The sequence below is a fragment of the Dasypus novemcinctus genome, chromosome 4, assembly GCF_030445035.2.
Source record: "Dasypus novemcinctus isolate mDasNov1 chromosome 4, mDasNov1.1.hap2, whole genome shotgun sequence".
In the NCBI taxonomy this organism is placed as follows: Eukaryota; Metazoa; Chordata; class Mammalia; order Cingulata; family Dasypodidae; genus Dasypus; species Dasypus novemcinctus.
In genome coordinates this window covers 18,239,439-18,347,192 of record NC_080676.1, presented here as the reverse complement: position 1 = coordinate 18,347,192, position 107,754 = coordinate 18,239,439, and the positions used below count along the sequence as shown (strand labels likewise).

The 107,754-nt window shown below is 39.1% G+C and overlaps 1 protein-coding gene and 1 long non-coding RNA gene across 6 annotated transcripts; one reads left to right on the top strand and one right to left on the bottom strand.

Annotated features, from left to right (window-relative positions):
- Positions 1-32,829: 32,829 nt before the first annotated feature.
- Positions 32,830-85,447, bottom strand: AGTR1 (angiotensin II receptor type 1). 5 transcript variants are annotated; one of them, XM_004460548.3, is made up of 5 exons: positions 85,151-85,447; positions 74,957-75,047; positions 50,155-50,295; positions 43,031-43,071; positions 32,830-36,132 (listed from the first exon to the last, which is right to left on the bottom strand). In XM_004460548.3, exon 5 carries the CDS (start codon positions 36,081-36,083, stop codon positions 35,010-35,012), a length of 1,074 nt encoding a protein of 357 aa, XP_004460605.1. In that variant the 5' UTR covers positions 36,084-36,132; positions 43,031-43,071; positions 50,155-50,295; positions 74,957-75,047; positions 85,151-85,447; the 3' UTR covers positions 32,830-35,009. The 5 variants fall into 5 exon arrangements, with proteins under 5 accessions (XP_004460605.1, XP_012381429.1, XP_004460608.1 ...); XM_012525975.4 differs by lacking the exon at positions 43,031-43,071 and having other exon boundaries at positions 85,151-85,409; XM_004460551.4 differs by lacking the exon at positions 50,155-50,295 and having other exon boundaries at positions 85,151-85,409.
- Positions 84,422-106,598, top strand: LOC139438861 (uncharacterized). Its single transcript, XR_011648572.1, has 2 exons — positions 84,422-84,639; positions 106,229-106,598. It is a non-coding gene; the product is annotated as an uncharacterized lncRNA (long non-coding RNA).
- Positions 106,599-107,754: the final 1,156 nt, after the last annotated feature.

Sequence of the window (107,754 nt, the reverse complement as noted above, 5' to 3'; positions counted from 1 at the left end):
GGCGAGAGGCCAGCCCCAGCGCGTGCTCCCGGGACTCCTCAGCTGAGCCTGGAGCTCCTCCTCGGTCTCGTTCCTTCTCCCCAGGGCCCCGTGTCAGCAGCAATGACTGCTTAAGTAGGTTCTGTCAGGAAACTCTCTGTGACCCTGGAAACGGTATTTAACCTTTCTGTGGATCAGCATCCAAATCGCAAAGCAAAAATGACAGGAGCTGCCTCTTTCACGAGTCTACGCGTTTCGACTAGAAAAGGGCTTGCAAAGCTCTCTGAAAATCCTTGATGCTATCCCCGGGCCTGGCCACGTTAATCATTTACCAGCGCATGCCTAACGAAGCCTTAGGGGTGGTTGCCGTGTGGCCTGTCCAGGTCATTTCCTCCCGGAAATGGCAAAAACCTGAAGGACAAAAACTTTCATCAGGACTAGACGATTGTGAACGGGAAGTAGGTGCGAGGCATGTCAGTGCTTTAAGGAAGTTCTCCTGTGGTCAAGCGGAAGGCACGAGCCCTGCCCGCGTGGCTCCTTTGACCAGCATCCACTTCACCGAATCTTGAGAAGGAGGATTTTTTAAAGAAGGAAACAGACCTAGGATAAGTTAAACGACAGCCACAATGAGGCTTTCTTATGTATGAAAGACATTGACAATCAGCCCCACGGGGTTTATGTAATTTGAGGATACAGCTTTAAAAATCATAGTACATGTGGCAGTACTTAAGATTAATAGAGAGGCCATTTACCTTTTTATTATGTGTTTTATTAGCACTTAGCAGGCTGATTTAGGAAAGAAAAAAAATAGAATATAGTGTGTCAAAAGAGAAAGACTGTGCTCTAAAAATTATCATAAGAAGGTGGCACTAAATTCAGTTGTCCCCATATTTCTGCACATAGTGTGGCTATGGGTTTCTCGGGAGATGATTTCTCAAGAATGCCTACCTAAGCAGGAATGTCAGCAGGACTTCTCTGGAGAGGAGTGGATTAAGGGAAGGCCAAAAGGAGCGGGTCTTCGGATGGGAGGCAGAGAGAAAGTCGGGGAGCCTTCCATCAGGAGTGCTAGTAGAGGCTAGTGGATTCTGGGATCGGGTAGAAGACCTGTGTGGCTGGAGCGTTAGCCACAGGACGGGTCACGGCAAAAAGTGAAACTGAAGAGATATGCAGGGGTCAGCTTATACCAAAAATATGTAAAGTAAAATAAAGTCTCAGTCTACTTGATGATGAGTTGAAAAAATTATTGTACTGCAAATAAAATTGTTATGTAAATCTTAGTGAAGCAATTCCATTCCCAGGAATTCTAAGGATGCGATTGTATATGTGTAACAAAGTTTATATCCAAGACATTTATTGCAGTCTTGACTGGCTGTGCCTTAAGAGTAAACAAAACAAAACTAAACTAAACTAAACGTGTTTCTAGGAGGTTGATTTGTAAGGTTTTAACCTACACTTACACTTGACTAAAAACTCTTGAAAATGAGGAAGGTACTTTGATTTCAAATAATTGTGAGCATTCTTAATGTGATTTTATCCCTTGAATTTGAATGTTAGTAAGCAACAGTCTTCATACCATTACCTACAATCTAAATAAAATTTTCTGTAACTTAATTAATCTTTTGGTTTCCTTAGTGCCATAGGGACTAAAATGTGAATTTTATACTTGCTAAAAGAAGAAATAATTATCTTGGACTAACATGTAATTGATGTTCATGCAGATTTTTATAGTTACTAATGCAAAATAATGAATTTTAAAATTTGGCTCTGTAATTGAAAGCTGAATAACTGTGGCCAGTTGGCAATCAAATCTTAGAGTACACTGAAAGAAATGCAATTCTGTGTTGTATAGCTTTAAGAAAAACAAAAACAAGACATTTATTTATTTTCCTGTACTTGCACTCTGGAAGCAGACCTTGTAATAAGGTACTTGTTTCCGAAAGTGGGTCAAGTGACACTTTACCATCATATTAGCATTTAATGAATTTGTTTGTTTGACCCAACCATATTATCTTGCATGAAAGTGCTCACAACTGTAACTCATATTTATAAATTAGGTTCTTTTGGATTGACTACATCATGAAGATCACTTGTAACTTTTTTTAAAAATTATTTTTATCAGACAAGTTGTGGGTTTACAGAACAATCATGCATAAAATACAGGATTCCCGTGTACTACCCCACCATCAGCACCTTGCATTGGTGTGGAACATCAGTTAAAATTAGCACTTTTTATAATTGTCCTATTTTGCCTTTTAACAGTAGTAACCAGCATTTTTTGAGAGATTCTACGTCCGAAGCATTGTGTGAAGCAATTTACATGGATTACCTCATTTAAAATACCCAATATGCAGACCTGTGAAATATGTCCTATTATTAAAAAAATATTTTTTATTTAGAGAATTATAGAAAAATCATTTAAAAAATACAGCACTCCCCAAATACCCCCTCCTCCAATTGTTGACCTTTTGCATTAGTGTGATACCTTTGTTAAAACTGATAAAAGATTATTAAAATGGTACTGTTACTGGATTTTATCTAGGTTCTTGGCTATGCTGCAGAAATGAATTTCAAGAGCACACCGGGTGAGTTAGGTCAGTAATTTATTCAGGTAGGGAGGGAAGAGAAATGGGAGAAAATAACAAAGCAGGGGCCCCAGGTAGAGAGGAAGGGGGTCAAAAGAGATAAAGAGGGCTGATTTACAAGCTACAATTCCCCATTATAGATTATAAATCCCCAGGTTTACTTGCGTGGCCACATGGCAGAGGAAAAATGGCGAGGGCAGCGCACAGAGGGCAGGAATGGGTCCAGAGGCAAGAGTGCAGGGCGAGAGGGCGCTCAGGCCTCACGGTTGCACAGTTTGCTTTATAAACTATTAATTATTCCACCCCTTTGCTAATGGTAGGGGAGGGGTTCCTGCAGTTTGCTGTTTTGATTGATCACCGCCACCCATCAATCCCCTAGTGAGGACTCAATGATAAAGTCTCTAGGGAACATCTGGGGCTTTTCCTTGTTTCCAGAAGAAGTCTTTGTTCTGGATAGCAGAATCTTGAGGGTAGGGGTCTTCCAGCAGCCATTGTTGATGTCCACATGGACTCTCTGTCAGGTTCCAGATCCATCTATTAATTTCCTATCTTACTAGCCTGCTTCAGTAGTGTTAATCATCGTCCATAGTTTACATTACGTATAGTTTTCCCATAAACCACCCTGCTGTTAACACCTTGTATTAGTGTCATACATTCGTTATAATTCATGAAAGAGCATTCTTACACTATTAACTATAGTCCATCATCTACAATAGGATTCATTGTGCTAGACAGTCCTATATTTTATCTTTTAAAATTTATTCTAGTAACACATATGGCATAAAATTTTAACCACATTAGTCTATATAAATGTAATGCTGTTAATTATACTTGTAATATATGCTACCATCGCCACCATCCATTTCCAAACCTTTATAATAATCAACCTAAAGAGAAATTCTGTACAAATTAAGTATCGACTTCCCATTCTCTACCGTCGATCTGGTAAACTATATTCTAGATTCTAACTCTATGAGTTTGCTTATTCTAATTAGTTCATATCAACAAGATGATACAATATTTGTTCTTCCTTGTCCGGCTTATTTCACTCAGCATAATGCCCTCAAGTTTCACCCATGTTGTCTGGAATTGGTTTTTCAATGACTTTCTGCTCATCTCTTTCAAATCATTCTTCTCATCAACATTCTTTGTCCATTTTCACTGTTGTTTCACAGTCTCTTTTGGTGCTCTCCTGTCCTTTTCCATACATAGAAAATGATGCTATTTTCAGACAGTGGTATAAACAGGCAAGGTTGCTTGCAGCAGCAGCACCATGGCTGCCCGGCTACTATCTCACATGAACTGTACCCTTGGCAATGGTAGACCAGTTGGGAAGCCATGGATTATTTCATCTTGCCTCTGTTTCATTAGGACTTTATCTATGGCCTCAAAGTTCTCATATGCTTCAGCAATTTTTGGACTTCTTAAAACTTTAAAACTTTTGATTAAGTCAGCCAACACTTAAAATGTATACAATTATGTGATTAAGTAGAGGAACACTCAAATGGGTGCAGCTCTTAATGGTCATCCCTTACAAGTCATTATCTTTATCAACGTTTGTAAGGGTGTGGCTTTCCTGCGTCTTGGGTCTTGTGAGGACATTGTCTTGAGGGATTAAAGGGAAAATTTTATCAGCTGAATCTTGAGATCTTGAATCCTACTTAAACTTGCATAATCACACATACATATTAGATGCTTGTTTTATATGATTTCCTTTTCCTTCCCTTTCCTTTCTCTTTAAAATTTAGTCTTTTGAGAAATTTAAGGTTTTGAGGAATTTACCGCTTTTTTGGTATGTTTTTATCTTAAGGAACAGGAGTTATTTATTTAGTAAGGAGAGAACTGTTAGTGGAAAGCTCTGGGTTCTGGGCACCTAGGTTCTTGGATTTTGTTGCAGAAAAGAACTTAAGGACATGCCAAAGAATGGGCAAGGGAGTAAAGAGTTTATTAGGAAACAAGAAAAGTGCATGGTCTGAGGCATGTACCACGGTGTGACTAACCTGCCTCAAAATTATGGCTAGGAACAGCTCAACTCATGAAAATAATTTCAAAACCTTGTTGTTTGAGAAAGGTATGTTACTCTCTATCCTGGAGTTTGTATGAAAGAAAAAAAAAAGACACTTTAAAGGGAAACTAGAAAAAAATAAATCCTGAGCAATTACTTTGTGTTAAGCACTACCTCAAACTTTTATACATATATTGCCTTTTCAGATTATTGTACAAGATAAATCAAGTAACATACAAATAACACTTTCCATATTTGCTTTTGTTGCCAAGAAGCCACAAATAGAATGTGAAATCCAACTGAAATTATGATCTCTCTTTAGTTTCCTGATGGAATTATCTTGTTCCTTCCTTTATGTGGTTATTATTTATATTTCTACATTTAAGTGTTTGGGTACATCTTTATTTTTATTAAATATTCCTTCTAATTCTTTTTTGAATAAAACTGAATAAATAAAGCAAGGGTTGGGATAGATAATCTAAAAGACATCTTTGAACTAAGAATATTCTATTATTTTACAATGAGAGTATAAAAATTACCAGATACTCAAAATTCTCTCCCCTATTTTAAATGGAGGGTGATCTTTCCACTTTCTTATCTCTTAATCAAAATACCTACCAAATTTGCATTCCTGTGAGATAGTTTTATTTCAAGCTAAAGAACACCTTTGGTTCTTGATAAGCATTTTACAAATTCCAAGATCTGTGAGGACCTTTTTCTATGAGGAAAATATGTTAATTTATAATAAGTAATATGAGGCTTAATATAAAGAAATGAAAAAATGATAGAGAAGATCTTTGTTCCTTGGAATGTCATTTGTTCCATCTCAAAAACACCTGTGAAATAAGACATTGGAAAACAAATAGTGATGAGGACATTAGATTGGGGCTCAAGGGAGTAATCTGGGGTTTTATGGAAAAAGTATGGACTTTGAAGATAGAAATACCTGGACTTGAATCATAAAGCCACTTCATTGGCTGCAGGGCTGCAGGTAACTGCCGTAACTACTGACTCCAGTTTTCTTATTTATAAAAAGAATAAAAGAATACTACTTGGCAGGGTTGTTCTGAAGACATCAAGTACTTAGTTCAGTGCCTGGCACATGGTAGCTCTCCCCAAATAGTATCTATTATTACTGGTATTAACAAAAGACTGGTTTAAGTTCTGGGCTTGCTGCAGTATGATCTTGTGTAAATCAATATTGTTTCCCTGATAAACTTCATAATTCTTGGCCATGCCCTCTGGGGAAGAATGTGAGATGAATCCATGTACAGGATTATGTAATGGTTAAGATCACCTGGTGTAATGTCCAACTGTCTGGATTTGAATCCTGGTCCCAACACGCACCTCATCTGCCTTAGGCAATTTGCATCACTTCTTGGCCTCAGTTTCCATGTTTGGGCTATGAAGATAAGAAAGCACCTATCGTATAGGATCATTGTAAGAATTTATATAACATACTGTATGAAAAATGGCTGGCATATTATAAATACTTATCCTGATAATAGGTATTAGTGATACTTAGCGATTTTCAGGGTAACATTAGTTCTGATATTGAAATGCAAGGCAGTATGGTAGAAAGGAGGGGACATGACTTTGGCATAAGACAGATTTGGCTCAAATTTTAGCTCAGTTTTCAGCCTTTCACAGGTTCAGTTTCCTTGTTGGCTAAATGACAACATTATTATTTACCTCTTATGGCTTTGTACAGGTCAAGTGACCTCTTAACTTCCTGTCACAGTGCTGAGGTGCTTGGTAAAGTCTAATCCCATTTTCCTGGTACTGGAGAAGTGTGGTGTGGAGTAACTTTTAATTCAAGAAGGACCTCATTGTGATAGCTTGTAACCTAGAATTCTTTTTCTGAGGTACTGGGGGGGCTGAGGATTGAGGCCAGGACTTCATATGTGGGAAGCCGGCATTCAACCATTGAGTCATTTTGGCTCCCCGAGTTGGTTTTTTGTTTGTTTGTTTTGTTTGTTGTTTGCTTTTGTTTTTTCAGGAGGCACTGGGAATGAAACCCAAGACCTCCCTTGTGGGAAGTGGGAGCTCAACTGCTTGAGCCACATCTGCTCCCTAGGATTCATTTTTAAGCTCTTTTAAAATTACTCCAGGTATGGAAATTTTGCTCCCCCACTTTTTTAAGCCAAGGAACCAGGAAGATGCCGCCCTTTGATTCTCCCGTTTCTCTTGCTTGAAAATAATAGTCCTCACCAATATCACTAACATTTACTAAGCGCCTGCTCTCTGCCAAGCACTTTGACATCTATTACTTCACTCTATCCATCCAAAAACCTGAGGTTAAGCATTCTTTCTATTTGACAGATGAGTAAACTGAGGCCCATATAGATTTAGTGACATGCTCCCGATCACATAGCTCATGGTGACTGAACCAAGACTTAAATGGCCTAATCTACTGCACCCTGATTGTCCCTGTGAATCAAACATGAACCCCCAGCTCCATCTGCAGGAACCCTGTGCCTGTCAGGTGAGGAAAAATGGAAGTCTTGGCAGTGACTTTTACTTGTAATAGGCAAACTTCCCTCCGAACTGGGTGTAACTGAGCAGGACTGGGCAAGCTGACCCCTTCCTAAGTGAGAAGGCTCTTAGCCAAGACAAGTTTGCATAGTCAGACCCCAGACCCAATAGCACTTTTGACCTTGACCCACTTGATCTATGATTCCATGTGGTTCTGGAACAGACAGAACAAAGGACAAAGGTAATTTCCACGTGTACTATGTGCTTCCAAAGTAACCAAAGGCAGATCAGGTACTGGAAATAGAGAATTGTGTAAATTCCTGCATTAGTGGGTGGGCAGGAGAGTGAGATCCTGTGGATTTCCCTCTGGAACAATTCTGTTACGTTTTACCAGGCTGCAATTTTAATACTACTTCCACATGTAAAACCTGCATTTTGTGCATGCATATTGGGTAATTGAGTGCGTGTCTACTCGATTTGCATGACAGAAGCATAACTGACATTTTTATGTGTAACAGATGTGACAGTCATACTAAAAAAGACTGGTACAATTTCAGAATATGACTTTATTATAACGCAACAAAGGTGGACTCTTGGCTGTGTGCAGAATTTGCAATACTCAATTAAAGGCAAAGGAAAAGAATGTAACCTTTAATGACTTATTATTGGTTGATATGTCTTTCACAGAGATGTTTGAGTAGAATTATTGTTGGCTCGTTTTATGTTTTATTATCTATACATTCTCAAGGTCAGCTTGTGATATAAGACTATAGATATAATCCCATATACCAAGCCCGGCTTGATAGAAGCACACATTCATTGTGCAATTTTACTTTACATCCCGTTACTGGACCTTTTGAGGTACACTTAAATTCATATTTTTATGAATTGTGCCATCAGGTTGGGAATAATACAATTTATACTGTGTCTTTTGGTCTGATAAAGATCCATTTAATAAATGTAATGCTTTAGAATATGCCACAATTTTGGTGACCCTGTTTTGGCATTTCTTCATTTTTCCAATGTATTAGGAGCCTCAGAAATGGCAGTGGCCTGGATCTCTTCTGACCTTCATAGGGTCTGGCTCTCCATTCTTGAGATGTCAATATCATCTCTCCAAATCAACTGTAAGTGTCTAGAAAGCAGGGGCTATATTTTTGTTGATTTCTGCTCTTATTTTTTATTATTTTCTTCCCTCTGCTTGCTTTTGGCTTACTTTTCTTTTTTTAGGTTCTTGAAATGGCTTAAACGATTAATTTGAGACTTTTTCTCTTTATTAATGTAAGCATTTGACACTCTAAATTGTCCTCTCAGCACTACTTTAGCTGTGCCCCACAGATTTTGAGACATTATATTTTCATTCTCATTCAGTTCTATATATATATATCTTTGCTTTCCCTTGAGATCTCCTTTTTGATCCATGGATTATGTAGAAGTATGTTGTTTGGCTTTCAGATACTGGGTGATTTTCCTATTATCTTTCTGTAATTGATTTCTAGCTGGGTTCCATTGTGGTCAGAGAACACACTGTGATAATTTGACGTTTTTCATGAATCCCAAAAAGAAAAAGATTATGTTTTTGAACTACCTGTAATCCGGTCCTGTGGGTGTGAGACTCTTTTGAATGGACTATGTCAGAGAGGTATGGCTCAGGTTGAGTCTCCACCCTCTTGCTGGTTCTTATATAAATGGAGACAGAGAGAGACAACCGCACATACAGGAAAAGGGAGCCATTTTTGACCCTGCTATGTGTGAGAGAATTTGAGGATCACTTAATCGCAAAATCCCCCAAGAAGCTGGGCCCATGGAGCAGTTCAAGGCTTGCCATATGCCTGACTGCAACGTGGCAACATGCCAGGATCCTCAGTAGCTGACTTTGTTGAGAAAGCATCTCTGCCAATGCCTTGATTTAGGTATTTCATGACCTTGAACTGTAATGTAAGCTTTTGCCTCAAATAAATCCCCTTTATAAAAGTTAAAACATTTTTGGTACATTTCATCTGCAGCTCTTTGGCAAACTAAGACACACACTCTGTATGATTTTGTTTCTTTTGAATTTGTTGAAAATTGTTTTATGGCCCAGAATATGATCTCTCTTGGTATGTGTTCCACGGGCACTTGGAAAGAAGGTGTATTTTGTTGTTGGTTAGTGTGTTCTATAAAAATCAGTTAGATTCTTTTGATTGGTGGTGTTAAGTTCCTAATCCTTGCTGATTTTCTATCAGTTATGGATAAGAAATGGCATTGAAGTCTCCAACTATAATTAAGGATTTGTCTATAACTTCTTTCAGTTCTATCAGATTTTGCTGTACATATCTTTCTGCTCTGTTGTTTGGTGCATACACATTCAGTATTGCCACATCTTCTCGGTGAGCTGACCCTTTGATCATTATATAATATCCCTCTCTGTCTCTGATACTTTTCTTTGCTCTGAAGTCTACTTTATCTGATATTAAAAGAACTTTTCTTGCTTTTTTGATTGTTTGTATGATCTTTTTTCCATCTTTTTACTTTCAACTTGTATGTATTGTTATATTTTGTCAGTTTCTTATAGATAGCATAAACAGGTCATATAAAAAAGATCCATACTGCTGTTCTCTTTTAATTGGTAAGCCATTTATATTTGTGGTAAGCAGAATAATGCCCTCCTCCTCAAGATTTCCATGTTCTAACTTCCCAAATCGTAAATATGTTAATTTATATGACAAAGGGGAATTAGATAACAGATGGAATTAAGGTAATCAGCGGACCTTGAAGTGTTAGGGAGTCCGTCTACCACATGGGAGGTCCGCAGTTCAAACCACGGGCCTCCTTGACCTGTGTGGAGCTGGCCCGTGTGCAGTGATGATGCACACAAGGAGTGCCCTGCCACGCAGGGGTGTTCCCCCATGCACAAGGAGTGCGCCACATAAGGAGAGCCGCCCAGCACGAAAGAAAGTGCAACCTGCCTAGGAATGGTGCTGCACACATGGAGAACTGACACAACAAGATGACACAACAAAAAGAAACACAGATTCCCGTGCCGCTGACAACAGAAGCGGACAAAGAAGACACAGCAAATAGACACAGAGAACAGACAACTGGGGTGGGGGGAAAGGGGAGAGAAATAAATAAATAAATAAATAAATAAATAAATCTTTAAAAAAAAAAAGTGAAAGAGAAACTCGAAGAGAAGGTCAGACTGATATGATGTGAGAAGGACTCAATTGCCTTTGTGATCTTTGACAATGGATGAGGGTTCCCAGCCAAAGAATGCAAGTGGCTTCTTGAAGCTGGAGAAAGCAAGGAAACAGTATTTATTGAGAGCATTCAGAAAGGGATGCAGCTCTGCTACCCCTTGATTTCAGGCCAGTGTCAGAACTGTAAGATAATATATTTATGTTGTTAGGTCACCAAATTTGTGAGAATTTGTTATAGTAGCAACAGAATTTTGCTGCTATATTTAATGCAATATTTAATGCAATTATTGATATGTTAGGGCTGATAATTTTTTTCTGTTTGTTCTCTCTATTTTTCATTTCCCCCCCTCTTTTCTGCTTTTTGTGGGTTACTTGAACATTTTAGAATTGGATTTAGATTTATTTATAGTGTTTTTGAGAGTATCTTTTTGTATAGTGTTTTAGTGGTTGCTCTAGTTATTACATTATCTATCACAGTTTACTGACACTGTCATTTCACTCTCCTGGTTTATAATTGTTGTAAATATTTCCTCTGTATACATTTAGAACCACATCAGATCATGTTATATTTTTGCTTCAGCAGCCAAACATAATTTAGAAAATTCAAGAGGAAAGGAAATTCTATTGTATTTACCCGTATATTTGCTTACCATATTCTTCTGTCCTTAGATCCCAAGTTTCCTCTGTTCATCATTTCCTTTTTGTTTAGAGAACTTCCTTTAGTATTCATTTAGAGTAGGTGATAAATTTGCTAAGCTTTCTTTTATCTAAAAATGTCTTGATTTCCCCCTTCATTTCTGAAGGATATTTTCAGGATTGAAGTGACAGTTCTTTTCTTTCAGCATGTGAAAAATACTATGCTACTTCTTTCTGGCTACCATGGTTTCTGATGAGAAATCTGCTGTCACCCAAGTTTCTTTTCCTATAAATAAGGTGGTTTTCTCTGCCTACTTTGAAGATTAAAGTCTTAATCTTTAGTTTTCATCAGTTTAATTATGATGTACCTTGGCATAGATTTCTTTGCGTTTATCCTGTTTGGGATTTGCTCAAGTTCTTGAACCTGGAGGTTTATGTCTCTTTCCAAATTTGAAAAGTTTTCAGTCATTATTTCATCAAATGCTTTTTCAGCCTCACCCCATTTCTCCTCTTTTTCTGGGACTCTGATGACATGAATGACAGATCTTGTGTTGTAGTTCTATAGGTCTCTGAGACTGTGTTCAATTTTATTTTTCAGTCTATTTGCTTACTATTTGGATTGTGTAATTTCTTTTGTTCTATCACCCATTTCTTTGATTCTTTCCTCCATTTTCCTATTATGTCCTCCCACTGAACTTTGTATTTTTAAATTTTTTTTTATTTTTGAATTTATTGAAACATTTCTATCATGTCTGCTTTAAAATCTTTGTCAGATAACTCTGACATCTTTGTCATCTAAGTGCTGGAATCTGTTGATTTTCTTTTCTCATTCGTATTGAGGTTTTCCTGATTCCTTGTATAATGGATGATATTCAATTGGAACCTCAATATTTTGGGTATTATGGGACTCTGGATCTTATTTAAGCCTTCTGTTTTAGCTGGCTTTCTGTGATACTGCTGTGGCACAGGAAAGGATGGCATCCCCTCCTTACTGCCAGGTGGAGTTACAGGTACAGGTTCTCCACTCAGCGTCCATTGACCCCTGAGTGGGGAGGCACGTCCTCACGGGGGGAGGGGGTGGGAGTTCTGTCTCACCATGTGGTCCGCACTGGCCCCACAGTAGGGGTAGCCTTGTTACCACTGGGCAATGGTGAATATCCTGACTTTCCACTGGGCCCCCTCTCATACCACTCTAGCAGGGAGGAGGGGGGCTTCATTACTGCTGGGAGGGGATGGAAGTATAGGGTCCCCAGTGGTCCTCACTGACATTGAGGGGGATGCTATTCCCAGCTGGTGAGGATGAAAGCTTCAGCTCCGTGCCTGACTTGCTTTGACTCCACCCTGGCAGTAGAATTTGGGGAGTGTGTTGCAGTCTCGTGAGGGTGGGAGTCTAAGCTCCACATTTGGTGTTTGCTGGCATGAATAGGGGAGAAGCCACAGCTTTTCTGGTGGTTCTTGGCTGATGTTCTGGCTAGAGAGAGCAGATTTTTGTTGGCGGTTTTTATTTTTTTCTGTCTGGATCTATTAGTATTTCTGGGTTGTTCTATTATCGAGCTCCACATTTGGTATACATGAAGCAGAAAGAACACCCAGGAATTCACCACATTTTTTCCCTAGAGTCTTGAGATACCTAAGTGTCTGCCTTCTTAACCACCTTCAGATTCTTATGTTTCTTTTATATGTAATGACCAGAGTTTCAGTTTCACTTAATGTGAGGAGTAGAGAAAGGTACATCTACTCCCTCTTCCTAGAAGTGGAAATCCCCAAGAGCTATGTTTTTATTACTCCGTTGATAGCTCTAACAGTGACTGGCAAAGTGCCATTCATTCAATTGAAAGATATTGTTCTAGGTATGGAGGACTCTGTAACACCTTCCTAACTGGTCTCTCTTTGTCCATCTTTGCCCTCCCTAAGGTTTATTGTCCACATAGTAGCCAGGTTGAGCATTTACAAATGTAAAGCAGATTATGAAGCTCTTAATTTTAAAATACTCCAATTATTTCCCCTTATAATTTAGAATGAAGCCAGAGTGCTTATCATGAGGAATTAAAGTAAGGAGAAATTCCAGTGTGAGAAACAGATAGAAACAAGGGATTAAGACAGGAGTTCTGGATTCCAGCCCTGGCCCTGCCACCAGATAAAGACATGACTTGGGGAATGGTCTAACCCCTGTGGACTTCTCTTAATCTGACTGCAAAAATAAGGGAATTTTGTGAGCTGTTCCAACATCTCCATTATCTCTAATATTCAGTGAAGATAGACATTAAAGTTATATACCATACATAGAATTTTTCAATTTTTTAATGTTTTTAAGTGCTGGATATTCCACAATTTTAGCAGCATCATTTGGTAAATAGATGATTAAATTCATGTCTAGCTGTACAATCAAACTTTACTTTGTTATTCACAATGGCAAAGAGAGAAGGGTTGAAGACCTCCAATTCTCCCTTTAATTTTCCATAAGCCTTGTTTGCATTTATCAGTCACCCAATACATTGGGCCAAACTCCTGAAGGTGCATTTCATTTAACTGCAATATCAAATTAAAGCAAAGAGCTAGTATTGGGAACACATGAAAACAATGTATTGGCCAACACAACATACATCAAATTAACCCCCTACTGAGCCTCAGTGCTTCTGTGTGTTGGATTATGATCTCACCCAAAATGAAAGCACTGATTCACTTAGTACATAGCGCTGTTATCAAGACTGGCTCATTTACATGTATATTTCAGTCCTTGACTAGTGATTAAACGTCAATTCATTTGAGTCCTATTTTTAAAAATTCTAAAATGCCAAATGGAAAGAGGCATTTTGTTTTATAAGACTAAAGCCACAACTGTTCAAGTTTTCAGTTTGGCAAAACACTTACGGTCTCGTGAATGGCTAGCTTAAGGGTGTCAGGAAAAAGATTGCTTTTAAAAAGTAATACATTTTTATTTCTTTTATGCCAACATTTTGGATGAGCTCAACATTCTTTGTTAGCAATGCCTGGCCAAATTCTTGGTCTTACTATGAGACGTGTAGAAAAAATAAGGAGACTCTTCAGTTTATTCGGTGCTTGTGTCTTTGGCCTCCCCCCAAACCTTCTGTGTAGGTTTTGGCTGAGTTTCCAGTAACAAAGTAGGGCCTGACATTTTCTTAGCCTATGCATGAGGCCAGTTTTATTTCTTGCACAGACTGTTTATCTAGGTCATAACAGTAACTAACCATTGGGATGGGGAACAAATTGCCTCGGAAAAAGGTAACTTTCCTAATTCATATTAGCTTCTGAGACTGGGGCAACATCTTTACTCTCTGCAAACCAAACCAAACCAAACAAACCCTCCCCCCAAAAGAAAACAAACCAAATCAACCAACCAACCAAACACAAACACAAACACAAAATACTCCCCAATGGATTTTGCAGAATCTGGAGCTGCCTTCCAGACAGCAATTTCTTTGGTTTAGTTTTGCCCATCATGCACAGTTGGCAGTGAAGCTGCTGAAGGAGTTAACTTGTTCTTTTACTTATTTATTTTTCTGAGAAATAAGGCCTGCAGAAAAGGCCGTACATCATTTAAAAGATGACAGAGTAGAAAATGGAAGCCATCGTTAAGCCCTGAAATATGAAATCCTGAGTCTGCATGGTGGCTTAAAAATTCATCCCCTCGTAGATAACCTAACTTGATAGAGCAAGACTGGGGGTGATCTTAGGAAGAATATGGTACATTTATAATGTAACAGGTCATTTCCTTTACTTTTCTAAACACGTTTTTCAAATTGGTTCAAGTTGATCCAGCTGCCTCTAGCAAAGTATATAGAAAGCATAACTGCCCTAAATATGACAGATAACTAACAACTGTGGTTGACAAACTGACACTGTGTTGGAACTACCACGACAATGAAGTTATGCTTAGCTAAAGGCACACTTTCTGAGATATCTGTCTTTTAGATAAGCTTTAGCATGAAAGCTGTCCTGATGGTAACACTGAGAAGGCACATCTTGCCATCATCTGGTTTTGAGTTATAAATCTTTCCAAGAGGGCAAATCAAACCAAAAGATGTTACATAAATTAATCGATTCAGGTTCAATATTTTCTTCATTCATTTCACAGTTATTTTAGTGTCCTATACTAAACATTACAACAGGGATTTTATTTCCATTAGCCATTAACTACATACATTTGGATTTACTTTATGACTTGGTCTGTTGAATGTATTATTTCCATATAAGTAGATAATACAGCAATATGTAATGTTAAGTAGGTATTTGGGAAGGAAATGGGATTTATAAAATTAATCTGATCCATGTGGATATTTTCCAGCTCATCTCAGTGCTCTTTTAATCCAAGCTTTTTCTTAAATACTGTATTTGCAATTTAAGCACTGCTACATGCTGCCACTGCCGTTACAAAGATACATTAAATTGATAGAATGGTGCCGAATTCTTTATGACTGGAGAAAATAATGACTTCCTCTGTTCTCTCTAATCATGTTTTTATGGTTTGTTTTCCAAAATACTGCATACTTGACCTTAAAAGGGGAACAAGACTGCACATTTCATTTAACGAGTAATAAAAAGTTGGGCTCTCATTTTGCATTTAAACCTATGGGGAATACATTTTGCTCTAAGATATTTTCATTATGATCCGCAGGTCTAAGACAATTCTGGCTGACTCCGGCTGCTTGAGGACTGTATGTCTCAATAATTGAAAATAGATGCAGTGTTCTTTGACCTATTTTACTTTCCACCTCTTCAAGTTGAAAACCTTGTTACAGTCTTCCATGAGATTTTAGGAAGGCACTACTTCAAGTGAAAGGAAAAATAAAAACCACATGCTTGATTTTCCCTCTCTTCTTCAGTAAAGTTACCTTTTAATGGTTCTCCCATTACAAATCTTAGAATAATGTGTGATAATGACACTGTCTGCTGCACCTTGTTTAAAAGTAGAGCACTTCTGAAGCACTCCTTTTAGAAAAGTACATTATTTGAACAGTTTTCTGCTTTAAACGATACATTTAAGAAAGCTAGTCTTCAAATCTTTAGATCTCTTACATCAGGCATTTTTGTCTTCAATATTTTATAAATGGGAAAAGCCCCAAATAGATCATTAGGGGTATTTAAAAGAAAACAAAAATAAATCATGATAAAAAGAGTAACTATTCCATTCCTTTGGACATGTAATAACATTGTAGATAAGATAAAAGTTAATTTGGCAATTGCCTTTTCATTGAATAAGAACCTGATCTCCCACAATTTAGCTACAGAGGCCGTTTACTCCTAAGGTTGAGGGATGAAGGAAGCCTTATTTATTTTTATTTTTTTTAATTATTTTAAAAATGAAACAAAACAACAGATTCATGAAATTTTTCCACCTGTTAATTCAGTCCAAGGACTTTTAATAAGGGTGCATTACATTTATGTAATATAATTTTCAAAGCACTTTGGTAATGTGGTTAATTTAGCAAACTGCAAAATTTACAAATGACTGATAACTCACAGGGTTTAGTATTTGCACCTTAGTTATTTGAAAGTTATTAAATATTCATCTTTAAACAGTCTTTGAAAATTTCATGTAATATATTTTAGTACATACACTTCAGAGAATCCTTATTCTTTCCTTTATTCTGACCAGCAACATAGAAGCAACCATTTGATAAATCTGTTTGTTTTCTTCTTGGGCTGTTTGTAGAAAGATTGTCAGAGGTTCTATTAACCTCTTTATGCTTCTCTTATCTTCAGTAAATTATTTTTTTGTTGTTCTTTTTTTAAGATTTATTATTTATTTATTTCTCTCCCCTTCCTCCCCAACCCCCCTCTCCCCGTTGTCTGTTCTCTGTGTCCATTTGCTGCATGTTCTTTGTCTGCTTCTGTTGTCAGCGGCACGGGAATCTGTGTTTCTTTTTGTTGTATCACCTTGTTGTTTCAGCTCTCCGTGTGTGCGGCACCATTCCTGGGCAGGCTGCACTTTCTTTCGTGCTGGGCGGCTCTCCTTACCGGGCGCACTCCTTGCGCGTGGGGCTCCCCTACGCGGGGGACAGCCCTGCGTGGCAGGGCACTCCTTGCGCACATCAGCACTGCGCATGGGCCAGCTGCACACGGGTCAAGGAGGCCCAGGGTTTGAACCGCGGACTCCCATGTGGTAGACGGACGCCCTAACCACTGGGCCAAGTCTGTTTCCCTTCAGTAAATTATTGAGTACACTTTCTATAGCCTCTTTTCAAAATGAATTATTAGTTTTAATGAAACATAAAATATTCATCCTCCATCTCACTCATTTAATGATCATTGAAGAATGTGATATTTTCCATTGCTTTCAAACTGTTGAAAGGCATTTTCATTCATCACTAGGACTTACTTGACAAATGTGTCAACTTATTTTCAGAATATCTAGGTTGATTTGCCTTAAAATTTAATCAGATCTTAGTTGTTAAATTGTCTCACCAAATCTACACATAACCCAGGCAATGTATTGCCACTTTCTCAATCCGTTTTTCAGAATGATTATTTTCGGGCTTTGTGAACTGAGGCTCATAAGCACTGATGATCCATGAAGGAGGGCTGTTGTGCTGGAGGTTGTGTGTGTGAGAGGGGTGGCAGTGGGAGATGGTTTTTGCTGGGTGTGTGCTAAGCACTGGACACTGTGTTAAGAAGTCATACAGGTCTTATTCTGCAACGTGAAGTTGTGTGTTTGCAAAGCGTATCACACCATGGCCATTGTGGCTTCTACCTCATTTTAGTTTGTCACCTCTCACTACTTGTGTCCTTTAACATTGCTTATAGTAAAATGACAGAGTAGAAAGCATGGGGACTTACAGGTCAGTGGAAGGATTTATTCATAGGTTCTTAGAGCTGTGAGGGAACTTATAGTTCATCTAATCAAGTCCTCTAATTTTATGGGGGAAAACACTGGGACTCGGGAGGTTAAGCGACCTTCTCGTGGCCCCATAATTACTAAGTTTTAGGTTCATTGCACTTCTGGGTCATTTCCATGATTGCAAGTGTTACTTCTGTGATGTGCCAGTCGTCTTTCTGGGGCTTGGGATCTTTGGAGTAGGTGGATTCCTTTATATAGTTCCATTTTATTTTCAAAGGCATTTACCTTTGCTTTCAGTGCCATCTTGCTCCATTTTCTCTGTTGGCATCTGGATCTCTGCCAGTATCTTGCTGTAGATGTAAGGGCTTGGAGAGCCTGAAAAATCAAACCAGAAGTTTGACATTTTGAGGAACAAGTGAAAGTAAATTTGGACTTATCATAATGTGCACCAGGAAGCTCAGCCACAAAATGGATTGTAAGACAGCCTGAGCATGCAAGGTTTTCCATGTGTTTCATGGTGCGTTGTGGGTGATTCTTGTGTGCCTGCATTACCTATTAAATTTTCTAAGTATTTTTTATTCAATCTAGAGCTAGAAGAATGAAAAGTTTATGTGAAAGGATCAAAGCATTTATTTCTCAATTTCCGTGAGCTATAGTAGGAATCCCTTGACACTGGTGAATCTATTCATAGAAATGTGTTTGTCAGAAGAAAAGAAATCACCTAGCAGCCAGTCAGTAAAACGTTCATTTGTCATGTGTGTGTAAGTGTATCAGGGTATGGCCATTATTATTTCTCCCAACCCATATTTTCTTTGGTGGGATATTACCCCACAATCTATCTTGAATTCAATGTGAAAATAATTTCTCCTGGACTCTTTAACAAGGTATTTTAAAATTTTTACTCCAATAACTATATAAAATGAAGACTATTTTAAGATAACTTCTTGAGATGTTTGTTATAACAAATGAAAGTACCTTTCCTGGCTTGCGATCTTGGTCTTCATGAAGTTCTTCTCCTGCTGATGGACACAAGCACTCGTGTGCCATTGCTAGGTTGTGCGTTTCTACCTTGGCATTACATAATAAGGGATGCCCTCGAAAGTGTGCAGCCATACACTCACGGGCTGGTTTTGGTTGACACAAATTAGTTAGAACTGTAAATTATTACTTAACCCTCCCATTTTTCAGTGGGAGCTGTGGGGAAAATGCTGGTATTGGCTAATTGGTAGGCTCAACTCTGCCTTTTCAGCGAGGTGGGTCTAGAAAAGATTTGATGCTTTCTTTCCTGAAACAAACGAAAACAGCTTTGGAACTGTCAGGAAATAACCGCAGCTCTTGAAGTCTAATCATTACCAACTTTTGTTGTGCGGTTGTAATTGTTGCATGAATTCTGCTTCCATCAGGGAAAAATATGCTTTAGTGCCAGTAAAAGTTTTTATGCTCCTATGAAATTTTGCAATTTATGGCTTTGTACAGATCGGCCTGTGTTACTAGGCAACACTGTATGTGTCGTTCATTCAAATTATTCCTTCATCCCCAGCTTTGCTACAAACTCCCCCTAAAAGAAATCATAATAAATGATTATAAAATAGCATTAAATTCTGATGACAAAAGTGACATGGAAGTTGTGATGTGAAATGAAGCAGTACTGAAAAAAAACACTGGGTGGAAAACAATAAGAATATTTAGATTAACTGTATTCACCTCAGGAAAAAAAAAAGTGGTTCCAACTGGATTTAATGATCATGTAGTTCTCGGATTGGCCATTAAGCAAGCCAGGTTTTTGGCACTTAAGCAATCATATTTGTGATGCTGTGTTTTAATTAAGAAGTACGCTGCAGGATATTCAATGACCAGGCAAGTGTGGTATTGTGCTTGCTTGCTGTGCATCCATATGCGTTTGAGAGAAGATAAAACCTTGGAAGAGATATAATGACTCTCTCTCTCCATCTTTAAATAGACAATCTGTTTGAGATTATGCATTGCTGTGCAGACCAGGTCTTAGAATCTATATGAAGTCAACGCATTCTCATTAAACAAGCAAGGAATTGCTACTGGTTTCTTAAAGGGATACCAAACTAAATGGCAAGGACAGAACCACTGACACGTCAGACGTGCTTGATGATTCAGATGGACTGATATTAGGGAAACCCTAGAAGCCCTGTTGGAGCCACCGTAGTATCTTTGGCTTGTGGTTTGGAAGTGCTCTGTGGTTTGAATTCTGTTGACATTTTGAGTTTCTGTTCTTATTGTCCTCAAGCAGCCTGGATGATATCTCAGAAATAAATTTATTTTGCTACAACTCTTAAATACAGGAAAAACTTTCCAGATGAGAACTTTTGGTTTACATAGCGAGGCTGCGGGAGATTTGTGTTCCAGCCCGGGCTGAGCTCTGACCGCAGGCCCTTGGCATTCCCTGGAGGCTTGTAAGAAAAGCAGGATCTCAGGTCCACGCAGACCTGCTGCATCAGAATCTGCCTCTGCACAAGATGTCAGGTGACATGTTGGCCTTCAGGTTAAAGTTTAAGAAGCGCTGCTCGAGAAGTTACTTTCGAAGCAGGGCAGGAGTCCTCCCTGCCATGGGCCCTGTGCTTCCTAAGCTCAGTGTCTCCCCAGATGGGCGTTATGACCCCTGGGGACATGTGCAAGTTGTCACCCTGAAGGACCAAAGAGCCTAGGCAGCTGCTGAGCTGGGTACAGCTTATTGGAGCACCTTCTGCATGCAATTCTAGTCTTCTAGTTCCCAGTTATCTGCAAACCCACCTTTCTCTTCTCCCCTTTCCCTGCTTCCCAGGGGTGATTTGTCATTTCCTTTAATTGCCTTTTCCTATTATCAAAGCTGACCTCTGGTATAATATTTAGAACTCTAGAAAGATCTGCTCCAAAGCTCTCTCCCTTCTGTTTGATACTTAAGAGTTGGAATTCCATTCTGAAGTTCCATTTCTTGAAGGGCATTACCCTGTGTGAAAGCAGAAAGTCTTCTGGGAGGGCTCTGTTCACTGGGCCACGGTGTCTTTGTAAAATAAGGGGCATGGAGAAGATCCATCCAAGGACTTTTCCTTTCGTAAAATGTAGAGTGTGTTAAACTTTATGAGAGCCTTCCCAACAGAACCGGAACCTGCCTTGACAAGGCGCAGGGAGAGAAGGATTCCCAGCCTTTGGGCCGGTGAAGAGTTGGGGTGGGCAGGGACTGTCCTGGGCCTTAGGAGGAAGGCCATGAGCCCAGCGCATAGGGGCAGGCAGCGGGACAGACCCTAGGAAACTCAGCTACTTCCCAATGTCTGGAATGGACTCTGTTCCTTATTGCTTTGTCTCCTGTCCTTTTCTTCTTGGTAATACATGCTTTCTGCGGTGTCCATTTGTGGCTGTTTGGCTGCCCAGCAACTGAACCCATCTGGTCCGTTTGAAGAATTCCTCTCCTTGTGAGTCTTGGTAAGAGGTATAGCTGAATTCCAACAATGGAAGCGGAAATACCCTAGACTCACTTGCTTCCTTATCTTCCCTTGCAGTTGGGGTTGGGGCACATGACAAAACAGGGAGTTGGTGCTTTAAAAAAAAAAAAGCCAGCACATTTGGGGAAAGTTCTTTCTGGTGCAGGCAGGACCCCTGCCCCGTATCCAGATCTGGCAGTGGCGGTGGGCCAGGGGATGGGAGAAGAATTTGGCATCCAGTGCGGCAGTGTTGGTGGTATAAGTCACGGCAACGTGACCAGCTGAGTTTGGTGGTGACAGCAGCAGTGCCCTCACCTACTGTTGTTTTGAGGGAAGGGAGTGCTGGGGGGGCAGGTGATTTATATTGTATACATCATTTTTCTTGCCTGTTTTTGGTTAAGTTGAGCGCAAGAGCGAACAGTCAGAAACATGGTCCTGGGACTTAGGGACCCACGAGGTTGCAATGAAGGGGCAATATGAGTGATTCAAGTTGGAAGAAATCCAGACAAGTGTAGCATTGTGAAGGCAAGAGAGGAGGGAGTTTCAAGATAGCTATGCCAAACGCAGAAGACAGACGGATGCAGCTTCCTCTTGTCCTGGTCAGTATAAGCAGAAAGTTGAAGTGGGTGCTCTGAAGAGTCTGAATATGTATTTATGTCAGAGTAACTTGGAAACTGGTCATTAAACAATACTGGCTGTGTGCTCATGTTTTCATGACTTGACAATTTTATGGAAAAAAAAAACTGCTTAGGGATTCAAATAGTCGTCGTCTTCTATGGTTTTTGAATCTACAAGAACCAGGAAAAATACTCCACTACCTTCAGTTTTTACTGCTTTCTAAGGATGTCAATTCTCCTACAGACAAGCTCTGTTTTCTGCTTTTTCTCATGGGAGATCTGGGTTTGCAGGGTTTGGAGAAGAATATGGGGAAAGTCAAATCATTCTGCTTATGAGGGAATTTGGGGGTTCTTGGGGACTCCAGAAAGTGAGGGGAGGCATAGAGAGAGAAAGGAGAGAGTCTGGAGCCAAGGAGATGAGAAAAGCACCATGTTCCAGGGTGTAGCACTCCTATCCTCCCCTCTTAAGGATACTGAAAATATTTAGCATGGGTAGATTTCTTTTTTTTTAAAGATTTATTTATTTCTCTCCCCTTCTCTGCCCTCCCCCCCCACCCCCCACCCCCCGCAGTTGTCTGTTCTGTGCCTATTTGCTGTGTGTTCTTTGTCCACTTCTGTTGTTGTTGTCAGTGGCACGGGGATCTGTGTTTCTTTTTGTTGCGTCATCTTGTTGTGTCAGCTCTCCGTGTGTGCGGCACCATTCCTGGGCAGGCTGCACTTTCTTTCGCACTGGGTGGCTCTCCTTATGGGGCGCACTCCTTGCGCGTGGGGCTCCCCTGCGTGGCAGGGCACTCCTTGCGTGCATCAGCACTGCGCGTGGGCCAGCTGCACACGGGTCAAGGAGGCCCGGGGTTTGAACCGCGGACCTCCCATGTGGTAGACGGACGCCCTAGCCACTGGGCCAAGTCTGCTCCCCAGATTTCTTACAGACAGTGAAGAGTCAGCTGAATTTCACTTCAGTTGACATGGTGTAGAATGGAAGGGGTTTGTGCTAAAGGAGGAGCCCACAGAGGTAGATGAGGAGGGAGAATGAGGAGTGGGGAGGGGAGGAGGACAAGAAGAAAGAGAAGAAGGAGGAAAAGGAGAGGAAGGAGGGGGAGGTAAGCCGCTCTTCAGCCTGAAGGACCACGTAGGGCTCTGCTGGGACCCACCCTCCTTCCGGGGCTGCACACTCACCTCCCAGCTGTTGGGAGTGCTGGCTGATGGCAGACAGTTCTCAGCTGAGTTACCCCCTCTGGGCAATTGCTCTCTGCTGAGGAAAGCCCCCTCCTGGAGGGCAGGCCACCTCCATGGGCTGGTCAATGTCAGCAGAAAGGGCCCACCTTCTTCCCAAACGTGCCTCTTCAATAGACCTCCCCTATACCACCCACACTCCCCCCCTTTTGTAGCTCCTGGCAGCACTTCTCAATTCCTGGACACAAATCTTTCAAATCTTTTTCTCAGAGTCCAATTCCAGGGGACTCTGTGCCCTATTAGGTCCCCTTGGGGCAGGGGTTCTTAGCCTTTCTTGTTCCATGGACCCTTTGCCAGTCAGGTGAAAACCACGGACCCCTTACTAAGTCCACACTATACTGTGTATTATTTAATAAAGATAACACACCAGCACCAACACGTCCCCACAAGGGTAATGTTTTTTTTGAATTTCAATTCAAGCCCATGGAACATTGGTTAGGAACCTCTGCCTTAAAATTTGCAGAGATTGCAGGGAAAGTCCCCTGATTGCCATGGACTGCAGTGTTACTGGGGAGTGGGGGTCACTGCAGTTCAACCTGTATCTCACGGGAGTGGCAGGGAGATGTCGGTTGATAGTTACTTGTGTCGTTCAGTTAAGTTGCTATTTTGCTCCAGACATTTGGAATTTGCCCCTAAGGTATGTAGACAGAGTATCCCACACTTATTTCTGAATTTGCTTGTAGCAAAGTCCTGAGATCATTCTAAATATAGCCACCAAATCATGGTAAAACATCTCAAATTATGCCTTACATAATAAAATAACAAGGACTTTCTGGAAAAAATATTCAGAGAATGGTCTCAAGTGTAATTTGGAGTCATAACTTCTCTTTTGGCATTGAACATGGAGAAGAAAAATAGAGATGAACAAAATTCTTAAGTGCTGCTCTCTTAAGTGGGTCCGAGACACTTAGAATAACAAAGTGAGTAGTGTCTGAAACAATATACTCTTTTATGAAAGTTTTTGCCTTTCATCTCTTATATTGGTACACTTTAGTCAAAGAGCAGATAAGATACGGAGTGGGAAATGCATCTTTGATATTATTGCTCCCAATAAAATTTGGATATGTTCCTTACTATCAGATAGTTATGAAAAGAACATATAGTTCAAGGGAGTAAAAATTAATCTTTAACAAATAAAAATCATCACTTGTCACCAGTAATTTTGAAAATGTGCTGTTATATTATAACATCAAAAATTTTTGTGCTTGCATTTGGTAAATGAAGAAAATGATTACTTAGGATATGTACTAATCTATATGAGCTAATCTATAATTTATATTTTAAAATGAAGATTAAATTGTTTTAAATTTTGCAAATAACTGTGGAATTTGAGAATTTCTGAAAAACCACAAACCACGCCCAATGATATGCTAAATGGATACAAAGGGGGAGAATGTTGAGAAGGTATTTTGACTTAAACATCCAGTGGAAGGCACATCAAGTGTACTTTCTGAGTGGATGCCCTCATAGAGCGTGGACCACTTCCAAACACAAAGCAGTGTATAGTCCCTTGCAAGTAGGAACAGAAGGAAGAGACACATCAGATTGGAAGAAAAACATGAAGCTTGATGGAGCATGAATTCTGAATGAATCATATTATGAGGCCCCTCCATTCCACGAGGAATTTTTCTGCTTCCCACAGTTAAGGTCTATGCTACTATTTGAGAACCATTGCACTATGAGCAACAGGATAAAAAATTCTTTATCTTAGCAGTGTTTACTGGAATTTCTCTTGAGAAATTTCTCTAAGGAAATATTCTGACAATCTGCTTGGGGGATGTATTAGTCAGCCAAAGTGGTGCTGATGTGGAATATCAGAAATCAGTTGGCTTTTATAAAGGGTATTTATTGGGGGTAGAAGCTTACAGTCACAAGGCCATAAAGCATAAGTTATTACCCTCACCAAAGTCTGTTGCCACATGTTGGAACAAGATGGCTGCCAATGTCTGCAAGGGTTCAGGTTTCCTCTTCCTTTTAGGGCTCCTTGGTCCCAGCTTCTTCCAATATCAGCTGTAGACTGAGGTAAGTCTTGTCTCATTTCCCTCTGGGCTCAGCTGCAGACTATCAGGCTCTTTTTCTCTTTTTGGGGTCTCTGCCATGTCTATGAGCCATCTCCAGGAGCTGTCTCTATTCCTCTGTGTTCTTCTTCTCTGTTTATTTCCTGGGGCTCCACCTCCAAAACTCCAAACTCCCTTCTCTGCCTTGTTGTTTCCTCTGTGAGTTCCTACCCACCACATGGGCAGGGACTTAACATCCTCTTGACGAGGCTCAATCAAAGCCTTAATCATTATTTAATCAAGTAAAAGTAAAACATCTGAATCTAATATAATCTAATATGCCTAGAGAAAAAGACCAGTTCACAAACATAACCCAATATCTACTTTTGGAATTCATAAATAATGCCAACTGCTACAGGGGACGAGATGAGTTCCTGCTTGAAGCCCTGGTTGACACACTACATGGGGGAGCTAATGAGATGAATTGCTAGGCTTCTCTGTCTGAGGAAATAAGAAAAACTGAGTTTGCTTCCCAAAGATGGTGGTGTCAAACAGAGAAGAAGGGGGATGATGTGTGAAATAGTGTGAAGGTGGGAACTTCATGGGTGAGAGAAACGTTCAGAGGAGGGAGGACTCTCTGAATCAAGGCTATCACCTAATGCCTGGTGAATGGTGTGTGTGTGTGTGTGTGTGTGTGAGATTGGAGCTATTTCATGTTTGTATTGCATGGAATGGAAACAGCCTACCGCTTATGTGGAATTGGAGATGATCTCTCTGGAGATCTTCAGACTTTCTCAGAGAGGCTGAGCTGATCTTGTCTAAAGGTCCCTGCTGGCATCACAGTACTTTGACACTTCCATCAAGCACATCGTTGAATGACTCCACTCTTACACCACTGTTTTGAATAATCTCACACTGTCACCTTTATTGAAGCAGTCTTTGATCTTCACTTTTATGGAAGAATATTACAAGAAACAACCATACAAGATCAGACCTATACTAAAGATGTTGTTTTAGAAATGAGTTATTATGGGGCTCTATATCTCCATCCACAATCCTACATGAGAAATTTCTTGAGAATTCATTGTCAAGAAGACTCTGATCCATTTGAAGACCTGGTCTGTCTTTCACTGTGATAAAAGAACTGGAGATGTAGGGATGCTTCTTTTTCATTTGGCTGCAAGGAGCTCAGAACCCCATAACTTTCTTAGCCACAACAACTTTTAGTTGGTGGTTCTGCTTCTTCCTTTCTGTGGTTCTGACTTCTATTGTATTAGACTGTTTTAATGTGCTCTTTGTTGGAATCTGTTCAAATCCTTCGTGGAAACACTTAGAGTAAACATAAAATACAGCTTTGATATTGTTCAACAAACATTTTCATCAGAATAGCATCAAATGCTAGAAATATTATAGACATTCCCAGAGTTGTTGCCAGCTGCACTGTCAGGTCCACGTGTTTCATTTCTGCACTTTGTGGCTTCTCTGAGGATTAGCTGCTCAGTGGGACCCACATCTTTAGTCTTGCCTGGAAGTAGGACTGTAACCATTTAACTTTACCTCATGCCACCAGCTGCCTCTGTTCCTAACATTAATAAGTAAATTTAAAACATACTGCTCTTTGCCCCAGTTGAGAATCACCGATGTATGTCTATGCCCAACTCTCCTGTCAGGATAGACTTTGTCACTGCTTTCTGATTTATCTTGGCTGCTGGAATTTCATCGTGCCGTGGCCATTCCTTCAGCCTGTGGCTGAATCTGCCTCATCTGTTAATATTCCATGTTCCTTTCTACCTGTTTTTGTAGCCAGAAGAAAATGGGGAGGTGATTTTGCCTGTTCTGTTACAACTCTTTTCTCACCTCTTACTGTCTCGAATTGCATCTATTTTGAGGTGATTTTCAATGATATTGCTAGAACGCTCCCCAGGACTCCAGATCTCTGTGCAGAGTTTAAATAAATCCCACTTTTCTGTCCATTATTCTAGGTCTATTCTTATCCTTCAACCTATTTCCAAATCTGAACTATGTCCCCTAAAAGGAAATTTTTCTCATAACATAATTTTTCTCTGCAATATTTCTTCCAAAAGAATATCATTCGATTAGGCTGTAAGAAGGTAAAAGTTTGATGTAAAAATTAATTGAGGAATTTCCCTTTCCCTCCCATTTACTAATCTGTCTAAATTCTTGCCTGTAGAAAGGACCAGAGCATTTAGCTAATTACTGTGACAGTTAACAGTTGCAGCCTGTTTATTTGTTAGACCCAATATAAGCTAATCCAAAATCAAATTACAATAAATGTAAAATCCAGTGCTGTGCTGTGTAAGGTCAATTAGTGCTTTCTATTAACGACCCCCAACTTTCAAGGACAGAGACTACTTGAAATTCTAGCTTGAAATCCAGTAAGTATGAGTTTAAAACAATGTAAATATTACCTATATTGATTTTCAGTAAATACAAATGGACAATATTTTGGAAGGGACCTACAGGATTCATATTTTGTGATGCCATTTTTAGAAGGCAACATAGTATAACAAATACAGGCCAGAATGCCTAGGATCAAATTCAGCTTCAATATTTACCAATTGTGTAATATTGGACTGATTGTGCAAAATCTTTAAGCCTCTTTGTCTCACTGGATAATAAATCCAAACATCACTGGGCTGTTGTGAAGATTATATGATATAATGCATATAAGAAGGGAACTCTGTGTCTTTCCTATAATAAGACCTTGATAAACAGCAGCTATAATGATGTTGAAGAGTGGAGTCTAGTGAGCAATTTTTAGACAGGAAACTCATCCTGAACTGGGGATCAGAGAAGTCTGGCTTAAGGAAAAAGAAAAGTCTGGAGGGTAGGCCAAGGTCCTGACACAGAAAGTCAATTCTCAAATGATTTCATAAGGATTTGGTTCCTGTCCAACTCTTGGTCTGGCCTTTCACTTTGTTGGCTTAATATGCTGGCTTTATTCTTAAGCCCCCTGAGAAGGCTCTTAGACCTTCCTGTCTCTCTCTTGGGGTGACAAAGTGACTGCAGCAGCCCCTCACCTCCATATAGGCTCCCATATAATAAGGCAGCAATGATCTTGTCTGGTTGTTCCTGCCAAAATCAGGAAATTCACCTTGATTGGGTCCGTTTAAGTCATGTGCCCATTCCACTGTGGCCAGATGTGCCCATTCCACTGTGGCCACAACACACTGATTTTCTTAGGTCTTTTTCACATTCCGCATTGGATGTACTGGCTTTGGGGATGGAGTCCTATCCAGATCACCTTCACTAAGGGTGGATATGGGGCAGGTGCCCAGATGGAACTAGGAGGCCCTTTCTGGAAGAACATGGATTAGATAGGGGGACTCCATGAATACCTATAGAAATGATGATGGCTATGTCATCAGTGGAAAGGTTTTACTCTATTGTCTACTCACTATGTGAATTAATGAGAATGACAGTGGCTTATTTGTAAGGGCATTAGATAATGGTCTTGGGGATTCTTCCTTTTTATTTATTTTGTTGCATTGCTCTGATATTTTTCACATGGGCCAGCTTTTGGAGAGAATTGCCTGCCTATCCTCTGGTTAATATACTTTCCTTTCCTTTGGGTTCATTCAGTATTGCTTGGAAATTTCTCTATACCTGCAACAGCCAGAAGAATGCCACCAATGACGAGAAACCTCAGCTGGGGATTCTTCCCTAAACAGTGCTGGCTGATTCACCGCAGAACTGTGCAGGAGTCAGCACATAGGAGGTTCTCCTTACTGGTGCTCACCTCAACGAGGCTTCTCCCTGTTGGTCAACACCAGCCTACCTTCTATCTGCTATTTTGGAGACTGAAGCTTATTTTCTGAAAATTATTGTTCAACAAATGTATGTGCCCATACACCATAGTAGAACTTCATCAAGCTTGGAAAAGCGTTCCTTGAGATCTATCCCAACTCACTGGGAGGTTCAGCTAGCATCCTTATTTTCCATCTTGTGCAGTTTTCAAAAGAAGCTTTATAGGGTATGGAAAGAATCAAGTAATGCGCCCAGGAGCATATAATGGCTCATCATCATTTCAATGCTTGAAACAAAGTAATCATAAGAGCAAACTGGTTTTTAATAGTTTCAAAATTAATATCATTTATTTATAAAGTGTACATCTCTTGTGCATATAAATATTTTCCTATCATATTGCTTGAGGAGTAAATCTCAGGGTATTTATACTCTTACAGGGTTATTATCCAAAGCTTCCCTTTATATGAATGATTTAGAATTAAATATTATTAAAGCTAAATTCTCTCAGTGCTATGGTGTTTTGAAAAAAAAAAGCTTGTCAGATTTCTAATTCTGGCTCTTTCTGGTAAAAGTTTTGAAAATTCATTTTTTAGACCTAGATAACCTCATTTCTCAAGTAAGGTGTTTTGGGCTAGGTGAACTCAGTTTTTAGTTGGATTTGGATTGGTCAGCATGCTGTGCTTTCTTCTTTAATAGTAGAGTATTTTACTACTGTCCCATCTCAAGATATGAGTGAACAATTTACAATAGTAAGCGTTTCAGGGCCCTCAGTCTGATCCAACTGCAGGCTCTTTTATGCCACTCTCCTTTCCACCCCCGAATATTCTTGGGGTGGTGGTTTGAAGCTTTATGTACCTTGGCAAAACATGTTCTTAAATTTAATCCATTCTTGTGGGTATGGACTCATTGTAAGTAGGACCTTTGGATGAGCCTACTTCAGTTAAGGTGTGACCCACATCATTCACGATGGATCTTAATCCTTTTACTGATTCCTTTAGAAATGGAACAAAGAAAGAAAGAGAGGGAGAAAATCCTGGAAATAAGAAGTTGAAAGCAAGGAGTACTGGAAGAAAAGGAAGAGACCAGCAGCCACTGCCATGTGCTTTGCTGTGTGGCAGGGGAGTCAAGGATCACCAGCAGCTGATTTTCAGGAAGAAAGCATCTCCTTGATGATACCTTGATTTGGACACTTTTCTAAGCCTCAAATCTATAAGCTAATAAATTACCATTGTTAAACCAACATATTTCATGGCATCTACTTTTGGCAGCCTAGGAAACTAAAACTCCTGGTCTTCACTCTCTCATAAGCAGACATAGGAAAGAGCCATATGACTCCTTATTAAGATAGGGCCAGAAATGTTGGGATCTAGACTGGTAGCTCTCCTGCTGGATGGGCAATGGGCAATATGCTGCTGTTACAGAAGGGAAGTTCTTATAGAACCTAGGCAGGAGCGACCACACACATCTCCTCAGCTATAGATCATTATACCCCAGTCCCTTGAATAGAGATAGGGATACTTTTCCAAAAGAGGGAATGGGCAGAGATATGACTCAAGCATAGATTGCTAGGGCTCTCTTGCATTTTCTCTTAACTACTCATAATACAGACCAGCTTTCTCCACACAGTGGGAGATATGGCTGCTAATATCTTACATCTTGTAACTTCTAACATTGCGAAGGGGCCAATTCTTCATTAGTACCTGTTTGAAAGGACTGTGAATCATCCATATCAAGACTGAACCAATGAACTGTAGTCTGGGAATGGGGTCAGATAGGAAAATGGCTGATCCTGAGGTGCTCTTATCCTTTGGTGAGGAGGGCAATTCCCAGGATAAGGGGAGAAATTACACCACAGATAGTATATGTCCACTACACAAAGATATCAGGCAAGGATTAGTTTAGTTACATAAGTTATATCTTAGCCAATTCTATCCAAATCTTAAAATTTGGAAAACCTGATTCTTTGGTCATCGTCTACATGATCAAATACTCATTCCCTTCTTCTTACTATTTCATGACCCATATCATATTTATTATAATTGCTCCTTCAACAGAAGTATATTTTACCACTGTCCCATCTCAAGGAGAAATAAGAGTTTATAACTTACAGTAATAAATTCCTTATTCCTTTTACATTTATTCTTCAATCTCACAAGGACCCTTGTATGGTCCCACATGAGGCCTTTTCTCTACCATCAAACAGCCTGAAATATATAAAAATCATACAGTTGTGTCTGTCTACTGCTTACAGCTTGCTTCCCTCCTTGATTTCCTCTGGCTGTTACGGGTCCAGGGGATCAAACATGGCCCCTGGGCCCTGATCATCTTTTCTGCAGTTCTCCTGGCATTGGAGGCAGTGCAGGGCTGCCTTCAGCCTCCTGTCCACTCCTTTGTCTCTCTGAATTTCATCTGTTCCTGATTTACTTTCTTCTCTACCCTCAAGGATTTTGCATTAGTGGCCCCCAATTCCCTGGACCTAGTTTTCTTCACTGACAACTTTTGTGACTTGTCTGAATCTGTTTTCACTTCTCTGGCCTCCCAGTTGGCAAGTATTGTTGGAAAAAATTGCATCCGTGTATGGAGTTAAGAAAGTGAACATCTGTTCCTATGAGCCTCTCCATGGCTTGGCAGTCAAGCCATTTCTCACTCTGCTCTTTCTCATCCTGCCCACACCAGTTGATTGAAACCTTTGCTCTATGTTCTAAGCCAAGTACAACTCGAGTCTTCCAGCACAGGTTAGGGAAACACTGCAAAATTGGTTCCATGAATGAATGAATGATTGACTGAAGAGATGAATCTCTCATGGGGGAAAAAGGATTGGAATATACATTGGAATATACAATAATACACATTTCCTTGAGTTCTATTGGACACCTAGATATGGTAAATTTTCCTTTCTGCATAAATTTTTAAAATATTACAAATACAAGGAATTCAACTAACCTCCAAATGTGTTCACAAAAAATAATTCATGGCATCTCATCCTAGCATTTTGGTAAAAAAAAAAAAAATCTCAACTTCGATATTAAGTTGATCTCACTGAGAAAGCATGTTAATATATTTCACAAAATGGGATGGTGAAAGATCACAATATAATTTGATGAAATAAAAAAAGAGAATGAGGAGTGGGACAAGTTATTCACATTAGTTAATAAATACAGGCACTAGAAGATATATAAACTCAATTTTCTACTGGAAATTTCTATGCACTATAACTTATCAAATGGTTCAGCCAGTTTAAAGTACTTGCAATCACTTGGATTAAAATGACTATTGAATAAAAATATAAACTCTTGGAGAACTGACCTGAAGGAATTTCCAGTAGGATGAATTCGAATTATAATTTGGGATACCCTGGAATTTATATTTTTTGAAGTGAACATTTGTGAAAATATTAATAGTAGAGGGGTTAGTGGACAGTATTATATTAATAAAATTTTAAAACAGTATAAAAGGAAAATAATATAAAGCACAGTGTAGCCACGTTTATTCATAAAGTATCTATATTACTGAGAATGTGAATGGAATAGACCCCCCTTGCCCACTGTAGCTGGCTTCCATCAGCTACTTTATGCGTCACCCCAGTCTTTTGGTCACCGTTTATTGGGCCAGAATGAGCACGTCAGACTGCCTCTGTGTGGACTCCAAGAGCAGCAAACACATCTTCTTCTAGGGAGAAGAAGGCAACTGCCTAAGGGCAGTGGATACATTATAGCACTTTTTTTTTCCCAGGCACAGTTGTATATGTATACTGCTCTTGCATTGCTGCATAAGACACCTGGATCCTTATTGCACATTTCCTCTTTTTGTGTGAATTTAATAAATATTCTATGCAGGTGAGGTCATAGCAAGATACGTTCCTACAGAGTTGGTGTTGTTGCAAATTGTTAATACTGTCTGGAAAACATTTTGCAATATGTTTTAAGAATATTAAAAGTATTCCTAGCAGTTGTGCCATTTCTGGGAACATACTGTGAAGAACTTATCAGACTCATGTACTTGGATGTTCATCACAGTGCAATTTATGACACCGAAATATAAAAAAAACAAAACATGAAATGTTCCAAAATAGAAGATTAGCTAACTATATCAGGGTGTATCTGTAAATATTATGCAATTATTAAGAAAAATGTTTAGAAAAACATTTAATGGTGTAGGAAACCACTATGCCATAAAATCAAGTGACAAATCTGTATACAAATCACTATATACATTATGACTCCAATGGCATGATTTATATATTTATATATTTACATGTATAATGAAATGGACTCTTACATATGTCACCAAAACCATAAGCAACAAAAGAAACAATAGATACATTTGATTTCATCAAAATTAAAAATGTTTGTGCATCTAAGGGAATTATGAAGAAAGTGAAAAGACAATCTACAGAATGGGAGAAAATAGTTTCAAACCATGTATCAGATAAGGACTTAATATCCAGAATATATAAAGAACTTTTACAGTGCAATAGCTAAAAGATAAGCAACCTAATTTAAAAAGAATGTGAAAAGGAGTTGAATAGACATTTTTCCAAAGGAGATAGCGTATGGCCAATAAACATATGAAAAGATGCTCAAGATCATTAGACATTAGGGAAATGCAAATCAAAACCACAATGAGATAGCACATCACATTCACAGAGATGGCTATTATTAAAAAATTAGAAAATAACAATTGCTGAAGAAGATACAGAGAATCAAAACTCTGGGGCATTCTTGGTGAGAATGTAAAATTCTTGTGGAAAGCAATGTGGCAGTTCCTCAAAAAGTTAAGGAGAGGATTACCATAAGACCTGGCAATTCCACTTTTAAGTATATACATAAAGAGAGTGAAAACAGGGTCTCAAAAAGATCCAAGTGTACCAATGTTTACAGCAGCATTATTCACAATAGCCGTGAGGTAGAATTAACTCAAGTGTCTATCAATAAATGAAAGGATAAACAAAATACGGTACATACACACAGTGGAATATTTTGTCATAAGAAATCATGAAGTTCTGAGACATGCAGCAACATGGAAGGACCTTGAAAATGTTATGCTCGGTGAAATAAGCAAGGCACATACAGACAAAAATTGTACAATAGCACTTATAAGAGATGAGCAGAAATGGCAAATTTGCAGAGATGGAAGGCAGATTAGAGGTTACTGGGGGAATGGAGACAGGCGTGAAGAGGAAATGTCTGTTTGTAGATTTTACAACAAAAGAAAGCCCCACAGCCCCTCTGAACCCACCCAACCGTGGTGTCTGGCACCCAGGGGGAAGCAAGGAGTGGGACAGGAAAGGGAAGCTGTCATTTCATGAGTTCCCCTGACAGTGATATTTGGGCTAGGAGCGTCCCTAGAGCCACCCAGGCTGCCAGCTGTGTAGTTGGAGGGAAACTGAGGCCAAAAATCAGCACCTATTTTAAATAATGAAGATTAACCATATTACAATAAAGTTATTTTAATGTAAATGTAACATTCAGATTTTAATCAAGTGACACCAGTTTAGAGATATAATCATAGAGAATATATACTTTTGAAAACAATAAGGCATACTTTATGATATATAATCTTTTTATGACAAAACATATATACTTCTCAGATATGAAACAGAACTAATATGATGAGGAAGACTAGCTGGGACCAAAGTAACACCTTTACAAGTGATTTAACTTTTATACATGACTTTAGTAACACCATTATACAAACAAGCCTTTTAACTAACATTGCTTTGGCAGTGTGATTCTATAAGACACTAGCTGAATTTCACAAAAAAGTTCTGGAACTTGACAACTAATACTTAGCACACCTTTGTACAAAACGTGTAGCAGAAGATACAAGCGGACCACAGTTGCTACACAGATAAAACAGGCACAAAAACTTTACTGTCCTTTGAAAATTGGGCAGAGCAATCTTGAGCTCTCATCCCCTGCTGCTCCTCTAAAAGCTTAACATATTCTACATATCTTTATGTGGAAATAAAAAACGATAGAACAAGAACAGACTGGGGCGATTGCATTTCTGCCTGTAAAGCTTTTCCAAATCAACGCATTCCTCTAGTTTCTGACATCCTTCTCTGAGTGGCCATCATCTGTACAACGCAAAGGATGCAAAATAAAGCGGCTCGGCTTTGTGTTGGTGCAAAGGGAAAAGACAGCTTTTGTTCAGAGCTTTAGGAAAGTCAGTTCAGCCCACATAATCCATTTTTTCCTTAAATTCTGCAAAGTGGCTAATGTTCATTTAATGGTGAAGTGCTGTATGGGAATGTTTCTCCTGCCTCTTCTTTCATAAGATTACTTCACAGACAGGTTGCAAGCGGGTCACTCAACCTCAAAATACTGGACAGGCTTCTTGGTGCCTACATTATCTGAAGGGCGGTAGGAAAGAGTGCTCATTTTTGTTGTTAGGTTCGGATGGGATTTGGCCTTTGGGGGAATGTATTTCAGCAGCTGGAGGAAATATTTTTTAAATTTTTTCCCCAGAAAGCCATAAAAAAGAGGATTCAGGCAATTGTTAAAGTACGCTATGCAAATGGTGATGGGCATGGCGGTGTCGACGACGTCTGCAATTTTGCAGTCATTTATGATGCCCAGCTGAATCAGCACATCCAGAAAAGTGAATATTTGGTGAGGAACCCAGGAGAAGAAAAAGAAAAGCACAATGGCCATGATTATCTTGAAAATATCGTCATTTCTTGGTTTGTTCTTCTGAATTTCGTAAGCCTTCTTGAGGGTCTTCCAAATGAGAGTGTAACTCGTAAGGATGATCAGAAAAGGAAACAAGAAACCCAGTATGTTCTTGGTTAGGCCCATGCCTACGGGGATGGTGGAATTTTGGGATTCGTAGTGGAAAGCACAAACGGTGATGTTTGTGTTCTCGATGAAAAACACGTTGCGGTGGATGATAGCTGGCAAACTGGCCAAGGCGGCCATCAGCCAAATAACGATACAGGTGACTTTGGCTACCAGCATCGTGCGCCGAAGGCGGGACTTCATCGGGTAAACGATAGCCAGGTAGCGATCGATGCTTAGACACGTGAGTAGAAACACACTGGCATAGAGGTTGAAACTGACGCTGGCTGACGCGATCTTACACAGGTAGTTGCCGAAGGGCCAGCGGTATTCCATCGCAGTGTAGACCGCCCACAGCGGCAAAGTCAGTAAAAAGCATATGTCAGCCAGCGCTAAATTCAGGAGGAAAATGCTGGCCACGGTCTTCAGCTTCATGTAAAAGTAAATGACAATCACCACCAAGCTGTTTCCAAATATTCCCACCACAAAGATGATGCTGTATAAAGTAGGGATCATAATGAAGATGTAGCTGTGCCTTCCGGCTTTTGGACAGTCATCTTGGATTCTTTTGATACCATCTTCGGTGGAAGAGTTGAGGACCATTTTGATCTCTTTGGTCGAATTAGTGTCTCAGACACAATGCCAAATGCCCCTGGAGAAGATAAAAAGAAGGTTAAAATATTTTCACTTCTAGTTGTATACAATCAAGCAAACCTTTAAACATTATTTCAGCATCTTAAATCAACTTAAGTCTAGTTTTAAGAAGAAAAATGGGTCAGAATTTCCGAAGAAAATCTGTGAACTGATAAAATCTAAGATGGGAATTTTAAATTATTTTTCAGATCTCATTGCTTCTGTCGGGAGTGATAAATATCCTCCTGAGAAATGGAAATGGGGTGCTCTGGGAAGAAGCTTATCCAAGTCCATTCCATTTCTCTCTATGTATATCCTTGCTTATAAATTGATTCGAAAACACAAGTGTAATTCAGAGAACACTCCTGAATTAAATTAGTTATTCCGAAAGAAGAGTTTTTCCTGAGGTAAGCAAGGCAAATTCATTTTTGTCTTTAACCTCAGAGGTGTGATATACCTTTATCTTACTCTTTAAACCATTTCTTTCATCTCACAATCTACTTAGGTCTAAAAATTATTAGCTTTCTCCCTTAAAAGGTCAGAATAGCTGCCTCTATTTGATTGAGGAATTGGTCATTGATTAAAGAGGCATAGTAGGGAGGGCTGAAGGCACGATTTTCCAGGCCACTGTAAGTGGCAACCACTTAATTCTTTACCTTCCAACTCGATCAGCCTCAAGGTCTGCACTCCCTAACTTTTGTGCCTCCCAGCCATTTCTAGAATTAACACCGAGGTTGATATAAATGAATAGCTTAGGTCAGGGTCATCAAGAAGGCATGTTTTCAGTAAGGGCTCTAGACAGCAGCAGTTTTCCAGATTTTAGGAAGAAATCAGATGCTTGGGAATGAGCTTTACAAAGACTTCTGCTCAAATATTTTACATAATCAGCAATCAAGCTATTCATTTCTGTGATAGAGAAAATCAACCTATTCTACCCTAGACGGGAGTCCATCAGGAAGCCCTGGGAAGGAGACAGAAGGTGCTGTGGTATGCCTAGAGGTGAAGGTCAACCGTGGGCACAGTAGGGACAGCCTAGGTAGGGCGGTGATCTGGGCGCACACGTCCTATTATTACAGCAGGAGAAGGTCTCCAGATGAGCATGGCTATGCCTTCCCCTTGCAGCAATGTGTGCTGGGGAAGAGGAAGGACAAGACCAAGACCACGTTGGTCTCCCAGGAAGGAGTGATTGGCATCTGGGATGGCTGGGCACATTCTCTTAGGAGTGTCCATCTTGGTGTAAAGAGGTGCTGTACAAGAGCTGAGTTTCTTGTAGCCAGCTTTTAAGAGATAATACATGGGAAGAAAAGGGTCCTTCAGTGGTCTCTGCCTTCCCTGACTAGGCAATTCATTCTTCCTAAACAAATTTTTGGCTCCATGTCTACATTATCTTTTCCTTTTGGACTCAGCCTTATACAATCGAAGTCCCTTTCTTTTACTTTCATACACGGGGACATTAGCAGTCACAAACAGGCATCATCCATCCTAAATATCACTTTTTGTGATGCCTTCCCAACCTTTCTGGGCAATTGGCTGCTTCCTTTTCTGGGGCCCTCTGGCACATTTGATGTAGTTTTTGACAGTATATTTTAATTTTCTGTTGACTATGAGACTTCCCCACTCATCTGTCAGCTTGTGGAGGGAAGGGCCAGTGCTGTATCATCTTGTTTAATAGTTTAGGCTCTGATACATTTCAGGAGGCACAAGGAAAGTGTGTGATGAATAAGAGTGAGTGCACAAATGAATACATGAATAGTATTATAACTTAAAAGCTATGAGGACAGAGTAACGACTAACTTCTACATGGTGCTTATGAAATCAACTTACATTCTGCTCCCCATAGAACCTCAAAGAAAATCCTCAGTGTTGCTATCCTGGGCATTATTATGAATAAGACAAACAAAAACAAAACAACAAAAACCAAAAAAACCCAACCCCCCAACCCTTAGCACCTTTCTGAATTTAGAAAATAGAAGATGAAAGAAAGACTAGTTAAAAGAAATGAGGGCTAGGGTCTTAGGGATGTCTGACTCATTTCTTCCTCATGCAGAAAGCTTTCCCTGTACTTTTTGATTTTTCAATTTCTTTTATTCTAGTTACTGCCAATTTATAAGTATAAATTCATTTGAGTAAACAAATACTCTCTATTAAAAATTAAATGCATCACATAAGGTCATTCACACCTAAATGTGGATTCATCTTCTTCTCTTGGATTAATTTACCTTCTAACAGGTAGTAGATATCTGTTGGATTTTGATTAAAGAAAAGTTGGAGATTTTTAGTTAAAGAAACTCAAAGATTATAAGGGCCCTGGATAAACTCCATAACTAGGAATTAGGGTGGAGGTAAATATTTGGTTCAGCTGAGCACAAGGGCATTAAAAGATAGGAAAGAAAATCTGCTGCATCAGATTCCCTAGAGTGCCCCTGAATTCTCAGAGCAGAAGGGACATTCTCCCCTCTTCCCTTTCCCTTCTCGACCTGACTTCTAATGCACACAATTCAGGCTGGTTCTATTAATTCTATGTCTAGAGTATAATTTTACTGACTAGTATGGAACTGTAAGCCTCATTTACAACAGAATGCCTGTGGGAAAAAATTCTATATTTTGCAAATGCTTTTTGACTCCAACTTCTGCACAAGGTGATGTCAGCCTCTTCTTTAGTTTTTATCAAGTCATTCTGTCTAATGTTTGATATGTAAAAGGTCACTCTGAACAGTGAGGGGAGCATCCCTGGAAATTTCAGGGAGGTAATTATTACTTTAGTGGGTATATTGCTTGAGAGCCTCTGGACATAGTACTGAATATAAATAATTAGAATAACATTTATATATAAGTAATGACCAAGACTTCTCACCTTGTAAAGAAACAATTTTTTTTTCATATTTGAGGGCGAAGGAAAGGGGACGAGTAATTTTAGGTGATGGAAACACGTGTGAGCAAGCACAGGGCAGCAGAAATGGAAATAGCACGTTTGGGAACATTCATTCTATTCACTGCACATTCATTAAATACCTACTGTGTACCAGAGTCATGGTTGCAAGAGAATAAAGTCATCATGCTTCTCCTAGTCTATCTCAGGGAATAGGAGCCTTTAAGGACAGAATTAGATTCTAGTGTGTTGAATACTAGTCACACTGGAGGCAAGTGGAATGTTCTGTGTTGATAACTGAGCCAGCTGTGGGGGAGACAGAAATAGGGGACACTTTCCAGAGGAGAGGGCATTTGGACTTTGGAGGATGTATGGGAGGCACCGTGGTTAGAACTTAAAAGCAACCAGGTGCCTGTCAACCTGGAGTATGGATCGTGCCACCACTTGCACTTCTCTCTTCTTACCAATGGCTGCAGCACCATCTCTGGGAAACTGCTCTGAGTAAAGATACAGGCATTGCACAGCTCTCTGGGCAGGGGTGTGGGGTCTGAATGTGGCCTGAGCTCTGGAGGAGAGGGGACCAGAGGCCACGCTGGCCTTGTAAAAGACAGAGTTGTCCAATCTGCATTGCTGCCACTGATACACTTCTTTAGAGAAACTTGGTTCTCAGAAACGAGGGAGAAATGCAACTCATGCCTGGCAATCACTTTTGATTGATAATGAGTAATGGGAAAGAACTAGGTAGTTTACTCTCCGAATCTGAGTGGATGCTGTTTTAGTGAGGAACTGAAGGAGAGATGTGATCTACTAAGAGCCAAATTTGTAGGACTGAGAAAGCAGCTAAATTTCAGTTGCATCCTGTTTCTTCTCCCAGCAGGGTTACAGTCAGGTAGGATACTGAAAAAAACCCAGGAGGACCTACCTCTTCCTATTTCTGGGTCTCGCCATTGTTTTTACCAAGGCTTTGTGTGAATGCCACAGCACTGTTGCCCCCTGGGTGAAAGAAAACAGGGTTTGGAGACTAAAGACCTATAACAGAATCTTCCTTTTCTTTGAATATGAGTCTCAGTTTCCTCATCTGTAAGAAATGGGAATACAGATTCTCACTGTGCATGATTGTTGAAGAAATTAAATAAGGTGAAAGCTCCAGGCATATGAGTCAAATAGTATGTGCTTAATAAGTCTTTTAATTATTATTTTGAATCTTTACTACTATTTTTTGAATGTAAGACAAGCATTAACTCAGCCATAGGTCAAGAAGCATGAAAAGTTAAAAAAAAAAAAAAGATTTACCATTGTAAGCTCTTTCTGTTGTCATTAAAAGGCTAAAATACCAAGCTGTTCTTTCAAAGTATGAGTAAAAAGTAGTCTTAAGCAGCTGAATAAATCTGCCATGAGTTATGTGGGAATTTTCAGCCTGATGCAAACATAGGGTTGGCTCATGGCTGCTGGTCAAACCACATTTATTCATTGCTTACTTTTGTAGGAGTTACCTTGTATTCCTTGACAGTGTCCCCAGTTCTTAAAAACAGGCAAAAGAAAGATTTTCTTTTTTTTTTTAAATTCTAAGAATATTTCCCCAAGACTTTTGATTAGAATATTAATACCTTCTTAAGCTTTTAGGCAATCCGAAACCAATCTAATTAAGTTGTTCATTACAAGCTCCTTTTTAATGAGTTTGTAATCTAAAGAAAAAAAAATACCCCATAGTTTCCTATGATAATAAAGTGGGAACTAAAAGACCAAGTAATTATATTTTAGAATAATCTACTATCAAAGCATCTTTCTCAAAAATCAAAACGTGTAGGCAAGTATTTAGAAGTTATTTGTTGGTAGTGCCAGACAGCTCAATAAACCATCCTGTTTAAAAGCCATTCTCTTTAATGCTCCTATTTTATATGCCAGACTTTAGAGAGCAAGTTTCAGCTCCTGTGTGTGGTGGGTGTGATTGTGTACATGTGTGTTCCTCCCCAGTAATGAGGCATTCTAGAGGGAACAATTCTTAGTAAGTATCCCTTTGTGAATTCATTGAATCGTATAAGTTGTTGCTCAAATTTTTAGGAGTTCTACTTGTTTCTTTTTCAAATCTACTTGTTATTATTTCTTAACCTTCTGTTCTTATTTTATGGCATCTATTTCTTCCTTTATCTTCTTAAACATTTTGAACATTTGTATGTTTAGAGCCCCTACTCAATTGCTTTACTATTTGGAGTTCCTCAGGTATAAATTCTATAGACACTCTTGCTTTCCTCTTAGATGAACTTTTATTGGATGCCTAAATGCTTGGATGGTGGAAGTCTGTGAAACTTCTGCTTGGGCATAAAGGGCTCATTTGATCTGGAAGAGTTTTTAAAGCCAGTTTCTCTGATTCATTTCTAACCCCATACTTTTTCTACAGATTTTGCTGATTAGGTGCCCCACCTACTTGCAAACCTTGGCTGGTATACAGAAGTTTTCTAGTCTTTGGTCATGAATAGGCAGAATTTTCCAGTTCCTGCCTTTAAGCTGGAGACCCAGCTTCTATCGCCATCAGAACATGATCTAATGGCCTTCAGTAAAGTCATTGGAACTTCATCTCAGGTGCATATCTGGTATTATTTTCTGACTCTCTTTTCAGAGCTGTGATCCAACAGAATGTTACATGTTGAGAACAGGAGGGGTTATTTCCAGGCCTGCTTAGTCCATCATCTTCATCTTGACTGGAAGTTACCCTTCATGTTATTTGGAAATAAGTTAAGTTACTTTAACTCAATAAGCTTTGGGTTACTGGGTTAGAAAAAGTATGGGGTTAGAAACGAATCAGAGAAACTGGCTTTAAAAACTCTTCTAGATCAAATGAGCCCTTTCTGCCCAAGCAGAAGCTGTAGAGGCTTCCACCATAAAGCATTTAGGAATCCAGTAAAAGTTAATCCCCAGTTGAACTCCTCAGTCCAAGACTACAAAACCTAAGAGGAAGACAAGTGGTTATAGCTCGGTTCACTTTCCCCAACCCTATGCCACGGCCTTTGATGAAGCATCCAAGCCTTGCCGGGCTGGCCTCTCCTCTATGCTGGTAATCCTGGCCCCAGTGAAGACGGGAGCATGGCACCAGGGGAAAAAAAGTGACTAGAATTGCTTTTAAGTCAGATGCACAGAACAATGCCATGCTCTTGGTTGGAAATCCCAGCCTAATATCTCTAGGCCAAAACACTTTCCTTGGAGATACTTTTGTTCATTAGAATAATCCCCTGCAATTCCTGGGCCAATGTTTCTTTCAAAAAAAACAAACACATATTTTGCTTAAAATTTTTATTATTATTTTTTAAAGATTTATTTTCTTTATTTCTCTCCCCTTCCCCCCACCCCCAACCTAATAGTCTGTTCTGTGTCTGCGTGTTCTTCTTTTTGTCCACTTCTGCTGTTGTCAGTGGCACAGGAATCTGTGTTTGGTCAGTTCTCCAGGTGTGCGGTGCCATTCTTGGGCAGGCTGTACTTTTTTTGTGATGGGCGGCTCTCCTTACGGGGTGCACTCCTTGCATGTGGGGCTCCCCTATGCAGGGGACACCCCTGCGTGGCAGGGCACTCCTTGCACGCGTCAGCGCTGCGCGTGGGCCAGCTCCACACGGGTCAAGGAGGCCCGGGGTTTGAACCGCAGACCTCCCATGTGGTAGACAGATGCCCTAACCACTGGGCCAAGTCCACTTCCCTAAAATTATTAATGCCACACAAGCTAAGTACTTAAGATTCAATCGCCTCAAACTTACTGAATGGCTGTGTGATAAATTTAAGTGGTAAATAATGGTTCCTCGCTGTCTTCCCAAGTCAATATCACTCACAGAGGCCTGCCGTTGCAAGAAATTAAAAGAGGGCAGACCGCTTTCTTACTTCCACATGTACAAACTAACCAGCTGTGGTGATGGTGGTTCAATGTTTGCGCTTCAACAGCCCATCATCCCCTTTGCTTCATGCAAAACAGCCTACGAACTCCAAGAACCCAGTTCTACTAAAGGAAATTCAGCAGTTCATTTCAAGTTAGGCTATAAATTCCATGAAAAGTTACACGCTTTACCTTAATTTTGACTTCTTGGATATTATTCAAGACGTTAATACCTAATAATAGAACACAAAATTACAATTAAATTTCTCTCCCTTCCAGAAATCCCTATTTATCATAAATTAAAAAAGAAAAGAAGAACAGGTAGGGATGAAAGATACGTAATTAAGTCTAGTTCACATGCTTGAAAACCTTCCTTTGACATGATGGCATTAGTAGAAAATATGCTCCTGCTAAGTTTGAAGGGCCATGGAAGGTTTTCTGGGGAGCCTGGAGAAAGGAGAACTCCAGAGACTAGGGGAAGAGAGAAGTAAACTTGCCTTGGAAGAAAATCTGTATAGAAATGAACCCCTGTCCGCCTAATACTCCCAAATTCTTCAAACTTATGGCTTGATAGAATTTCCCCACTAGGAACATAATCACATTTCAATTGATCGGGATCTTGGCAACCAAGGGGAGAGGAGAAATCAATTTGAATAATGTGGCTCTTGGAGATGTCTCACAATTTTATCTTTGTTAACAGAGGAAAAAGGCAGCACTCTGCGTGGCCAGCTTAGTCAACAGCAGCTCTTTCAACCTGAGAACAAAACCCCAGATTCCATATGTGAAGCCAGCTTGCTTTTGCTTCTTTGGGACATTAATTCAGCAGCTGAAACTGTTGCTCTCGTTTCAAATCCACTTTAATGGGAATATGAGGAGAGTTACTGAGCAGGAAGGGAACACTAATTAATTGACATCCCTAAGAAAGTACAATAATATTGTAGATTTTATATGTTTTATGAGGTTTATGTTAGAAATTACTGGCCACATGGCAACTCATTTCAGATTAAAATTTTTAACATTTAATAAATTTTAAGTAATCCTAGTAGGATTAAATATTCTATATACTGCATATGTTTCCCCTAAATTGTTCAAATGTTCAAATTGCAGAATGTTCTTTGGAATTATAGTCTTCAGATTGGTTCTGGATAATAAGTAAGGAGACTGGGGTCCTAATTTTGGCTTTCTCACTCACTGGTTGGGTGGCAGTGAACCAGTCACATAGCTTCTCAAAGTCTCTTCATCCTCAGGGAGTTGGTTACAAGCCTTAAAAAAAACTCAAAATCTTCCTTTTGAAAGTAATCGTTCTAGTAAGAAAGATTTTTTTCTTATTTCAAATAATGGCTTGGCAAGTAGAAGTGACCAATAGCACACCATTAAATCAATCACCTATTTATCTTTCTAGATATTATAACAGCACACTGATTTAAGAGCATTCTGTCATTAAACACAAGAACTCTGTTTTAAAAATCAGCAAAATGAAAAGTTACCTTTTGCTTAAAGATGAATGAAGAAAAAGCCCATATAAGATTATAATAGTGTTCATTTTTTCTTTTTAAAAAATTAACTGTCACTCTAGGAAGTGTTTCCCAAGCACAGCGTTTGGCTATCTGGCTGTGGTGTGGGTTGAGGCCCTACCTAAATAAGCCTGTTTCACTCCATTTACAGCCAGATATGTGGGCCTCCCAGGCAATTCACAAACGGACTCACTGGTCCACACATATTGCTATGGCCATAAAAAAACATTACAAGTGTGCCCTGCAGGGAGTGAGTCGAGATTATATCATCCTATGAAAAGGGTGGCACAACGTGTTAAAATAACTCCCACAAAAATGAAACTACTCTCTGACACTTTGTGGGAAAGCACAACTTTCTAAAGTCTAGCAATTAGTTACTGCGATTTGGTTGCCCAGATAAAAACACAATTCACAATGGAAGATTAGAGGTGAGGGCAGAGTATTACAAAAAAAAAAAAAAAAAAAAAAGCACCTCACAGTCATATATTATTTATTATAATACTTTAAAATATTATATTAATCAATGCTTTAAAAAGCTAAATGGACTTCTGTCCTAAGAAAATGAATTCTATCATGGTAAAGCTTATTTGATTTTATCTAGTTTCATTTCCTTCAAACACAATTATGTAAGCTTTCTGCTTCTTTAATTTTTATATTTGCACATTAAAATGCTGTAAAAATTGAAAGACATCATGGTCTAGCAGAGAAAGCACTGGCTTGAATCTTGTCAAGCTTGCTCTGTCACCAAGCAAAACATAATCTTAAGCAGATAATCTTTTACTTTGTTATCCCTTAAATATAACAAAATATTTAGAATGGGAATACCAACATCTGTTCCCACATCTATTTCATAGATTATGTTAAAGGATACAAGTAAATTCTATGGAAGACATAATAGCACTTTGAAAGTATAAGCTTTCCATGATTCAATCATAAGTGAAATGGAATGAAAGAAAGCTCAGAGCTTTAAAAGATTAAAGGAATTTTTCATTCACAAATATAGCAGGAATATTTTTCATTATGTTAATCTAATGCTTTCATTTTGAGAATTATAACATGGTACTTGGTTAATGCTGAAAGAAAGGTAAAATGGTAGATGATGTAGAGTTTCTACCTTTAGTACTTATAGCAGCAAATATTTGGGACAAATGGGGGCTCTCAGACCAAATCTGAAAACAGATCTATTATCTTTGTCCCCTAATCTGTTTTATACTGTTTTGGATTTGAATCCTCTGCAGTTCATCAATGCCCACCATTCCCTAATGTATCTCTCATTAGGTTAGTGCTGTCCAATATAAATATGGTGTGAGTCACATATGTAATTTAAATTTTTCTAGTAACCATATTAAAAATAAAAGGATAGATAACCAGCATGATGGTGGCAGAGTAAGGAGCTCCTAGAGTCAGCTCCTGCTACAGGGCAGTTAGCAAACACCCAGAGCTCTCTGGAGCTAGCTGAAGTCCTGTTTGGGCTCCAGGAGGCCAGAAGAGCATCCTGCCACTTTCTTGAAGGAATGGAAGGAGGAGGCTGCCCATCTGCAGAGAAGACTTGTAAGTAGAGAGCTCCATGCCATGGAGGCTGGTGCCCATCCTCTGGAGGCATAAGCCTCCTTGGGAGCTGTTCCGCGGCTGGAATTGAAAGCTCCACTTCCTTAAAATGGGGAAGGAAGAGATGGTTGGGCACCAATTTCACCTACTGATGAGTAAATTAAGCAGGCTAGAGTATAATCCTGGGAAGAGCTAAAGTTTGAGCCTGTCTAAGCCAGAAAGAGGCCAGGAGCTGCCTTCTTAACGCTGCACCTGGCACAGGGGAAGTGGGGTGGACTGAGAATCTCAGTGCTGGTGGGGACTGGCTCCTTCCCATCCAGGTCAGATGGCAGCCTAGCCTAGGTCCCAGCACCACCTCCAGGAGGGAGGAAGCTGAGGGGACCTGCGCCAGCCTCTCCGGGAAATTACCAGCCAAGCCCTGGTGGCTGGTGATTATCCTATTCTGGCAGCACAAGTCGCCCCACGGGCTGTTCTGTGGCTCCATTTTTGGGAAGCTCCATTTCCCAAAAACAGGGGAGGAGGAGATGGTTGGTTGCTGATTTTGGCTACCGATTGGTAGACTCGGGTGGCTAAGGTATAACTCTGGGAACAACTGGGGTGTGAATTAGCCCAAGTTGGAAAGAGGCTGGTGGCCACCATTTTGACTCTTCCCCCAGCCTGAGAGGAAGCCAGGAATGAAAACCACAGTGGTAGGAACTAGTTTCTTTCACCGAGATCAGCCTGCAGCCGGCCTAGGTTTCAGCCCTGCATCTGGTAGGGAGGAGGCTGAGGAGCCCTGCACCAGCCTATACAGGTAACTGCAGGTAACTTTGGCTGGCGCAGACTGAAAATCAGAAGTCTATCAGGGCAACTGTGGTCAACTTGGACCCCCACTACTGAGATTGCTGCCCACACCTGCAGCTCCACCCCCACCCCAGGCAGGGGAGAAAGGGGTGTGAAACTTCATCAGTCTCTCTGGGCAACTACAATCTAGGCCTGCATGACTTGGATTATTCCACGCAGCTATGACTTTATCCCTACCCCTTGCAAAGGAGAAAGTTGGAAGAAGCTTCATTGGTCCCTGGCACAATGAGGGCAGCTTGAGCCTCCACAGCTTACAGCACCAACTACATGCTTGGTTCCCATTGCACAACCAGCAAGGGAGAAAGGGCAGGAAGCCCTAAACTAAAGAGAAAAACTGTATCCAGAATAAATACTCTAGTAAGCCAGATGCCAAGACTCCAACAAAAAATTACAATCCACACCAAGAAACAGGAAGTTATGGCCCAGTTAAAGGAACAAGATAAGCCTCCAGATGACATAAAGGAGTTGAGACAACTAATCATAGATGTTCAAACAAATCTTAATAAATTCAGTGAGATGGCTAAAGAGATTAAGGATATTAAGAAGACACTGGATGAGCACGAAGAAGAATTTGAAAGCATGCATTGAAAAATAGCAGACCTTATGGGAAAGAAAGGTGCAATCAATGAAATTTAAAAAACATTGGAATCATATAATAGCAGATTTGAGGAGGCAGAAGAAAGGATTGGTGCACTTGAAGAAATGGCCTCTGAAAGTGAACATACAAAAAGAACAGATGGAGAATGGAAAAAATTGAACAAGATTCAGGAAACTAAATGACAGCAAAAGACATGCAAACATATGTGTCATGAGTGTCCCAGAAGGAGAAGAGAAGGAATATTTGAAGAAATAATGGTAGAAAACTTACCAAACCTATTAAAGGACATAGATGTCCGTGTCCAAGAAGCACAATGTATTCCCATGAGAAAAAAAACAAATAGACCAACTCCAAGACACATACTCATCAGAATGTCAAATGCCAAAGACAAAGAGAGAATTCTGAGAACAGCAAGAGAAAAGCAATGCATAACATGTAAGGGATCTCCAATAAGATTAAGTGCTGATTTCTCACCAGAAACCACAAAGGCAAGAAGACAGTGGTCTGATATATTTAAGATACTACAAGAGAAAAACTTCCAGCCAAGAATCTTATATCCAGGAAGACCATCTTTCAAAAATGAGGGTGAGATTAGACTATTCACAGATAAACAGAGACTGAGAGAATTTCTAAGCAAGAGACCAGATTTTCAGGCAATACTAAAGGGTGTGCTAGAGCCCAAAAAGAAAAGACAGGTGAGATTAGCCTGGGAGAGAGTCTAGGAATGAAGATTTCATCAATAAAAGTAACAAAGTATCAAAAGAGTGGTGAAAATAAAATATAACAGATAAAACTCAAATAGTCAGGAATAAACTTAACCAATGATGTAAAGCACTTGGATTCAGAAAACTGCAACCCAATGTTAAAAGAAATAAAAAAAGTCCTAAATAACTGGAAGAACATTCCATGTCATGGATTGGAAGACTAAATATCATTAAGAAGTCAATTCTACTCAAATTGATATACAGATTCAATGCAATCCCAATAAAAATTCCACCAGCATTAAAAAATAAATAAAAAAAATGATCACCAAATTTATTTGGAAGGGTAAGGGGTCCTGAATAGCAAGATACATCATAAAAAGGAAAAGCAAACCCTCATCTCCAGACTTTAAATCAAATTACCTAGCTATAGTGGTAAAAACAGAATGGTGCTGTCCTAAAGACAGACACATAGACCAATGGAACCAAATATATGGTTCAGAAACTAACCCTCACATGTATGGTCAAGTGATTTTTGACTAATCTGTCAAATCCACGCAGCTTGGGCAGAACAATCCATTCAACAAATGGTGCTTAAAGAATTGGATATCCATAACCGAAAGAAGGAATGAGGACTCCTATCTCACACCTTATCCAAAAATTAACTCAAAATGGATCAAAAACCTAAAAATAAAAGCAAGAACCATAAAACTTCTATAAGAAATTGTAGGAAAGTATCTTCAAGACCTGGTGGTAGGTGGTGGATTCTTAAAGGAGATAAGAGGAGGACTGAGATGGACTACTGATGTTTAATGTGTGTAGAAGTTTTAATTAGCTTTATTGTAAAAGTGTGGAAATGTATAGAATGGATGGTAACACACAGTGAGTAACAGCTAGTTTATAAATAGGGATGTGACTGAAAATGGTAGTCTAGTTATGTAAATGCTGATTGACAGAATGCTAGAGAATAATCTAGGAACTGAATAACACAGTAAACCAAGAGGTGGATGAGAACTGTGGTTGATGGTACAGATGCAAGAGTGTCCTTTGTGAGCTAGAACAAATGTACGTCACTACTGCAGCATGTTGGGAATGTGCAGAAGCATGGGAAAATTACAGCTGGAGTGACCTATGGACTGTGGTTAGCAGTAATAATATAATATTTTTGCATCTATGTAAAAGATACACTGTACTGATACTGAGGCAGTATGGAAAATGTGAGCCAAATGTACACTATGGACATGGTAACAATCAGATGATATTATCTTATCTGTAGCAAATGTTCCACCACAGCGTGGTGTGTTGATGGAGGGGTGTTGTTTGGGAATTCTGCACATGTGCATGATTGTTTTATAAGTTTACATACAACTTCTGTCAAAAAACTTTATTTGAAAAATAATAATAGGGTGGGTTGGGAGAAAAGCACACCAAATGTAAGATAAGGACTATGATTAATAGTAAGATTTTGATAATATTCTTTCCTAATTTGTAACAAACGTCTCACAACAATGCAAGGTGTTGGTGGAGGATTGATGTATGGGACCCCTGTATGATGTTATGCACGTTTGCTTTGTAATTTCACATTTTACTATCCAATTATTTGTTTATGTATGTTCATATACAAATGATATAAAGATAATAATAACAATAGGGTTGGTCGGGGGAAAATACTTTGATTAGTAGTAATATTTTGACAATGCTCTTTAATCATTAGTTAAAAAGGTTTAACAACAATGCAAGTTATTGGTGGTAGGGTGAGGAATGAGAGTCCTGTATGATGTTATGTATGTTTGTTTTGTAAGTTCACAACTATTTCTATACACTTATTGTTTATGTATGTTTATGTATGAGTGATATACTTCAATAAATTAATTTTAAAAAAGGATAAAGTTAGATTGATTTTGATAATATATTTTATTTGACCCAATATATCCAAAATATAATTTTAACATGTAACCAATATAAACATTATTGAGATATTTTCCTTGTTTTAGTAGCCAATCTTCAAATTCCAGAGTGTCATCTGAACAGCCATATTTCAAGTGCCCAGTCACTGCCTGTGCCTGGCGTATTGGACAGGGCAGCATTAGGTGCTTTACTCCTGTCACCTACCTGATCATTTCAGCAATGTTTTTCAAAGTGTGGGCCTCTGCACGGCATCGGCAGCATCACCTGGGAGTTTTAGACATCTGACTCTCGGGCCTCCCTCCAGGCTCAAGCAATCCGAGACTCTGTGGGCGGGGGTCCAGCCAGCTGTGGGAGAATGAGCCGCCAGGTGACTCTCATGCCCATTAGTGTTTGAAAGTCACTACGGGCACCTTAACTTGCAGCCCCTCCCTAAATGTTGGCAATCATGACTGATAGGCAAAACCAAACAAACAACAAAAATGCCTCTGCTAAGGTGCATTGTTTTCATTTGGCTCTTACAAGATAACAAAACTAAATAATATGACAAACTCCTAAGTGCAGCTTGAGAACCACTCCTTAAGCCACATTATTTCCTTTAGACATTCAGGGCTGGTGTAGTTAAGGGGATGCGGGTTACAGAATGTCATCTAACAAAATATCCCTTACACCTACTCTGAGTCCTTTAACTGGGAATTTCAGTGGAGGTAGAGGGAGGATGAAATCCTCCTCCATACTACCATTAGAACTAAGATCTGGGAAGGGAGCATGCAGACTGAGTAGCGTGAAAAGTAAGAGTGAAAGTAAGGTGGGGGGCATAACATGGTGACAGGAGCTAAAAGATATGTATCTAGGACATGATTTACCTCTTATGAGCTATGGGGTCTTTTGCTTTTCAATTAATCTCTGACTGGTTTTCCTCATCTGAAAAGTGATGATAATGATGATGATGTACTAGCACCTGTTCATCCTAGCTCCGAATGTTGTTGGAAAGATCACACCAGGTCTGGTACATGGAGATGATCTGAGATCCTGGAGCTTTGAGATTTTTGCTGGTTTTATTATATTTACACTAAAATGTAAATGACTACTTTTATCCTAGTCATTCATATCAGGACTGGAGAGATAGGGAATCTGCACATGGTGCTAAAAGTGCAAGAAACTAAAGTACCAGAAGAGTGAAAGAGGCTGAGAGGGGGAAGCTGAGAGGCACTGCTGACAAGCTGCACAGGTTGGAGAGCTTTGCCAGTTCTGCAAAGTTTCTTGAACATCTACATCTATCTCTATAGAGTTATACAGACATATAAAGAGATGCACATACATATATATTAACACAAATTGTTATGATACTATGCCACTAATTGCAATAAAAAGTTTAGACCATTCTATCTACTATTATTAGCCACTCCATTAATTTTCTACTTAGGGCCAGTTGTGCTTTCTAATTAAACAGACTGTGATAAGAGGCACGGATGCTGGGCCAATAAAAGGTAAACAACACTTTGCCAACTGAAAAATAAGATGAGATACCGGTGACTGCTGCTTCCTGTGAAAACTTCATTAGCAATAAATGAGTTACCAGATGTCACACATCAGATTTGAAATTAAAATATATTTCCAGTATTTGTGTGCAGTTTGAGCAGGAGGAAAAAAAAAATGAACTCTTTCCAAGCAAGCTGCAAAAGATAATGCATCACTTTTGCCTTTCAATTGTTTGTTCCCCCTTTAAGCATAAAATAAAATTCAGTCCTTGGTTTGTGAAATAGAAATATAGGATTTCTGCAAAGAAGGGCTATGTGGTGAAGCAGCACATGAGTCATTCAGTAGCAGCTCTTCAGGGCAAGGAGAATTATTTTTGAACATCCTGTGCTACACAAAGACCACCATCTCCTCTTGTTTTTAACTTTGCCATTGCAAATCTCCTTTTCTCACCTTCTCTTTCAGCAAGCAGATTCTGCTTTTATCACCGTAACAAAACCGTTCAAGTCAGCAACTGCCAACGTCTACTCCACTCTTCCTGAACTCTGCTGAAACAGCAGCCTGTTAGTACTTCTTCCTCACGAGCTAGTAAAACTCTCCTCTGGTGCTCCGGCTAGCCCAGCCGACTCTGTTCTAGTCCTCAGAGCTCCACGCCTCCAATCTGAAAGCAAGGGTGGTTTAGAAGGGAGCCCACAGCAGGGAACAGGAGAGCACAATTACATGGGAGCCAGCAAAAATTTAAAATAAGCCAGCATGGTAGAAATACCTAACGCCCTTGAATTTTTATAAACAAATATTTTTGGCTGATGAAGACCCATGTTCCTTTGTCATTTCAAAATCTCCACAGTTACTCAGTTCCAGCTGAAGATAGGAAGCTAACATGGCTGTTTGAAACTATTTATTTATTTTTGTCTCCCCAGTTTATCTTGGTGCTTATCTCCTATAAGAAAAGGGAGGTTTATAAATCAAATTCATTCAGAGAGTGAAAGCAAATTACCATTCTCCAGTCTAATAGAAGAAATATTTACAAAGACTTTCTTTACATATAGAAATATCTCAAATCACTTAAAAGTTTATTTCTGGAAAATTAACTACTCATCATATGCTGGGGATGCAAGAGCTACTGCAGTTCAAGGAAGACAGAGCATCCTTGAAATGATTAGCTATATTGATGCAGGGAATTGCCATGTGTAACTTTTCAACTACGTAACTATAGCACAAAGTGCCACAAATTTTCAGTTAAGCTTTTTTAATGTGCAATTGTTTTAGACTTCTCTGAGGTTTTGCTGGATGTATAATATTGGCTGTAGTAACATTTATGATTGATTGAATGCTTACTATGTGCCGAGTGTTGTGCTCCGTGCTTTCATTTCTAGAGGCGCTCTATGAGAGATGGTGTCATTATTCCCATTCTTAAGATAAGGAAACTGAGGCTTAGAGAGCAGGTCCTTACATTCTTGGCATTGTATAATTAAAGCTTCAAGGTTCAAGTTTTTTTTTTTAACTTGGTAGGGTCATATCTTCATACTGTGGTCCAGTGGTAATTTTGTTCTCCAGGGGACATTTGTGAATGTCTGGAGACATTTTATGTTCTTTCACTAGGGAGGGGAGGGGAAGAGGCAGTTGGGGATGGAGGAAAAGAGTTACTGGTATCTAGTAGGTAGAGACCAGGGGTATTGTTAATTATTTTAGAATGCACAGGACAGGACAGGATCTCACAACCAAAAATGTCTAGACCAAAATGCCAATAAATCTGCCGTTGAGAAACCTTGTTCTCGCCCCTATTTTAAAAAAATAACTGATAGTCTGTAGTGCTTATCTTTTATGGAATGCCTTGACTGCATAAGCATTTTAAGGGAGGCTTTCTCATATCTTCCCAGGAAAACTATACATCCCTTGAAAGATGGAATCCCGTTGGGTAACCTCATCAAGTTTCAAGGTCATATTCAGTACTTATTAGGAGCTCTGAAACTGTGAGTTGACCAAATACCTGTTGTATCAGGTCACTCTAGAATTTACCTTCTCTAAGCATTTTTCAAAGCACTAGGATTCTGCACAAGTACCCTGAAAGAGAGAATTAGATTCCTTAGAAGGGCTTTCAGGAATGTGATGGCTTTTGTGATGGCCCCAAGGTGTCCTCTGAGGGAGGGAGGCACAGTGTTGGAAGTCAAACCTTGCCCTCTGGTGGTTTCACCACCACAAACACCGCAGGCAACCGGACCAAGGGCCAGAGCTGTCAGTCCCCATGGGGCTCCTGGCTCTTAATTTGGCTTTACATTCATATTAGGTTCTTCTTCTCTATGGAAAGTACATTAAATATAAAATGTCATCAAGACATTCACTAGTAATAAACCAAGCAGAGAAAAGTGAGAAACAGAATAAACACACCTAGCTACGAACAAAATTCTCAAGAAATTTTGGCAACCAAAGGGTTTCCATGACTTAGCCTGGTTCTCTGCTACAGGCTTCCTTTACCAAACTGCTTTTCTGACCCATAAGAATATAGGGTAGTTTCTTCTGTAGCCAAGGAAGAACGTTTCTGGAAAAAGCTTTCCAAGGAGCAATATTAATAGAGTTCTATGACCAAAATTCTATGAGAAACATTTTTTATTATTTATTGGCTCCTACAGATTATTTTCCCTACAGATTTCTTATAGACTAGTAGTAGAAGAAAAGCACCAAAAATTTTGAAAGACTAGCTAAATCTGAGGAAATTACACTTCTCCCTCTACCCCATTAAGAACTCTATTCTCCTACTATAAAAACAACACTGTATTTCTTATCACAGAGTGCAGCTTTTTCTATATACTGATGCCAAATGGGTAACATTTTAGAGAGGCGTTTGAAGTCATGAGAGGCAGCTCCGGGGGAGACAAACAAGGTCATTTAGAAGGTCTTTTCATTGACAACATCAGAGCTTTCCAAAGATGCATGCAGTCTTTCCGGGATAATCGGAGTAAAACAGAAATGAAGAAAGAGTCCGCAGAGTACAATAATAAGCAATCTCTTGGAAACACTAAGAATTAGGAGTGAAAAGACACAGTGAATGCTGATGCTGAATCTTAACATATAAAACCAAAAGCAACAAGAAAACAAGCAGTGTAATTTAAGAAGTAGAAGAGTAGAAATCTGTTGATGGCAGCATTTGTCAGGGGGAAAAGAAAGACTTAGAATAAACACTAGCCTAGAACTGGTGGCAAGGGACTTGGGGGCTTTTTCTTTGCCTTTCTAGAAATCGAGAACTGAAGCAAATCATTAAACCCTCATGGGACTTTAATTTGACAAATGGGAATGATACTATGAAAACTCTACCTTGCCCTTGAAAGAAGGTTGTGAGATCAACTGTTTAAAATAATCTCTTCAAAAGGTTATATATTATATCCCTTTCATTTAGTATGGATAAACTATATGAAATAAAAACATTTAATCAATGGCTGAAGTTGAAAGCTAATCTATATGCTAAGAAGTATATAGTTAGCACTTAGACTCTTAAAAGGAATATTAATTAATTTAGCAGAATGTATTGGCAGACTGGCAATGCAGGAAACAAAAAATCTATAAACTTTGCTGTCTGAAGGTCAAGGTTAAGATCATAGCTCCATTCTTGATCAGCAGTGTAACTGGCTAATCTATTCACCCTCTGAGCCTTAGTTTCCTCATCGGTAAAAACAAACTACTTTGTACTACTGTGAGCATAAGGGTTAAATAAAATATGAAAAAATTTGACATATATTAAGCACTCAATAAATGTTATCTATTATGATATTATCTATTTTCAAGATATATCCATATGTCCCTATACATATACTAAGTCATTTACCCCATAAAAGTTTACTTTCTATATGTCTAATTTGTCACATTATTATATAAGGTCACAGAATTGATTGGAATGATGCTGGAAGTCCTACCAGTATAACACTATCTGGTGTTATTAATCCCATAAAGCAATTTAAAGAATCCGTTTTTCAGATGAAACCCAAGTAAGAACTTGTAAATTGGAGTCAGAAGATTTTAAGATTAAGTTGAAGGAGGAAAAACTATCACACTATAGACCTTTGGTTGACGAATCACACCTCAACTAATTAAATGGCAAATACTTCCTTCAAAATGCAGGAGTCATAGAAAAAAATCTCTTTGCCAACAGCTCCCCGAGCATTCATATAAGTCTCTTCCTTGAATTATCTAACTTAACATGTGGTAATTGTTGTTCTTTAATATGATTTCATGAGATTCACTTTCTAATAATTATACAACACTGTATTGTTTCTGGTAATAACATTTTTGGTATTTCTTTATTACTATATGAAATAATAGAAAAACAAATTAGGCTAAATACTTTTGTACTCGGAATAGAGCAAGCAGATTTGTGAAGTTCATTAGAACTTTGTGATAGTAACATATATGCCAATAATTTTGGCTATCTTGATATGAGGAGGTTCTGATTTAGAGAAACTATCTTTTAGAAACCTGCCTATTTCCAGTAACCATAGTTGCATACATAAATCATTGATCAGCTTAAAGCAATTCCCAAGATAAATTACATGGTTTCTTTATAGTATACCAACAGATCAATATGTTCTTTTTATATTAAAAAGTCATTGTACAACTTAGGGACTTTCAATTTAGAGTAGCTTTATCTCAATGAGGATCAGGGTCACCCTTCTGGCCCGAATTTATTGTGTTTTTTCTGAAAATACTGGAATATATAGGTATGCCCTTTGTTTCTGTATCCACATGCATTTATTCCAAAATGGCATTTTGGCTACTAAATTATCCAAGAAAAGTCTATTTTAACTTAAAAAGGGAGTTAAACTAATATTCTCTACTGTCTTTTGCTTCTATTTACAACAAAATAAATCAGAAGTTCACAGCATTTTAATTGTCAGAATGGTCCCTAGAAATTATATGCTCCAGGGTTCACACATTAAAATCCTAACAGGGGTGTGAAGTGACCAACGGGGAGGCAGACGGGGTAGGGACAGGGGTGCAGTGAGGGCCTTGCCCTTTCACAGTGGGGAAGTAATTTCTCCGCTACAGCTAATGATGCCATTTGTAGTAAGGGGGCATGTGGGCTGATTTTTGAAGATGAACTGGAAATGTCAAATTTTATGTGAAATCCCCTATTTTGGAATGTTTTTAGGTACAGCTAGTGGAAAACAAAAAAATAAAAAACTGTGTGGAACTAAACAGAACTCTTTTGCAGACTAGATTAGGCCCTAGGGCTGCCAATTGGCAACCTAGGATCCAGGCCAGTCACCTCATTTTATAACTGAGGAAACAGACTCCAAACCTCAGCCAGGTGCTGCTGACCCCCATTCCAATGTTGTTGTTGTTTTTGTAGTACACTAAATACTGAAAGTATACTCTAGATCGTTAGGTATCTTCTCCGCCCCCACCCCCTTCCCTTCCCAGTCCGTGACTGAGGACTTAGAGGAGTGAGGACACAGAGGTGTGATGGGATGAGGGTACTGTCCATTGCTCTTTTCATACAGCTGGGTGGCCCCATCTGTGTGCATGAGACGAGCCTGGCTCAGATTCTGACAACTATCTCATAATGGCAGCTTGGATTTTACCCTCCACTTCACTGTTGCTGCCAGCAACTTAGTCTCGCTTTCTCATTTTTCTATACTGGAAAAAGGTACCGCTATGCCTTTTCAAGCTGTTGCTGCATTTCACGAAAGCGGCGTCTCCACGTGGGTGAACACAGCACACCATCTGCGATATCTGGGCATTCTTGCATAATATTTTGACATTTATTCCACAAATATCGTCTGTGCCCCAAAGACCATAAAGAGTGAAAGAGACTGATGCTATTTCCTAGAGCCACACTAGTTCAGTGGCTATGTGACTGTCACTGAGGCTAAATTTTAAAATATTTTTAGTAAGTGCTGAAATATTTCTTTTTTGGGAGCTTCATAGTCAAGGAAAGTGTTTCTAAAGTGAACTTTGAGGCTCCAAGCATGAAATTATCTACAAATTTATGTTACAAGGCTACATTTGTGATTCTGATAGTAATACATTTTCTGAATTCATTCACTGCAGGTTTGGGAACACAAAAAAGTATATGAAGAGAACATATATGCTAGTGACTAAGTAGACACATTGACTGAGAGAATTACACAGGGTTAATACTGCATGGATATGGAATATGGATTAATGGCAGCCTTGGCCAGGATATACATTGGAATTCTAGCTGTAATAACATTTCCTGGGCAAGTAAATTTATTTCTTGACTTTGCTGGAAAAATGGTTTAAATCAAGAGCATATTTTGGGTTCTGTTAACAAAGGATAGCACGGACATTTTATTTAATTGCTTGGTTGGCCGAAGAATAGAGTTCCTGATTTCATGTATAGTTCTTGGATGGGAAGGCTGGGTAGCTCCAAAAATGTTTAATTTCATTTTAACTGCATTTCATGTGAAGAGATACAATTTCATGCTTTTTCAAACTAATGAGTTTGTGGGGTGAGAAAGAAAACAGAGATGGAAAACTGTGGTCAGGTATCATGAACTTTCTTATAACCCAGAAGGTGTCATGTTGAAGACTGTTGGCTGATACTTTACCCAAGGGTCCTTTTGCTACAGTGAAGGAGTGTCAGTCCATGGAGGGTGGTGGTGGCAACTGCTCCATGAACCAGAAGGGCCAAGAGGGGTCAGAGTGACTAGGAAAGGGCTCACATAGTGCTCAGGAACTCCAGTATCTCAGGGACTAGCCCGTCTTAAAAGGAAGCATTTATATGGCAGTTTGTTTTAGTATTAAGCAAGGCTGCTGGGATCAAATTCACCATCCGGGGAAGGATATTGTTGGGACAGTGGAAAGGTTTAGCAGTGAAAGGCTCAGTCTGAATTTTCATCTCAGACATTGTTGTTTTCATCTCCTGAAGGTCAATTTCATCTCCTGAAGGTTTTAAAAAAATATCTTCCATGTCTTTAACATGTTCAAGCTTTCTGTTAGCTTCTTGAACATAGAGACCACAGTTATAATAATCATTTATTGTCCTTGTATAATAATTCTATCATCTGTGATAACATTTCCCTGCATCTTCGTATGTCTAGTAATTTTTTATTTGATGCCAAACATTGTGAATTTTACCTTGTTACCTATTGGAAGTTTCTGCATTTCTATAAATGCAGGTTTGTTCTGGCAAGAACAAGGTTTGTTCTGGCAAGCAGATGAGTTACCCGCAAATAGTTTGATTCTTTCACATCTGGTTTTTAAGCTTTGTTAGTTGGGGCCAGAGCAGCATTTAGTCTTGGGCTAACTTTTTTCCCATTCCTGAGGCAAAATCCTTCCGAGTATGCTACCTGATGTCCCATGAATTATGAGGTTTTCTACTCTAGCTGGTAGAAACAGGCACTGTTCCTGGCTGTGTTCCTGTTCCTGATCTCTGGGACTTCTTCCAGGATCCTGCTGGAAGATTCCTTCCCTGGCCTCAGGGTGTTTACCCCTCCAGACAGCTGAAAACACAGTGGGACCCATTACAGATTTCTGCAGCTCTTTCTCCCTGCAGCTCTCTACCCTCAGGTACTCTGCCCTGTGAACTCCAGCCTCGTTGGCCTCTCTGGACCCCAGCTCAGTCTCCTCAACCCAAAGAGACCTCTAAGCTCCTCCTGGGGTTCTCATGGTGAGAAACCACCTCCTGGCAATAAGCTGGGAAGTCACAGGGCTCACTTCATTTTCCATCTCTGAAGGAGCACTGCTCTTTGTTGTCTGATGTCCACTTTCTTGAAAAACATTGTTTCATATGTTATGTCCAGATTTTCAGTTGTTTCAGGTGGAAAGGTAAATCCATCCCTATTACTCCATCTTGACTGGAAGCAGTAGTCTTTGGGTTTTGTTTTGACACTACATCTATGTGCTGGTTGATTTTGGAAGAGTTATTTAGTCTCATCCTCTTCTTTGCCCGTTTATAAAAGGGAACTACTAAAACTTCATAAAACAATGGTTAACTAATATAATCATATAAGGGAAAATATGTCCTAGGCTATAAGGTTGGTCAAAGGTGTTCTGCTAGCCTGTAATGGACTTTTTGAGAAAGGACTTCAGCTTGAATGCACTTCTCCTCCTTTATTAGGAATCTCCTGAGCTACCTCTCTTGCAAAAACAGAGATACTTGCCTTATTTGTTGCTAACATGCCAACTAATGACCTGGCCCTTTACCTTGTTAGTCCTGTGGGCAAAGAGCCAATTCGCCAAATAGGCAACCTGCCTCCTATCAGAACCCAGTGGGCAAAAAACAAGTTGACGTGAAACATTTTGCCAACGTTCTACTACCACAAGATCGTACCATCAACAGAGCCTATGTGATTTGCAGTTAAAAAAAGGATAACACATTTTTTCTTATTTACACCTTAATTAAAAATAGATAATAATTTTCACCAAACTCCTATGAGGTCGAACGAATGCATAAAAACTATTAATTGAGAACATCTGCCCACAATTATAACTATAGGAACTCACTCAGCTTATAATCAGTATATTAACTTTTTAAAAGAAAATGATTTTTTAAAGCAACAATATCTTCAGACATATTAAAATTCCAACTTAGTAAAGTAGCAATGTGAGTGAAAAAATAATAAAATCATATGGCTTTTTTATTGCATGTTTATTTAGGCCAAACCAGTGTGAGGCAACTAGATTAATTACTTTTACATTGTTAAGTACTGTACATAGTTAATTATTTCATCTAAGTCATGTCTGAGCCAAACCTGTGAATTACTGTTCATGCGGGGCAATGATGATAATTTATGTACTCCCTCTGTGCCACAGCTTGTTAATATATTACTTTGTATTTGAAACTTGATGCTAAAAGTTTGCATGGGCTTTTAAAGACAGCTCCCTGACATAAATTCTAAAATGAGGGATTTCAAAATTAAGGTTGATAGATCTTAAAAGAAACTGGTTTAATGCACTAAACAATTTGTGCCTTGGTCTAATATTAACACAATGTCTGGGTAAAATGACAAAAGAGACAAGTGTTGAATCACACTATATTTTCCATCATTTTGAGTTATCCCAGAAGTTTGATAATTATTGTATACATTCATTGTCATACATGACAGTTGTGTCATGGCTAGAGATTTCAGTAATTAAAATGGAAAACAGAAGCTTTAGTTATTTTCCTTATCATTAAAATCTTAAGCTGAGTATAGTTTAGGGGGCCCTTTCTAATTATAGGAAAGTACTGCTCTTCTCAACACTGTGATCTGATCTGTGACAAATCCGTACCACACACTATTATAAATGGCCAACAAGTCAATTGCAAACAAACTGAAAATATAAATCAAAATGCTGGTGCTGATATCTCTTGAGAATAGTCATCATGATTTAAAAGTTTGTTAAAAAATTTGTAAACATCAAGTGTCAGTTAAAAAACTGAAGATGAACCACTATGGATGTTGAAATCTTATGCATCAGAAAGTGTACTTTCTTTTTAGTAATTTTTTTCAGTTCTTTGCTAATTTTACTGTACTGTTTCATTAAAATTTCCTACATGCTAACTTCGTGCAATTGAAATAACATTGCAGTATATGTATATGAAAATTAAGATTGACAACATGCTGTGATATAAATTTATTTAGAGGATGGAATTATAATAGATTTGGTATGAAAAAATATATTTCCCCATCTTACCCTGATTGGTTAACTATTATGCTCTCAGCAGGTTCTTTTTATTCTACCTGACTTATACCATGAATATTACTTTGGGTCCTTGGTAGGTTTTCTATGCATCTATAAAGTACAAAAAAACTGATTGATCGCCCTTCTCCCACTGACATTTAATTTTGCCTACAAATGTACAGTGAGTTCAAGTGCACACAACCACTTGAGCTCAATGGAAAACATCGAATCATTTATTAAAATGTAAGATTAACTTTCCAAAACCTAACTAACAGGTTCTTAGGGATATATGTACATAGTCAGATGAAAGCGAACTTTAAATGTTTCATAAATTCAAAAATTCAATTTTAAGGGGTGCCATTAAAGTAAAAAGAAGAAAATGAAATCAGTAAAAGCAGAACTTTTTTAAAATTAAAAAAATAAACACATTTTAGAGCTTGCTTGCTGCTCAGAGTGCGGACTACCAATGAGCAGCCTGGGAGCCCACTAGCAAAGAGAACCCGCACCTACTGGAGTCAGAACCTGCCCGGGATGGGTGATTTGTGTGACCATTAACATTTGAGAAGCACTGGTCTAAAGGTGCAGTTAGTCATCACTTAAGGTTGCTCGTAGATCAAATGATTTCCCCTCACGTAGGCTAGAGAAATGCCCAAATAACGGAGCTCATGCCAGGGAAGCGTGGCTGCCGACCGGGAGGAGCTGAGACAAGGACAGCAGGGCTGGAATTCCAGCACGAATTTCCCTGGAAAGCCCTTGAAGCAATGAGGCAAAGGCTGAGAACAAAGGAAAATGAAAGGTTCTTCACAAAACACAAATAATTTTGGCTCCGTTCCTGTAACAAATCAATTGGATGTTAAGCTTTCAGAGGGCAGACATTAATTACCAGGGTCATTTTCTAAAGACTTCTTGCTCAATTTGTTCTAAAGAATTGAGGAGCAACTAAAGGGATGGGAAGTGCTCCACCCTCCCTCCAGGTCTGCTTGTTTGTTTGTATGAAATGTGTGAATATTCAAAAGCGAAGACTTAACTAGCAACTTTTTCCCCTTAAAAATGCAAGCCTCTTCGTGCACAACTGGCTTTGCTTGCAGAGGCTCTCAAACCGTTCTACCACTAGAGGTCTGTATTACCTATTTTAAAAACTCATAACCAACTGCCTGAGACTTTCGGCTCTCAATTTCAAAACCTCTTTCTGTGTTCTAAGATTTGAAACTCTCTTTAAGACATACCACCAAGGAATAAAAATCACACTTTAAGAAATGAAGGAGAAATGCTAATAGGACCTTTCCATTTGGAATGAGACCAAGTTTTTCCTCGCTATTTCTGGCGACAGCTGAGCATACCTTCAAACTCTTAAACATAGAAATGAATGGTCAGTCACGAATCCACAGAAATGAAACTCATTTTCTGCAAAATGCCTACATAAAATAGCCTGCCCCAAATAGTTTGAGATCTGTGTTTTAATATTAAATTTTAAATCATTTATTTTCCTATTGCAATAAAAAAATTAAAGTAATTTATTAGTTTAGTTCATTTAAAACACCAATTTTACTACCAATTTAAAATAAATTTTTCATTTATTGGTCATACTATATTCGATCAAAAATGAATGTCCTTTCAGGCTTACTTTATAAGACTCTGCTGCAATTCTGTAAACCAACATGCCTGGGCTGAACTGGTTAGAGTTAAAATAAAGGCGCCGGTTGCTAGTGGTACCTACTGCAAGTCAGGTGTCCCAAGTTTTCACTGTGCTGCATGTATACCCAAGGATTTTCACTAGAACGGGCTACTTGGGTCTGCCCTCTGCCAGCAGCAGCCCATGCTCTCAGCCTTCCAGAAGTGAGCCATCCTGGTTGCAGAGCCATTCTGTGTAAGAATGCTGAAACCTTTCCATCGCCTGAGGAGCAGGCCTCCTAATGCATTGCACGCTCATATTTAAATCAAATGGTTGAAAATATCACAAACATAAAAGCTGTAATTTACTGAGTATTGCACCAGGGGTTTGGGCTTCTGGTGCTAGATTTTTATAGATTCTAATTACACCTGCATTTGGAGTAAGTGGCTACATTTGTTGCCTGGCAAGGCGTAACATTAAGAGGCTTCCGTTTTTTTAAAAGGCATTATTGCGTAATGTTCCTGGCCTCTGAAGCCTCCAGAAGCACAGGGAGGCCCAGGGTGGCTTCCCTCTCAGTCTGTCACTTATTACAACCTAACAATTTGCAAGTGTTATTTAGCAGATCAGCTGGGATCATTTCAAAGGCTAATATTTAACAGAGAGAAGAACCCATCCCAATCCTCTTTAAAAAGGTTTGGATATATGCTCAGGCAAATTGCCTAGTATTTTATATCAGTCTCAAAGCTGGGATTCAAGAATTATTTTAGTAATGTCATACACTGCTTGCCTACATACTCCAAATGGTCAATTCTATAACAAAGGAAACTAATTCACAGTGCAATAATTTGTATTACAGACCATGCTGTTTAAAGTTTTCATTTCCAGTTGCATTTCTGCTTATGGGAAGTTTATATACTTTATACGCACCCACTATTAAAAAGAAAAAAAAGAAAGAATGGTTAACTAAAGAGACAAGGACAATTAAAAGCTAAAAGCAATACATGATCTTGGATGGATTTAAGCAGGGAGGAGAGGAGGCTCAAAAGGATGTTACTGGGACATATAAAAAAATTGGAATTTAGACTGTAAGCTTTATAATATTTTGTAAGATTTTAAATATCTTGAACTTGACAATGGTACTTAAAGTTGTTACATAAATGAATACCTTTGTTCTTAGGTAATGAACATGGTAATACTTTTGAGGAGCATGATGTTTACAAACTATACTTAAGTGTCCAGAAAACAGATTGACAGACAGACAGATGGGTAGACAAATCGACAGATAAACTGATGAATTGATAGAAGGATATCGAAAATGTGCCAAAATGTTGTAATTGATGGATCTGGGTACCTGGGGCTAGAGGGATTTTGGAGTTCTCTGAATGAGGTCTGTGCTATTTTTGTAACTATCCTAAAAGTTTGAAAGTAAAATAAAACGTTTAAGATTTTAAAAAACAATGAATACTTTTTTTCACTGATCTGTTACAGAAAAAGATCTGCTTCCCTCTATCATGAGCATTCCATTCGGAGCTCCAGACTCCCCTACTATTCAAAATGCTGGGAAGCAGACGTGGTTCGACTGATAGAGTGTCCGTCCACCATATGGAAGGTTCAGGGTTCGATTTCCAGGGCCTCCTGACCCATGTGACCCACGTGCAGCGCTGCACATGCAAGGAGTGCCGTGCCGTGTAAGAGTGTGTCCAGTAAGGAGAGCTGCCCCATGTGAAAAAAGCGCATCCTGCCCAAGAATGGCACCGCACACAGAGAGCTTCCGCAGCAAGATGATGCAACAAAAAGTGATGCAGTTTCCCAGTGCTGCTGGGTAATGCAAGCAGATGTAGACACACAGCAAATGGACATGGAGAGCAGACAACAAGAGAGAAGGGGAGAGAAATAAATAAAATAAATCTTAAAAACAAAACAAAACAAAACAACAAAATGCTGTCATCGTATACTTGCACTCAATATGAATATAAACGCATAAACAGATATTATGACAGTGTGCACTTGTATACTTACGTGCAGAAAAATAATGCTATTATAGTAGTTGATGAAATAGCAACAGGAAGAAATTAGGTTCTGGAGAATTTGGGACATTACAGCTGGGACAGAATGATCGGAACCAGGGCATTGGAGTCAGTCTCAAATTCAAGGCCTGGCTCTGGCACTGGTTAGACAGTGTGGACCCCTTGAGCTCATTTTCTGTAAAAAGTGGAGCCAATAGGAGAACTTCACCTTTTGTGTGTGTGTGTTTGTGTGTGCATTCAATGAGAAAATGCCAATGCAGCCACTGAGATGGTGCTTGACATCTAGTAAGTGCTCAATTAATGGCTGTTTACTATTTTCCCTGATCCTCTGGGATTTCATCTATAAAATGGCAATATGATATAATGGCACTAACAATAGTTACCTCTAAGCATTGTCATGAAAAGTAGGTAAGATGGAGTATGTGAAAAATGCTTGGCCGCTGCTGCTTTCCTCCCCCTCCCCCCAAAGTTTTCACCCTTAAAACTAGAACACAATTTGGGAGAGTTTCAAGGATGAGTCATCCCTGGATTTGAGATTCTTTTAATTTTTATTTTTGAGTGAGATGGCTGTATTATCTAGATTACTTTGTCTTGTATTTTTCTGACCTGGATGATAACTTGAATTCTTGTGCTCTACCAAATTGAGAAAATAAAATATTGTATGGAAATTAGTGTCAAACCCAAGACAGAAACAAACTGAAGAATCTGTTTAACTTGAGAGAATTGAAAGAAAATGTGATCTTGTTTAAAATGCTATTTCCAACCCTTTCATTACCCCACCCCTAGCGATTCAGAGAAGTCTGTTTTCCCTAAAATGCTGTATAATATCTTCTTTCGGTAGAGAAATCAGGCAGAAGATTGAAGGAAGTTGTGACTAACTATCTTTTTGTTAGGGACAGAATACTGATTAAATTACAGGTATTATTTTAACTTATCTTCCCAAGACTATTGGGGTTTAGAATTAGAATTGCTGTATTCTGCAGTGAGCAATGAAGAGAATGTTCAGATACTGATACACAACTAAAGAGGTTTTACTCATAGGAAAAGGGCTAGACTTCAGCAATTTGGTCTTTTTGCAGCAATTTTCAAAGGCACACTGAAGTTAGAGAAGAGGTACATACTTCCGGAAATCCAGGGGCACTCACCTGGACCTAAGTCCAGCTCAACTCAAACCAACTTTCATGCTTTTGCCTAGAAAATGAAAAACTCCTTGTTTAAGATTATGTATTGTATACCCTTGAAATGTGCTAGGGCCCTTGCAGGCTGGTTTTATGGGGTGTAAATGATATGAGGGGTACTGAGAAATAAATTCCTTTGGTCCTAAAATAACTGTATTTGCACTATTAACGTGCCTGAGGGTCTGGAATTCTACCAGAAGAGGTTTATTTGGGTTATATTTAATTTAGAGATCCCGCCACAACACCACAGTTCACGACTGGGCCTTGGGACTCTCAGTCAACTCGGCACGACCCGATTTTCCAGGAGCCTCCTCTTTAGGTCTGCGAGAGCGGGGCCTCTCTAAGAGAACTGTGATTCCCCTGTGGGATTAGGGGGAAAGAAACAGGGGGCACAATTGCGCAGTCCACAGAGAAGGGCAAGGAGCTTCTGGTGGAGAGCTCCTCCCCAGCTTGGCTCAGACCCACCTGGTTCTCGGAACACAAAACAATTTGATTTTTTAAAACAAAACAAAAAACCCCCAAACTTTTGCCGTAACAGTCTGCGTTAATAGTCACTGCTGCCTAGTGATTAAGTGCATAGCTTTGATCCGTGATTCTAGATTCAAATCTGGGACACAAATTGTTTGACAGGTGTTCACGCTACAAACTCTCTAAGACTCAGATAGGTGTGAAGATTAAATAAACTATGATATATAAAAGGCCAGCAGAGTCATAGGTTCTCATCAAATGGTAACTTTTTATTAGGAAGGACATGGAAATATGAAAAATACAAGGGTAGACTAAATTTTTTATGTTTTTTTCCCCCAACATTAAAATCTTTCTTAGTATTAGCATTTAAAGATTATTTATCCAAATTTAGAACAATTTGAAATACACTTGGTAAAATCTTATTTAACAAAACCTGTGATGATGTGTAAGAATGATGGCATTTATTTTTTATCAAAAGACATTTTATGGGAAGTGAATGTGGCTCAAGTGGTTGAGCTCCTGCCTGCCACATGGGAGGTTGGGGTTCAGTTTCTGGTGCCTCTCAAAGAAGGCGAGCAAGATAGTGAGCTGTGCAGTGGGTTGGCGTGATGAGCTGACACAACAAGATGACGCAACAAAGAGACACAAGGAGGAAAACACAAAGAAAGACACAACAAAGCAGGGAGTAGAAGTGGCTCAAGCAATTAGGCACTTCCCTCCCACATGGGAGGTCCTGGGTTAGGTTCCAGTGTCTCCAAAAAGAAGAGGAGCGCACAACAAACAGACATAGCGACGGCAAAAACAAGGGGAAGGGGGAGAAATAAATAAATAATAAATTTTTTAAAACGTCATTTTATTTTTCCAAACTTTTTAAGCCATGGATATTCTTTGGCATTGAGCTATTGCTTTTCCAGAATTAAGGAAGTTGTATCTTTTTCTCATTCATTTATGATCGCTTCTCATTTCTTTCTCTGGGAGAAGTCTCTAATGGAAACCTGTGAAGCCGTTGCCCCATTTGGGGAAGGCATGACATCACAGATTCTTGTCTTTTCCTTAGCCCCATCTGCTCAAAATAGTAACTGTGCCTTTTGCCTAAACTGAGAGGAAAGGATTTGTAGAAAATCAACTTAGCAGGAGAGAAACTATTAGTCTTCATTTTCTTCTTTCCAATCTGCAAATACTGATTGCTACATATGCCTGCTCCCTAATCCTCATTAGGAAATCTTGAAGAAAAGCAAGACTAGGAAGAAAACATGGGGATTATGAGAAAATAAGAAACCATTAAAAATAACACAAAGTCGGGGTTTTTTAGTCTCATGCAGGCTACACACACACACATTTAGAGTTGGTTGCATTTAAAATTTTCCATTAAATAATTTTATTCCTAGTTACATGTGGATGGATGTCACACACAATCCCATTCTGTTTTGAATTTTATTTTTGTTGATCTCAAAGATAAAATAATTTAAACCGAATAACTGGTCTAAGAAATCATTTTGCTTTTAGTGGTAAATCTGGACTTATTAAGTACATGTCTGTATTTGTCTAAAAAGGCGAACCTTTAATTAAAAATAATCTAAATGAAGCATTGTGTACACCTAACTATTACTTGTGGAGTTTTATTTTCAGGTCCAGAGACATAGGATTACAGGTCAGTGGTGACCAAAATGTTTTCAGAGTACACCAAAGGTGCCAAATAAAGCAAGTGGGTGTAGAGGAAGAATTAACACAAAATACAGGTTTATAATGATTAGAGTCAGAGCTGCAGAAGAGTTATTGGGGATTGTATCACAGCCTGACTTCTTTATAAAATCACTAAATTTTGAGAACATTTTTACAGTATTAAACTATTTAAGTTTAAATTCCATTCATCTTCTCTCTAGCATACATTCTAAATATCTCTAATTTCTATTTGCCAGTTCACATTCTTCAATATTTAACATCTCTTTTAGTGTGTGTGGTTTCTAAAGAAACTAATCGATTTACTTTTGCTTCCTGAACACACAGGCATACTGCTGCCTCGGGGCCTTTGCACTGGCTTCTCTCTAGCCAAGAGCATCTTCTCTTAGTCACAGGAATCTCTCCTCCTTCACCAAGAAAGCTTTCTTTCTTTCTTCCTTAAGATTTATTTATTTATTTCTCTCCCCTCCCTCCATTGTCTGCTCTCTGTGTCCGTTCCTGTATATTCTTCTATCTGCTTGTCTTCTCATTAGGCAGCTCTGGGAACTGATCCTGGGACCTTCCAGAGCGGGAGAGAGGCGATCATTCTCTTGTGCCACCTCAGCTCCCTGGTCTGCTGTGTCTCTTATTGTCTCTCCTCTGTGTCTGTTATTTATTTATTTATCATCTATTTATTTATTTATTCATTCACTGTATTTTTTTGAAGACACATAGATCACAAAATGTTACATTGAAAAATATAAGAGAAAAAGAAAGTATATAAGAGGTTCCCATATACCCCACACCCCACATGCCCCACTCCTCCCACATCAACAACTTCTTTCATCATTGTGGCACATTCATTGCATTTGGTGAATAAATTTTGGAGCACTGCTGCACCACATAGATAATAGTTTACATTGTAGTTTACACTCTCCCCCAGTACATTCAGTGGGTTATGGAAGGATATATAATGATCAGCATCTGTTCCTGCAATATCCTTTAGGACAACTCCAAGTCCTGAAAATGCCCCCACATCACATGTTTTCTTCTCTCTCCCTGCCCTCAGCAACTACTGTGGCCACGCCACCTTAGCTCCCTGGTCTGCTGCATCTCTTATTGTCTCTCCTCTGTGTCTCTTTTTATTGTGCCATTTTGCTGTGCCAGCTCTCCGCGTGGGCCAGCACTCCTGCACTGGGCAGTATTCACGCAGGCCAGCACTCTGCGTGGGCCAGCTCACCACCCAGGCCAGCTTGCCTTCTTCACCAGGAGGCCCTGGGCATCAAACCCTGGACCTCCTACATGGTAGATGCGAGTCCAATTGCTTTTGCCACATCCGCTTCCCAAGAAAGCTTTCCATGGACACCCTTTCAAAATGGCAACCCCCCGACTTCTCCCACTCTCTAGTCCCATATTCTATTATCATCCAACATATTTCATATTTCATATTTTACTTGATTGTTTTTCTATGTACATGTACTAGAATGTAAGCTCTGTGACGGCAGTTGTTTTTGTCCACTTTTTTTTCAGTCCTGTATGCCCAGCGCCGAAGGCAGTGACTGGTATGTATATGTCCAAAAATACTTATCAAATGAATCACAGAAAAATCTGTTGCAAACTGTGCCCTGACTAGAAATGGCTTGTGTTTAATATCATTTTCACTCAGAAATATTTTTATTTTCATGACATTTCTTTGATTTTCCTATTTGGTATCAGAGAAAAGAAACCTAAGGGTTACCCCACACTGATTCAATAACTAATTTCTAGGCCATGATAGTCACAAACTGAAACATCATCAGAAGTGGGGGAGTTAAATGTTTGTAGCACTCAATATACAACATTAGGGAATGGTAGGGTTTGTGACAAATACGAGAATTTATATACTGCCCTACTTAAAGGCATTCAGATTTGAAAAAAGAAATTCAAAACCTAGGCCCCTGTGAAGAAAATCTGTCTACGTGTGGTTTTATAAACTCCCATTTGGTGCCAGTTTGTGGCCAATAGGACTATGAGGACATCGATTTACCTACAGCATTTCCTACTATATACTTTGGCTTGGTTGTGTCACTGACTTCACATCAGAACAGGAACACTCAACTGATCAAATCTAATTACATTTGCTTTCCAACCAAATTATAGATCACCTTCCCCTCTTGTGAGAGAAATGGCCCCTCTTGGAAACTCAGGATCTGATTATTGCAAACCTAATTGATTTGTGACATTTCATTAATAAAATTAACTAAAACTAATTATACGTATTGAATAAAAGTTTCCTATGCAATGAATTTTTCTATTTAGCTTAAGGGTCTTAATTGTTAGAATGAATTACTGAAGAAGACTGCAGAATTACTTTCTCTTGGAATGTACACACACACACACACACACACACATCTATCCCATATAGACTGATGAAGAGCAATGCTATAGAAACTAAAAAAGAAAAAAAATCACTGATTTAATATGAAAGTTAAAGATACCAAAGTCACTAAATAGATTAAATAGCTTAATCTTAATTTTAAATTGCTAAATTAGGGTAAATTAGGGTTGTTAAATTTGTCACATGTTTTAAAGAATCTAAAATAAATTACGTTTTCAGCTCTACTGATTGTTTTATTCAGCGTGTAGCTTCTCCTCCACTGAATTGGTGTATATTGTATTTTCCACTCTCTAATTCAGATGATGCGCTTTGTCTAATTCATCCATCTAATTAAATCTAACTTCTAGCAGAAGTCCAGGGGGACATCCTACTACTTCAATAGCCCCAAACCAAGCTAATGCATTACGGGCCAATATTTCTCCCAGGACCGTTTCCAATGCTCCCTATTTGTTCAATTGTGTATAGATAAACACACTGTATGTAAAACAGAGAGTTGCATTCATTGATCGTCTAGGGTGGAATAAAATCCAGCTGGGCAACTAGTGTTATGAAATAACCTCACATGTCGTATAAGAAGCTGTTGTCATCAATGTCTCAAATTTGTGTTGCTTTTGCACCACTAAAGCATTGATTGCATTTCTTGCTTGCCGTTGTTAAGGAAAACCCTTAGCGCCTTTATCCTCCCGCTCTGTACATTGACTATGTTGGCGGCACCAAGAGGTAGTGGAACACCCACTTTGTATTTTTTCCTCTTTGACCTGGGAACATCATTGAGGAGCCAAGGGGTAGGCTTTAGGTCAAAAGATAACCTTTGTGCGCTGCCTACTTTAATCTACAGCGGCTCAGTTTACTTTTAACGGTGCCCTGCAGTCTGCAAAAGTATTTTGGTCTTGCCTGAATGAGAAGAGGAGGAGCACTGCTCCGGACTGGATTTTGGACTTGTGTTAAGGTAGTTGTTTCTGTTGTCCTTTGGCTCCCAGGGTGACTCTATAGAGTTTCTTTAAATTCTGGAAAGGTGCAACGGGCTTAGTTCCAGATAACTGGTTACCCCTCCTGACATGTCTGTGCTGTATTATTACATTTCTGAGACATCATAGACTTCGCTGACACTTTAAAATGGCTCCTCTTAGTTTAAGAGTCTTAAAAGGATCAGCTAGGTAGCTGAAGGGATGAGCCGGAAGTGCTTCCTGCTGGCAAAACAGAGCTTCTAAATTTAGAGCTCAGAAAGGGCCACTTCTCTGAGCTCTTTTAATTACTAAAAGTTATTACTAGTAATCTACTTAAATTAGAATCTCTTACCTAGTTATATGCTAAGCATACCTAGCTACATTATACAAGCACAGAACAATGTAAATTGTATGAATAATAGGTTATTTGCAATAAACCTGCATACCATATAAAGAAAGCCATGTTTGTGTTTATTAAAAACAAAAAGTCCAGAAAGAACTATCTTTTACCTTGCCTTTTTCATTAATAAAATTCTGAAATTCATATTTTAAAATTACAAACTTTTATTATTTATGCTTTCATTGAAAAATGGTATTATTAAATGTATAAAGAGAATATTGGCTAGTTATTTTTATTCCTTTCTCACAGCTAGTTATGTAGCTATTTCAAATCTTTGATGGTTCGATGACTCAAAGACAAATTTGTTTTTAATTTTTTGCCTTATGTAACACACAACCAATAGTCCAGAAATCAAATGTAATTGAACTTTTAGGTATAAGTGACTGGAAAGTAATTGAGACTGATGTTATATTAATGGGATCATATTAATGGAAAAATGGAGACTAAGATCCTTTGGAATACGCTGAAATAGGAGGGGAGTATACTAATTAAATATTGAAGCAAAGCTGTAATTCATGATATACAGATATGTAAAATTTGGAAATAAAAATGCACACTTCTAATATGATGTACATTTCCATAAAAAAGAAAAAAACTGAGGAACAAGTGTTTTAATACTTATTTTGCTTGGATTTCTGATTACTAAAAAAATCATATATCAACTTTAGTTAAGTCAATCCAATTTAGGCATATCTATTATTGTAGGAATAACAAACTCTTACAGAAAGTAGGGAGCAAAGAAAAATATTCGCTTTTAATAATGATCCTACATCTTTTCTAGCTTGGCTTACTTGGAAATGTCAGTGATGCAGATGAACTAGTCAACAGCCATATATTTCAGTCCTGTGTGCACATTTCTTAAAACAATTTTTAAGAAATCAAGAACCTTAACTTTTAGAAGAGTACATAAAATATTTAATTCCACATCTTTAATAGACAAACACATAATAATAAGCAAAACAAATGGATCCCTGAGGAGCTATATACCAGAATGACTACCACCGAGAAAATTAATTTTAAAATGTTTAAAACTTTCCATAGTAGTTTAAAAGAGCAAAAAACTTTCTCACCAATGGGCAATTCATGTCTGCTGCAATATCAATAATTTTTTCTATGGCAGCACTGTCCAATAGAACTTCGTGCAATGGCAGAATGTTCTACATCTGCACTGCGAATATGGTTTCCACTAGTCACATGTCTCACGAGTACATGAAGTATGTCTAGCGCAACTGAGGAACTAAATTTTAAATTTTACTCAATTTTATTTAATTTAAATTTAAATGGCCACATGTGACTAGTGACTACCATATTGGACAGTAGAGATCTATAGATTTTAAGCCACTGAATATGGTCTTTGGCCTTTTAAAAATACTGATCAGGTTTTCTCCATTTGCTTTAAGTAGATTTCAACATATATTCTTCGGCCCTAAAAAACAAGCTCTGAAATGCTGTTTGCACATTACTGGTTTCAATCAATAAGAGATTAGAGTTCTGAAGATTTCAGTTGGTAAAAATTTTCAAGGTATATTGCACAGTTCAGAAGGTCCTTTTGGAAACACTTCTTTGTATTTGAGTTTAGTGCCTGTGGCTTTTTAGGATAGGGCCTTGGAGATTATTTTACAGGGAACAGAGGGCAAAGTTGCTACTTGGTGGAAGAATTGGTACAGCATCAGTTCTTTAACCAACTACAATAATATTTTCTTAGAATTCAATAGGTTTTACTCATTCATCAGAAGCTTAAGGTGTGAAAAAATTTAAAATCTTACAGAATGTTTTCTTCAGGCTTTTGCTCTTCTGAAACATCATATTTATTTTGGAGGTTTTGCTACAAATATGTAAATGTTACATATAAAAATATGTGAATGTTGGAAACCGAGGGCTTCCAAAGCACAGGAGAAAGGAGGCTGCTCTGAGAACTATTTCTAGCGGGAAGCACCTGATTAATGTGCCACATCTTCCATTGTAGGGTTGATGGATATACACACCAAAAGCCTCCTACTGGTGTATAGAACTCTTAGAACGCAAAAAATAAAGCTTCCTGTCTTAGTGGCTCCCTAACTAGGATATATATCTTAGTGAAGTTTTTCCAGAACTGATTCTTTGCTGGAGACATGCACAGGACAGCTTTGCAAGCTTAAATCCATCTCAGAAAAAAAAAAAAAATCCTACAGATATCCAGTGACAGAACTCTGTAGAACGTTACTATTTTTGTCTCCAAGATTAGAGCAGTCCTAAATAGTTTCCTAACACCACCATGGAGTGCCTTCCAGCAAGTGTTTCCTACTTTCCAGTCTAGTAAAAGAATGAAGTTGGCTCTGACTTTTGTTTCCCCATGCACCACCTACCTATCCTCTACTTTAATGAGATAGAATCACAACAGATTCTGAATGGGACTAACTGCTTTTCTCAGCCCCTCTGGAAGAACTAGGGAGCAACTCCCCTGTTAATTTGGGAAACTGAGGGTTTCTTATTTGAGTTGCACTTTTGTTAGGAGGGAAAAACCCAGCTAGCTGGGGAAATCTAGGAGTCTTTCTATGACAAAACGTCTTACAAGCCTTTGGGACGGGGGATGGACCGACAAGCAATCTCTTCCTAACCCTGTGCTCTGGACAAAAAGCTTAATGCCTGGTAAAGCGAGGCCTCCAAGAGAAGCAAGGCCACGTGGAGATCGTGCCATCCAGTCCCATCTCAAATTGTCCTTTTTCCTATATTTTATCATTGGAAGGATGGGGGGAGTTTGAAAGACTGGGACCCTGAGGCATTTGGGTTTTCTGAAGGTAAGATCAAGTTTATAAAGTCTATGGTCTCTCCACACGTGCTTCTGGAAGTGAGTGCTTGGCTGAACCCAAGGCTCTTACCAGGTGGCTGATGATAGAGCAAAATCATTTCCCTCCTGATTCCCCGAAGCCCCCTCTGACAGGGGGTGCAATGCACAGTGCAAACTCCCAAGGAATTGTGCCAGGAGCCCTTGCTGATGGCCGGCAAATCTCTCACACAGCTTATCATCAGTCCATGAATGGGAATATTTTAGTAATTCTGATGTTGTTTACATTGAAAATCACATATATGCTCTCAAACTGTATATTGGAGGGGAAGTGACAAGTCTGGAATCTCATTCGTTTCTCTTTCTTATATTTCTGCCACTGGAAAACAGTGTGTCTCTTCTTGTATCACCACCACTGTTCACGCATTAGAGAAAGCTTACCGACAGATAACAATGCTATAGATGTAAGACGTTTACCTGGCTGCAGACTTGCTTGGATGGTTTCAGTTTTGGCGACTTATTCAGATAAAAACCCAGCCATTTAAAATAAATTTATCATGTCCCAAATCTGGAAAGAAAAAAAAGTTTAAAGTGATTCACTGAATGTGGTCCGATTTTTTTTTTTTTAATTGACAGAGTCAGCATTAACACTGCATCTTGAAAGTATTTTGAAAGGAATGGAACCACCTGGTTATATCAAGAACGTATTTTTCCTTATACCGAGTTAGGTTTTACTGAGCATCTGTCTGTCATGGGATCTAGTTCTTTTCCAGCTAATAGTAAATACAGTCCCTGATACCCTTGGAGACACAGTACAGAAGAAGAAAAAGTAAAGTTTTGGTGTAAAACAGTGCTTATTCTAAGACACTTATTTTCTGTAGAGTTACCAAAGATAAGAAATGAATTTTTACTTGAGAATCTACAATTAAACTTGGTGAAATGATTGTTTTTTTCCTAACAAATGTTATTGTACCATAATTTTTAAAAATTACCCTTTAAAATTTGTTTTTCTTCTTCATAGAAGTAATCCTTGCATGTAAGTCTCCTAGCCCTCTCTAAAATGCTCTCCAGATTCACCTCATTCTTTTTTTTGAACAAATCAATTCGCTTCATTATTTTTGATGCCTTTGCAATATTCCACTCATTGCAATGGTGTATAATAATATATTTAATCAGTTTCCTACTAACGTGCCTTCATTTTTTTATTTCCCTTTTTGACTGTTACAAAAATGCCTCAATGATCAATTTTATGCATACACATTTTGAGCTTATTTGTATACAAGCTCAAATGCAGGGTAAGTTCATGCAGGATAAGTTCTAAACAGTAGAATTGTTGGGGAAATTACTTGTACACTCCAAGTTTTTGATAAATATTTACAAAATGTTCTCTATAAAGATTATACCAATTTATCATACCAAAACTCTGGCTTTTTATCAATTTTTTTTTTCTCAGTCTGACAAGTAAAAAAGTATACATTTGTTTTGATTTGCATTCTTAAATTATGAATGAGGTTGAGCTTCTTTTCATATTCTTATTGTTTTTTTAATTAGAGAACTGGAAGATTTACAGACAAATCATGCAGAAAATACAGTTTCCATGAACGTCCTTATTATTAACACCTTGCATTAGTGTGGCGCATTTTTACACTGATGAAGGAATATATAATTGTGTTATTAACTACAGTCCCTCGTTTACATTATTTGTAGTTATTCTTGTACTAATTTGCTAAATCATGACTCTTGCTCATTTTTCAGTTGCATTTTCATTGTTCTCTCATTTTAAAGAGGTTATGTTATATTAAGGAAACATGCATTTTAAATGTAAAGTGTGGCAAATAGATATCCAGTTTATCTGTTGAACACAAAGTGCTTTTTAAAACATGAAAGTTCAAACTTTTACATGGTTAAGTTCATTAATATTTTTCTTTATGGTTTTGAAAGTTTTTTTTGGGGGGGGGTGCTGGGGCTGGGAATTGAACCCTGATGTGAGAAGCTGGTGCTCAGCCACTCAACCACAACTGCTCCCGAGTTAGATTTTTTTTTATTTGTTTTTGTTTTGTTTTGTTTTTAGGAGACACCAGGGGCAAACCCAGGACCTCCCATGTGGGAAGGGGTACTAAACTGCGTGAGCCACATTTGCTCCCTTGAGTGAAGATTTTAATAAGAAATTTTTTAAAGTTGAAGAGTTATTCAAGAAGGCTGTGTATAAGTTGCTTTAAAAAAATGAACACAAACTTTACTATAGCATTATTTGTATATAGAAAAATTTGTTAGAAGGATCTATTTTTGTCCATATTTTAGGGTGGTTAATTGTTAAATAGCAAAAGGAAATTTTCATAAGATGATTTCTCCTATAAAATACCACTATAGTGTGAATTCTGTGGACTCTTCTATAAGGCTTAGTGTACTGCAAGGGGGAAAAAAATGTCAGATTTGCCAGTACCATTCTCCAGAGAGTTAATAGTGGTTGTCTAAGACCTGAAATCCAGACTGGGTTATAAGGAAAGTAACTGGGATTCCAAGACAGTCTGAAAGTAAGAAGTATAAAAGAAATACAGGTTCATTATAGGGAAATTTAAAAGTAAGAAAGAAAGAAAAGAAAGAAAAAAATCACCTTTGATTTTAATAACTCTCAAACGCTTATAGGATTTTTTATATATTTTCCTAGTTTTCTTATCTCCTCCACAAACATGGAAAGAATGTGAATTATTTTATTCACTAATCTATGCTAACAAAACTAAATTATTTTCCTTTAGAACATCAATTAGAGTAACACTTTAATAGCAGACAAGAATCTCTCCCACATTTGTTTTCCCCACGTGCACACATAGTGGATCACATTCATGACACATATTTCATACATTTATTTATTTATTTATTTATTACCTTATGAGTATTTTCTTTGCCATTACATAGTTTTTAAAACATCACTCTTAATGATGGTAAATATTCTATTATATGACTTAACCTAGTGTGAATTTAAAAGAATAGGAATAGACGTATGGTTCTCTCAAATCCATTCTATTAACTCAAAAGTCAGGGCATCCTCAAAATATCATTATGAGGAATTACATCAGATTTCTTTTCCTTTCCTGATAAAGCAGCGGAGATTAACTGCATGAAGGTTAAGGGCTGGGAGATCTCATGGTACATGTTTTGTGGGAAGTGACATCGTTTGAATGGAAAGAGAGGTTATTAAAGCTGGGAAGAATCTTGTTCTAGGGGTATACTGTGTTGTAAAAGCATGTGAAAGGCATTTGAATTGGGTAATAAGAAGAGTCTGGGTCATAAAGGGAAGAAAAGTAAATGTTATGTTAAAATCGTGAATGTATGAAGTTTACTAAGAATAATGCTGTGAGATTTTGTTTTCTAAACTATTTAGAGAAAATCCTGGTGCAGATTATACTCAGTCACACAATCACAAATATTTGGTTTTAGGGAGACCAGTGGGACATGAACAGTCAAAAGGGGCCTTCAGCACTTTATCATGAACTGGCACTCAGAAACTTGCCCGCTGTGTGAAGAGCATCTCCTCAGTACCACTTTCCCTCCCTAGCTCCCATTGCTTTGCAGTAGGGCAGCCCTGGGTTGATCGTGCTTTCAACCCATAATTTATAAGTTAGACTGAACTGTTAGTGCTGTCTATATCTAAAACGGTGGATCCAAACAGCTGGTAAAATTCTGTCCCCAAGGATGTCCCTTTTTCACTGAAAAATCATGGCTGCTCAGTCCTGTTGGCAAATCTCTTGTCTCAAACATGACCAGGGAACCTAGACTTAACTCAGCCTTTTAACCAACATTGATGAACCCCTTTCAAAACAGCAGACATTTGCTAGAGGCAGCTGACAGCTGTCAGAGAATCTGCATGTGTTGGGAGAAACTGTTGAGGGACTGAATCATTTCGAGAGTTGCTGCCTTAAAGAAAGTCACCACTTGCTCTGGGACTATATTCAACTACAGTTTTGTAAATTATGCTTATAGATAGGTAAGTTTTTATGGTAAAAGCTGAAAAAGTGATATATATTTTGTGTTGAAATGCGGGACTATTTTTGTTAACGTATAGGGAATGGCTTGTTTCCCTACATTCAAGAAAGAGCTTTCAGGAAATGAACTTGGCCTAATGGATAGGGCATCCATCTACCACATGGGAGGTCCGCGATTCAAACCCAGGCCTCCTTGACCCGTGTGGAGCTGGCCCATGTGCAGTGCTGATGCGCGCAAGGTGTGTCCTGCCACGCAGGATGTCCCCCGCGTAGGGGAGCCCCACGCGCAAGGAGTGCGCCCCGTAAGGAGAGCCGCTCAGCGCAAAAGAAAGTGCAGCCTGCCCAGGACTGGCACCACACACACGGACAGATGACACAACAAGATGACACAACAAAAAGAAACACAGATTCCCGTGCCGCTGACAACAGAAGTGGACAAAGAAGAACATGCAGCAAAATGGACGCAGAGAACAGACAACTAGGGTAGGTGGGAAAGGGGAGAGAAATAAATAAAAAATAAATCTTAAAAAAAAAAAAGAGCTTTCTTTACAGCATCTGAACACCTAAAACTAAAACAGTAAATTATAGAAAAATTATGAGAAAAATAAAGACATCAATATTTAATTTTTAAATAATAGGACAATCTAGTGTTAGTGTTTATTTTGCAAATAAAAAAGGAATTTCTAGAATTCATTATTGAATTTATTTTATTTTTTTATAAAGATTATTTTATTTATTTTTCTTCCCTTCTGTGCCCGCCCCCCCTTCCCTTTGTCTTCTCTCGTGTCCATTCGCTGTGTGTTCTTCTGTGTCTGCTTGCATTCTCGGCAGCACTGGGAATCTGTGTCTCTTTGTTGCATCATCTTGTTGTGTCAGCTCTCTGGGTGTGTGGCGCCACTCCTGGGCGGGCTGCACTTTTTTTGCTGGCCTTAAAAAATAGGCAGCCTAGTATAGAGCTGGCAGTATGGGGTAGTAACGTAGTAGGAGCTTTGGAATCAGAATTCCTGTATTTAAATCTTGATTCTACTGGTTTCCACATTGGGTGACCCACTTATCTCATTATTACTCAGGATCCCAATCTATCAAATGAGGACAAAGCAGTAACTATTTCATTGGGTTACTGTGAGGATTAAAGAAAACACGACATTTAAAGATCATACACAGTGTTTGGCATGCTGTATATGCTCTGTAAATGTTGGCTTTGTTAAAAATGCTAGCATATTACAAAGCAAGGATGTGTCTTTACCATTCTAAAGGAACCACAGGTAGTGCAGGCTCATGCTTTCTCAATTTTAATGTGCAATGGAATCACCTGGGGACCTTATTGTTGCCGCCTTTCTCCACCCCTGCTCCCCTTCCAGCCCCCGCCGTCCTTCCCGCCAGTCCCGCCCATATTGCCAACCCACAATCTGCCCTCTTCCCCAGTAACTGCTTACCTCAGGTCTATCCATCAGCTTCAGCCTGTCCACAGCCGCCCCTTAGCCAACCCTCCCTTCATCACGCCCCTCCCTCTACCCAACCCTATATAGCTAAGTGTACTTCCGTAATAAAGCAGACCTGTTCCTGCGCTCAGGCGGTCTCCATGGTTCTTTCCTAACCGCGCGTCCCCCACGCCTGGAGAACCGGTGCTTCCTCGTGGAGCACCCCCCGCCGGCAGTTCGGCAGGAGCTAGCCCCCCAACTCTTGGGCCTGAGCGAGGACGAAACCCTCTCGCTCAGCTACACCTTATGAAAATGCAGAGTCTTGTTCAGTGGGTTTCTGAGATTCTGCATTTCTCACAAGCTCCTAGATGAGGCCACTGCTGCTGATCGGTGGCCCCTGACCCTGAGTTATGGGTAGTTACTTCTAATTTGTAATATAGTTGTTCTCAACAGGGGAGTTGAGGTATAGAGCAGAAAGGAAAGTGGATAGTGTAGGTATAGATTTAAAATGCTCCCCAGGTAATTCTAAATATGTTTGCCCTACCTGTCTTTCGACAGCTTAATTACCCCTGATTTAACACTTCAACCTTCTTTTCCCTTTCCCTTTTCTTTTTTTTATTCTTTCCTCTACTTTCCCCTTGCCAATATTGCTTTAAGACTGAAAAATGGCACTAATAATTGGTTCCCCAATTAGCAAGACTAAAACATCAGTTTTAAGTCATTCTATTGTCTGTAATAGGATAATATATCTAAATGAGTTCAGAAAAATGGTTTCCCTCTGACACCAACCTTTTAAATATAGGGATCTGAAAATGGATTTAGCATTTTTCATCTCTTTAGTCAAAAACAAACACACGCATCAACAGGTGTGCAAGTAACTTTTCTGGAGCATTTACTATAAAATACAAGGATGAATAGGAAGTGGACTCTATCATCAAAGGATTTACTATCCCTCTGTGGAAGGGCTGCAGTAAGGAGTTTCGGTGATTAAGGAAGTGGCACAAAGCAAGCCACTGGATCATGCTGAAAGTCAGGACAGAAAGAAGAGCTGCTTTTAAATGGCTTCTCACCTCATGGCATAGAGGTGGTTAGAGAGACCCATAAATATATAGTGCTCAGCTGGACCAAACCTCTCTGGGGCAGAGGCCATTTTTATACTTTATGGTCTCAGGGTCTAGTATACTCAAATCCATTGTGTTCCCTCTCTAAGTATCGGCCACTATTGTTGATACATTTCATAGATGTAGTTTTTCATTTTTAAAAGTAGATTAAAGGAGCTTTATTAATATAAAATGAGAAAATAAACATTTGAGATCAAATTAACAATCATAAATTATCTTTAAGTGCATGCTATCATGTGTATTTTCCAAAATATTTACTTTTTAACCATTCAAAATACTTACAATACATTGATCACAATAAGATTTTTAACATAAGTTGGCAGAGAACAAAGCAGCTTATATGTGCATAAAATGTACAAGTAAATGCACAAAAGTTGATCAAAATGGAATGATTATTAATTCTATTATTTTAAATTTTAGCCACATCTAGAACTGGGGTTTTAAATATGAATGGATGCTGCAATCACCAAAAGCAAAGAATACCCACTTCTTACTCATTGTCCAAACTTTCAAATGTTAGAAAAGTAATTAAACTTGAGACTAGGAACACAATTCAAAATATCCTTGGTTATCGGAGGGAAACTCTAACAAAACTGACAGTCTAGACTTTTATGGCCACTTACGAAATTTAGATGATGTACCCATTTAGGAACGCTTTTAGGAATCAAAACAAACCAAACTAAAAACAACAAAAACTCCTAAATTGAGCTATAAGAAGAATATAAAATGAAATGGTCATAGAGCATTTACACTATGTTGTGAATTCTTGTTTAGTAAATTTAGAAAGACAACTTTGGTTTTTATATGCAGGGGATTTTTTTTTCCCCCTCTGTGAACATCTGCTCTGAAAACCAGGATCAAAACCAGATAGCAAATCTTTTAATGTTAATACAGGCAGAGCTAGTAGCAAGATTCACTGTCATTTCTATGACTTCTAATTATGTACCTTCTTTTCTATTTCCAATTGTCAAAATTGTCATTAAAGTAACAACTAGCTAATGAAACATCTGGAAAATTTATAGCTCTTTAGATTGTTTTGCTGTGATTAAAACATTTCCTTTTAGAACTTTAATAGGATAATGGTAGTCACTTGCCAAATTAGTTGACTATCCCCTTAAATCCCTATAGATATTTATCGATTTATATAAGTCACTAAAAATTTGATTTTTTTCAAAGCTAAAATTCAAATTGTGAATATAATAGAAAAAATGATAGCTAAAAACAGGCTGGAAATGGAACAAAACTGATCTTTGAAGGAGCTTTAGTACATTGCTTTAATAAACACCTGTGTGAAAAGGAACACGAAAGGTGCAATGTAATGACTTTAGGCAAGTTTGAAAGGGAAACCGTAGAATTATTTTAAGCAAAACAACAACACTTTCCAATGGCCATGCATTTAAAAACTGATGTGTCCAGCTTGGATAAAATGGGAGAAAAGTGTTTCTAACTTGGCCTTTTGTACCTGTCATATTTCATTGCTGACTCCATATTTGTTTATTGCCACAATAAGTGGATCTTCCAAACAGCTTTAAAATCTTTAGAACATTTTGACCTACTTATAAACATCTAGATAAAACTTAATTTACTAGCCTTCTTGAGAGATCTCTGGTTTTCCCCAGTCATAACTGAGTAAGGAAAGGACTAAACTTAACAACCGTGGGGCCAAAGGGCAGGAGCTTGCATTTGGCAGCCAGAGCATGTAAAAGTGATGGGATTTTTATCTTTGTCCCTGTAATAAATTTGGAAGTAAAACACAAGAACTCTCAGTTATCTGCTTAAAAAGGACACTATGACAGCACAGATAAAACTACAGGGGCTAAAATATCACACAGATAAAAATCACTCATTTAAATGATTTTCAGACTCCTTCACGGCTAGGTATTTAAACTGGGATATGGATAAGGGGCATAATGAACTTTATTTCATTAATTTTCTTCCAGCATGGGGCAAATAATTATTCCTATTAATAAGAACAGTAATAAGCAGCAACAGAAATAAAAACAAACAAAAATAAAAAGGCAAAAAATAACTGCATACATACATGCACATTTCTGACCCCAAACTGGAAAGAAAAAAAAAATTAAAATAAAAAGAAAGATTCCAGAATAACTCACAAAGGGGTCCCATTTTGAACAGGGAGGGAGAGGAAAGAGTTGAGCTCAGAGCCCTGTGGGATGGGGAACTTTGCAGCAGCAATTGTGACTGAAAGACAAGTCTCAAGGAAGACATGCGCCATTGGCATTGGCACAAACCAGTTTTCTTCTGGGTTGGATGATGGAGAAGGTGATTCAGGTTAAGGTCCAAGAAGAGCCAAGCCAGAAATCAAGGTCTCTCATGATGCGAATAAAGAATAAAGAAGTCAAAAAAAGAAAAGGGAAAGAGAGTAGATAACAGACTTGAATATAACAATTGGGAGGCTGGAGCAAATGTTGAGACACAGCCTGCCAGGGTGACCGCCTGAGCCTTGAACCAGGTTACAGGAATTGCCACCTCAATTTAGGGCCCAGAGAGCCATTACTGGAAAACTTAATGATTTTCCAGAGCCAATAATTTAACAGGAGAGTTATTTAGACCGTTCTGAAGACTCCAGACATGGGAAAAAGGGTAATTGTTATAGACTTTCTTTTTTAAAACACTAACCAGGAAACAAGAGAAATCAAGGAATTTTATCACTGGAGGGAAGCTCGGAGATCATCTCGCTTTATGGGGCAAGCACCTGAGGTTCAGAGTTGTTAAATTACTTCCTATTGTAACACAGCTGATGAACTAGGAAAGCTGAATCTCCCATTTCGGAGCGCCAGCTTCCCCTGCACCGACTGCTTGGAGGGGGTGGTGGAGAGGAAGGGGAGGGAAGCAGGCATCACCAGGAATGCACCCCAGCCCTGAGGCAGGATTCTCTCCTGTGGGGCTTTTATTCGCAGGGAGATGCTCCTGGAGAGACCGACACTGTGCTCTTTTTCAGAGATTTATGAAAAGTTAAAGCTTTTGCTAAGTAGGACCGTCAGGTGGTAACTGCCAAGAGAAACCTACTTGCCATGAAGCAGCTTCAGGAAGAGATACACGTTGCTCAACAAAGTTAGAAGAGTGCAAGTTGCCACATTTCTTGCCCCCCTCACTGTTGTTTTCTCTTCTCCCAAGAACACCGAGAATAAACGCATCCACATCCAAAATGGGATCCCAGGGAAAAGTTAGGGTTCAATTTTCATTGGGAAATGAGAGGCTCCTAAGAGCAGGTAGTGCGTTTTTGATATTTAATGATGCCATGGGCAAACAAAGATTAGGAAAAGAAGTGGCCCCAGGTGGGTTCGATAGCCCGGGCTCTAACGGCTGCCCAAGGACATTGGGGTGTGACCGCTTTGGGGAAGACATTCTGAGGTCTTGGGAGGGCGGAGCAGGCTGGCCCAGTGAGGAGGGCTGAGCTGGGTGTTGGGGTGCTAGAGGGCTGGGGTGGAGGGAAGGCGCCAGCAAGCTCTGGTTCAGACCTGGAAGCAGAAGAGCCGCTGAAATCCGGCCTCAGTTACAAAGGTGCAGTCGCCGAGGCGGTGGGAACTGGGAGATGCCCCTGCTTCTCCCCTCCCCAGTGCGATGGATCAAAGGGCGCCGCGTGTCCTTAAATTTGGGAGAGTTCTGTCCAGGTGAGAGCGGTGCCCGGGGCCAGGAAGTGATTAGGGTGTGGGGGTGAGAGCACGAGAACAGGCGGTGCCCGGGCGTCGCCTGGGAAGCAGAGGGGGACGATGGGGGCGCGATTAGTTGCACCTCGGAAGTAGCACAACTTCTAAAGGGACGCGCGACACGGTTAGCCAAAAACAAACAAAAAACAAACCCAAAAGCCTCGGGAAGAAAGTTTACTTGGTTGACGCTCTCTCTCTCTCTTTTAAATTTCTTGCTTGTACTCGAAAGAGTTTGGGCAAATCGGAACGAAATTCCCGAGGTTCGCGGCAAACCCACCCAAGTGCGCCCTCGGCACCCCTTCGCCCCTCCCCGGCCCCGGGGCAGGGCGGCCAGCTCCGGGGCGCGCCCGGGGAACTCCGCGGGCGCTCGGTCCCCGGGCGCCGCCCGCACCGCCGCGGAGGAGCCGCTGGCCCGCGACCCCGCCGTCCCCACCGCGAGGGCCCGCGCGTCGCCGCGCGCTGCGCGCGGACTCACCGGCTCCCGGGGCTCCGAGGCGGCGGCGCGGGGTCCGGGCTTCCTCGCCGAGCCCCGCAGTCCCGGTCCCGCGCCTACTCGCGGAGCCCGCGCGGGCTGTTCCCCATCGGTCGCCGCCGCGGGCCAGGCAGAGCTGTTCGCCCGGTGCCCACCCGGGGACTGCGTCGCCTGCTGCCTCGGGCCGGACTGTCAGGACGCTGGAATCGTCGGCGACCAGACGGTCCCGAATTTATAGGGAGGGCGTTGCTGCCCGAGCTGGGGCGAGGTGCCGCTTTGCATTCCCTCCTCCTCCGCCCCGCCCCGCCCCGGGAGACCCTCGGGCCCGAGCCCTCCCTCTCCGGAGGCTGACGGCAGCGGGGTGTGGCTTCAGTCACCCCAGGGTCCCCTCGTCGGGGCCTCGCGCACCCGGCCCGGAACTGCGCGTGGGGTGGCGTTGCGAAGGGGAGGGAGCTGCGCGTGCAGGAGCATATATGTATTTAACTTCTGAAACTTTTAAGGTGAATTAGGGAACTTACCTTTCCTGTGAATACCTCAGACTTGGACAGTGCGTTGCTGATAATAAGTAGATGGCATAGATTCATTTTAGGGTTGTAAAGTGAAAGGGTGGGCGTTCATGTTCTATTGGGCGTGCTACTCGAGTTGAATTTTTTTTTCTATTAAAAAAAAACCCACAAAAGTTAAAAAGCAAAACATGACCAAGTATTTAAGGAAGAAATAATACCAATTCTTCACAAACTCTTCTGAAAGAACACTCCCCAATGCATTCTATGAGACTAGTATTACCTTGATAAGAAAACTGAGTGAAGAAGTCACAAAAAACCTACAGACCATTAACTCTTTTGAATATAGACATAAAAACCTCAACAAAATACTAGCAAATCAAATTTAGCAACATGTAAAAAAGGATTATACACCATAACCAAGTGAGATTTATGCAAGGATTGCAAGATTAGTTTACTGAAAATCAATTAATGTAATACACCATATCAATAAAGGACAAAAATGATATGCTTGTCGAAGCATATCAGAAAAAGTGGTTGATAAAATAAAACACCCTCTCATGATAAAGTCAACCAACAAACTGAAAATAGAAAGGAACCTGCTCAAACTGTAAAGGTCGTTTACTGGAAAACCCACTACATCACACTTAATGGTGAAAGGTGGATGATTTCCTCTCTAAGATCTGGAACACAGCAGGGATGTCTGCTCTTGCTACAAGGATTCAACATTGTGCTTGAGGTTCTAGCCAGGGAATTAGGCAAGAAAAGGAAATAAATGGCATCCAGATTAGAAAGGAAATAAACTGTATCTATTTGTGATGACATGATCTTGTATTTAGAAAATCCTGAGGAACCCCCTAAAAACTATTAGAAATAATAAACGAGTCCAGCAAAGTTGTAGGATACAATAACAATGACAAAAAACAGTAGTATCTCTATATAGTAGGAATAAACAATCCCAAAATGAAGTTAAGAAAACAATTCCATTTACAATCGCATCGAAAGGACAAAATACTTTGGAATAAATTCTAACAAAAGAACTGCAAGATTTGTACTCTGAAAACCAATAGACTTAAATAAATGGAAAGATATACCATGTTAGTGGATTGAAAGATTTAATATTGTTAAGATAGTAATATTCCTTCAAATGGTCTACAGATTAAACACAATTTCTATCAAAATCCCAATAGCTTGTCTTCGTAGAAATTGACAAGTTGATTTTAAAATTCACATGGAAGTGCAAGGGACCCAAAATAGCCAAAACAATCTTGAAAAAGAACAAAGTTGAAGGACTCACAATGCCTGATTTCAAAACTTACTGCAAGGCTATAATAACCAAGACAGTGTGGTACAGGCTTAAGATCAATGGAATAGATCAATAGAATAGAAATAAGTCCAGAAATAAACTCTCACATTTATGGCCACTTGATTTTCAACAAGGGTGCCAAGGCAATTCAAGGAGGAATGAACGGTTTTTTCAACAAGTGGTACTGAAGTAACTGGATACCCACATGAAAAATAATTAAGTTGTACCCCTTCTTACACCATACACAAAAATTAACTCAACGTGAACCATAGACCTATATGTAGGGGCTAAAATTATTAAACTCTTAAAAGAAAACATAGGAGTGAATCTTTGTAACCTTGAGTTATGCAGAGCTTTGGGATACCAAAAACATAAAGAACAAAAGGGAAAAAAAATTTAACTTGGATTTCATCCATATTAGGAAGTTATGTGCTTCAAAGGACACAAGGAAGTGAAAACTTAACCCACAGAATGGGATAAAATATTGGCAAATCATAGCTCTGATAAGGGTTTATATTCAGAGTATACAGAAGACTTATAGCTTAATAATAAAAATACAAGTAATAAATTAAAAAATGAGCACAGGGTCTGAATAGATATTTCTCCAAAGAAGATATATGAATGGCTAAAAAGTACTTGAAAACATCATTAACTTTTAGGGCTAATCAAGTTAGTAAACAAAACTACAAGGAGATATCACTTCACATCTACTGGGGTAGCTGTAATAAAAAAGTCAAATAATACTAAGTGTTGGATAGGATATATAGATATTGAAATGCTTGTATATTCCTGGTGGGGTTGTAAAAAATAATGCAGCTACTTAAGAAAACACTTAGTTCTTTCTTTAAAATGTTCAACACAGAGTTATCACATGACCCAGTAATTCCTCTCCTAGGTCTATACTCATGAGAAATGAAAATATATGTCCACACAAAAATATGTACATGAATTTTCATGGTACCATTATTCATAAAGGCTCTAAAGTTGAAACCATCCAAATGCCTAACAACTGATGAATGGATAAACAAAACGTGACGTATCCATACAGTGGAATGCTGCTTAGCAATAAAACACAGCGAAGTCAAGACTACAACATGGATGAACCTTGAAAACATTGTGAAAAGTGAAATAAGCCAGTTGCAGGAGACCATATATGGTATGATTCCATTTATAGGAAATGCCCAGGAAAGTTCAACTTTTAGAGAGAGGTATTAGGTTACTGATAACCTGGGGTAACATGGAGGGAGGAAATGGAAGTGACTAGTAATGTGTATGGGATTTCTTTATAAGGGTGATAAAAACGTTGCAAATTTGATTGTGGTGATGGTTGCATAACTTTGTGAACATACTAAAAGCTTTTGAATTGTGTGGTATATGGATTATATCTCGATAAAACTGTTAAAAAAGCAAAACATGAAGTTTGTGTAGATCAATGTGGACATGAATGTCTGACTCTGGTGTCTTGTTTCCAACTTTCTGAAGATAGCAGAGGTGCTCAGTTCTAACTTTTTACGCCCTCCTCAGCAGTGACTAACCTCTTCAGTGCAAAACAACTTTGCAGGTCAGAAACTTAATGTAAGGTTAGTTATTAATTGAAACCTACCTTTAAGCGAAGGCCTTTAGTCAATCACATACCATATGTTGAAAAGACATTTTCATGAATTCTCATAAACTTAAAAATGCCAACTTTATCCCAATGTACTAAGCATAGGGTCCTGTGGGAATGCAAAGCTGAGGAAGATGTGGTCCCTCCCCCTGGACCCGCTAACCCAGCGGGGAGGCAGGATCCCCCTTCAGCACTGGGCTGTGCCTCTGCTGGGGAGGGGGCAGGGCAGTCCTAACAGTTCACTGTATTCCCAGGATATCTAACCTGTGGTAAGACGCCCCTGAAATGCAAACGATTACACCGATATAAGACTGAAATATATCTTGGAATAAATGTTTGAGAGGCTATTGAGGAATGGAGAGGACTTTTGAACTGCTGACTGAGGGAACAGCATGTGTAAAAGTCCTGTGGCAAAAAAAAGTGTCATTTTCATCAGAAGATTCTACTGTAATAGAATTTCTAGAATATATGAATAATAACAGTAACAGCTATCATTTATTGGATGCTTACCTCAGGCACCTGTTAAGCCCTTCCTATCTTTTAAGTTAAGTAATCATCACAGCAAACTCATAAAAATAGGCACATTAATATCCCCAGTTCACAGGTGAGGAACCTGAAGTACAGAAGTTGCCCAGGTTACATGGACTGTAAGTGGCAAGGCCAAGATCGTAGGATGTCTGTTATCAGAACCTATGCATTTGCTAGGCTAAGGCGGAGTAGTGGAAGAAAGAACTAAAAAGAGGTGAATACGGAGTTCAGAAGTTAATAGGGGGGCTTGCTTTTTTTTTTTAAGGAGATACAAGGGATTGAACCCTGGACCTCAACCATGGTAAGCAGGCACTCAACCACCCAGCTACATCCGCTCCCCAAGGGGGTCAAATTTAATGTGGGTCTTGAGGAATAATTGAAGCTTTTGAGGAGGGACATGATGTGTAGAAGCAGGGACAACAATGGACTAGGGAAAAATCAGCAAAATTAGGGCTTAGAAACTGCCAGGACGGAATAGAGAGAAGGTACAGAAGTCCCTGGGGGTAGAGAGGGGTGTGGGAGAGGAGGCATACAATGAGCTGGTTAAGGGTAGCAGCTGATTAGGTTTATTTATTTAAGGGCCTCATATAGATGTCCCACTGGCAAATATATGTGGAGAGAGATGGGCCTCCTTTGGATGGCATACAGTTATTTTTTTTCTTGGTGGGAATACCTGTCTTTAGCTCAAATGGCTGGAAAAGATATTCAAGGGTTTCAGTGACTTTTTTTCTTTTAATATATTTTTTATTTAGTTTTAAAAGATACCTAGAGCACACAAAATGTTACATTAAAAAATAGGAGATTCCTATATGCTCCACTCTCTTCTCCCCCCTACCCCCCCACTTTTCCCATATCATTAGTGTGGTACATTCATTGCATTTGATGAATACTTTTTGGAGCACTGCTACATGGCATGGGTTATAGTTTACATGGTAGTTGACAGTCTCTCGCAGTCCATTCAGTGGGTTATGGCAGGATATATAGTGTCCTGCATCTGTCCCTGCAGTATCATACAGGACAACTCCAAGTCCCAAAAAGTGCCCCCATATCACACCTCCCTTTCCCTCTCCCTGCCCTCAGCAACTCCTGTGATCACTGTCTCCTCATCAATGATATAATTTCTTCCATTGCTAGAGTAACAATAATTCTGTAGCATAATACTAGTCAGTCCACTCTAGTCCATATTTTATTCTGCAATCCTGAGGACCCTGGGGTGGTGATGCCCACTCCACCTCTTACTTGAGAGGGGGTTTAGATCCCATATGGCTGATGGATGGATTCTCCTGTCAGCATCTGTAGACTCGCTCAGTTCCTTGGTGTGGAGGTTGTTCATCCTCACCTCTCTGTTAGCTGACCTGGGTAAGTCCAACGAACTGGAAAGTAGTGCTGCAACTCTGCTGAGGCTCAGGGTCCAGCTAGCACATGGATAGCCCAGAGATTCAAGTCTCCTGGGCATACACCAACCCCAGCGCCAACCACGGGTTCAGTAAAAGTGACAGAAGAGGCCTGTGTAGAGAGGTCACATCTGAGTCCAGCTCCATCACACTCAGGAGCACAAACTCCAAACTAGGACCCACTGGCAAGGAACCAAACTCAGAGCCATCTTCCATGACCGTAGGACCTGGGTGTCTCCATAGCCCTCAGGAGCACTACTACCTGGGCTTCTATCTACTTTGACTGTCTCTGAGATCCTGCTGACACGTGAAGTTTCTTAGCCATATAAACTCATTTGTCTTTACCATTTCCCCCTCAGTGACTTTTAAATACTTTGTCTTCATTTCAGATTAGAGAGACCAGCAATAGATCCAAAAGTTGTGCAGTAGAGGAGAGAGTACTAGGATCAGGTGATGAGCCACATGGCAGGGAGCTGAAGAGGAGGCACTGGAGGCTGCAGTCTTAAGCCTTCCTAGGAGATAGTGAGTGAAGAGAGAGATGGAATCAAGCAGAGACCTTGACCTATATTTAAAATTTAGGAAACTGTAGGCTGTGGGGAGGGAGGGAAATAGCAGACAGGGAGAAAGGGAGGGGACAAATTAGGGAGCAGTGAAACAGAAAAGAAGGCCTGGGAGGAGAGAGGAGGAACTGGCTACTCTGCAATGGAGGAGGGGTCTATCGGGGTGAGTGCTGTGAAGGAAAGGAGAAAGGGCAAATGTACAGTGGGACTTCCAGGACCCTTTTCAGGCATCCGGGCACTCATCTTACCTCTCAGCATTGATTTTTTAAGCATTTCCTATTTTCAATGGACAACACATTTTTTTTGGGTGGTATGGTACCCTCCCCAGCCCACCCCTCTTCCTATCAAGCTTTCCCACAATCAAAGACTCCTGCTGGAAAGATTTCTTTTTATTTTATGTAACACCTCCCTGTTGTTAGTTGTCTCTCTGGAGTTATTTACTTAGCAAATATTTGTTGGGTTTTTCGTATCTGGCAGTGTGCTAAGTGATGGGAACACTGGCATTCCCTCAGGTGTGCCCGTGACTCCGGTACAGGCTGGGAATCCGCCGTGGTGGTCTACACACAAGGAATCTGGAACTAGAGCGGAGGTGTGCAGCCCCCAACTGTCCTAGATAGCCTCCATCTTATTCTAGGCATTGATTTGTTTGCTTGGTTTTGAAACTGGACCCTTCATGAGACTTGCCTCCCAGTGCCCTAGATATTTGGAAACATTTATCATAAGATCTCTGTATCAAAGCCAGACATGGGAGAGAAGTGAAATCCAGAGCTCACAAATGAAACCAGGAAATACTCCCTTAGTTATTATTGAAGATCCAGGAGATCTTTAGATTTTAAAATCTCTTTTGTGCTATAAATCATTAGCCATAAGCCACTCCTGTACTAAATTCCATCTTGGTTTTTTGCAATGATCATGTTTTTGAGGACTGCCCGTTTCTTAGTGGGTCAGCTTTGTTGGGTGAAGCATGCTGAAAGGGTGGGGTTTGCTCTCAGCGATATTATATCATCACAAACAGGCAGATGAGAAGGGAAGTTTCCAAGAAATTAATCACATTTTTATTTTTGTGATGAGTTGGCTGAATGATAGCATGGTTTAAACCTTTGGCTTTTCTACTATAATAATATGCTGATCTTATGCAAAAGGGTGCATGTCCAAATTGTGGAAAGAACTAGGGATTTGAAGCTCAGCTCTGCTATCGGGCAGCCCTATATGCTTAGGAGAGTTTGCTTCTCCAATACAAATTTTTTAAAGACTAGGGCAATGATATTACTTCCTTAGGCTTTTGTTGGGGCTAAGGAAAACATGATACGTAAAAGCTTCTGATAGTAAACGCACAACAGATGGCAGCCATTTTAGTGAGACACAGGCAGTTTTGCATGCTGTTTAGAGATTTATTGGTTTTCTGGCATGTTACTGGTTGAATTGTGGCCCCCTAAAAGGCAGGAACAAATCCTAACAGCCTGTCATGTGAATGTGAATTCATTGTAAGTAGGACCTTTGAAGATGTTATTGGTTAAAGCCAAATGGGATTAGGGCTGTCCTCAATCCCAATCCGATCCAATATGACTGGAGTCCTTATAAGGAAAGGAAATTTGCACGGAGACAACAGGCGTCTAATCCAGGGACAGAGAGATGAGCACGCGATGGACACGGAGATTGAACTCTGCGGTGCTGACAAGTCACCGCCAGAACCCTACAGACTTTGGAAGAGGCTTCACTCTACCAACACTTTGGTTTCTTATTTCTAGCCTCCAGAACTGGGAGACAATAGTTTTCTGTCACTTAAGCCAACTAAAGCAGCTCTGGAAAACTTAGACATGGTGCTTTCCAAAAAGGGGTAAAGCCTCTATACCTTTCTGATTATTTAATTTGTTTCTAGTTTTTGATGTTGACATATATGAAATCTTCTGATAATATGTACTCAGGCATGGACTTTTCTTTCTTTTCTCTCTGAATATGTTATGTGAAGCAGGATGGGAGGGAGTTGTCACTGTGAAGCTAGAAGTGTGACAAGGGCAGCCGAGCTGTTGAGATGCTAGACGAGCAAAAGCAGTGTGCCTGGGGGTCAGTGCGGCTGGGACCAGGGCTTCACGAGGGCCAGACGCTAGACAAGCTACAGAAGATGCAATTCTGAACATCAGACTGATATAAAAATTCAGCAGAAGGCACAAAAGCAGTGCAATGCCTAAGGAACAGGGAAAAGTCCCCCCTCTCAGTAATAAAAATGTGTTTTAAAGCAACAAGCTGTAATTTTTCATCTATGAAATTAGCAAAGATTGGAAATAAAATATGACAAGATCAAATTCAGTTCTTGCAAGGATGTGGGAACATGTGCGTAGTGTTGGTGTGTGTGTGTATGAAGATTTGTGTGCAAGGATGTTTTTGCACTCTTAGGTATAATGGTAAATAATTGGTAACAACCTAAATGTCCCTAAATGGGGGATTAATTAAGTAGGCTATGATAGATCTAGAATAGAATTTTGTGTTATATAATTTAAATGGCCATAGAAAACGATTGGCTATATAGTCACTAAAATGCTTACAGTGGCTATTTCTGAATATAGGAGCTATGGGTGCTTTTAAATTATATCTTCTTTTTCAGCTTGTCCCTATGGCCAAGATTTTATATAATGATTATATCATTATTAAAAAAAAATTAGCAGAATGAACAAGAACATAGGAAACCTAGCGCAGTGTCTGTTTAGACCTGTTTAGACCCTGGGGGAATTTTCATAGGCAGTTTTTGGTGACACTAAATTTGAAGACCTAGGGGTATCAATCTTGTGTGCATATATCTACTTTAGGACAGTCCTATGATTTAGGGTATGCAGTAGGTTTTCTGATATTTCACGGCAATTCATTGCCTGGCATTTACTGGAGAAAGGGTGTTGTAAAAACATGTAAATATTTACCATGTTCAGGTTTGTTAGCAAGTAGACGTGCACCCTATGATGACAGGGATGCTGAAAGAATAGAATCATGATTTTGAGATGTATGCAGTGGCAGACATTAACCTAGTCTGATGCCACATGGGCTTTGGTATTTAATGACAATGAGGATATATTTTGACCCATATAAATCGACAGATTTCCAGATTAAAAATGCTGGAAAAATGGTTGGCATTTGCAAAATTGTCTTTGAATTTAGTAGAACTGAAGAAAGTTAAGGAAGGTGGATTGTCCCAATTTCAGTTAAATGTCCATTGTGTCTTCAGACCACAATCCAAACATTTTCCATTGTATTTCTTATTTTGGTTCAGTTCTGGTGGGTGGCCCCTTCTGTCCGGCCAAATAGTTCATTCACACAATCACGTGGGCAGCCCTCCACCTACTGCAGAGGTCGTAATATCAAGCCGTCCACTTGGCCGATGCCTCTCTGGCATCTGGCCACCCTGAGAACGCCCCTGCCGGCCCAGCGCACGCCCACGCGCTGCTGGCTGAGCTGCACAATTCCTGATCCAAGCGGGAGGTTCCTCCCTAATCAATGAGAGGTGTGTCTTGGAGAAAGGGGAGATGTTTATAGGTTAGAGACAACTCCTAATTGAGGAAGCTTCCTTTGACCCATTTAGAATCCTTGACTCTTCAGATACTTTTAAAGACTCCTCTTTGAGTCCTTACATATATAAAAATATCTGAAAATAAAACCTCGCGCTTGCCTGCAGCTGCGGGATTACGAACAGCTGTCATCTTGTCAGGGCTTCATCTATACTAGCTTTCATGCCGAAGGCATCACCAAGACAGCCTGGCTTGAAAACCAGCTATTAGCAAGGTTTGAGCAAATTAAATATCACCAGCACTCATACATACCATTGGGGCCAGTGGTGAGACATGCTTGGGTGTCTTCTGAAGAGCAAATTTTTCTAATTTAGTGCTGTCTTTGCTACTATACCATCCAAAAGTGAACTTTCTGTTTTATCCTCAGAGGATTATTTTAAGTTAACACACTTTTTCATATGGCTGTTGATATAATTTAAAGTAGACAAATTCATGTTCCTTTGGCTGACTCTGCTTGTACTCAACATATTCTGTCTGGCTTGTATTCCACAACTTTTCTAAATGAACTCATGCTGCTAGTTGCTCATTAAATTGTTCTTGCCTAAGTACTTCCTGATCAATTCTGTTATTTGTTCTTGTTCTTTCCTAGTATTGATGTTAACTGGTTGGTAATTTCCTGGATCTTCCCTTTGGCACGTCTTAAAGTTAAGAACAGTAATTATTAAAATTATTTTCTCAAATCTTCCTGCAGCCCATTATTCTCTATTTTCTGCGGCATTGTTTATGACTTAAATAGAGTATCTACAGGATGCAAGCATACTATTCATAGAAAAACATCTTATTCTGTAGACAATATTCTCAAATAATTCTTAGCAGATGATTCATGTTTTACTAAAATATATTTTGAAAATACTGAATTGAGAGATAAAATTAGCAGATAAAAATTAAGCACTGACTGCTAAATATGCCTTTTATTGGCAAATCATTTGGGTTTTCCTGAGTGAAGAAATGTAAAAGTCAAATTATTAAAATTAGATACTTAAAATGCAAATAAAACACTATTTTCCTTATATTTTTTATTCATGAGCCACGTATGTTGTCTCTTTGCATATATTTTACTATTTGCTTTTTTCAAATAAATTGCTTATTATGATGATGTAGATATAAGCCAGTTTTTGGCCTTTAGTCATGGCAGAGAAAAAATTAATCAATTAATTCACTTACAACAAGTACTGGGCTAGCTATGGGGGCATGAGAAGACACAACTCCTGAATATATGATGTTAATATTCCAGTGAGGTGAGAGAAGCAGAAATATACAGTACAGCATTTAAGTGATAGAGGAATGATCAGAGAATACAAAGAAGGGCAGAATTTACTCTGACAGAAACAAGTAGAAGAGAGTTGCCACACTTAGTTGGAGGCATGCCTTGAAGGTCAGGGTGGTCTTGACAGAGGCACTACATGTGCAGATGACAGTGAAAATGTGCCTTCTCCAGTATAGGTGGAAGGGAAATGCAATGATTCTTTGTTTAATAGTGATCTCTTTTGCTGGATTGAAATCCTTCTGTGAGCAGAAACCATGCCAATCTTGTGCACTACTGTATGCCCAGTCTGGTATAGTGCTTGATGAATAGCATATGCTCCATAAGTATTTGTTGAGAACGATTGAATGAGGTAGGGGAAAGATTGTGAAAGGCAGGCTTAAGTGTTCGAACTGCCTCTTGTCACAATGAGAACTGCAGAGGTCATTGAGCAGGGATTCCAATGAGCTTGTTTGTTATTTAAAAAGAAAAAGGTAACTTGGTGGAAATGTAGAGGATAGACCCACTGGGACCAGACTACTGGTGGAGAGAGGCATTAGAGACTACAGAAGAGAAATGGAGAAGACAAAATGGTAACACTGGATGATGGGACAAGCTTCTGAAACTCAATGGAAGAGAGCCACTCATTTGGATATGGAGTGTGAGAGAGGCAGAAAGGATGATAATTCTTAGCTTACAATGGTAGTGCTATTAACTGAGCTCAGGAATGCATATTTTAGGGGAAGGATGAGTTTAGTTTTAGAAGTGCTCAGTTTGCTTTCCTGAAGGACATTCAATTAAAGCAGGACATGGAGATATGCAGCTTTGGGAGTCATTACAGAGATGATGAGCAAGTCTATGGGAAGAAAGGAAGTTAACAAGAGAGACTGCGATGAATAAAGAGAGGAGGTAGACAAAGATGGAATCTTGAAGAACATGCTTTCAAGAGATAGGTAGAGGGAAAGTGTCAACAGGGAAAAGAAGTAGCATTGATTCAAACATAAACTATGTGACAGATACTGTCTCAGGTATTTTGCATATGTTATTTCATTTGATTGTCACAACAGCTCTGGGAGGAATGATAAAAAGAGCAGTGTCTTAATTATTTGTCAGCCTGCTCTGGGTTGGCTTAAACTGGGGGGATTTCTTGGCTCAGGGTCCTGAGGCTAGAAGTCCCAAATCTAGATATTGGCAAGCTTGCTGTAGTAATACAAAACATTTGATCTTTGTCCTCAGTTCCTGGAGAAGCAACCTCTGCATCTTTGGAATTTCCTGTGATAGGAGTGTGTTTTCTTCTTCATGGTGGTCCCATAACCAGTTCATCTGCTAATGAGATCACAGGGAGGGGCCAGACACACCTGCAGTTTTAGGATTGGGATTGGCTCCACCAGAAAGATCAACCATGTGACTAGGGCGTTGGGGCTTTGAGCCACACCATATCGGCCCACCTCCACAACTCCGTGAGAGGAGGTGATCAAGCTCAACCACGTGGGCAGTGAGTTCATCAATCATGACTATGTAATGAAACCCCATATAAACTCTGGACATGCAGAAAAGCTTCCATGATTAAGAAAATATTTGAGAAACTACACTACTGTTGTGCTGGGAGGGTCGTGCATTCTGCACATAGAGAGCACAAGGAAGCTTGCACTTAAGACCCTCTCAGACCTCGCCCTATATGTTGAAGTATAGTGCTTTCATTAAGTTCTGTGAGTCATTCCAGTGAATTATAAAACCTGAGTGGGGTGGTGAGAACCACCAACTTTGTGGCCAGTTGTTGGAAATACTGAGCCCCCAAACTTGGGACTGGTAGCTGAAGGACAATTTTGTAGAAGATTTTCCTTCACCTACGGTGTCTGACCTAACTATGGTAATTAAAATCAGAACCAAATTGACTGAGTGACTTGGCTGCTATCTGCAGTTGCCGATTGAAATTTCTGATACAATACAGTTGGTATCAGAAGCTGTTGTGGCAATTTATTTTTTGGATACCCTTCTCATTTGTTTTCTCCCTGAAGACAGTAGCATTCTTGCTCTGGCTGCAGGGAATCTTTGGAGTTCCTTGACTTTCCTGCCACATGGCAATGTCTTTTCCTTTCTCTTCCCAGTTCCTGCTGACTTCCTCTTCTGTGACTTCCAGTTCCTCCAGTAATCCAGATTAAGACTCATCTTCATTCATTGGGGCCACCTTAACTAAATGCAACATCTTCAGGATGTCCTGTTTACAATTCCCTCAGGAATGCAGACTAAAAATACAAACATGGTCTTTTCTGAGGAACATAACTCAATCCACCACAAGTTGGGCAAGTTTCCCAGGAAATAGTGGGAAGCATTGGCTGGAGAGAGTTTAAAGTAGGCATCAGCAAACTTTTCTGTAAAGAGCAAGAGTAAACATTTTAGTTTTTGAGGGCCATGTGGTTTCTGTGGCAACTTCTTGAATCTGCTACTGTGATGTAAAAGCAGCCACAGACAAATGTGGGTTTCAAAACACTTTATTCATGGACAGTGGCAATTGAATTTCATGTGATTTTCACACGACACAAAAGAAACACTTAAAAAAAAATTAACCATTTCAAATTGTGAAAACCATTCTCAGCTCATAGAGCCATACAAAAATAGGGAACAGAATGTGGTTTGCCGACTCCTGGTTTAAAAGAAAAGATTAAGTGTGAGATGCAAACATACAAACCTAAAAATATCACTGTATCTGGCAAATAAGAGGTAGTTGATGATCTAGTAAAAGTGGTTGCAGTGGAGTGTAGGGGCAGCAACTCTGTTGTGATGGGTTGGGGAAAAAATAGGAGGGAGCTAGAGTTGAGTGTAGTGATGTTCTTTAAAAAGATTGGTGGTGAAGAAAAAGATAAAATTAAGGTACTAGCAGAAGGGAAAGGCAGTACTTAGGGAAGTTTTCTTTTTTGTTTTAGGACTTAGGCAATATGACTATTTTTTGGTAAAGGAGTCATGTGAAAAAAGATGAGAGACTACAGATTTAGAAGAGCAGAGATCATTGGGAGAACAATATCCTGTGGGAGACAGGAGAGCACAGGGTTCTTTGCCCTTTGGTTGAGGTTGGTACTAAGCTACCATGTCTTTTCCTGCCACCCCTATTCTGAATGGTGCTTCTAAGATGGCTCAGTCTGATAAACGGTGCAATATGAGGTTACACCACATGGCTGAAGGAGTTGGTTTATATAAGACACAGTTTACATTCCTGGCCTTGGTACTACTTTTATGAGGATGATGCAACCAGAAGTTTTCCTGCAATGCAGAGGAGGGACCCCGTTGCAGACAAAGGCACCTTAGTTTTAGATAAGGAAGAAAGAACCTCCTGAACATCATTTATAAGAGTTAGAAACCTTTGAATACCTAGAAACCTTTGAATAATTGATAATCAACTGCCTGGAGACCAGGGATGGCTGTTTCTGGAATTGCTTCTACCTTTTAATTTTCATAAAACTTTTGAGTTCATTATTTTATTTGATCTTTAAAATAATCCTATGTGACAGATAAGTCTATATTGCTATCTACTGTTTAGAGATGAAGAAGCAGAGGTTCAAAAGAGTTAAATGAATCTCAAGATATCTAGTTAACAGATAGATGCGATAGATTAGAACCCAGGCGCTGTAATTTTTGGTCTGATTCTATTTCCATTATATCCTGTTTCCTTTCCTACTTTTAAGTACGTTTGCAACATGCAAGAGAGTTTAGGGGTGATATATTAACTAAGATTTCAATTAAAATTTTATCTATCTACTTGTGTTTAGAGATCTTTTGATTTAAATGCTTATTTAAAAAAATTTTTTATTGAACTATATCATTCATACTTGAACATACAGAAACAATAAGTGTATAGTAAAAGTTTTGAACCTACAAAGCAAACATGCGTAACATCTTACAGGGGTCCCATACATCAACCCACTACCAACACCTTGCAGGGTTGTGAGATATTTGTTACAAATTATGAAAGAATAGTATCAAAATCTTCCTACTAACTATAGTCCATGCTGTACATTTGGTGTGTTTCCCCCCAAACCCATCCTATTATTATTTTTAAAATATATTTTTATTACAGAAGTTGTGAATTTACAAAACAATGAAGTACATGTGTAAGATTCTCATACAACATCCCTTCACCAACACACCACACTGTGATGGAACATTTGTTACAGATTATGAGATAATAACATCAGACTATGATCACCAATGATGGTCCATAGCTTTCATTTGGCTTTTCCATACTCCCCTATTACCAACAATGTACATCTTTGGCATAGATGCATGAATATTACAGTATTGCTGTTAATCACAGTCTATAGGTCATACCAATTGTATTTTTTCATGCTGTAGTATGGAGTAAATGTATATTGATTTCTTTTATAATTATTTGGGCTTCTGATTGTTAAGACCTTTTAAGAAATTTGAATTGCAACGCATATGGCTAATTCATGTCAAGTCATTGTATTTGGGTAATTCCTGTTTATGGAATAGGAATTATTCCTGTTCTGATGAGGTCATTTGCAGGACAATTGTCTTGGCATGGCCCTCTCTCACTATTTTCTGATTTCTAGACTACTGGGTATCAGGCAAATGTATTATTCCTGAGGGCGAAAATAACTTTTCAAGAATCTAGGCTTGTGGAGAGAGCTTAGTTAGTCCATTATTTCTAAGACTTTCCTACTACCAACATGAAATTTTCCATCTTTTTCTTTTTCCTTTACTTTCAAAATATTTGAAGGATATGTACAGATATAATCTAAAAATAATGAGAAAAGGCAAACAGTGGTATTTTATAACTAAATTCTACCTGCAGTTTGAATTTGGCTAGGACCTCCAACTGTCCAGGGCGGTTTGAAGACAATGCTGTCCAGCCTAACAAAGGAGAAGAAACTATTACTTTGTGTCACTACTTTACCCGCCCTCACCCCCAGTCTCCTTCCCCTCAATACAACAAATCCTGATCCCTTCAACGCTGCAAATCCTTTAACTTGTGCTGACACAGAAAGGCAAGGGAATGGGGTGGTAGAGGGAAAGTCATTTAAAAATGAAAAATGAACAGGTGTGAAAACATAATCAATGCATGTGTAACCACTTTAGGTCATGAGAACAAAATGTTGGGAAAAGAAGTTTGACAGAGGAAGGGAGCCTTAGTACAACTTCAGAACATCTTTTTAAAAATGGAAAGAGAATTTTAAAAAAATGGGCAGAAGAGATAATATTCAAACCCCCAAAGGTACTGTTCAAAAATTTATTGCCTTTGTTGTTAGGTGTCTAACATGCTTGTTTATGAAAGAAAAATAATGCTAAGGTGGAATGGAACTTTTCTAAATTCCAAGATATAGGAGCCAAATACGTATATAAGACTATATTATTCTGTGAACAAATTATTTTACAGCTATCATTAGGTTTCTATCATAATTTATATTTAATTTCAGTGGGTCTTTTTCCTCCCACTCTAGACTTACTTTTTTTCCACTTCTCTGAGGATATTACTAACCTTGACTTTTACGCTTCTATCCCGAGTCCAAAGTCTCCCAGAAGGTGATTTTATAAGCTTTTGGTACACTAATGTTATATTAGTATTTGTTTAACCATGTTTCCATACTATAATTCTCTTCTGAGATCCCGCCATGTTAGTGATAGTTTCTATGCTATTTCTGCTTCCAGTAACAGATGTGTAGCTCATGTGTCTCTGTGATAATTTCTTCACCAATTGAAATACAACCAAGATATTCTTTCCAAAAAGATTTTAGAAATCAAGTGTTTTGGATTTTTCCTTCCAATCTCTTGTATCCGGTAAGGACTATAATTAAAGATTAGGAATCAAAGGAAATGGTTTGAAAGCACAAAGTTTCCTGGAAAAGGATTAGCCATTTAATTACCAAGAAGACTCCTCACTGTAATATTCAAATTTTCCAAACAACAGAACCTCAGGTAATAATTTTAAAACATTTTTATAGAGAAATATTACCCAATACAGATAGGTATATAAAATAAACATACTATAATAAATATCTCTAAGGCAAACACCCATGTAAACACCATCTAAGTAAAAAAAAAAGCAACATTTCCAGAATACCCAAAGCCTCCATGTGTTTCTTCTCTATCACATTCCTCTCCATTGCCTTTAGAGATCACCACTATGTGAACTTGTTTGGCAATATTTTCCTTATTTTTCTTTTTAATTTCTCGATCTACAAATGTTATTTTCAGCAATGTTGTTCTTAAACTTCACATAGATTAATTTACACTATGGATGTATTTGTCTCTATCTTGCCTTTTTTGCTTAACAAAATCTTGCTAGGAATTTTCCATATTGCTGTTTTTTGGGTAGTCCATTCATTTTCATTATGATAACGTATTTTATGGTATGAATCTACCTACCATGTGCATTCTTCCATTGATAGACATCTAGACTAACATTTTGGCTATTAAAAATACTGTTTGAATAAACATCCTTGTACCTGTCTCCATTATACACACATTTCTCAAGGATATATCCCTGGAATGGAATAGCTGAGTAATAAAGTCTACTAAAGTAATGATTTTCAAGTCTAAATTATTTCAGAAATTTACCTTTTATTCTTGGTTTGTATTCTCCTATTCTTAGTTCCAAAAGACAACAACACGCTTTAATGAGAGAAAAAGCCCAGATAGTAGGAGCAAAGACTTTAAATTAGACTTGTAGCAACCACTCTCATAGGGATAGAACTTGAAAGCTTTTTTCTTCATGCTTTTGTCACTCAGTGAACTTCTGAAAATACCCTGTTTACTTTTCCAATTCCTATCTTAAATTTAAAGGGCACTTAGCTGCCCTGGTGTGCTGTTTAATGCCCATTTATACCACTATGTCTCCAAAATCCATTCTCTGTCCTTCTCTGTACTGCTCTATACCCTGGAAGGTGGACTCCTACTGATGGCATCCCTTGGGGCACTGGTCGGCTGACTTCTGGTTGTGTTTGATCAGTGAATGTTGGGTTTTGCTTCCAATACTGGTATCTTGTTGGGTTTGGCTATTAATAACAGGAAGAAGCACAGGTTGGAGATCTGAGGGAAGAGAGGTTGGTTGATTTCTTCCTGGCTCTCTCCATGCTTTGGCACCGAGTCTTGGATGATAGTTCCAGTCTTCCATGGCTCTCCTTCCTCCTGGGAGGCTCATTCTTCATGGCTCCATTCTCCACCAGGACCACCATCTCCTCCCCTTGTTCTTTAGTTCCAGGGTTTCTTTAGTCCCAGCTTTCTACTATTGCTAGTCTCTAAGCACCTAACTATCCCTTGTTTCCTTTGCCCTAACAACACTTCTGTAAGGCTTTTGGAAAGTCTTCTTTTGATCCATTTGTGATGAATGCTCTTTCTTGCTGGGATTTTGTCTGATATACCTGGTTAGTTTATTATATAGAAGTTGCAAATGTTACTTCAATTACAATGTCTACTCAAGTTCCCTAAATTATCATCACATTTAATTTCAGGTTTTAAGTAGAAAAGCACTGCTTTGAATTAGAAAAATTAGAAAAAAAATCCACACATTCAAATATATAAAGAGATATTAAAGATTGACCAGTATAATTAAATATTAGACGATATGCATGACAAGTAAATTGAAATATGCATCATGTGGATTAATCTGGGATCATAAATTGGAGCCCATATGGCTTGTCTGCAAACTGGTAGCTAAGCAAATTGTTCATGGTTTTTGAAATCACTAATACTACAGGATTCCTTAGTTACCTCAAGTCGCAGTTTGATATTATTGATGAATTCCAAAAAGAAATATTGGATTATGTTTGTAGTCTGATCTGTATCTGGGCATGGTTGAGTTATGATTATGGTGTGGCATGGCAAAGGATTGAGTTATGATTAGAGCATGGCATGGCAAAGGACAGAATTAAGGGTTTTCTGAAGTTGGAGTTTTGGTGTTGGAACTTGATGCTGAAGACTTAAACTGGAGCCCTGGGAGTCGGCACACAGGGGAAAGAGAAGCCAGCCCCAGGAAGGAAGGAACCTTGAACCCAGAGAAAAGCAAGCCCCAGGAACGTAGGAACCCAGGAAGCCTGAACCCTTGCAGACGTCCACAGTCATCTTGCTCCAAATGGACTTTGGTAAGGGAATTAACTTATGCTTTATGGCCTGGTATCTGTAAGCTCCTACCCCAAATAAATACCCTTTATAAAAACCAACCGATTTCTGGTATTTTGCACCCACATCCCTTTGGCTGACAAATATACCACACTTTTATAAGTATGTTCAAGAAACGCTCCTTTATGGACAGCTAAGCTAATCCCCTGCATTTTATCTGACCCCCTTTTGTTTTGGTCTCTGGAGAGGGCACATCACGCTCATACTAGTGGGAAAAAAAGACCAAAGATATAGTTTGAACCCCTGAAAGAACAAGAGAATTTTAACATTTCAACTGGCCATACGTTTTATCTCTATTTTCCAACACTTATGCTTGCAGGAAGAAAATATCTATGTAACCTTTCCAGAGTTCCTACTCTTTCCAGCTCAGCTCTGAGCGCAGGGCTAGCTCTTATAGGTATAGCTGCTATTGCTGCCTCTAAGCTTGGGGTGCTATTCTCCATTCAGATTTGGGAACAGAAAAACTTGCTGTTTTCTTCCTGTAAATTAGTGCTTCTCAAATTTGAGGGCACATTATAATCACAGGGAGGGCTTGATAAAACAACTGATGCATGGCATCTTCAGGGTTCATAATTCAGTAGGTCTGGGTCATACCCAAGAACGTGCATTTCTAATACCTTCCCAAGCTTTATGAATGGTGCCGATCCAGAGGAGATCGCGCTTGGAGAACCACTGATCCCAATCTACATTGTGGAAACACATATTGGCAACATATGTGTGTCTTGGGCATCTTAATTTTATCTAATTTCAACCTGAATGACCAAAGGAGTGGGTTTTCTTTAACCAGTTATAATTTAATATACCTGTAATATGTAAGTTAACAGTGTAACAGTGCTGCTCGCTGGCACCATTTGTAACCTCTGAATCCATAAGCATCAGATATTTAAGCACAGACATCCAAAAGCTTCACACCTACGTGGGGAAGAAAAAACAAACAAACAAAAAACCAGTCAATCTATTCAATTGATCCCAAAGATAGGGTATTGCTCCTAGATGTAAAATAATGAAGATTTTATTTATTAAAATAATTTAGATTGCTCCCTTTAAATACACAAACCTTAGTGTCCAAAATAATGTTGAGTCTTGGTCATGACTCAACATATTATTAAGTGGTTAGTATGTTATTTTCAAGGAAAAGGACTATGTAATATTGCCTGTTATATTCCCATTGCTTGAGACAATGCCAGACACATAGCAGATGCTCAATAAAGACTATAGATTGTTGAGAAAGCCAAATGCCATTTATTCATTGAAGAGCTCCATTCTATATCTTCGTACCTGTCATATATTTATTAAGATAAAAGCCTCATTTGATATCCTAATGATTCTATTGCTGATCATTTTAGTATTTGCATGCAGTACAAAACAGATTGTAAAGAGGGAGTCCTATGGAATATGCTATGAATGGGGCCAATTCCAAACCACCAAGATGCTGTTTGTGTTGCTTAATAGCCTCTGAAATCAGTATGAGACTAATGTACAGTTAATAATTTTACAACTGTCCTCTCCTAACACAAAACACAGGGCTTTTAAATAAAGAGAACAAATTTAAATACAATTTGGATCAACACATTAGAGCAACATTTGTACCTAGGGAAAAGAAAGAGAATGTAATGGGTTTTAATGTGTATTGCAGTACAAATAGATGCTCGACATTTCTCTGCAGTGTCTTTTATCATTTCAAAAAATAATTATTTTTCCTTTTCTATTCTGCTATTAACTGCTTACAGTTATTAAATAAGTGAGAGTTCTGAGGATTTAGAATGAATTTATTGATACATAAATTTTCTTAAGTTACATAATTATTGACTGACTCCAAATTCTGAACTACTTGCCTGACTTTGGACACTTGAATATTGAATATTGAATGTGTATAATACTTGGAAAAAAACATGGGGGAAACCAGTTAACATTATGGAAAAAAACAGGGCTAAGTTGGTATGCCAAGAGAAAATGGGTATAAGTAATGTTTGCAATAAAAGGAGAAGATTTAACAGTTTATAAACACCATTTCAAGATGAATTTCTTAAAGCTCATAGAGTACTTTTGGACCATGTAACGAGTATACTTGTGAAAACATTTAGTACAGTGTTTGGAAAAGAGAAAGAACTCAAAACATAATTAACAACACTCATCTCCTCTCTCCTATGGGACAATCCCTCCATGTTTGTGACATGTTGTCATTTCACTGATGTATTCTTTAGAGCCTCTCTGTTGTATAAAACTTGTTTACATTTCTCCTTTCACTTCCTAGGGCCTCAGTAAAGTACACAAGTAGCATCCTGAACTGAGAGCCAGAAAGAACTTGGAGGGGACTCTCACTTTATAGATGAAGAAATAGAAGCCCAAAGAAGTTAAGCAACTCATCCAGATTCACCTAAGTTGCCGACCACGTTTCAGGACCAGAAGTCAATTCACCTATGTATCCATTTAATGCTCTATTATTGAGCACATACTCAAATGATGAATTAAATTGAGGCACAAGTATGATAAATCAGATAAAGCCACTAGTCTTATAGCTTTTAATTCTCAAACTGATATTCATACATATTGTTAGAATATAGATGTGTTTCACAAAAATTGAGAACTCAATATAACTAATAAATAATGGACATTGTATTTTATTTTTTTGTTTTTCATTTTTTATTTTTATTTTTTTAATTGTATTTTTTGGAAGATACATAGATGACAAAAAATGTTACATTAAAAAATATAAGAGGTTCCCATATATCCCATACCCCACCCCCACTCCTCCCACATCAACAACCTCTTTCATCATTGTGGCACATTCATTGCATTTGGTGAATACATTTTGGATGAAATAGTGTGATTTGACCAGAAACAATAATTTTTATTGTTGCCATGCATTTTATAGGTTGATATTTTTAATGATTTTTCTTAGGAAGCATAGCTATGGAAGAAAGAATATGAATTGAAGGAAAACTGAGTTCTTGTTCTTTATCTGTCATGTACTAATGTTTGATTTGGGCAAGATTATTTAATTTAATTCTCTGAGTCTCAGTCCCTTCAACATGAAATGCCTTTTGATATTGGTGTGAAGAACATGTGATAGTCTTGAAAATTGTAGAACATTATGTGATGTGTGGTGTCATCATTACATAGTTGAATGCAATAGATAAGAGTGACTCTTGGATTCTAAGGCTTGTGCTGTGATACCGTTTCTGCCACATACTGGCAAGTTACCGCACCAGACATCAGTTTTCTCATCTAAAAAATGAATATAATGATAACATTTACTTCAGAGATTTTGAGGATTAAACTTGTTAATTTATAGGAAGCTAGCAGGGAAGCAGACTTGGCCCAGTGGTTAGGGCATCCGTCTACCACATGGGAGGTCCATGGTTCAAACCCCAGGCCTCCCTGACCCGTATGGAGCTGGCCCATGTGCAGTTCTGATGCTCACAAGGAGTGCCATGCCACGCAGGGGTGTCCCCGTGTAGGGGAGCCCCACGTGCAAGGAGTGTACCCCGTAAGGAGAGCCGCCGAGCGTGAAAGTTCAGCCTGCCCAGGAATGGTGCCACACACACAGATAGCTGACACAGCAAGATGATGCAACCAAAAGAAACACAGATTCCCATGTCGCTGACAACAACAGAAGCGGACAAAGAAGAGCACTCAGCAAAATAGACACAGAGAACAGACAACGGGGGTGGGGAGAGAGAAATAAATAATAATAATAAAAAAAGAAGCTAGCATAGCATCACTATATTTATTAACACTTGATAATGGCATTAAAATACTTTTCCATTATAATATCAA

Bases quoted from the DNA above. Each gene is read 5' to 3' on its own strand.
- AGTR1 (XM_004460548.3), bottom strand. From the start codon at position 36,083: ATGGTCCTCAACTCTTCCACCGAAGATGGTATCAAAAGAATCCAAGAT.